The sequence below is a fragment of the Anolis carolinensis genome, chromosome 3, assembly GCF_035594765.1.
Source record: "Anolis carolinensis isolate JA03-04 chromosome 3, rAnoCar3.1.pri, whole genome shotgun sequence".
Taxonomy (NCBI): Eukaryota; Metazoa; Chordata; class Lepidosauria; order Squamata; family Dactyloidae; genus Anolis; species Anolis carolinensis.
In genome coordinates, this window is record NC_085843.1 from 65,053,122 (window position 1) to 65,175,017 (window position 121,896).

Consider the following 121,896-nt stretch of genomic DNA (forward strand, 5'->3'; position numbering starts at 1 on the left):
GAGTTAAGAGTATTATAGGAATATAAGAATAGCACTTTCAGATCAGAGCAAAGGCCCAATTTATCCAGCATTATGTTTCCACAGTGGCCAATTACTTGCCTACATGCATCCTAGAAATGAGATAACAACATTGAACCCACATTACTTAAAACGTGGTAGACTGAGTAGTTGCTACCTTTGATACTTGATGTAGTAGACATCCATAGTGACTGGCAGCTATTGGTAGCCTTTTATCTGATTATTCTTAAAATGGATTTAAAGCTGTTGTTGTTTCAGATATTTAAAATTTACCTATCAAAACACTAAGCAATGTCTTTCACAGAAAGAATTTGGATTCACACATTAGCACCTCCATTTTTTAAAAAAGGTCTACAAAGAATTAAGAGCATTATGCATATGTAGTTCAAATAGGCATACGTGGACACAGCAAAATCTGTTATAGAACTCCAATATGCTGATGATAATGTAATCTGTGCTCATTCAGAAGAAGACCTACAAGCGACTCTAAACACCTTTGCAGAAGCATACAAAAAGCTTGGCCTCTCACTGAACATAGAGAAAACCAAAGTGCTCTTTCAGGAGGCCCTAGCCAATCCCTCTGCAATGCCGGAAATACAACTTAATGGTATAACATTAGAAAATGTTGATCATTTCCTCTACCTTGGCAACCACCTCTCTACAAAAGTCAACATTAAGGCTGAAATACAAAACCGCCTGAGCTCTGCAAGCACAGCATTTTTCCAAATGAGGCAGAGGGTGTTTGAGGACTGGGACATTTGTATGGAGACCAAGAAGTTTATTTATAAAGCTATTGTCCTCCCAACCCTGTTATACGCCTGTGAAACATGGACCATCTACAGACATAACACTCAACTCCTGGAACGATTCCATCAGTGTTGCCTTAAAAAAATCCTGCAAATCTCTTGGGAAGACAGGCGGAAAAATGTCAGCATGCTCGAAGAAGCAAAGACCACTAGCATTGAAGCAATGATCCTTCGCTGTCAACTTCGCTGGCTATATTGTCTGAATATCTGATCACAGTCTTCCATGTGTTACTATATGCTAAACTCAAGAATGGAAAACCAAATGTTGGTGAACATAGAATCATAGAATCATAGAATCATAGAATCATAGAATCATAGAATAGTAGAGTTGGAAGAGACCTCATGGGCCATCCAGTCCAACCCCCTGCCAAGAAGCAGGAAATAGCATTCAAAACACCCCCGACAGATGGCCATCCAGACTCTGCTTAAAAGCCTCCAAAGAAGGAGCCTCCACCACAGTCCGGGGGAGAGAGTTCCACTGCTGAACAGTTCTCACAGTGAGGAAGTTCTTCAGGAAAAGAGTTTTAAAGATGGGCTCAAAGCCAACCTTAAAAACTATGACATAGACACCGAGAACTGGAAGCTCTGGTCCTTGAGCATTCTAACTGTGACCAACAGTGCTGTGGAATTCAAAGAGGCATGAATGGAGAGCAAAAGGGAGAAATATCCATTAGTCCATAAACCATAGCAATCTAGGAATCCATAAGGCAAGGTAATAAACAGTAGATCCCAAAAACAAGGCCCATAGGTACAAAGATCCAAGAAAACTTCTCTTGAGCATGAAACAAGAACATCCACACAGATGAAGCGAGGATTTGCTTTGACAACGAGCTATCTGCAAACACACACTTTTAAAAGCACCCGAGAAAGGCATTTCTTTTCCCATAAGTGGCCTCTTTCTTTCCTGCTAGCCTCTCACTCCTACGGACCTGAAAACCTCTCCATAACAAACGGTCAACCCTAGATAATTCAAGGTCTTCATTATCATTATCTTGCACCTGAACCGGGACTTGAGAGCTCTCTTACTCATTAATTCCCATGGAAATGTCATCCTGGCTGTTATCTATGGCTTCTGGGGTCAACAGTTCATTCTGCTCAAACTGCAATTCTCGAGCCTCTGAATCACCCTGTATTTCCTGCAGCCCATCTTCTGGTTCAACTGACTCTTGTATCTGAAACCCAGAATCCCCTTCTTCATCCTCACTCTGGCTAACCAGTGGCTGCGTCACAACACTACCGACCCTACCTTTTGAAGGCAATCATACTCAGACATGAGTGATCGTCAATGAAGTAGACAACTTTACCAATAGTTTTACTGGGCATAACATGAGATGGGGGATATTTAGCCTACCAAATGTATTGAGCTACAACTTCTAGTTTATCATTGGTCATGCTGGTGGGGGAAGTAGAACTCTAAACAGTATACAAAGGGTCACAGATATTCTGGCATGACTTAATTAGCATCACCCTGCTTCCAGATGCCATTGTTTCCTCCAAATTTAATTACAATCTCCACAACAGCTGGATAGGAAATTGATTTTTCCAGCTATAATATAGTACTAGAAATATCATGTTTGTAATTTGGAGTATTTTGGGGCTGGGCTTATTTCTGATAAAGATGAGAACTGCTAGATATTGTTTTGGACCAATGGTTCTCAACATTTGGTCTTCCTGATGTTTTGAACTTCAGCTCCCAGAATTCCTGACAGTTGATCAAGCTGGCTGGGACTTCTGGGAACTGAAATTGCAAACAGCTGGATAGCCAAACATTAGGAATTACTGTTTTAGACTAAAACAGCCACCTGCACATTTGACTCTCCATGGGAGTGGTGCTTTTATTTATTGTGTCAGAAGTGAACTGAGAATATAGTTATAGTGCATAAAAAACAACAAAGTTAAAAACTTCGCATTGTACTAAATTTCCATTAACCAGCACTGGCCACTTCAAGTGCTTCTGGTGTCACTATAAGAAGGTCCTCCATTGTGCATGTTGCAGGGCACAGACTGCATTGTAGTAGTCTGTGGTTTGTTCTTCTCCACACTCGCATGTCATGGACTCCACTTTGAAACCCCATTTCTTAATATTGGTTTTGCATCTTGTGGTGGTGTGAGGCTAAAGTGGTGCTAAATGGTCTGCACTGGTTGGGGCCTGTACTTGGCCATTACACCACTTTTTTCCAACAGAACATTTTCAACAGGACATGTAAAGAACATTTTGAAAAAGTGCACAAAGACCAAAACAAATTGATGAGTCCAGTGACCATTTGTTACTCCTAATCCAGGAATTGAGCAGGGCAGACTACTAATGCAAACAAAAATAAGTGTATGAAACTCCCCAACCAAGTGTACAAAAATGCTGCTGTGGGATATCTTAATATGTTAGTAATTATAATTTCTGCAGTGTCTGCACAGTTATATTTTAAATTATGATTTGGTGAGGATTGATAGAGATATTTTTGGATGCTGAGCTAAATAGAAAAACTAGTGGTCTACATACAATCTATCTACAGACCCACAAAGAAAATGCAACAAATGCTACGGTCAGCGAAGGACAAGAGGGATCCTCTCTCCTCTGCAGGAGTCTACCGGATACCATGCAGCTGTGGACAAGTATAGGGACCACCAAACGCAGCGCCCAAACAAGAGTCAAAGAACATGAAAGGCACTGCAGACTAATTCAGCCAGAGAAATCAGCCATAGCAGAGCACTTGATGAACCAGCCTGGACACAGTATATTATTTGAGAACACAGAAATGCTGGACCACTCCAACAACTATCATGTCAGACTACACAGAGAAGCCATTGAAATCCACAAGTATGTGGACAACTTCAACAGAAAGGAAGAAACCATGAAAATGAACAAAATCTGCCTACCAGTATTAAAAAAACTCTAAAATCAAAACAGTAGACGGGATCCAACACTCTGAGGGCAGAGGACAGCTAATGACTGAACAAAGGATGCCCCCAGGCAAGAGACAAAACCTAATGCTAATTAGGGTGATTAACTGAAACATTAATGCTGGCTTCCCAGTGACAAAGGACTCTTGCCACACCCTGGACTCTCCACAGATATATATTCTTTCATTTCCTTACCTAGTTTATCCATACCTCACAACCTCTGAGGATGCCTGCCATAGATGTGGGCGAAACGTCAGGAGAGAATACTTCTGGAACATGGCCACACAGCCCGAAAGACATACAACAACCTAGTGGTCTGTTTTCTCTACATTCCTTTTAACCTAAATTTGTATGAGGTGTGATACAACTAGTAAATATTTTGGGAGAGCCATGTATGGGTAAAGTAAACCATATTCATTTCTGACGACAGCTTCTTCCTAAATTTAGCAAAGTATACCTCAACTGATAAATCCTCTTGGAAATATTGGTAAATGCACAATAATTTATATTTTTCTTATCCTTTCCAAATGAAGTGCTCCAGGTATGACTATTAAATGCAAAAACAAAATGAATAGCACTGACATCCATAAAAATAATAAACACAAAGCAATCCAAAAATAAGTGAAATACTTCAAAAAGCCCTCAGATTGCTGAGGTTAATAGTTAAGAAAATTGAATGGTGAAAGAATCAAGAAGTGTGTGTATGTGTGTGTGTTTGTAAAAAGCCATCAAAAGAATGTGCTTAGAGAGGTCAAAATGGAACAGAGATGCCCACTTATGTGGCCCTCAAGGGTAATCTTTGTGGTCACAGGGAAATCAAAGGGCTACAAAATGCTCTAGATACCCCCAAATTACCTTTAGGGTGTGTTTAGGGAACTTCTACCATTTTTGGAGCTCCCTGTACTCTCCAGCAGTCAAAACAATTTGAAAAATCTTTCCAATTTTATTGGTTGGTTTGTTGGTTGCCTCAAAATTAACCAAACTGTCCTTAGTAGCCTAGGAACAGTTTGAGTAGTCTCATAAAGGGTGTTTGAGGACATCTGGAGGCCAAAATATAGGGTTTTTTTAGACTTAAAAAGTGAGATGAATAGGCCTAGGGGAGTAATACAGCCCTCTAGCTTTCTACTTATAGATTGCTGCTACAGGGAAAACATGTTTTCACATATTGTGATCAGATGCAATTCATTTTACAGTGAAATGTGCATTATCCCTACCACCACCTAGAATTTGAGATGCAAAACTCTATTTAGCTGTACTCCTGGATTGCAAACTTGTTTGTACAAGGGAGTATTAAGCTTTATGCTATAGACTGAATCTGTAAATCTATTTATTTCTGAGCAGGAACACCTCTGGGTTCTCTAAATAATACTTCAGTGTATTAGTTCACTCAGTTCATCATGCAATCTGTGCCTGTCAAGGCTTCACCCACAATTATTGATGTGCAGGAAATTACCACAAATTTAGTACAAGAATGTAATATTTTGTGGATGGTCAATGAATAGTCTTGGTCTGAAATTGTGAAATCTGCAGTCAAATTCCAAGTCAGCCACTAAGTTCTCTTAGTGATTTTGGCCCTCTTTCTATGTCTCAAGTGCATCTCCTTCATACATTTGTTGTGAGTGTAAAATGGGAGAATGGAAGCATGTAAGCCAATGTTAATTTTGATTCAGAATTCACAAAGCTTTGAGAACATACAGATAGTCTCAGAAACTTGCATCAGCTTCATTATTTGAAAACTAGCAACATTATGGCTGGAAAGTGTTCTGAATTTTGCATGTGGAGCTTCTGGTAGTCACTGGATGACCTACTCTAAAATTATCCTTTCAAACAAAATACAGTAGAGTTCCGGGCGGGCCAAATGTCGGATAACCGGAACTGATGGATAATAGGGAGGCCCTATTATCCTTCCTGGCAAGCCTATTTAGGGAAGCTCTGTGCGTGCTGCTGCCTAGCAACATGCAGGGGGCTCCTCCAAAGGGCCAAGTGCTCGCCCGAGGGATGTCACTCGTCCCTACGGCGAGCAATCGGTTTAGGGAAGTGCCTCGTGTGCATTGCTACCTAGCAATGCGCAGGGGGCGTCTCCAAAGGGCTGAGTGCTCGCTGGAGGGGGAGGCTCATCCCTACGGTGAGCACTCGGTTTAGGGAAGCACCCTGTGCGTGTTGCTGCCTAGCAATGTGCAGGGGGCGCCTCCAAAGGGCTGAGTGTTCACCGGAGGGATGAGGCTCATCCCTACAGCGAGCACTCAGTTTAGGGAAGCGCCCCATGCAGACGTTGCTGCCTAGCAACTCACACGGGGCACCTACAAAGGGCCGGCCTGGCACGTCAGATAATACGGTAGGTCGGATAACCGGAAGTCGGTTAACTGGAACTCTAATGTACAGATAGTAGCTTAATCAAGCTTAGCAATAAACAAATCCATGGAACTGAAGTCATGATTAAATCTGTTTCCATTGATTTCAGTGAATCTACTTACTCATCCTGTATCCAACCCATCATGGACAAAGCATAATGTGCAAAAGACACTAGTGTTCAAACTTTAAGGTCAATGAGAAACTTTCATCAGGTGAAATCATATGAGTATGACTAGTATTCTTCAGACTCTTTATAAATATGTTGGGTTAAGAGAGTGATAGCAGTGACTATCTGTAATTCATTTGACATAGAATCACCTCCTTATTCTACATTGTGTGCTCTACTTAACACGTAAGGGATGAGCAACTTCAGGATGCTTCCCCAAGCAATTACTGGATGCACTCGCAGGATCCACTACAGGCTACCTCAGCCCCAGAAGTTCTTTAAAAAGTTAATTAGAAATGTGAAATGTCCACTTTTGGTTTTGTCTGGGCTGCAAACAAGGGGTCCTGAAGAGGACAACTGTGTTTTGAGTTAGTGAAAATCACTACTATTCTGGTTAAGGGAAGGGGATGTTGAGATTTTTCCCCAAAAATGTTTTATGGGAGAGGATGGAATAACCAGGGATCTACTAGAGCATCACATGTAGCACATAGACAACACTTTCAACCACCCGTGTTGTATTGCTGTGTTTTCTTACTTTTAGTAACCACTTCACTCACTTCTGCGCATTGCTAAGTGACATAATGAGAGCTAAAGCAACTAAGCTGGTGCAGCTGTGAAGTCTGTTTCATTTCAGACCCTTAATGGGGAATGAGCACCAACATGGCTACCAACTACATTCTTTTATGGTTTTTTAATGCATTTGGGGGGAGAAGATTTACATTTCCCATTCTCCACCAATATGTACTGGATGTATGTATATATAATTCTAGATAACTTTTCAGCATCTGATGAAATGAACTTCAGTCCACAGAAATTCATCCCGTTATAAAGATGTTAATATTTATGGTCTCACAGAAGTCATAACTTTTTTCAATCACTCCCCAATCTTGACTTAGGCATTGGCTTTTTTGAAATCGTGATAATAAAAAATAAGACCACTTTAAAAAAAGACTGCCTTTCACACAACCTGCACACAACTCTCTCGAATGCAGAAATAGATACAATCTTGCTGATATATTCTACATTATACTCAATTTCTTTTCAAAGCTCAGCAGCAGCAAGAGTAGATTTCTTCTCATCCTTCCCACAATATTCCTTATGTTGCTCTTATAAGTATATCGAAACATGGTTTGTTTGATATTTGTTTGGATCAGAAGTGGGAATACTGACATCATAAAATTAGTTGCAATAGCATGGTCAAATGTGTCCATTTTTATTTCTTGCAGTTTAATAAAAGCCAAAAATATACAGCGCTGAAACCTTTTCATGTTGCCTAGCATATGGATGAAGACACGGGTTTAAGTGATTGACTACAAATAAGTGCTAATAAGGTGTTTGTCATTGCTATTTATGAGTTAGTTCCCAATTCAACAACCCAGCTTTTGCTCCTAGGATGTATTTTCTTCAGATGAACAGACACTTTCCATTGCTGTTAAAACTGAATTCAACTTAAACAACAGCAAGAAAAAATAATTAAGAATTGGGGCATCTGCCAAGTTGTAGACAGAGTTAAGGTTCTGCTCTTCAGCTCTGCAAGACGAAATTTCAGTTTCTCATAACCTGTCACACTTCCATTTGGCTCTCTTCCTGGCCTGTGCATTGTAGGTTTTCTAATGTTCCTGCCTCAGAAGAGATAGGAAAGCCAACCCTTCACTCATTTAAAACCCATACCACAAGTCAGCAAAGGAAGAATATGTACAACATTGCCAAAGAGCGGGGTGGCATGTTGCCCACAGGAAGCCTGTTGCCACAGCAACACTCAAATATAGAAATAGGCTACCCGCATGATCCTTGCGTAGCTAGCACAGGATGCCATCAGAAGGAAAGGAGCATATGCACATCTTGTCAGAAAACCTCTAAAAGTTGTAAAGTCTAAATGCCAAACCTAGCCATCCTGCAAATTAGATCATCAATGTTCTCCTGGGCACATTTATCAACAAAGACAGTCCACCTCTTCAGCCTGTATCAGTACATAATTTCTCAAAATATTTTTTCCTCTGTTCTAATTTTCCTATCTATCCATATCACTCCATATTTTTCTGACACCCACCTGCCACCCCCAAGTTGTTGAGGTTTAACTGATGTTGCCAGAAAACATACTCTTACTTCAGCTGTTTTTCTCTTATTTCTAGTTTTTTTCCAGTTTAAAATTCCCCATCTATTAAATGCCTTACCTTTAATGAAGCAGAATATAATTTTTCTGTTTCTATAGCATCTGGATTAAGAGATTTGTGACCTAAGGACTGTAGAGGTGCCATCATTTCCCCAAATATATTTGAGTCAAAGGTATATTTGGGAACAACTTGATGGGAAAAGAAACAATGTAGTGACGGGTACTGTGCATCACCCACATGTTTTTGGAAAGCAGCTCTTAGCATTCATATGTTAAGCCGACTGTGGCTTCTGGGAGTTTCAGTTGAATAACATCCAGAAAGCTGGTTGATTATAACCCTGAAACAAAATATTCCATGCCAACAAAATGATCTGAATATTTTGCTATGAAGACTTTTACTGAATTTGCAACAAGAAATGCCAGATATTCAAAATGAAGAGGCACTAGAGATCATATTAAAAACATGTGTTAGATAATTGAGACCTCCAGAGTACTTCAAAAGAAAATCAGCAGCAAAAACTTTGCCTGTATAAATTGTGAAAAACTATGGAATGTTCTTTAAGAAACTGGAGTATTGCAACATTTGATTGCTTGGTACTCTGGACAATGTGTACAAAAGCAAATCAAGGCTGAACTCTTCCTAGAAGGCAGATTGAATAAACTGAGGGTATTGCATTGGACACAACAATGGTTCTATCATGAGACCACAGCTTTAATAGGGCTCGTTCATAGGGTTGCCATGAGCTGAAGCTAACTTGAGAGTACATAACAATAAACAGTAAAGGGGCAGGGAACAACTCCCATATTTTACCCCCTCTGCTCACTGTTTTAATCACTTTTCTCTTTCCCTGATTTTGACTCAGAGAAGCATGGAGAAAACAGAAGCAACAACCTGAGGAGGCTAGCGACTTCATCTCAGCCACACACGAGTTGTATTGTTAAAACTTAGGGGCAAACCACAATTCGCTTATACATGAACAGAGCAGACACATACAAAAATATATCCATGTTATTGCTTCTTGTTTCCAAGAGCTATGCCTTTGTAATGAATGACATGACCAAGGCTTTCAATAAACAAATATTTATTAAATGTATATAAAAATAATAATATTCACAGGACAAAATTATAATAAAGGCAGACAAGGACATGCTGGTAAACATACTGTACCTGTAAAGAAATAGGTCCCATTGAATTTAATAGACATTCTTGAATAAACATGATGGGGAAAGAAATGCCACAACATAAGAAAAGCCATATGGCAAATTAAATCAGAGGCCAATCTACTACAGCTTTTTCATGCAGTGCTAACCAGATGTTCACAGGAGGATGTTAAGTGCAACTATACCCACTGACCGATATTCATTTATAAGTGATATACAGAAACAATCTTAACAGATACAGGAAATAATATGTATCCATCATGATGCCTGGTCTTATCAACTAAATATTCATCCAATGCCTTTTTGACAAGTTCTTTAACAATGTGTTTATTTTTATGTATCTTGAGTCTCTCCCCATTGAATTTCAATTACTATTGGTATAGGATTCCAAGAAAAGGTGGAAACCATCTTTCTCCACAAACATAATTTTATACACTTGTTCTATCTCCTCTTACCGTATTCATTTCCTAAGCAAACTGCATGAACTTTGTTCGGCATCGGCGAGTATCAAATGCACAATGTGGCTATCCAGAACATATGAGCAAGTCCTGTTGTATTAGCATTGATGTGCATGACTGTCAAGTTCAACTGATACGTGGTTGGGAAGGGGACATAACTTTCAGATGTCTTAAACTTTAGGGAGTGAGAATAGTCTGTAAGTTCTAGATAACCAAATGTCTGAACAGAGTAATAGATTTCACTTCCTTATCCAGTTGAAGCAACATTAGGCTCAAACAACACAGACAACCAACTTCATTCAATAGCGTTCAATCTGCACCAAGACTTTTTCAAAATCTCCAATTCTGTTCTACACTCTTCCAAAGAATGATTCGAACAAGCTTAGTTCTGTTCAGATGCTCACTCAAACATACACAGGGTTAAAACTGGGAACAGAGATAAGATGGCATTTAAACCGATCCCCACACATCCTGAGCAACCAGGAGTTAGTTCCTAGTGTGCTGAGTATAACAGATAGAAGACGGCTCTGTAACGACATTTGCCCATGTGCATCTCAGGCAAATATCTGAAAAGGTAATTGGTATCCTATGTTACTGACCATTCAAATCTACATTAAATGGATATAAATCTTTCCAAAGTTAATGAGAAAAGGTATGTTTTTATGAGTTCTGACCCTACATACAGAGATCAAACTGTAATTACTGTTAAAATCAATTGAATGTAATATCATTGCTTGGAAGACTACAAAGTAAACAAAAAGATGATTCATCACATTGACTCTCTTCTTCGTTACAGTAGAGTCTCACTTATCCAACGTTCTGGATTATCCAACGCATTTTTGTAGTCAATGTTTTCAGTATATCGTGATATTTTGGTGCTAAATTCGTAAATACAGTAATTACTACATAGAATTACTGCGTATTGAAATACTTCTGTCAAATTTGTTGTATAACATGATGTTTTGGTGCTTAATTTGTAAAATCATAACCTAATTTGATGTTTAATAGGCTTTTCCTTAATCCCTCCTAATTATCCAACATATTCACTCATCCAACATTCTACCGGCCCGTTTATGTTGGATAAGTGAGACTCTACTGTAATTAGAAATGGATTAGAGATACATGCTTCTAACACACTGGGAACAGCAGAAATACTTGCAGAATTTCATTCTGTGGTTCTCAAAGTTAGCGTTATTTTTTGAAATTTTAGCATTCTTAAAGGGAGCCAAGTTAACTTTATGTTCCAACTTTAACTTGATGTATACAATGTCCCTGAGAAAGTAATGTTTAAAATAAATTATTGTTTCAGTCAGTGATGTCAAAGCATGGAATGGGTCTGAAGCTTGTTTCAATATTTTCCAGCAGTGTGAAATCATATCTACATAGCTGAATCCTGTATAAAGAAAAGGGAGATAACATTAAAAGAAATGTAACATCTTGTGTACAGACACTCATACATAAATTATATGTATCCAGCCATGTTCTATCATGATCCTTTATGAGCACTTGAGTTTTCTCTTGCATCAGGCATGGCATGTGTATGTACAGTATGTGTATACATATGGGCAACCCCTCACCCACTGGGAGCCATAACCCCACTGCCATTTGCAGGGCAAGGAAATGTCTCCCCCCCCCCCCCCACACACACACACACCTCATTCCTGAATACTTTGATCTAAATGTGAAAAAATATAACTCCCAGTCATTGTAGAAAATCCAGTTCCACTCGGCACTTGAAGTTAAGATGTTGGGTCACAAAAATGGCTCCAAGTGAACATGTGACACATAGGCTATGGGCAGTCCACCTATGTCTTAAAAACACCATCAGGTATCCACAAAAGATGTTTCTAGCAACTATCCCTCACCACTGAAACTCTTTATTCCATTTACTCTCTTGCCATATCCTTGGTCAGGAAAAGCCAATTAAAATCATGTCATACTACTTCCAGGAATTTCATATACCCACTCAAGTGCATATTCATGTTTTACAGAACTGATATAAGACACTAAAAGAACAAATTGATAGTCAAGAAAACAGTACATTCATATTATGTAGCACAGTTTGGCAATTTCGGTAAGGTTAATCAGACAAATAGACACAAATGAAGATTCCATTGAGGAATGTAAGTGTGTTTTGTTAATGTCTAATTTTAGTATGTATCATTAAGAATGGTTTAATTGGTAATTTTGAATTTAATATTATTGTTTTTGTTATTGTAGTTTTTGTCATTTAAAGTATTATTTGGTAGGATAGCAATTCCTCAAAAGTGTTTTTAAATCATTTAAATAAAATACAACATTTTTTTTAGAATGAAGCCCTATCAAAACAAAAAAATATACAGGTTGGCATTTATTTCTCAGCAAAACATCTCAAAAGGCACAGTAAGTATATACCCTTTAGTTTCCTGTATAGGCATCCTGATCAAAAAATAAAGCCATTGGTGAATTCTCTGACAAATAAGCAGAAGTCATTTCCCTTGGATTTTGAAAATCTTATTTACCTGTTCTTATCAAACTCTTTTATTATAATTCCTGACCTTTACCTCTATTAGCAAAAAAATATCTTCTATCATTTCTCATTGGATAAAAACAGACAGATTTTTTTTTTTGTTCCACACAGGGAAAAAAGAGACATCTGAACACCTGAAGTCCTTTTTTCAAGACCATCTGCCATATAATGATGGTGGAGGTCTTACTGTGTTGTGATTTCCTTCTCAGTATTCTTACTGTGCTCTGTGTGTGTGTGTGTGTGAAGCATAATTTTCTTATGCCTATGCATTTCTTTTCTATTTTTCTTCTAATTGAATTAACATTTAGAACTTGGCTAAATACTGTCGCTTTTAATGTATCTCTCCGTGTTTGTGTAATTACAGTAATTATAAATAACTACAGAATCCAATGTGTGTTCAACATCAATTCTACATATTTTACCAACAGTAAGATGCAATTATATCATTATAGGCTATGATACTGTACTAAGGAATTCTAGGAAATCCAGTAATTCAATTATGAACTTTCAGAATTGTAAAAAGGACATACATAAACATTTGAACAAAATAAACAGTATTGGTTTTGACCTTCAAAGCCCTGGTTTGGGTCCAGGTTACCTACAGGATTGCTTTCTCCCATATAATTCACCCTGCACACTTGGGTCCTCTGGGGGCAGCTACTCCAGCCAGCCAGAACCTGAGTGGCGAGTGTCACCCGGATGACCGTTTCACTGGCCGCCCCAAGACTTTGGAACAACCTGCTGGAAGACCTCTGACAGCAAGATCAGCTGTCAGAATTTAAAAACCATCTAAAAACCTCTCTCTTCTAGCGGACCTACCCAGCTAGTTTTAAGCATGAATTTCAAACTTGTGTCCTATGTTTTAATCTCTTATCCTGTGTATTTATTATGTATTTTATAGAAATACGTTTTAATATGTATCTTGTATAGAACAACATTTTACTATGTTTGTTTATAGAATTTTTGCAACGTTTGTGTGTTCTGACAGTGCTGTGACCTGCCTCGAGGCATGAGGACAGGCAGGTAAGAAACACTATTATTATTATTATTATTATCAAGACAACGACGTTGTATGGCACAGCAAACAAGATAGATATGCTGGATTTCGTTTCGCAAAACCCCAAGTCGAACACTTCCCAAGTGTCTAGGACTGTGTGATGTATTTTCTGATGATGTGTGCAGATCCCAGTAGGGTGGCCTTTTGCAGTTGGCAGATGGTGATTTTGTCAATGTCTATTGTTTCCAAATGCCGGCTGAGATCTTTTGGCACAGCACCCAGTGTGCCCATCACCACCGGGACCACCTGTACTGGTTTCTGCCAGAGTCTTTGAAGTTCAATCTTGAGGTCCTGATAGCGGCTGAGTTTTTCCTGTTGTTTTTCATCTATGCGACTGTCACCTGGGATGGCGACATCAATGATCCAAACCTTGTTCTTTTCCACAACTGTGATGTCTGGTGTGTTGTGTTCCAGAACTTTGTCAGTCTGGATTCGGAAGTCCCACAGTATCTTTGCGTGCTCATTTTCCAATACTTTTGCAGGTTTGTGATCCCACCAGTTCTTTGCTGTTGGGAGGTGGTACTTGAGGCATAAGTTCCAATGAATCATTTGGGCCACATAGTTGTGCCTCTGTTTATAGTCTGTCTGTGCTGAGGATATGATCAATGGTTTCGTCGGTTTCCTTGCACAGTCTGCATTTTGGGTCATCAGCTGATTTTTCAATCTTGGCCTTAATTGCATTTGTTCTGATGGCTTGCTCCTGGGCTGCAAGGATCAGGCCTTCTGTCTCCTTCTTCAGGGTCCCATTCGTGAGCCAGAGCCAGGTCTTCTCCTTATCAGCTTTTCCTTCAATTTTGTCAAGGAACTTTCCATGCAGTGTTTTGTTGTGCCAGCTGTCAGCTCTAGTTTGTAGTGCGGTTTTCTTGTACTGGTTTTTTGTCTGCTGTGTTTTGAGGAGTTTCTGATTTTTGACTTCAATCAAAGCAGGTTCTTCACTTTGCTTGACATATTCTGCCAGGGCATGTTCTTCTTCTTTGACTGCTTGCTTTACTTGTAAGAGTCCTCTGCCCCCTGATCTTCTAGGCAGATATAGCCGGTCAACATCACTGCGAGGGTGCAGTGAATGATGAATGGTCATGAGTTTTCTTGTTTTTCTGTCCAAATTGTCCAGTTCCACCTGTGTCCAATTTATAATGCCAGCAGTATATCTTATGACAGGTATGGCCCAGGTGTTTATGGCCTTGATGGTGTTGCCTCCATTGAGCTTGCTTTTGAGAATTTTTCTGACCCTTTGTGTGTATTCTTTGCTGACCACAGTTTTCACATGTTCATGCTTGATGTTGTCCAGCTGTAGTACGCCCAGATATTTATAGGCCTCTGGCTGGTGACACTTTATTGTTTGGCCATTGGGCATATTTATGCCCTCACTTTCAATGATTTTTCCCTTCTTCAATGCCACTGTCGAACATTTGTCCAAACCAAACTCCATGTTGATATCAGTGCTAAAAATTCGGACAGTGTTGGTCAGAGACTGGATTTCAGTTTCCGTTTTCCCATATAGCTTCAGGTCATCCATGTACATCAAATGTGAAATTTTGTGAGAATTCTTAGATATTTGATAGCCGAAATTTGTTTTTTGTAAGATTGTTGACAGAGGGATCATGGCAATAATGAAAAGCAGAGGGGACAATGAATCTCCCTGGAAAATTCCTCTCCTGATGTTGACAAGTCCATAGCTTTCATTTCCAACAAACAGTTCAGTTTTCCAGTGCTCCATCATGTTTTCAATGAAGGTGCCAACGGTTTTACAAATCCCAATGGCGTCCAGGCACTTGATGATCCAGCTGTGTGGGAGTGAGTCAAAGGCCTTTTTGTAGTCAATCCACGTCATGTGAAGATTAGCTTTTCGGCTCTTACAGTTCTCCAGAATCATTTTGTCAATCAATAACTGGTCTTTTGTGCCCCTGCTTTTCCGTTTGTTGCCTTTCTGTTCATCTGGCAAGATGTTTTTTTCTTCAAGATAGTCTTGAATTCTGTCAGCTATGATGCCAGTCAGTAGTTTAAACATAGTGGGCAGACATGTTATTGGCCTGTAGTTTCCTGGTGCTGCTCCTTTTGCTGGATCCTTTTGTATCAGGTATGTTCTTCCAGTTGTTAGCCATTCACTGATACTTCGTTTCTGCAGCATCTCATTGAATTGTTGGGCCATTTTTCCATGTAAACTAATCAGATGTTTGAGCCAAAATCCATGAAGTTGATCACTACCAGGCGATGTCCAGTTCTTGACTTTTTGCACTTGTTTGCTGATCATTTCAGTTGTTATTTCCATCAGTTCCATTTTGTTCTGTGAGAATTTTCCTTCAAACTCCTTTATCCACCCAGCGTTTTTGTTGTAGTTTTTATTATTTTCCCAAAGTTCTTTCCAGAACTTTGTTGTTGCAGTTTTCTCTGGCTTTATGGTTACTGTGTCTGTTGTTTGGTTCAGACTCTGGTAGAACCGTCTTTGGTCTGATTGAAACAGTTGATTTTGTCTGTACTGGATGATTCTGGCTTCATACCTTTCAATTTTTCTGGCTGTTGCTGTAATTTGTTCTTTCACGATTTCCAAAGCTTCTTCAATTTTTCTGGTGTTCAGCCAGTACTTTCGGATCAGGTATTGCTTGATTTTGTCATTCTTCAGTTTCCTCTCTTTCATATTTTTCAGGTTACTTGCATCTGATCTAAGTTTCTTGATTTTCAACTCTAGCCTGACCTTCCACTTTGGTTTTCCAGTCGATTTTCTTTGGGGCTGCCTTGGTTGTAGGAGCCCAAGTTCTTCTGTTACTATCACTGTTGCACTGTAGGCAAACTGGTTTGTTTGTTCAATTGATGTTATTTGGACAGTGGAGAGTGCTGCATTCACATCTTTCATGAGAGGCGCCAGGTGTCTCTTGGGCACTGTTTTTAGAGTTGGGAGCCGCTGTCTTATTGCATTTGCTGCAGCATGAGCTATGATCTTATCCTTGAGCTCTTGTTGTCTTGCTGTCAAGGTTCCTGGTGGTTCAACAGATGTTTCAAGTGCTGGTTCCTCAAATTCTTGCAAAAGCACCACACTTTCTTCTGGTTCAATCTGTTCCACCATTCCAAGTGTTGCTGGAGTCTCTGCTGCTGTCTGTGCTGTGGTCTGATGGTAATTTACTTTGCAAATTTTCTGGATTTCTTCGAGTTCAACTTCACTGAACACTTTGTTTCTGATTATGAATCTTCGTTGGTCAGCCAGTCGGGGTTCTGTTATCTGTGAGTCAGGGTACTCTTGTTTCCATAGCTGATGCATCCTTTTTTGGTAGCCACGCCTTTGAGGTTCAGATTTGTAGTAGCATTTCATAATTGTGCGGTTTTCTGGCATTGTATATTTTTGCCGCTTCTGTGACTGTTCATTTGGGTTTTGATGATTCCGTAGCCCACTTGTCGATGGATGTCCAGAATCAGCAGCATCCACTGCGGTCCTTTTTATCCTGGGCGACGACCGAGCCAGTATAGACTTCGTTTGGGTTTGATTCTCCATAATGCTAATGGGTTAGGTGCTCTTGGTTGTGCTCCTCAGCTGAGGCCTCTCTGGCTTGGTTGGACCTGCCGGTAGTTACACTACCGCCAGCACAGCCCTCAGTCATCATTGGAGCAGCTAAGCCCCCCCCCCCCACGTTAAGGTGGCACCTACGGGGGGGATTATTATTATTATTATTATTATTATAGAATCATAGAATAATAGTGTTGGAAGAGACCACATGGGCCAATTCCCTGACATGCAGGAAAAGCACAAAGTATCCCTGACAGATGGATGAAACACATATCTGTGGATATGTGATGATTGTATACTAAGACACAAGACCACTACAAACAATAGTATATCAATAAATAAATATTTAATTTTGGAGAACTTGATGTCCATTGAATTCTGTGAATTTCATATTTTACCACTTGAGGAAGACTTTTGATAGTCGAAACCAGTCTGGAAATTGGAAATCCTCTACGTGGAAATCCTCCTCCAGGAAGTGGAAGCTCCACATATCAGTCCCAGCAGAGAATTATCTGCTTATAGATTTTGGGATTTACTAACTTCCAAACTTCTTCTCACAAGAGAGTAAGGATTCTGCACCCTCAAAGAGAAGCCTCTAGCAAATCATATAGGGTTGCTTCTTTGGGACTCTTATTGAATGATCATACATTTCGCTTGCCAGAAGGCTATAACTGTTATAAGACAATTAAATTGTCACTATACATGTCCATTAATATTGGATTAAATAACAATTGTAATTGATATACTACTGTTTGTAGTGGTCTTGTGTCTTGGTATGTCAGGGAATCCATTTTCTATTTAGTTTCTTGCAACTTTTGTTTGTTGCTATGATTGTGTACTAGCCATACAATGTATATATAAGAACTTCACACTTTTGCCACAATATTCTACTTACCTTTTAGAAACTGAAAGTGATTTTAATCTCATTTCTAGGACTCTAAGCTTGTACTTTGGACCCACTACATTCTTGGTTGAGAATGTCAAGGCAATTTTTGATATGTTGTCAAAATCTGGGGAGAATCCAGCAAGTATCTTGGCTTGCTTGTACTGGTGAAATGAAGCTGCATCACTAAAAGGAAATCAAGACAGTGTTGTATTGGTACCAACATCCCCTGGTATACTCAGAATGTTCACAACAATAACCTTGTTGATTCATTTGTTTGTGACAATAGTTGGCCCAAACCATTTTGCTGTGTGTCCTCTTGTCATCCAAAATGAACCACATTCTTTTGGGACATAACAGAAAATCCTTTAAGCTCATCTCACCTACCATATATCTCTAATACACACTATGAGGGACATTTAAGAGTACTGGGTTAGTTTAGCCTGAGGAATATTGAGAGGTCAGACAATTAGCTATCTTTAAATACCTGAAGGGATGTTATAGGCAAGATGCCATGTGCTTGTTTTCTGCTGCTCAAGATAGGGCTCATACCTATGAATTCAAATCACATGAAATGAAATTCTAAATAGGAAGAACTTTCTGACAGCAGCATAGTGGTTTGAATGTTCTACTATGACTCTGTAGCCCAGATCTCACAGGATTTTCCAGAACTGCCCATAAGTCAGAAACTACTTGAAGGCAAACAACAATAACACCAACAAAACATCATCCAACAGTGAAATAAACTACCTGAGAAGGTAGTGTACTTTCCTTCACTGGAGCTTTTTAAACAGAAGTTGGTGACCATATTATTATGGGCACTTCAACAATAAATCCATGAACTGGCAGGGATGCGACTAGAGGACCTCTGGCTTTCCCTCAAGCACTATAATGCTATAATTCAATGTGCATGTTTTTGTATTTTGCAGCATTTCTGTTTTAACATGCCATTCCAAATTTATATTCAACATGTGACTACAAACCACTCCACTTAACACCAATACTTTGCTTTTAATGGACCTTGAATTCATTCTTGTATGACTTCAATATAAAATCAACTAATAAAACTTACCTATTAATTTTTGATTCTGTGGTGTTCCCTGCATTATCTGTTATTTTGATCTTTATGAAACCACTCCTACCGTTTTTGTTCCAAGTAATAATATCCACAAAGTAATGGTATACTGGTGGGAGCAGGAAACAAAAAGAAACAAAACTAATGCATTTTTATAACAAAGTCTTGCTCATATGATAATCATTACAACACAAAAGCCTGAATTGTATTGGTAATCCTAACTAGAGTAGACCCATTGAATCTCTTAAGTGTTGATGCATTGTGTTGTCGAAGGCTTTCACGGTCAGGATTATTACTATATATGCATTAGGCTTGATCGATCCATGAAAAATTTGATTCTAAACTCGTTTCAAAACTAGAGGGGGCAGTTTTTCGTTTTTGTCGCTAATAACGAATTTGGCCCCCAAAATTTTTCGAAATTAACGAAAATTCGTTATTTTCTAAATTAATTCGTTAATGGCGGACGCGCATGCGCGGTGGCCCAAAAACAGCCCGAAGGGGGGGGGACTTAGGGGGCTCTCCCGCCCTCATTTTTTGAGTGATCTTCTTCAAACTTGGTACAGTGGTAGAACACATTTAACACTGATAGCTCACCAAAATGTGGAACGTTTCCCTTATCCTCTGATTTTTGGCAAATTTTCATAGCTTTTATAATAAACCATTTTTTAATAATTGCAGAAATCTGTTCCTGGTTTGAAAGTCTTATTTCCTGTTAAATTGGGTTGTCTTTACTGTGAAAGTCATTGTTCTACTTCAGAAACTTTGTTTTTGTGGCTGAAACTTTGTTAAATTGGTGTGTGTGTGATATATATTGTGTATATATATATATATATATATATAGTCCCTGCTTGTGTGTGTGTGTGTGTGTGTAGGTAAAGGTAAAGGTATCCTTTGACGTTAAGTTCAGTCATGTCTGACTCTGGGGGTTGGTGCTCATCTCCATTTCTAAGCCCAAGAGCCAGTGTTGTCCATAGACACCTCCAAGGTCATGTGGCCGGCATGACTACATGGAGTGCCATTACCTTCCCAGAAACACCCAGAAAATGGGAATTCCAGACAGGAAACAATCAGGGCCAGCTAATACCTCCCAACAAAGGATTCCCCCAGGTAGGAAGCAGCCAGGCTTTGAAGCTGCAAGGCTATTCAATGCTAATCAAGGTGACCAATTGCAACATTCACACTTGCCTCCCACAGACAAGAGTTCTTTCTCCCACCCTGGACCTTCCACAGATATATAAACCCCACTTGCCTAGCTTCGCACAGACGTCAAAACCTCTATGTCTGCCACAGATGTGGGTGAAACGTCAGGAGATAATGCTTCTGGCACATGGCCATAGAGCCCGGAATACATACCACAACAGTGTGATCCCGGCCATGAAAGCTTTCGACAACACAACCACAGTATCCATTCAAGTTCATGTAGCGTGGTATGGACTGGAGACCTGTATTGGGGGGAGGGAGGGTGCGAATCTGGGCCCCTGGGAGCAGCCGAGGACGGGCCTGGCCCACACCCCCTCGCATCCCGGGCCTCTTCCTCCTCACCGCCGGGCCCCTCTCGGTCTCTCCAGGCCTGAGCTGAGGCGAGGCGGCGGCGGCGGCCATTTCCCCCCTCCGTCTTCCTCCTCCTCCTCGGCCTCCTTCCCCCTCGCCCCCTCCCATTGGCTGAGCCTCCCATTGGCTGAGGGGCAAAAGGAAAGGAGTTTGGGTGATTTGCAAAAGCTTTTTTTTCTTAACGAAAAAAACGAAGAAATAAGAAAAAACGGCCTCTCGCGATTCGAAACCGCGATATCCAGACGTGTGGACAACCAAGGTTCTATATTGCTTCAAAACAAACGAAAATAACGAATTAATAACGGGTAACGGGAAAATCGAATTATTTGAGCAAGCCTAATATGCATGTATGTGACTAAGTTTCTGTGGGATCACTACTTGTGTAAGTGTGTGTTAAGAGAAAAACACCTGGTTAATTACAACTCATGATTGAGTAATTGGAACAATCAGGGCTAACAGGCTTGAGCCACTCCCTGAATGGGGTATATCTGGGAATGTTTGTAATGTCTTTTGGGGACTTACTGGGGGACTTACTGAATGCTTGCTGAGAGCCTACTATGAAGATGCATGAATTTAATGCAAGAGACTATGTGAGTTTTTGTTGCTGGAAGTTTTATTATGATTTTTGACTCTGCTATTTAAGAGTAAATTTTGATTTTCTCTTCCATTTTCGTGGCTTGTTTTCTTTTGCTCATTGTGGATACAACAAAGGACTGGATAAGTCTGGACAGGACTGCACGCAGTTTGTTTTTCTACAAACCCGTAACAAGGATCACAGGGTTGTTGTATGTTTTCCGTGATGTATGGCCATGTTCCAGAAGTATTCTCTCCTGACGTTTCGCCCACATCTATGGCAGGCATCCTCAGAGGTTGTGAGATATGGAGAACCTAAGCAAGGAAGGTTTATATATATCTGTGGAAAGTCCAGGGTGAGAGAAGAACTCTTGTCAGCTGGAGGCCAGTGTGAATGTTGTAGTTGATCACCTAAATTAGCATTGAATAGCTTCATCTTCTGGCTTCTTCCTGCCTGGGGGCATTCTTTGTTAAGAGTCATTAGCTGCCCCTGGTTGATTCATGTCTGGAACTCCTCCGTTTTCAGAGTGTTGCTTCTTATTTACTGTTCTGATTTTTGAGTTTTTTAATACTGGTAGCCAGTTTTTGTTCATTTTCATTGTTTCCTCCTTTCTGTTGAAGTCGTCCACATGCTTGTGGATTTCAATGGCTTCTCTGTGTAGTCTGACATGATAGTTGTTGGAGTGGTCAAGCATTTCTGTGTTCTCAAATAGTATCCTGTGTCCAGGCTGGTTCATCAAATGCTCTGTTATGGCTGATTTCTCTGGTTGAGTTGACATCCACAAGCCCGGAAAACATACAACAACTTTGTTGATGCATTGTTCAACAATTAATTCAGTGGTTTACTTTAGCTGGGACTATAAGCATGATTCAGGTTCACATAACAGTTCTTAGCCGAATACAAAAAAGGGCCAAGGGTTCAGTTTGAGAGTACAAGGTAAACATAACAAGTACATGGAGTAGATGCAAATGATGTCCTACAACAGATCATCCCTCTAGTTAGGAACACAAGCTCTCAAAAACACTAAGGAATGGACACTTAGACCCCATCTATTATGAACTGCGTAATATGGTCAGTGCAGACATATAATGCAGATTGAACTGCATTGAACTGGATTATATGAGTCTACAATGCCATATAGCCCAGTTCAATCTGCATTATAATGGCTGTGTAGGTAGGGCTCTAGATCTATATCAGTGGGACAATGAATCTGCTCTGAATTTTAGTTTGAACTGTAAGGGAACTATCTCATGTGTTGAACCCTATCCTCCAAATACATTTAGCTTTTTGGATAGCATCTTTAAAGTTGAGACTAACACCTGGATTCATACATAACTTCAACTGCCATCACTACTTCAGGTTCACCCCAACCTAGGAGGAGTTCTTCACTGTCTAAGATTCCACATCTCTAAATCTGGTAAGTCAACTGTCTCTAGATGTTGTTCTGTCCCTTTCAGCAATTTCTAGTTAATGTCAAAGTGTCTTAACCTAAGAGGATGTCCAAGCTAGAAAGAATTCTGGACTCAAACACTCATTCTGGACTCAAACACGCATTCTGGACTTTAAGAGAACTGACTTCCAAAAAATGAAGGAAATACTGAGCGGCATTCCATGGACGTCAATATTAAAAGACAAGGGAGTTAAGAACGGATGGGAGTTTTTAAAAAGTGAAATACTCAAGGCGCAAATGCAAACAGTGCCAAAAAAGAAAAAAAATAAGACAAGTGCGAAGAAGCCAGAATGGATGTCCAAAGAACTTCTAACCGGGCTAAGACTCAAAAGAGACATGCACAAGAAGAGGAAAAGGGGAGAAATCACCAAAGAAGAATTCAAATATATAGCCAACTCCTGTAGGGAAAAGGTTTGCAAGGCTAAAGCGCAAAATGAACTCAGGCTTGTCAGGGGCATTAAAAACAACAAAAAGGGGGGGGGGGTTGCTTACCTTGGTAGAAAAAGGAAGAACAAGGAGGCGATAGGGCTTCTGCGAGGAGAAGATGGGGTGATGGTGACAGAGGACAGAGAAAAGGCAGAACTATTGAATGCCTTCTTTGCCTCGGTCTTCTCACAAAAAGAAAGCCGTTTTCAACTTCAGCAACATGGAATGGACGAAGGATTAGGGGAAATCCAACCCCAAATAGGGAAACAAGTTGTCCAGGAACACCTGGCCTTTCTAAATGAATTCAAGTCCCCAGGGCCAGATCAGTTACATCCAAGAGTATTGAAGGAACTAGCTGAGGTTATTTCAGAACCACTGGCAATTATCTTCGAGATTTCTTGGATAACGGGAGAAGTCCCAGAAGATTGGAGGAGGGCGAATGTGGTCCCTATCTTCAAGAAGGGAAAAAAGAATGACTCAAACAATTACCGTCCGGTCACCCTCACGTCGATACCAGGCAAGATTCTGGGAAAGATCATTAAGGAAGTGGTCTGCGAACATTTAGAAACAAATGCGGTCATTGCTAATAGTCAACACGGATTTACCAAAAACAAGTCATGCCAGACTAATCTGATCTCTTTTTTCGACAGAGTTATGAGTTGGGTTGATACAGGGAACACCGTAGATGTAGCGTACCTGGATTTCAGTAAGGCCTTCGACAAAGTCCCTCACGACCTTCTGGCAAACAAACTAGTAAAATGTGGGCTAGACAAAACTACGGTTAGGTGGATCTCTAATTGGCTAAGCGAACAAACCCAAAGGGTGCTCACCAATGCGTCGTCTTCATCTTGAAAAGAAGTCACGAGTGGAGTGCCGCAGGGTTCCATTCTGGGCCCAGTTCTGTTCAACATCTTTATTAACGACTTAGACGAAGGGTTAGAAGGCACGATCATCAAGTTTGCAGATGACACCAAACTGGGAGGGATAGCTAACACTCCAGAAGACCGGAGCAGAATTCAAAATGATCTTAATAGACTAGAGAGATGGGCCGAAACTAACAAAATGAAGTTCAACAGGGACAAATGCAAGATACTTCACTTCGGCAGAAAAAAATGGAATGCAAAGATACAGAATGGGGGACACCTGGCTCGACAGCAGTATGTGTGAAAAAGATCTTGGTGTCATCGTGGACAACAAGTCAAACATGAGCCAAAAATGTGATGCGGTTGCTAAAAAAACCAGCGGGATTCTGGCCTGCATAAATAGGGGTATAGCATCTAGATCCAGGGAAGTTATGCTATCCCTCTATTTTGCCTTGGTCAGACCACACCTGGAATACTGTGTCCAATTCTGGGCACCGTTCTTGAAGGGAGACATTGACAGCGTCCAGAGGAAGGAAACTAAAATGATCAAGGGTCTGGAGAACAAGCCCTATGAGGAGCGGCTTAAAGAACTAGGCATGTTTAGCCTGCAGAAGAGAAGGCTGAGGGGAGACATGATATCCATGTATAAATACAGGGAAGTCATAGGGAGGAGGCAGCAAGCTTGTTTTCTGCTGCCCTGCAGACTAGGACGCGGAACAACGGCTTCAAACTACAGGAAAGGAGATTCCACCTGAACATCAGGAATAACTTCCTCACTGTGAGAGCTGTTCGGCAGTGGAACTCTCTCCCCCGGGCTGTGGTGGAGGCTCCTTCTTTAGAGGCTTTTAAGCAGAGGCTGGATGGCCATCTGTTGGGAGTGCTTTGAATGCAATTTCCTGCTTCTTGGCAGGGGGTTGGACTGGATGGCCCATGAGGTCTCTTCCAACTCTACTATTTTGTGATTCTATAAATCAGATTGTACGTTTCTTTGCTGTATTCCTGACTGCCTTTCACATTACCAGAGAGGAAAATGAACATAGTGATAGGCCTTTTTTTAAAAAACAAAAACCTTGATAAAGCTGATTTTATTATAAGGTAAGGTAAAGGTTTTCCCCTGACATTATATCTAGTCATGTCCGACTCGGGGTTGGTGCTCATCTCCATTTCTAAGCCGAAGAGCCGGCGGTGTCCATAGACACCTCCAGGGTCATGTGGCCAGCATGACTGCATGGAGCACCGTTACCTTCCCCCTGGAGCGATACCTACTGATCTGTTCACATTTGCATATTTTCAAACTCCTAGGTTGGCAGAAACTGGGGCTAACAGCGGGAGCTCACCTCGCGCCCCAGATTCAAACCACCAACCTTTCGGTCAGCAAGTTCAGCAGCTCAGCAGTTTAACCTGTTGCTTCACCAGGGGCTCTATTTTATTATAGCTTGATTTTATTAGGTGACTGTTTATTTGATAAAAAGAGAACATAATAGAAAGGCAGTAGTAATACAAAAAAGCAATATTTTGTGATATATTTTAAAACTAGAACTACTTTCTATCTGCTACAACTAGCTACAAACCTACGCCAAAGAACAAACGCAAAGCGCACACATGCACAAGCTAAACTAACAAACAAGAAAACCATTATACTAACTCACACTCACTATTCCTTATTATTCTACTCAATTTAAATGATATAATATATAACATTTGGTAACACTATTTCAAATCATAAATTCTACAACTGACAATTGCTCCCATCACTGTTGGGAAAGGTGATAAATCCCAATTTTCCTTGTGTTGAAAGTTGATGTGTTGAAAGTGGCATATATGGCTCTCCTCCTTCCAATTTTATCTTCACAATGACTCTGAAATAAGCCTCCTAGGGTCATCCATAAACTTTGTGGCTACATGAAATTCTACATTTCCTACGTCCAAATATAGATTTCTCACCACTACGCCACACTAGCTTCAGTATTCTGCTAGCTTTGTTGTGATGTTTTATGTTTACTGTAAAAAGCTATATGAGCTAGCAGTTGTCTTGAACAGTTTTTAAGTAAAATTTTAAGTAAATTCACCTTTGCTTAGATGGGCAGACAGAACCAGAAGCTCTGCCTTCATCTTCTCAACTCCTACTTCAGATTCCATGCAGTTTGCAGAAATAGAGGACTAAATGTATACATTATATTCTCAAATATAAAAACTCTCCAAAAATATGACTATTTCAAAGTGACACTGAAATACATTTCAAGGTAACAGACTTGTAATGCATAGTTATAAAGCTTCAGCTAAATTGTTCGTCCGTCATTCCTTCCCTTCTTAGCATTAATCTTCTTTCAGTGCAAATCCAGCTCTTCTTGTCATAATGGCTAGTTGCTCATATTTTACCATGTTGTAGTGATAATTTTTGTTGTTAGCAGTTTTTCCCCCTCCAGGGTTTTTCCAGCACAATAGTTTTTCATAAATGGCACAGAAGCAAAGAATTGTGTCTAATCAAGAATGTGCCAGAGGTTATCTAGAAAGTATAAAGGATTTTGTTTTGTTTTCATTATGCCACTAGATAATGTAAGTTGGGGCAAGTGTAAGGAGAATGGTTAATCACTTACAACAGAATGGGTCTTTGTCTGAAGTGTCAAAGTATGCTGTTGTCACAGGAGGGCTCTTTTCAATTAAGTGGTTCTTCCATTTATCAGCATAATAACCTGGAATGTAAATTAGAATGCGTTCAACAAAAATTTGACAAAGGAAAGATTAAAAAGCTGAAAGATAGGTTTTTATTTTAGACTGTTCTGGGAAATCAAAACTGGCATCAAGTTACAAGACCAGAGAGTCAACTTATGCATGCCAAGTTCCACTACAAGCAAAGCAGGTTTGTATGCAGAATAAATTGGACAAATCTACAGTCTCCACTGCTTCAGATTTCTCCCTTTCTGTTTTGTATCATTATTAATCATCTCACCATTCCTGATTAAGTAGCAACATAAAATATTAGTGCAAGTTAGTCAAAAGTTCATGAAGAGAGATGGGAGTGATGAAGCTGTAGCAGTCAGTTCAGCATTATCTTACATGACTGGCTTAGTGCTTCTGCTTTGGCTTAAAACTTATATGAACTAAGCAACTGTGTTCACATTAAGTTTAAGAAATTGGCTTAATAAACCATGGTGTGGACAAACCTGGTTCGAGTTCAAACAGCCCTTTGATTCCTTCCTTGCCCCTTTGGGAAGAAATGCATGCATGGCATAGATCCATATTATGTCCAAATCCATAACTATGGTTAATTACATCTAAACAAGCCAGGGTCATGTCCACTTTAAATAATAGGTAATTGTTTTAGAAATATTGGTAATTGACTTTGAGTGCATTTAATATGGGTTCAGATTTAATGCAAGAACTAATAATAATAATAATAATAATAATAATAATTCTTTATTTATATGCTGTTTTTCTCCCACAAAGGGTCCCAAAGCAGCTTCCAACATGTTAAAATACAATACAAAATCAACAGAAATTGAACACGCAAATATAAGACATTATAAGCAATCAAAGTAAAACATAAATAAGTATTTAAAACCATTACTTACTTTACTTAGGCGATCCCTCGTAGCTCGAGGGCGATTGTCTTCCATCCTTGGTGTCTTGGGGGTGGGTTCTTAGGTGGCTGAAGAGACTTATTCTTGACCTGCATATTCTCCCGCAGTGAGGACATCGGTTTCCAGGTGGAAGGCGGTCCTGGTCGGGGTTAGCTTGACGCTCCTTCCTCTTGGCACGTTTCTCCCTTAAGCCCTCCGTTTGTGCCTCTTCGAATTCCGCAGCAGTGCTGGTCACAGCTGACCTCCAATTACAGCGCTCAAGGGCCAGGGCTTCCCAGTTCTCAGTGTCTATGCCACAGTTTTTAAGGTTGGCTTTGAACCCATATTTAAATCTCTTTTCCTGCCCACCAACATTCCATTTCCCATTCTTGAGTTCGGAGTAGAGTAACTGCTTTGGGAGACGGTGATCGGGCATTCGGACAACGTGGCCAGTCCAGCGGAGTTGATGGCGTAGGAGCATCACTTCAATGCTGGTGATCTTTGCTTCTTCCAGCACGCTGACATTTTTCCGCCTGTCTTACCAAGAGATTTGCAGGATTTTCCTGAGGCAACGCTGATGGAAACACTCCAGGAGTTTGGTGTGATGTCTGTAGACAGTCCACGTTTCGCAGGCGTAGAGCAGGGTTGGGAGGACAATGGCTTTGTAAACAAGCACCTTGGTATCTCTATGGATGTCCCGGTCATCAAACACTCTCTGTTTCATATGGAAAAATGCTGCACTCGCAGAGCTCAGGAGGTGTTGTATTTCAGTGTCGATGTTGACTTTTGTGGAGAGGTGGCTGCCAAGGTAGCGGAAGTGGTCAACATTTTCTAATGTTACACCGTTAAGCTGTATTCCATGATGTTTTTTACTGGGATAATTGTTTTATTGCTTTGTTACTGTTATTTGTTTGTTTTATCGGGCCAGGCCCCATGTAAGCCGCCCAGAGTCCCTTCGGGGAGATGGGGCGGGGTATAAAAATAAAGTTGTTGTTATTATTATTATTATTATTATTATTATTATTATTATTATTATTATTCCTGGCTTTGCAGAGGGATTAGCTGGTGCCTGTTGGAAGAGCATTTTGGTTTTCTCGATGTTCAGTGAGAGGCCGAGCTTCTCATATGCTTCTGCGAAGGTGTTTAGTGTGGCTTGTAGGTCTTCTTCTGAATGCGCACAGACTACGTTGTCATCAGCATATTGGAGTTCTATAACAGATGTTGTGGTGACCTTGGTTTTGGCTTTCAGTCTGCTGAGGTTGCCATCTGTCCGATAGATGATTTCCACTCCGGTGGGAAGCTTCCCATCAACAAGTTGAACTATCATAGCGATGAAGATGGAAAATAAGGTGGGGGCAGTAACACATCCCTGCTTGACACCTGATTCCACCTTAAATGGGTCACTTTGGGAGCTGTTGCTGTCCAAGACTGTTGCCATCATGTCATCATGGAGGAGCCACAGGATGTTCACAAATTTGTCAGGGCACCCGATTTTTTGGAGGATGGTTCAGAGAGCGCTGCGATTCACTGTGTGGAATGCCTTTGCAAGGTCAATGAATGTCATGTACAGAGGTTGGTTTTGTTCCCTGCATTTTTCTTGGAGCCGTCGTGCAGTGAAGATCATGTCCACTGTTCCTCTGGAGGGGTGGAAGCCATTCTGGGATTCTGGGAGGGTGTCTTCTGAGACAGGGAGAAGGTGGTTTGCAAGGATTCTTGCGAGGATTTTCCCAGCAGAGGTTAGAAGGGAGATACCACGATAGTTCCCTTTCTTGAAAAGGGTGATGATGGTGGCATCTTTGAAGTCTGCTGGGATTTTCTTGATGGACCCCCTCGATGGATTGTCACCTTGCCGTGGTGAGGGGGCTTGCGTGTTCCGATGAACCTGTGGGCACAACCACTGGAGTGATGCACTCCCAGGAGTGGCCACAGGGGAGGTTCCAGACCAAGCACAATCCAAAGACCCAAAGACCTCAATGGCGGAGCAGGCGGAGGATAACATGGTACATGTTACAACGGCTGTGAAGGCGGAAGAAGGCTGCAACAGACTGAGAAGCCACTCTCGTTATGTTAACCACACCACTGCTGGAACCTCACTCTGTGAAGACTGTGTGTTGACCGGCCATGCACCGATCTCCACACATTAAAAAAAATCACGCACAGGCGTCTTACAACAAAATAAATAAATAAATGAAAATTAAAACCATACTCAGTATTGAGTTGCCTTAACACATCTTATTGTACCTTGCACCACCCAGTAAGGATTAAATCTTCTCATATCTTTTTTCATATCTTCTCAATCTATGCCTTACTATTTTATATATCCACATGTCTGAAAGAGAAGCAGACAAGCTGCAAGCACTAAGAGGCTGCGCATTAACATCATGGTTTACTATCTTCCACCTCCGTCATGTGCTAGTTTGGTGAAGGCAAGGGAGAGGGCCTTCTCAGTTATTGCTCTCAATTCTGCAACTCCCTCCCCAGGAAAACTAGAATGACTCCCTGTGATGTCATGGGGTTGTATTAGAAAGTGTGGGTTGATTTATTGATCATATGTCAGAGGATAAGGTAAATGATTGATAGGAATGTTGATGAGAATGCTGATGGGTTAAATGTTTGAGATTTGCATGAAGCAGTTGGTGAATGGTAAGAAATTTTATTTGAGTGGGAGAGTAGTTGTAGCCTGGGGTTTAAGAAGAGAGCAGCAAGGAAAAGAGGTTTCAGTTTGGCTAGGGCTGGAGTGAGAAGAATGAGTTTGAGTTGAAAAGGGTTTAATCCAGATCCATCATCGGTTGGATCCAGTGCTCTCTGGGTAAGGGTGAACTACAACTCCCAGATTCCCAGGGCATTCACCCAAACCCCGTCTGTATGCACAGTTGGCCATGTTGGGTCTGTGTACCAAGTTTGGTCCACATATATTGTAGACTGGGTTCAGTGCTCTCTGGGTAAGAGTGAACTATAACTTCCATATGCCAAGGACAATCACTACCTGTATGCACAGTTGGCCATATTGGATCTGTGTGCCAAGTTTGGTTCACATATATTGTAGACTGGGTTCAGTGCTCTCTGGGTAAGAGTGAACTATAACTTCCATATGCCAAGGACAATCACTACCTGTATGTTGGATCTGTGTGCCAAGTTTGATCCAGATACGTTATCAGCTAGGCTCAAAGTTCTTTGGATAAGGGTGAACTGCAACTCCCAGATTCAAGGGCAATCACCCCCAAACGCTGCCAGTATTCACAGTTGGCCATGTTGGGTCTGTATGCCAAGTGTGGTCTAGATTCGACGTCAGCTGAGTTCAGTGCTCTATGGATATGGATGAACTATAACCCCCAGATTTCAATGTCAATCATCCCAAAGTCCACCAGTATGGCAGCATTGGGTCTGTGTGCCAAGTTTGGTCCTTATCCATCATTAGTGGGGTTCAGAGGGCTCAAGGAATACAGGTGAACTATAACTCCCAGAGGTAAAGGTCAATCACCTCCAAAGTCCACCAGTATTCCCAGTTGGCCATGTTGAATTTGTGTGCCAAGTTTGGTCCAGATCCACCATCAGATGGATTCAGAGTTCTCTGAATACGAGTGAACTATGAACTCCTAGATGTCAAGGTCAATCACCCCCGAATCCCTGCCAGTATCCAAAGCTGACTGTGTTGGGTCTGTGTGCCAAGTTAGTTCCAGGTCCATCATTGGTGGGATTCAGACTGTTCTTAGATTGCAGGTAGGGATCCCAGTCCCTACAACTCCTATAAATCATGGTAAATTTGTCAGAGTAATTTATGCAGTGCAGCAGTAGTTGGAGTCAGTGGAACACAGAACAAAGAGACATCAGAGACGATGGTAAAACTATATACAAAGTTTTACTATAAGACAAACAGATTTGCAGACGAACACAGGACTTAACATCTCAGCAGACAGCAGAACAGAACAGAACTGAACTGATGCAATCAGTAATGCATACACACACTTGTGTCTGGACACTCCCCAGCTCCAGCCACACATCAAGGTCAACACAGCTTCTCAGCAATTAACTCTTTTCAGACTATAGTACACTCTGGATGATGCAATCAGTATGCAATACAAACCAAGACACAAATCGCATTTAAACACTATCTATACACAAATCCCACATTAACAAAATTCTCTCCAAACCTCTTTAGTATGTTCAGTTTTCGTGTGCCATAGAAAAGAATAGGAAAGGGTTTAGAGAGAAGCAGTGAATGGGGTTGTGATGACTCATGGGCCTTGTAGTCCTGTTCCTAGTACTATTGTGGCAGACGAAGAGGAAAACATGGGATTTCCGCCGTTTCAGCCAGAATCGGAGCCTCTCCACCTGGAGGATGTTTGTCCTCAAGAATGTAGCCAAACAGGCCTTGGGCAGAATTCCCCCCCCCCCCCCGTTTTCCCGGAGGGACAATTATAATAGAGATAGAGGAGCCAGAGAGGCTAATCGCCGGAGCCTGAGAATCGCTGCCAAACAACTAGCTGATTAGGTCTGCTTCCCTTAGGAAATTCTAAGGAGTCATGCATCTGGACAGAGTTGGGTTTCGCTTCTCGTTCTCTAGGGAAAGTGTTCTGTTGGCGGGAAAACGAGACCCAATATAGGTGCTGGTCGCAAGGGGAACTTTGCGGAGTCAATTGTTCAGCTTGAGGAGAGAGATCGTGTGTGGACTTCGTAACCCCAGTTCCTTGTTTCCCGGATCAAGTTTCCAGCCTTGCCTTGTTTCACGGACTTCCTTGAACTCTGTTCATGTTTCATGTTTGCCTCGTTTCAAGTCTTTGATCTAGCCAAGAATCAAGTTTATTTTCCAGCCTTGTTGTCAAGCTACATTGGACCTTAAAGACTCTGTCATTCCCCACACTATTGCTTGGCAAAGTGTGTGTTTCGGTCAAGTGGATTATAACTTTGGACTCTAATATCTTATATTGGACAATACATTTCTGGACTATATTTGACCTCATCTGAAAGGTCTGCTTCTGAACTTTATTCTTCACTTGTTTTTATTGACTTTATATATTTCTATAATAAAGATATTAGATAGATTCTGGCCTCTGTGTAAGGTTATTGGTGCTCTGCAGCCTGGGTCCTGACAGGGGTCATGCAAATTCCACACCAATGGAGAGAGAAAGGAACACTGGGATGTAGCTTGCTGTAACCTGCAATGTCCTTGGAGGGAGGGCTTTGGTGGCCCCTCAGCACTGTGGGTTAAAGCAGTTTGTGGAGGTGGGAGGCTATCTGTGTGAATGGACACCTCCGCCACATATACACATACACATTTTCACTTTTATTATGTGTGTAGATTTGTAAGTTAAGTAGTTTTAAAGCCCTTGCATTTGAAATAACTATCATTCTGAGAATTTGATTTTAGATAAGGTCTCTTTGGTAGCAGCACTGAAGAAGAATCTTTATATGCTCCGGGCTGTGGCGCAGGCTGGAGAGCAAGCCAGCTGCAACCAGCTGCAATGAATCACTCTGACCAGGAGGTCATGAGTCCGAGGCCCGCTCGGAGCCTATGTTTGTCTCTGTCTTTGTTCGATGTTAAAAAGCATTGAATGTTTGCCTATATGTGTAATGTGATCCGCCCTGAGTCCCCTTCATGGTGAGAAGGGCGGAATATAAATGCTGTAAATAAATAAATAAATAAATATGAATCTTGAGAGTATTTAGACCAGTTGTTCCCAACCTTTTTTTGACCAGGGACCACTCTCCAACATTAGGACCAAAAGGGTTACAAATCAGTTTTTGGTCAACTTTAGATTTGGTTTGGTTATTTGGGGTACTGATTTAGAAAACTGCATTGGATAGACCACATCAGCTCCAGTTTCTGATACAGAACATATGCCATCCAGTAGTCGCCATCTGCTCACGCACAGAAAACCATATTTAATAATCTAGAGCTGATGTGGTCTATCCAATGCAATTTTCTGAATCAGCACCCCAAGTAACGATGAGGCCGTGTACCATATTTTAGTTCTTCGGGACCACTAGTAATCCACGGATCACAGGTTGGGAATCACTGATTTAGACTGACCCCACAGATGGTGTCACACAAGGAAGAAGCTCTAAGAGAAGATAAAGGAATGTCTCTATACTGAAAGATCAGCAAGGCCAACTTTTTGTTACTTTTTGAACGTAACATACTTCATCTGTAACATTTGATGTTTTCTGTGTGTGACCTTATCTTAATTTTTACCAATTAGCATTTCATTTTCACCTGAAAAGTTTATTATATAGACTAGTTCATCTTCCATCCTGTGTTAAAAAAACCCAATACAGTGTTCCCTCACTGATCACGGTGGTTTATGTTCCAGGACCACCCGCAATAAGTGAATATTTGTAAAGTAGGGAAGCTATATTTATTTTAATATTTATACATTATTTTAGTAGTTAAACACTATTTTAAGTCTTTATCAATCAATCGTGTGTTGATAAATCGCCTCCTTCTCATCCCGTTTCCGCTTGGGCTTTTTCTATCCCTTAGGCTTCTCCTTCCTCCCTTAGGCTGTAAATTGTAATTTTTATGATTTATAATATTCTTTTAGAGTTTATTGTAAAACGCAAAAACAGCGAATCTGCAAAAAGTGAACTGCGAAGTAGTGAAGGAACACTGTATTACAATGTTCCACAATGAGCAGATATGTTCCTCCAGGGAAGTGAAAAGCATGTACCAGTGGATAGAATAAAACAGTATCTGAGTAGAAGTCAGTTCACATAACAGACATCCACCCTATTTCTCCTTTGCCTGTAGCTCCCTGATAATAATTTCCCAGGTTCTCTGAAAATCCATAGCAAATTTCCAGGATGTATGAAGGCCAAAGTGAGGAGAGAGATTAACTTCTCACTATCCTGCTGACATAGGCAGTTCTGTCAGTGGAAGAACATTACTAGATTCAAGCTATGGGACTATCTATAACATTCTGTCCATAATACTTGAAAAGTAATTAATCATTCTTACCAGGTATTGGGCATGGAAGTGGATGAAAAACTTCACAGCTCACACATTTTCCATTTCTATAATCCTCATATGAATCACAAGGATATGCAGTTACATTACAGTTCTCTTCCAATGATGACATGTATAAATAAACAGATCTTTGATGATCACACTTGAAATATTGAGATAATCCTTAAAGTAGAGAAATAATAATAAAACAAATAAATTACTCTAAAAGTAATAATAGTTAAAAAGCAATTACTTTAATAAAAGGAATAATAATACAGCAATACCTTGACATATGAGTTTAATTCATTCTGTGACCAAGTTCTTAACTCAAAAAGTTCTTATGTCAAAGCAAATTTCCCCACTGAAATGCACTGAAATGCTATTAATCTGTTCCAGAGCTCAGTCACAGAACCAATTAAATTCATTTGCCAAAGCCTTGCAAAGTTCAGGGGCTTCAACCAGCCCTTCCTTCCTTCCTCCCTCCCCACCGCCATCTGTGCCAAGGCCCTTCCTTCCTACCTACCTACCTACCTGAGCTGCTCCCTTTCAGCCTCCCCACCACCATCCACCCTTCAGAGTCTCCTTCTTGGCCTCCCTGCCGCCATCTGTGCCAAGACCCCTCCTTCCTCCCTCCCTGCAAACTTGGCCTGCCTCAATCTCCTGGCATGGCCACCATTTTGGAAGGTGGAAGGCTTGTAACTCAGATCTGGCTTGCATGTTGAATTGAAAAATCGCACAAGTGACTGCTCATAACTCGAAAAGTTCGCAACTTGGCACGCTCATAAGTTAAGGTTACATTGTATTAATAGAACAAGTCAACTGTGCTTCAACTTGCTTACATACTTTCACATTTTATGGTGGAAAGGTATGAAATGTTTTCAATTTCAGAACAGCTTTTTGTGAACACAAGAAGTTTACAAACTAATGAGGAAATAGTTTTAGGAAAATTGTTGCTTTGCAAACACAGTGGCACCTATAATGCAACAGACAACTCTCGCTTCGCTGCCAATGACACTGGGAAATTAGTAGAAGAGTAAAAAATGTTCACACTTTCTCTCAACTTTGTTGCAAAAGGTTGTCATAACATGTCACTAAAATTTATTCAAAAAGGAGTCAATGCTGTGAGCCCTTTTCTCTGCTGTGTGAGAATGAAACTAATAGAAAGTAGGAAAGTTTTTGTGACAAACATTTTTTGAGGGGGGAGGTGATGCTTTGCACACACACACAAATTAAAAAAAGAAATTGATAATTTTTCCCAAGTTGTCCCATCATTCTTTGGCAGAAAATGAAATTTTCCATTTTCTCAAGTGAGAAATAAATTGTGAAGGTTAATATCCCTAGTGGAAATAGGGATTCGGTGTCAGGGAATGAAGGTAATTCGGGCAGTATGCAGCCCTTATGCCAGGTTAAGTACCGCATAGCTGACTTAAGGTTATATAACAAAAATACACACTTGTAAAACAATAGAACATGGACCAGTTGAACATGGAACAGTGTTAGAAGTGTAACAATATTTAGCAGTGGAGAGTAAAGAGCAAAGAATCACTTAGAGAATGAAGTAGGAATAGTCTGAGATAGTCTGGGTCATTCAGACTATCTTGTCTGATATTCCTAAGGATTTTTCTATCTCTTCCTATTTCTCTCTCCAATTGCTTTGCTAGAATGAAGCTAGATTAGATTAGCCCCCTAAATGACTTTCCTATCTTGGAAAAGATTTCCTATAAAAAAGCCTCTATAGCCAATCTGTGTCTTTGCTCCTTAATCAGGATCTCTGGCTACTGAAACACACTATTGGTTAAACAAGACATTTCATCTATCATGCTGACACTACAGCAGTTTCCTTGCACTTCAGAAGTGAGAATGACAATGCCATGAAGAAAACATTATCCAGGATTACTCCCATTTTCCTACCAGAAAATCTGAATTAAGCAGATTAAGCTCTCGTCACTACTAGCATAATGGTTAAGTAACTTTATCTGCATCGGTGAAACTGTAAAGGAGTCTAGTTCTAGTCTTCATTTCTTATGGTTGGCTTACCACCAAGGAATGATGTTGGGCATCCAGGCTGATCTGTTCCTCCATTTGGATAAAAATCAATGTTTCCCAAAGGTTTCCTGTAGCCCAAAGCTAAGAGAAGCACCATATACAGTGAATGAAAATAGAGAAGGAATGTCAGAATCAATGGTAACAAGTGCACAATTACATTACAGGCAATTTAAGAACTTAATATATTTTTGCCTCGTTATTAACTAAATGAGCAACTTCAATGGGTCGGGGAGCCAGTATTGTATCTCTGAGTTTTCTTAGGACTAGATGGAGAGAAGGGTAACTGTGCATGTATGGGATGGAGGAGGCACATTTGTACCACTCAAAAGTTCTACAAGCTGCACCCAGCTCAAGTGCACTAACATACTGTGTTTTGCTTTCATTTCTCCTTTAAAATGACAACTGAAAAGAGCCAAATATGAAAGGGCAATCTTTCATCTTTTTGAAAGGGTTTTAACTTGCTTGAGGGGGTTGGGGAATTCTGAAGAGTTTTTGGGAGGTTGGGGATAGTGTTTGTTTGTACCTTTACAACAACTGGCCATTAAAGGTGTTTTATCACCTTGCGGAACATACAACTCCCCCCCCCCCCCCGCCCCAGACGCACGCACACACACACACACACACTTTGATAGGATGTGGAACTGTCACAAGCATCAACTAGAATTTTTTTAAAAAAAAATGAAACTAACACCATCCACCAAGCTTCACAAAGTACAGTCCTCCTATAAAGGAAGTCATGTACATACCATATAATTTGTTTTTGCAATGAAGCCATACAAATGGGGAGCAAGTAGAATACAATCTGAAGTGACTTCTGGTCCTGCCTGCATGTGAAGTATTGCTCCTTTCAGTGTCAATGTGAAAGCAATCTATTTACTGTAAGTTTGATTTTAAAGTAGGCTGAAAAGGTTTTTGTTGTTTGTTTGTTTGTTTGTTTGTTTGTTTTTAAAAAAACAAGATCTATGGGAATAAATGAAATAAATCTGCAAAATAAATATTTATGTAGTATTTTGTCACATTAAAGATAATGGGGCAATCAGGTTCCCTCCAGATGATGTTGGCATGTATTTCCTAGCATTCCTTGCCACAGACTATTCTGGACGGGGCGTTGGGACCTGCAGTCCAGCCAAAACCTATCTGTCTAAATTACTCTCACCCCCAATTTAAGAAGAGGCTTTAAGTGGAAAAGACCTATTTTTTCACCTAAAGTAAAATCCATTAAAATGGATTTTTATAGAGAGGGATTAGGCCTCTCTTTATTTTGATACAAGGAGTTTGATCTGTAAAGAGAGATCACTAAATCCAAACTTGTGCCTGAAAAAACTCTAAACTAGTAGTAATCCAAGCTGGACCTCACATTTGTTTTTCAGTGTGGCTCAAAGATAAAAATCCCACAGCCATGTTTATTCACATTATTATTTTTGGCATATTTTAAATAACTGTCAGTTTATGAGTTATTGAGGTTACGATATCAGCAAATTCAGCTTCCCATGTCTTCAATATCAACAAAAATAGTTTCAAAAAATAATTTACAAAGTTCAGCAATATTAATATAAAATTACCATCAATATCAGTATGAATGACATCAACAAACTGGGCATCAGTGTAATCCAACCTCTCATGGGACGACTTTCCAGTAAATGAAGGCCCTGCGGGATCAAGACCTGGCCCAAGAAAGAACAATGTACAGCACCACATGACTTAAAAATACTAAATGGAAGCAAACACTCCAGGATAAAGAACACAGATGTACAATAGAACTTCCTTAAGAAACAAAAAAGCTTAATTACCACAAATAATATAAAAGCTAGTCATATAAAACACATTCAATATTAAAATGAATTTCAACTCCATTTTAGTTTCTCCACCACCTTAACCACAGTGTTCACTATCTGTCACATCTTCTTACCTGTAATTCTTCCAATTTTGCCACCACCATATGCTTTTCCAATAAGTCCTGCTACATGAGCACCAAGGCTTACTCCAATCATATAAAAAGACTCAAGAGTTGCTCCATTATTCTGTCAATAAATATGAATGGGTAGAATTATGACTGAGAATAATATGTATTGTATGTAACACTATGTGAATGATGGGGTAGGGGTGGAGTAGGGAGTACAGATCTGGGAATAGATGATGTAACAAGATAATTGTATTGTGTGAAATGTTTGAAAAAAGTAAATAAACCTTTAAAAATAAAAAGCCCTTATATGGTCTGTGTAGATGGGCCCTATGACAGATGTACAGAGTTAGTTATCTTATACCTGTTAATAAGATCGGGTTAGACATAAATTAGGAAAGGGTGGCACCCTCCAAAATTTTGGAAATGGGCGGTGAGACATGGGAAGATAACTAGCACAAGGGGAAAGAGTCTGAGGTTTCTTTTTTTTAGAAAATGCAAGACAACATGCTTAAATAAGCCTGTGAAAATACCCTTTTAAAAGAAAGATGAACTGATCATTTATTGTGCACTACCTGCTTCTTCAGAGAATCTAACAGAAATCTTTCCCAGCGAAAGTTGGAGATACCAGAGATTGCATCTAGAATTTGTGTGTATGCAAAGCATCCACTCTGCCAATGAACTACAACACTTCTAGATTAAGCCCCTTTTTTTAGCACTGGTGGAAATCTACCCAAATGGGGATTTACGGTAGAGTACAAGAGAGAGCACATATGGATTTTGAAGTTTTGTTTGTTAATGGCTTCACTCTATATGCAAGGAATGTCATGTACTGTAAGACATTTTTTTGAAGCTATGAGTTATATTGTGTGAGAATCTGGCCATAAAAGGTCTGACATTATATTGTACACGTGAGAATCGCACATATCCATCCTTTACTATGTGTATATGATTAAGTTATGTTTGGTCATAGCTTCTCTGGTTATTACACTACAAGTGTTCAAGTATTGTAGCTATGTATTTGGGCATATCTCATTTTCATATGTAATCCGGAAGCATAATACGTAAACAATGACAGATCATGAACTGCTTTATCCCTCAGACTGTATAAATTTTGCAAGAACTAACAAATGTTATTTTGTCACTAGAAGACTATACACTGAGCTACATGGTACAATGATTATGTATATTACGTATATTATGTATATTACGTATATTATGTATATTACGTATATTATGTATATTACGGTTCTTACCAACATTTGGTCAATCGGGATCTTCAGAATATCTACCAATTTCCTGGCATTAGAAACAGCACTGGGATAATTTAATGTTGTGGCACCCCGATTCCAATCCACTATTAGGATGTTGGCATCTTCTATTTCAAGCAGAAGATCTTTAATTTTATCAATCCACACTGGTGGAGATCCTGTGGGTCTGTAGCCATGGATAATAATTATCGTTTTCTTGGTCACATTTAGATATGTAGATACTGTTAGATTGTAGTTATTGTGGTCACTGAAGCTCTCAGCACAGTTTTGATTTCTTTTTGTATACAGAAGTAGTTGCACTTTCAGATTTGTACCGAGGAAGGCATCGGAAAAACCTAAAGAAGTAAATTTAGGGCATTCTTGACCTATGTCTGAAATATGAGAAAAGAAGGATGTTTGTCAATTAGACAATATTTATTTCTTAAAGGTAATTAGAAAATTTCATGAGAATGAGCTCACTTCCCTACCAGAGCTGGCTGGGCCCTTGCTCTGGGCCCATCATGTTGCTCTGGCTGCTTCTCTGCAGCCAGGGAAGAAGGAACACTGTTCCAGCCGGATGAATGAGCGAGGAAGGGTGGGTAAGAGAGTGAAGGCCAGTGGCAGCAGCAAAAGCCTGGAAGAGGCAGCCAGGTCCAGCTTCTGCCCCCGCTCCAACCGGGCCACGCCGGAAAACGTGGAGGACTCGGAAGAGGGGATGGGGCGGGGCAGAGGCAGAAGCTGGACCTGGCTGCCTCTTCCAGGCTTTTGCTGCCTCCAGTGGCCTTCACTCTCTCACCAACCTCCCTCCCTCCCACATCCGGCTGGAGCAGCGTTTTTTCTTCCCTGGCTGCAGGGAAGCAGCCAGAGCAACATGATGGGTCCGGAGCAAGGGCCCAACCGGCGCTGGTAGGGAAGGGTTGCAAGGGGGAGAAAGGCCACATAACAATTAAAATAATGTTTAAATATACCCCCGTTTCCCCGCGAAACAGCGAGTCCGCGAAAAGTGAACCACGAAGTAGCGGGGGAACACTGTATTGCAATACTTGATTTCACTGGGCTCACTATATTTTCCAAAATAATCCTTACAAACCTTATAAAATATTACTTCCATTTCTTCAGTAGTCAAAATGATTTTTTAAAATAATGTCCAGTCAATAAAAATTAATGGCTTTTACAAATAAAAAATAGGAATCGTTATTTCAAAATATTTTTAAATGTAAAGTACAGTAGATATAAAAATTTTCCTTCAGAGATAAAGTCTAAGATTTTGCCAAGAATGTTAACTAACTTCTAATTATGTTCTATGATTATGTTAGCAGCAATTTATGGAAATGGGACAATGTATGGAGATGGAAACTTGCTTGGCTCTATTCTGTACATAGCGTACATAAAGCTCATCCTCTCAGTCTTGCCTCTCTATAAATGCATAAATGGATATGGTCAATGAACAGAGAATTTGGTGAGGCTGACGAGAACTAAACAAGGAGCAGATCTGGATATAAATACGAAGGAACCTATTTTTATGAACTGAAATTAATTCGAAAGCAATTCACAGTAATTACTTTGTATGCACATTACTGTATAATAAATCTTCACCTTTGAATATCCATTCAGAGTACATTAAACAACCCTGTACTTCTTCTATAAATGATGGCTAAGTAGAATCTTCCTCACTAGTAATTTAAATTGTGATTGAAGTAACTGAAATAAGAGGACTTCAGATAACTGATTTAAATTATGATTTAACTCAATCTGATTTATATCAAATCAACTCTGATACAGTCCATCAGACAAATGAACTCTGTCACACTGAACTTTTGAAGATAACCAACATTCCTACCCCCTCATGTGGTATTCCTTTTGCCAACAAGACTATTTTTCCAAACTAGAACAATTATTTTCACCATTAAGACTTTAAATCTTTCCTCCTCCCTTTCTGTGTACAGTCAATCAAAAATACTGGCCAGTTGTTTAAAAACACATACTGTACAATTTGCTAGATAAAGGCAGCAAAGTACATTTTGAATACATAATCCTGAAACATAATCCTGTATTTTATTTCTGAATAAATATGCTTTAAATTAGTCTATTAGATCAGATGAATATACAAAGTTTCTCTATACCCCAAAGGGGGCCCGGTAGCCCAAAGCTGGGGTCATACAAAAATTAGCCAACAGTAAAAGCTTTCTGATAGCCTTTAATTACATAAACCCGTTAGCAACAATATGCAGAATTTACAGAGGATTCTGCAAAACATGCTTCAGCAATGCTCCAAAAAAAAAAAATCAGCATGTTTAGGAACCTTACAAACACAGCTTTATTATCAGCACCTGGGTGATGTTTATGTTTTATTCCCATATACTTAAAAAAAATTATCAAGCAGAAATGGATAACAAGTGAAAAAAGTGTAAGATATCCTGTTGTAAGTGTAAGTTGTAAGTGTAAGTTGATCCCTGTAATGCCTTTCCAGATTGTCAAGCCTCAAAGAGTGGAAGCCAGGAACTGAGCTTGTGAGAACTACACCACTCACCTAGTTTTCTACAGCTACTCTTTTCTCTACATAAAAATAATCTTACCTACATAGTTTCATGCAGGCTAACAAAGATAAAAATGTCACTAGTTTTGTTATGAAGACTATTCCACTGATTTGAAAAGATGACATTCACTGGACTGACACTTAGAATCACAATTCACAGAGAGTGTGCTGCCTTTGGAAGTTCAAAACTTAATGCTACCTTTTCTTACAAGAAATTTTAAAACTGTTACCTTACCTGCTCTCACTGCCAGGAAATAGGTAAAAATACACAGTCTTAACATTGGCGAGCTTTGAAGGGCAGCATGTACCATCCACATTTGAGGGGACTCTGTTGTTTCCTGGTAACATGCTGGCTTTCACTTCAGGATTTCATTGAGCGTCTGTGATAAAACAGGTGTGGCGTACAGCAGGAAGTACCTGGCACAATGAAACCCAGCACTTTTGCAATCTGTGGCCCCTCCCTTCCAGCTTGAATAGGCGAGGCAGTTTATTTTCCACGTAACCGTATCTTTTAAATCATAAAGGCTCCTTCCTGTTGACTATTTATGATCTAATGCCACTGGGTTCTATGTCTTGACAGTACTTGATATGGTAGTATGCAATAGGCAGTCCTGCCAATTCTGAGGAAAATCAAAAGGATAATATATTATAGGTTTTGCTTTCCTTACTCAGGAAAATCTTTGAAAGTTTATTGTCTAAAGAACAAGATCTTTTAATTATTTCTTTTTCATAAAAAAAGCGTTTCTACAGTCCTTGAATAAGATTATGGTTCCACCAAAGTTTGATGACGGGTCATTCTCTACTACATTCCCTTCATGTCATTCCCTACTTATGATGCCCCTGAGGCAAATCAGATAGGGTTTGCCTTTACCTTCCTCTGAGGCTGGGAGAATGCGACTTGCCCTAGGTAACCCAGTGGGTTTTCATGGCTGAAGGGGGGTGGGATTTGAACTCTAGTTTCAAGAGTCATAGTCAACAGTCAAACCACTGCATCACACTGGATTAAATTCTACCAAGGTTTTCCTATGTAATCTAAGTACAGCCTCCCCAACCATATTCTCTCTCATTATCTCTAGATTTCTGTATATCTCCAGGTGACAATTAACCTCTTTGCCCTGTACATTCATATAAAGTTTTGCTTCTCTCCTCTAGATAAATTGATTTTTCTTTTTGAAAAATCTAGTTTTCTAGAAGAGAGAAATTGATAGAATGAATGTTTTGGGATGAACAAGGAAGTTTATTCAGGGGGTGAGGAATGTATCTGATGGAATACTCTCACTATTTCTATTCATTCACAATTGAAATGTTTGCTTTCATCTCCTTACATTCCATTCAGTTACTAAAAGGTATATGAGAGATTAGATGTGTCTTGGAAACTCAAGGAGTCAAACAGTCCATTTACACACTTCCCACAATAGCCCCACAGTCGCTTAAAGCAACTAAGAATCTAAAAGACAAACAAACAAACCAGGTAACACTTGCTACCATGAGGTGTGTTCAAGATATCCCACCTTCTACTGTAATCAATCTGGCCACCCAGATCTCATTATCAATTGTGTAGAGCTATGCCACTCTATGGATGGAAAAGGTTATAATAATAATAATAATAATAATAATAATAATAATAATAATAATAATAATAATAATTTTATTTATATCCCGCCTCATCTCCCCCGAAGGGGACTCGGGGCGGCTTACAGCAAAATCAGATACAAAACAATGATAAAATATGAAACATCAAAGAACAATAACAAAACCAATAATAATATATACACAATAACCGAAAAAACACAACACAGTATTAAAACATCGAATTAAAAACAATGAGGTTGCAATAGTGGATAAGCAAAGTGCTTATCAGTAATTACTTCTCATTATGATTGTACAGTAGTCAGTGTCCTGTATTCATAGATTCCGTATACACAGACTGAATCATCCACAGCTAGATTTTTTAAATTCCAAAAACAAAACCCTGATTTTGCCATTTTATACAAGGGTCTATTTTATTTTGCTGTTGTACATAATTGGATTTGAGCATCCATGGATTTTGATATCCTAGAACTAAACCTCAGCAGATACAAAGGACCTACTGTACATCCTGTATTAGATGCAGCATGCCTGTCAATATGAGTTACTTAGAAACATGAATTGGACAGTGCTGCTGCACTTGCACCTCACTTTAAGACTCCCATTTGAACCTTGTTTAACACTTCAGAAAAAAATGGTGGACAACATAACTCTTTTGCTAAATCCATAGCAATTTTTATGTCACATACAAAGGAATAGTAACATTCCAGACTAATATGGCGCCCTTGGTGGCGCAGTGGATTAAACTGCTCAGCAGCTGAACTTGCTGACCAAAAGGTCAGCAGTTCAAATCGGGTGAGCGGGGTGAGCTCCTGCTGTTAGCTCCAGCTTCTGCCAACCTAGCAGTTCGAAAACATGCAAATGTGAGTAGCTCAATAGGTTCCGCTCAGGCAGGAAGGTAACGGCACTCCAAGCAGTCATGCTGGCCACATGACCGTGGAGGTGTCTACAGACAACGCCGGCTCTTCAGTTTAGAAATGGTGAAGAGCACCAAGCCCCAGAGTTGTGCACAACTAGACTTAATGTTAAGGGAAAACTTTTACGTTTACCTATGGCTATGTCTCTGAATTCTACTCTTACACCATACTGTTTACCTATTCACATATTCTACTAATGATTAAGAAGATATCTACTTCTTCTAATCTGGGGAGTTATATGAACCCTTTGCAAAACAAATTATTTGCATCAATATCATCTCAGCATATGCATTATGACAATGTCTTAACCTCTGAACACAGACCTGGGATATACTTGTCTGAAACCAATTATACTGGTATCCAGAGAAATTCTAATATTCAATGAAACTGATGGAATAAATGAAAATATTTTATTGTATAAAACAAACTGAAAAGAGCTTTGATGATACAGAAGTATTCCAAAAAATTGATTCTAGGCAAACCCCAGGACTGAACAATTTTCTTTATAAACAGTGCACTATCAGGATGTGCCACATGATGGCAGCCAAAATTTAGAAATCACCCAATTCTATTAGAAATAGCAGGCCATCAATAAGATTAGTTCAACGCAGAATAGCTAGCTACAAACCCAAAATGTACCAGGAAGTACTACTGCTTTTGATGTGTTTCTAAAATGAAACTTGTACATCAAAGGTAAGTGTCCATCTTACCTGAATAAAAAAGCAACAGATGAAATGTGAAAGCTACTATAAACATTTCAGCTATGACCATGGCTTAGTTTTAACAGATGGACCATTTTTGTCAGCAACAAAAATAAGGAAGGAAAGCACATTGAAGAAGGAAACAGAAGTGTGACTGCAGACATAGAAAAAAGGGGAGAATTTTAAAGCGTGGAGCATTTAATAAGGCATGTGGGATTGTGCTTAATAAAGAGCACATCTACACTGAGTATTTAATGCAGTTATAATTTAGTAATGAAGAAAGTGGTTTCACTGTGCAGATGAAGGCATAAGAAATCCTGGAAACCCAGTTTGAGGTCCCGGTGTTGATTACACAAACTAGAGCACTGATGCATATTAAGGGCTTTCTTTTGTGATGTCTGTGGGCATCCTTTGTCAAGCTGCCACAGTTTGAAGGCAGCTTCAAAGTGCATTAAACGGTCAGTATAGCTGGGACCAAAGAGGTCTTTTGAAAACACAGAATAGCTTCATAGGAGTGAAGGAAGGGAAGGAATTTACATTCTTAATGTGCCTCTATAGTTCTACACCAAAGATATTTATGCTGAATATGTATAAAGGCAGTCCTCACGTTATGAACAAGATAGGTTATGTAGATTTGTTCCTAAATTGAATTTGTAAATCAAAAACAGGTACTTTTAAAAATGTGACTCCAGTCATATATGTGTGTGTGTGTGTGTGTGTGCGCGCGCGCAAACACACACATGCTTTGGATAGCAGAAAGAAGGGTGAACACCTCTGTGGTGTTTGTTTTGCTGTCTGTGCCCCTATTCAGAATATTTTGCTTCATGTTCCGTCGCTGTGATAATTGGATACAAGATATTTAGTCCTCTTTTCCACATTCTCATGTTACTAGCAACAAAAGTTGTGAATGCTAAAAGGCCCTATACCCAAGAAGGATTGCAGTCTTATCCATCACTTTCTCTCACAACTACTGTTTCACTTGGGCCCCTTTCACACAGCTCAATACAATCCCACATTTTCTGCTTTGAATTCAAATACAGTAGAGTCTCACTTATCCAACACTCGCTTATCCAACATTCTGGATTATCCAACACTTTTTTGTAGTCAATGTTTTCAATACATCGTGATATTTTGGTGCAAAGTTCGTAAATACAGTAATTTCTACATAGCATTACTGTGTATTGAACTACCTTTTCTGTCAAATTTGTGGTCTAACATGATGTTTTGGTGCCTAATTAGTAAAAGCATAACTTAATTTGATGTTTAATAGGCTTTTCCTTAATCCCTCCTTATTATCCAACATATTCGCTTATCCAACGTTCTGCCAGCCCGTTTATGTTGGATAAGTGAGACTCTACTGTATATAGCAATGTGAATTCAGGGCCCTTCCACACAGCCATATAACCCAGAATATCAAGGTAGAATAGCCCACAATATCTGTTTTGAACTGGGTTATCTGAGGCCCCTTCCACACAGTTGAATATAATCTCATATTCTCTGCTTTGAACTGGAATATATGGCAGTGTGGACTCACTTCAAAGCAGATATTGTGGGATTTTCTGCCTTGATATTCTGGGTTATATGACTATGTGGAAGAGCCCTGAGTCCACACTCAGATAATGTGGGATTTTCTGCCTTGATATTGTGTGGAAGGGCCCTTAGGCAAGTCACTCTCTCTCAGACTCTTGAGGAAAGTAATGGCAAAACACTTTTGATTAAATTTGCCAAGAAAATCCTTAAGGTGGCTATAAGACGGAAACAACGTGAAGGCATACAACAACAAACTTGCACTTTCTCCATTCCACATGCCTCTCGCTTCACGGTTTATTCTTTCTTCTTTCCTCAAGATGCACCTGCCAATTTATGGTTACAATTAATGGATGACATCCTGCTGGTTAAACCCAATTAAAATAGATTTTTCCACCAGCTGCTAAATAAGAGTCGCCACACAACAACTGAAGGGATCTACTCTAGGCAGGCCTGGGAACAGGATTTAGGCCAGTGGTTCTCAATTTGTGGGTCCCCAGGTGTTTTTGCCGAAATTCCCAGAAATCCCAGCCAGTTTACCAGCCATATAACCCAGAATATCAAGGCAGAAAATCCCACAATATCCGCTTTGAACTGGGATATCTGAATCTACACTGCCATATATTCCAGTTCAAAGCAGATAATCTGGGATTTTATTTAGCTGTGTGAAAGGGGCCTAGGAGTTGAAGGCCAAAACATCTGGGGACCCACAGGTTGAGATCCACTGATTTAGGCCTATGCTTTAATAAAATGGACTTTTGCTCATGCCATATGAAAATGGGGTTCCTTCTCTTTCATGGCCTCCAAGGCTTTTGCTAACGATTCCTTTGTGGACCACAACTGACCAGCAGCGCCAATTCCTTTCGAGGACTACATGTCCCAATGTCCCCCGACAAAAGCCTTCTCCTCCTCTCTCAAAAGGAACTCAGGTTCTGCTGTCGCTGCAGCACAACCAACATGCCCCTCGGAAGCTGTCGGAGACTGGTATTTGCCGCAAAGCGCGCCTCCAGGAGTCGCACTTTCCTTTCCCGTCGCGCTGAGGGTGCTTTACGGCCTCCCCTCGCGACTCTCGACTACCCAGCGGCCCCTCCTTTTGCGCCCCCCCCCCCCCATAGTCTGATTCCCATGGAACTCCCGTGTTGATTGACGGGCTGCACGTCACGGCCATGGCTGCCGCCGCCCCAGAGAGAGCGGAGGAGCCCGACCGCACCCTTTTCGTAGGGAACCTGGAGAGCCGCGTCCAGGAGGAAATCCTTTACGAGCTCTTCCTGCAGGTGCAAGGGACGGAGGGGCGGGGCTAGAATAGTGTGTGGGCGGGGCTTGCAGCAGGGGCGGGGCCAAGGGGAATAGGGAGAACCCTGAGAATGAGCGTGTGACGTCAGGAGCCTCCAAGTCACCGTTCCAACCTTTGGTTCTTTGGGGTTTTTTGGACTTCAGTTCCCACAATTCCTGGCTGTTCGCCAAGCTGGCTGAGACTTCTGGGAGTTGAAGTCCAAAACACTTAAAGTACCAAAAAAGTTGGGAATCACTGTGCAGGCATTTTACATCCACACTGTAGGATAAATACAGCTTGACACCAGATCAACTGCCATAGCTCAGTGCTATGGATTCCTGGGAGTTGTAGTTTGGTGAAGCACCAGTGCAGAGAAGGCTAACAACCACCATGTCAGACTACATAGAGGAACCACTGAAATGCACAAGCACGTGGACAGTTTTAACAGAAAGGAGGAAACAGTGAAAATGAACAAAATCTGGCTACCAGTATTAAAAATTTCTAAAACCAGTACAGTAGATAAAGAACAATACTTAGAAAACAGAGGAATCCCAGACATGAAATAATCAGGGCCAGCTAACCTCACAACAAAGGATTCCCCCAGGCAAGAAGCAGCCAGGCTTTGAAGCTGCAAGACTCTTCAATGCTAATCAATAATAATAATAAAAAAAAAACTTTATTTATACCCCGCCACGATCTCCCCACGGGGACTCAGGGCGGCTCACATGCGGCAAGGCCCAACTAGCACAATTTACAAAAACAGCATAAATACATTGAACAATATACAAAAAAATAAAACACAGTAAGACAATAAAACAAGTGTTAATCAAGCTGGCCAATTGCAACATTCACACTTGCCTCCAACAGAAAAGAGTTCTTTTTCTCACCTTGGACCTTCCACAGATATATAAACCCCAATTGCCTAGTTTCCAACCAACCTCATTACCTCTGAGGATGCCTGCCATAGATATGGGTGAAATGTCAGGAGAGAATGCTTCTGGAACACGGCCAAAAGACCTTGTAAAACTACAACTCCTATGATTTCCATAGCATTCAGCCATTACAGTTAAAGGGATAGCAAACTGCATTAATTCTACAATGTAAATGCACTCACAGAGATGAAGTCCAAAACACTTGGCGGGCCAAAGTTTGCCCATGCCTACTTTATGCCATAAACTCATAGCATCAAGAAAACAAGATACCATCTCATAGGTGTCATTTTATAGTATAAGTTGTAGTATTGCTGTACTTCGGAAACTTTCAGTACAAGTTATTCATCTGTAAATATATGCATAGTCTCTAAGGTGCTGCAAGACTCTTGTTTATTTTGGTGCAATAAATTAATATGCCTACCTCCTATTGCTGCCACAGTGAAAACCAGTTGTGACTCCTGTACTTTTAATCGTGAGATCCAGACCTTGTGTGATCACAGAAGCTAAGCAGGGTTGGCTCTAGTTAGCACAGGCTGAGTGTCTCGTATGAGAAATGTTTGGGACCACAAGTATTTTGCATCTTGTATTTTTAAATACCTGTATTTCCAAATAAGTACAGAATCTTGGAGATGGAACCCATCTCTAAACACCCCCAAAATCATTTATGTTTCATATAAACCTTATACAAATATCCTGATATTTATACAATATTTTTTAAAATTATTTTTGCATGAAACAACGTTTGTACAGTGTTCCCTCACTTATCGCGGGGGTTACATTCCAGGACCACCCGCAATAAGTGAAAATCTGCATCGTATGGATGCTTAATTTATTTTAATATTTATACATTATTTTAGTAGTTATACACTATTTCAAGTCTTTATCAACCAATCGTGTGTTGATAAATCACCACCTTTTCCTCCCATTGCCAGTTGGGCTCCTTTTCTCTCCCTTCAGCTTCTCCTTCCTCCCTTCCTTAGGCTGCAAATTGAAAATTTTTACTATTTATAATATTCTTTTAGAGTTTATTGAAAAACTGCGAAACCAAATCCGCGAAAAGTGAACTGCGAAGTAGTGAGGGAACACTGTATACACTGAATGATCAGAAAGCAAATGTGTCGCTATCTCAGTCGTCCATGTGGACAATTTTGGATTTTGGAGTATTTTGGATGTTGGAATTCTAAATAAGGGATGTTCAGCCTGTACTTGGATGAAAACTAATAATGAATACCAGGTCCTGCAATCTATATTTCAGAAGAAAGAACTAGCAAAACTACCTTTGTGCATTCCTTGTCTAACAAAACCATATGAAATTAATGAAGTTGCTATAATTCAGTAGATGACATCCACACACAGAAGGTGGTATTTCAACTGGTTGTGCTATAAGAGACATCAGTTGAAGTTACCTTCTACACTGCCATATAATCCAGATTATCAAAGCAGATAATCCACATGATCTGTTTTGAACTGGATGATATGAGTCTACACTTCCTAATATGAGTCTAATCTGGATTTTATATGGCAGTGTAGAAGGGGCCTGATATAATTCCAAGGAGGTTTGACTATGATGGACAGTGGTCAGCAATCGTACAGTTGACTGTACAGCTAAGAATATCTGATAGACCATAGTTGTTCCTCTCTGAAACAGTCCATGTGACTCACTGTTATTAACATTTGGTGCTTTAAATTGTAATGCTCTTTTCCGAAGAAATCTTGCTGAGAAAATGCTGTGATAAGCCTTAGGGATTCCACTAGACAGAAACGACTTGGCAGCACACAAATCCACCCCACAAATTTTCATTCTAAATGCAGCATTGAGGCCTAGATTTTGCTGCATTTTCTGTCTGTGAGTTTGCAAAGGGAAATTTCCAAAACACCTTCCAAATATTGCTTTGCCACCTTTAGGTAAAGGTAAAGATTTTCCCCTGACATTTAATCTAGTTGTGTCTGAATCTGGGGGTTGGTGCTCATCTCCATTTCTAAGCTGAAAAGCTGGCGTTGTCTGTAGACACCTCCAAGGTCATGTGGCTGGCATGATTGCATGGAGCGCCATTACCTTCTCACTGGAGCAGTACCTATTGATCTACTCACATTTACATGTTTTCGAACTGCTAGGTTGGCAGAAGCTGGGGCTAACAGTGGGAGTTCGCCCCGCTCCCTGGATTTGAACCGACGACTCTTCAGTCAGCAAGTTCAGCAGTTTAATCTGCTGCGCCATTGGGGGCACCTTTAAAAATAAACAAAATAAGTGCAGGGTACTTTAGGGAAAGTTCAGAGCTGCTTCTTTAGGCCATTGTTACAATGTGCTGTCGAAGGCTTTCATGGCCAAAATCACAGGGTTATTCTGCATTTTCTGAGCTGTATGGCTATGTTGCAGAAGTATTCTCTCCTGAGGTTTCACCCACATCTATGGCAGACATCTCCGAGGTTGCGGTATAGATGTGGGCGAAACGTCAGGAGAGAATACTTCTGGAACATAGCCATATAGCCCGGAAAACACACAACAACCCCATTGTTACAATCTTTGGGCTGGGCTGTGGCGCAGGCTGTTGAGTAACCAGCTGCAACAAATCACTCTGGCCAAGAGGCCATGAGTTCGAGGCCAGCTCGGAGCCCCGTGTTTGTCTTATCTTCGTTCTATGTTAAGGCATTGAATGTTTGCCTTATATGTGTAATGTGATCCGCCCTGAGTCTCCTTCGGGGTGAGAAGGGCGGAATATAAATACTGTAAATAAATAAATAAATCTTCACCTCCTTGCTTCACATTTACCAATTTATGGTGGATTAGGTGATGTTAAATATTTTCTCAGGTATCTCAGGTGGTGTGCCTCTGAAAATCAGGTGCATATTCAGGGATATCCTACAGTAGACATTTGTTTGGGTTTTGGAAACATAATACCAGAGCGGGCTTTTGTCAGATCCAATGTAGCTCTTCTTCTGTTAAAACGATATTGTTGGGATATTTCTTACTTGAAACATGTGCTTCATATCCTTTTTGTCTTTGTGATTCTGTAGGACTATTAGTTTGTAAAAGTAAAACTGTATGGACCTACAACAGTACAGTAAAGAGAAAGAGATCAGTAAAGAGAAAAATCTTGCTTCTATTGTACTTGCATGTTCCTCAAACATATGTTGAAATGGGATGCTTTAGAATATCTGTAAAGCATATGTTCAACTTACTGTCTCCTTTAAATGTTCAGTCACTTAGATTTTTTTAAAATTGTATATTCTGTCATTTAATAGCCCTTCTGACATGTATTGCATTTACACTTATTGCCCATCAAGTACTATTTCATTTGGCCCATACTTCATAAAGGAAGATTATTGTAAATGTGAGAAAAACGCACCTTGTTTCAGCAGATTATATTATTTACTTATTTATAAACAAACAAACAAACAAACAAAAGAACAAACACCAGAATCCATGATTTGATACTTCCTGCCCTTGAAGATCTTCCTGAACAGAAGATGGGCATCAGATTTTCACCTATGAAAGAGGGGAAAGATAATGCAGACATGGCGGATTTGCTTGGGAATGCACCCAAATTATGATTGTATTAGAAATGTCATTTCTTTTTAGTGCCTCTGAGAAACGTATAAAAGTTTTTTGTCAGTATATTGATTCTATCTTGTTTTTCCTCTGTAGTTGCGCTGGTCATTTTGGAGAATCAGATTTTGCAGATTTATTTAGTAACTTGTGCACTTTATTGTATCTTTGGGTCGTCCCCCCTCAATTAACAATTCATATGTAACTTCACGTCCTCATAGTTTTTAATCAAAATTAGGTACTGAATACCTGTCCTGCCACGATCTTTCATCTAGATAGAAGATACTAAAGAAGGAACTGTGGTTGCTGACATTACCATAGACCTTCTCATAATTTGTCAATTGGCTCCTGTCCATGTTTCTTTGTGCTCTAAGTGTTGTAATCTCCGCCCCACACATGATGTGTAGGATTCAGCAGACAATTGATAATAGAGATCATTATTGACATGTGTGGACATATCAGTGAATGGAGGCTAATTAGGTCTTTAGACATGTAGCCGTCCCATTTCATTATCTCATTGCTGACTTACATTCTGAATAATACAGGATAGCACCCAAATCTTCATGCCTTATACAAATATACCAGCACTACTGTTAGACAAAGAATTCCTGTTTAGTGTTGTAAAGCTTCTGACCACAATTTTTCATTCTATTGGATTGAATATACGTAATACACAAATACATTCTGTGTAGCTGAGGAACCAATATGGATTCCTCCTATTAATTAATCTGCTTTTCTGACTCATCTGTTTTGCAGGGATTCCCTTTACATGAAGACCCTCACAACTTTTGAACGACCATCTCCTCATTGCTAATGCAGCCTGGAAAAAGTCTTAAATAGCAGAGAACAGGGCCGGCCCCACTATAGAGGCACCTGACGCCGCCGCCTCGGGCGCAGGCCCGGGGGGGCGCCGTCAGGCTGGGCGGGAGGCGGGGCACCGCCCTGACGGTGCCCCGCCTCCCGCCCAGTGCGCCCTGGCCCGTCTGGCCTTTTCTAGCTGGCCAGACTGCAGCGGAGGTCCCTCCAGGCCGCAATCGCGGCCTGGAGGGACCTTCGCTGCAGTCTGGCCTGCTAGAAAAGGCCAGACGGGCGAGCGGGAGTAGCGTGGGAGGCGGAGCCAGCTCTGGCCCTCCTGCCCAGTGTGCCCTGGCCCCGCCTCCCACGCTGCGTGGGAGGCAGGGCCAAGGCACGCTGGGTGGGGGGGGGCGGCGCCAGAGCTGGCTCCGCCTCCCACGCTACTCCCGCTCGCCCGTCTGGCCTTTTCTAGCAGGCCAGACTGCAGCGAAGGTCCCTCCAGGCCGCGATTGCGGCCTGGAGGGACCTCCGCTGCAGTCTGGCCTGCTAGAAAAGGCCAGACGGGCGAGCGGGAGTAGCGTGGGAGGCGGGGCCAGCTCTGGCCCCGCCCCCCGCCCAGCGTGCCCTGGCCCCGCCTCCCACGTTGCGTGGGAGGCGGGGCCAGGGCACGCTGGGCGGGGGGCCAGAGTTGGCCCCGCCTCCCACGCTACTCCCGCTCGCCCGTCTGGCCTTTTCTAGCTGGCCAGACTGCAGCGGAGGTCCCTTCAGGCCGCAATCGCGGCCTGGAGGGACCTCCGCTGCAGTCTGGCCTGCTAGAAAAGGCCAGACGGGCGAGCGGGAGTAGCGTGGGAGGCGGGGCCAACTCTGGCGCCGCCCCCCCCGCCCAGCGTGCCCTGGCCCCGCCTCCCATGCTGCGTGGGAGGCAGGGCCAGGGCACGCTGGGTGGGGGGCGGGGCCAACTCTGGCCCCGCCCCCCTCACTATTCGCCCTGGCCCCGCCTCCCACGCAGCGTGGGAGGTGGGGCCAGGGCACGCTGGGCGGGGCCAGGGCGCGGGAGGCGGGGCCGGTGGCGGGGGCGCTTTTCAGCACCCCCGCTTCACATTAAAAAATATCTCCGACCGGCCCTGGCAGAGAATGATACATATATTCTATAATCACCGAGTGTTATGGCTATCTGACTTTCGTTCTTAACCTTTATACAGTAGAGTCTCACTTATCCAACATTCGCTTATCCAACGTTCTGGATTATCCAACACATTTTTGTAGTCAATGTTTTCAATATATCGTGATATTTTGGTGCTAAACTCATAAATACAGTAATTACTACATAGCATTACTGCATATTGAACTACTTTTTCTGCCAAATTTGTTGTCTAACATGATGTTTTGGTGCTTCATTTGTAAAATCATAACCTAATTTGATGTTTAATAGGCTTTTCCTTAATGCCTCCCTATTATCCAACATATTCGCTTATCCAACATTCTGCCAGCTTGTTTATGTTGGATAAGTGAGACTCTACTGTATTTGTTTGTAACCACTGCCATTTTACACTTGATCATTGTTTATACAGTGCACATATAACAATTAAATTGCCTTTTAATCAAGTGTTCGATTTCCTAAATATTTTTTTAATTCTTTAAATTAAATTAAAATCTGGGCTTTCCTTATTGCCTAGAATTATGTAAATTAGGATCAGAATTTTAAAAATAAAAATAAAAGAACAGAGCATGAAAGATAATTATGCAGGCTATGACCATAACATGGAAACAACAAACATATTGAAGCCAAATTGTTGTATAAGCAGCATAATGTCTAATATTTGATGCTGGGTATGTTTTAATGGCGCATACCTAAATCTATATATTTTTTGATATGGTGGTCCAGAAAATTTTGGTATGAGCAGGTAAAGTAATAAGTAAAGTTATAAGAAAGTAATGTTTAAGTTTCTTGCAGGCTGGACCAATAACCAAAGTGACTGTATGCAAGGACAAAGATGGAAAACCCAAGGCCTTTGGATTTGTCTGCTTTAAACACACAGAATCAGTGCCTTATGCCATAGCTTTGCTGAATGGGATTCGTTTATATGGAAGACCAATAAAACTGCAATACCGGTTTGGTAGGTTTAGCCACCTACCAATAATTTTTTATTTTAAAACTTTGAAAGACCACAACATGTAGAAGCCATACATTGCAGTTTGGATGGTAGCATCATTCAGGAATCATTCCATCAAATTATGGGTGTTCTTTTTTCCGTTCTATTTTCCTGCTACTGACAATATCTATAGTTATTATTGATAGTTCTTTCTGCTTTCCATAAAATCTAGCAGAAGTCATTGTTAGTATTTCCTCAAACAGTTTTCATTCAGTTACACAACAAACTATAAATCTTAGTTTTTAATTTTCCTTGAATCTGCATAATTACTGACACTCATGAACTGGAGTATATCAATCCGTAATCATTCAAGGAATGATTTTGGCTAGGATCTTATGTTTTAAAATGTAATACAATCATTTTTGTTTGTATATTTAGCCACCACATTAAACATGTAATGTCTCTGAAAATTGTCTCAATTTAAAACCATCTTACTATTTTCTTTGAGGTTTAACAGAAGCTTCTTTGGTTCTTATAAATAATTTCAAAAGCATCCTGCCTACTCCCTCCATTTTTAAATGTTTACATGTGGAATTCTGTATATTTTTAACGCTGTTTCTCGATAAAAAATTGTCCTCAGCTATAGTGAGAAACCATATTATTATAGCTGCTGTAGTTGTATATGCACATCTTAACATGACATATTTTAATCTTAATGTTGCCTTTATTTGTGTCATCTACAGGAAATTCTCATTCTCTAGATTTAAATAGTTCCTGCGAGAATATGGAAAACAATGTACAGTCAGCCATATACAGGTATTTTCCCCATAGTTATTATATATATAGATATAGATATAGTTATTGTTATATATTGGAGCCCCTGGTGGCGCAATGGGTTAAAGCCTGTGATTTGGTTGGGTTGCTGACCTGAAGGATGCCAGGCTTGAATCCAACCCAGGGAGAGTGCGGATGAGCTCCCTCTGTCAGTTCCAGCTCCATGCGGGGACATGAGAGCAGCCTCCCAGAAGGATGGGAAAAACATAAAAAAAAACCTCCAGGTGTCTCCTGGGCAACGTCCTTGCAGACGGCCAATTCTCTCACACCAGAAGTGACTTGCATTTTTTCAAGTCGCTCCTGACACACAAAACGTTATATATTACATATATACATATATACATACATACATATATATATAGAGAGAGAGAGAGAGATTACACACACACACACATATATGTATAATTATATACACAGTAGAGTCTCACTTATCCAACATAAACGGGCCGGCAGAATGTTGGATAAGCGAATATGTTGGATAATAAGGAGAGATTAAGGAGAAGCCTATTAAGCATCAAATTAAGTTATGATTTTACAAATTAAGCACCAAAACATCATGTTATACAACAAATCTGGCAGAAAACGTAGTTCAATACGCAGTAATGCTATGTAGTAATTACTGTATTTACTAATTTCGCACCAAAATATCATGATATATTGAAAACATTGACTACGAAAATGCGTTGGATAATCCAGAATGTTGGATAAGCGAGTGTTGGAAGTGAGACTCTACTGTATACACATACATGCATGACTTCGATTTTTTTACCATTCATTCTTCTTGGTAATAAAAGACTGGACTGTAAACAACCCAATCCACATATATAATTATTTTCTGCTAGGTGTTTTATCCATGAGATTTTAGCCATGACATGTCCATTTTGGTGTTGTTGTTGTTTATTACAGGACCGAAGAGCCTTATGGTGGTAGTCCTGTTAGTCCTTTTCATATGAATAATGGTCCATATCAAGGTTATTCTCCCTATCAAAACATGGTAAGTTTGGAATAATAACAAACCAGACATAGTAGTAGATACTATAGAGCAGGGTAGATTACAGCAGCATTTCTATTTTGAAATGACAAACTACAACTGTAACCAACTTTTTTTTTTGTTATAATGCAGAGCTAAAACTGTTTTTAAAAAGAATTTAGTATAATCCAAGGCTTGTAAGATTAATAAATGTAGATCCAGTGTATTTTGTTCTCTGTGAATTAATGTATCAGTAATCATCTATCTAGTAAGGCTTGAATGTATCATTTCTTTTCCCTTTTCTAGATGACATACTTCTTAGCACAGCAATATGCTCCTTTCAGTCCAATTGGACAGCAGTTCCCTTACTACCAGATGGCAACACCGCCACCACCTCCGGGTTTTCCTCTACCACCTTACCTGAATCCAGGACAAAACTCATTTATATCTGTCTACTCACAGCCAAAGAACTACACACAGTATCTAGCGAAGGCAGACACATATAAAAGGAAAAGAATTCAGGAATCTAGTGACAGTGACAGTAGTATAGAAAATGAAAGGAAAAAAACAAGGAGAAAATGAATGAAACTAAAATGGCACATACTTTATTGGCTTAATGACATAGTTTAAAGAGGGAACGGCCTCTTTACTGTTCACTATATGGAAGATATGAGTTATAATAATTTCAGTCTGAGGAAGATTTACTGAGGTTTGAGGTTATATATTACGGAAGCTGAGTTCAGGTGAAAGAAGTACCTTAATGGAGGTCTGTTTCATCATTACCATATACTTCATCAGTATATAGTAGTATACGTGCTGCTTAAAAGATTACATGAAGTGCCATAGTCTCATCAAATGCCTTTATTCTTAGTAAAAATGGGATGCCTTTAGTATGCTTTGTAATTACTCAACATTGTTCTTGCGTAGTTACAATTTTTGTTTTGAGTTTGGCTATTTAGATATATAGAGCTGTATGCAGAACAGCCCCTCTTGGGCTCTTCCTCTTCAGGTTATTAGAGGAAACCTTTGTTTGGAGAAATATGGTGGGGGTTTTTTTTTAAAGAACTTGCCTATACAAATTTATTATGTCACACTTGAATTTACCTTCCTTAGTTTTCTATTTTGCCTTGTGGAAGAGCTCTCTTGCTCTCTTCCTGAAATATGTAATGCTTCTGAATTGAAAAAGGCTATATTTCCTATATTTGCATGCTTGAATTGGCTTTAAGCATGATAAGAGCATATTTTGTGTGGAAAGTTCCACTAAATTTATGGATGCACTTGCAGTTTCACTTGGAAACATTTTATTGCTATCTGTGTGATTGCATTCTGAGTAAATGTTTACAAAAAGGACACTGTAATCACAGAAAAACAAAAGTACAATATTGCTGGCTTAACCACATTTATTAAAAGACACAAGAGAATGAAATATCATTTCTCCAAGAATATTTGGTCACACATGGAAAAAACCATGTCTGATTCATAAAAATATTTATGAACCTACAAGGATAAACAGGAATATGTAAATGATTTCTTGTTTGCAGAGTATATTTATTAAAGGTAAATAAAGACAAATTTTGAGTTTTCATATAGTGCCACAATGGGATGCAAATACAATAATAAAATTTGTGGTTAAAATATCCATTTGTTGCTTTTTTAATACCCTATGAATTATTTTATAGCTCCTCATATACTTTATTAGTTTGTTCTTTTCAATGCCAAAAGTAATGTCAATTAAAGGAAAGGTGACTTAAATGCAAATTGATAAATTATACTTGAAGAACAGCTTTTCTAGTAGTAGACTTCTGCTAGTGGGATGTATCAGTTGTGTTGAAGGCTTTTATGACCGGAATTACTGAGAAGCCATTAAAATCCACAAGCATGTGCACAATTTCAACAGAAAGGAGGAAACCATGAAAATGAACAAAATCTGGCTACTAGTATTTAAAAAAACTCTAAAATCAGGACAGTAAATAAAGAACAACACTCAAAAACGGGATTTACAGACAAGAAACCATCAGGGCCAGCTAATCACCTCCCAACAAAGGATTCCTCCAGACAAGAAGCAGACAAGCTTTGAAGCTCCAAAGCTATTCTATGCTAATCAAGGTGATCAATTGCAACATTCACACTTGCCTCAAACAGACAAGAGTTCTTTCTGAATTCCACAGATATATAAACCCCGCTTGCCTAGTTTCCCACAAACCTCACAACTTCTGAGGATGCCTGCCATAGATGTGGGTGAAATGTCAGGAAAGAATGCTTCTGGAACATGGCCATACAGCCCAGAAAACTCACAGCAACCCACTGTATCAGTTGTGCTTTCCAAAAGGTCTCATGGGAGGACTGGGAAATCCCATTGAGTGTGGAGGCAGAAAGAGAGAGAAAACTTTGTTGCAGTGTCACTCAACCAATGTTCAATTTTGTCCCTAAGTCTGCACATGTTATCATTGAAGAAATAGTCAAAGAGAAAGCTGTGTTCAGCAGAAAACAACAGAAAGGAAATCAGTAGCATATTTGACTAGCTGGGAAGAAGATTTTTTTGGCATAGACTTTTGTGGACACAGTCCATTAGATACAAGATCCAGTTAATTTTTTTTTACTTACGAAGAATTAAAGAAACATTGCATAGTGAATATATTTATTTGTAGAGCTGAATCAAGCCTTCTAGCCTATGCTGCTCTCTTATTTTCTTGCTGCATTAGGGCTTACTTTCTTCTGCTGTCTTGCCATATTATAAACCCCAGAGATCTTTCTTACTAATTAATCACATTACACTTGGGAATTACCTCTCATATGTTTCACAGTAGTGGTTGACATGTATTAAGGCATTGTGAAATGTATTAAGGCACTGTGAAATTCCACAGGAAGATGTATACATAGTGTACACTATAAATTTGAATGATAGTGCAATTTTGATTTCTAGCTGTATGCAGTTTTGCTCTCTTCCTATCTTTACAAGACAGTTCTGCCCTTTGATATTGATGGGAGAGAAAAACATTTTAATTGTTGTTGTTCACAATTTTTCCTGAGTGGTATAGTGGTTTGAACACTGGTTCATTCTAGGGATGCCATAAATTGGAAATGAGATGAAGGCATACAATAAATGATGATGATGATGATGGTGATTGATGATGATGATGATGATGATAACAAAACCACCGGAAAGGCATCACAGGCACAGCTTCTATTTTATTTTGCTTCAAAACAAACAAACAAAACAACAAGAAAACTTTTTTGCACAGGGCCAGGCTGTGGCGCAGCTGGTTAGTAGCCAGTTGTAATAGATTGCTACTGACCGAGAGGTCACAAGTTCAAAACCCAGGTCGGGTTAAGCCCCCAACCATTAATAGCCTAGCTCTCTGTTAACCTAAGCAGCCTGAAAGACAGTTGCATCTGTCAAGTAGGAAATGTAGGTACCGCTTTATGCGGGGAGGCTAATTTAACTAATTTACAACACCATAAAATTGCCAGCACTCCTCATGAAGCCAGAAGCTGGAAAATGTAAATTGCCTCTGTGTGTATCTGTCTATCTGTCGTATGTCTAATGGCATTGACACTTTGCCATGTATATGTGCATTGTAATCCGCCCTGAGTCCCCTTCGGGGTGAGAAGGGCGGAATATACAGTAGAGTCTCATATATCCAACACTCGCTTATCCAACGTTCTGGATTATCCAACGCATTTTTGTAGTCAATGTTTTCAATACATGGTAATATTTTGGTGCTAAATTCTTAAATACAGTAATTACTACATAGCTTTACTGCGTATTGAACTACTTTTTCTGTCAAATTTGTTGTATAACATGATGCTTTGGTGCTTAATTTGTAAAATCATAACCTAATTTAATGTTTAATAGGCTTTTCCTTAATCTCTACTTATTATCCAACATATTTGCTTATCCAACGTTCTGCCGGCCCGTTTACGTTGGATAAGTGAGATTCTACTGTAAATACTGTAAATAAATAAATACATAAATTTTCCTCATATAACAGGGCCAATTCATATCCATTAGTGTACAGAAATCAAGTAATTATCTGAATGTGAGACCCAGTTTGCAGCCTCTACTCAGCTTCACTGCAAGAAAATCCTGATTTGTGAAACTAAACTGGAACATTTTTTCCATGCTTCCATTGAGAAAAGGTAGAGGGAATGGACCATGTACCATTGCCCAATGTTCAGTAGGAACTCGCTGAGAAGTCTGGGGTATCCACCTCAAAAGGGCCTAATGTGCATCAGAATGTGAGCCTTCAACAACTGCCCAGATGCAGGTAGGTAAAGGGAAAGGTTTTCCCCTGACATTAAGCCTAGTTGTGTCTGGCTCTGGGGGTTTGTCAGAAGCTGGGGCTAACAGCAGAAGCTCACCCCACTCCCTGGATTCAAACCACCGACTTTTTGGTCAGCAAGTTCAGCAGCTCAGTGTTTTAATCTGCTGCATTGCGGGCTCAGATCTTCTCAATTTACTACCTTCCTTATTGCATCTTTGTGGCCTATCTTTGGATTTGTAAAGCTGCAATTTTGGTATGGCTTTTTCTGGATTGTGTAATATTTGGAGATGGGACCTTGGTCAAAACACAGAATTCATTGATATTTTACGGGCACCTTAGATGCATGAATAAATGTGAGTGTACATGAATCCCTCAGGAAACCAAGGTGTCTCTATTTTCAGACATCCAGATGGATGCGTTTGAGATTTTGCAGCATTTCAAAGTTCCCAAAAAATACTTGAAAGTAGAAGAGAGACCAACAGCATTTGGGATTCATTATATATGGCCCCATTTGGGGAGGTTGGGTAGAATTGGGGGAGGGATGAGTTTTAAAGGTCATTTTAGAGTATTTAGGTAAAGGTAAAGGTTTTCCCCTGACATTAAGTCTAGTTGTGTCCGACTCTGGGGATTGGTGCTCATCTCAATTTCTAAGCCGAAGAGCCGGCATCCGTAGACACTTCCAAGGTCATGTGGCTGACGTGACTGCATGGAGCGCCGTTACCTTCCCGCCGGAACGGTACCCATTAATCTAACATTTGCATGTTTTTGAACTGCTAGGTTGGCAGAAGTTAGAGCTAACAGCAGGAGATCACCCCACTCCCCGGATTCAAACTGCTGACCTTTCGATCAGCAAGTTCAGTAGCTCAGCAGTTTAACCCGATGCACTACTGGGGGCTCCTTAGAGTATTTACTTTTTTTAATTCTGTTTTTACCACGTTTACTATTTAATTGTTTTTTTAACAATTAACAATTGGTAGCTAGGCTCCTAACTGGAGATAACTACAGGGAGCATACAACACCTCTACTAAAGCAGCTCAAATGGCTGCTGATAAGCTGCTGGTCCCAATTCAAGGTGCAGGTGATGACCTATAAAGCCCTATATGGCTCCACCCCTGCCTCTCTCCATGATCGCATCTCCCCCTATGAATGCGTGGGCTCTAAGATCTGCCAGGGAGGTTCTCCTCTCGCTCCCGCCATTGTCACAAGTGCGGTTGGTGTGGACAAGGGAGAAGGCCTTCTCTGGACTGTCCTTCACGAGAGATTAGGCAAGCCCCTTCTCTATCTTCTTTCCGCAGGTACAGTATCTGAAAACCTGGTAGTTCCTGAGCAGGGCTAGTCCTTGGTCCTCCCGGTTATGACCCCACTCAGCACTTTGTCCACTTCCTAGCTCCATGCCTTACTGTTGCACTTGACCTGCTTACCACCTTATAGTTGGCCACTCCAAAGCTGAACCCCATGGTCACTGTATCTTGGCCTGTTGATGGAGTATTTTGTTACTAGTTCTTAATTCTGTGGTTGATTTGATTTGTATGTTTTGTGTACTTATGTTCATTATTGAATAGTTTAGTTGTTGCATGGTTTTAAGTTGTTGTATGGTTTCCTTTGCTATGTTGGAAACCACCCTGAGTTCCTTGAGGAGATAGGGCTGTATATAAAAAAAGATTATTATTATTATTATTATTATTATTATTATTATTGACACAATGACGTTGTATGACACAGCAAACAAGATAGATATGCTGGATTTCGTATCACAAAATCACAAGTCGAACACTTCCCAAGTGTTTAGGACTGTGTGATGTATTTTCAGATGATGCGCACAGATGCCAGTAGGGTGGCCTTTTGCAGTTGGCAGATCGTAATTTTGTCAATGTCTATTGTTTCCAAATGTTGGCTGAGATCTTTTGGGACGGTACCCAGTGTGCCGATCACCACCGGGACCACCTGTACTGGTTTCTGCCAGGGTCTTTGAAGTTCAGTCTTGAGGTCCTGATAGCGGCTGAGTTTTTCCTGTTGTTTTTCGTCAATGCGACTGTCCCCTGGTATGGCAACATCAATGATCTAAACTTTTTTCTTTTCCACTACTGTGATGTCTGGTGTGTTGTGTTCCAAAACTTTGTCAGTCTGGATTCGGAAGTCCCACAGTATCTTTGCATGTTCATTTTCCATTACCTTTGCATTGTTATTATTATTATTACTTTTGCACTGCACTTTTAAAAAGTTGGCTAGTGTGGATTGTTAGCCGCCTTGAGTCTCCACAGAGAGAAAGACAGGGTATAAATAAAGATGATGATAATAAAACAGCAAGGGCAACAATTTGAACTGGCAAAGCCTCGCTTGTAGAAGTGCCACTCTCCTGATTCCATAGCACTGAGCCATGGAAGTCCAAGTGGGGCTAGGCTGCATTTATTCGACATTATAGTGTCACCCTTAGAATCCGAAGAGCCTGCTGCTGCCTTTCGAAGTCTTTCCCAGTGGAAAGCGAAGGGGAGCGGCGCTTGGTTGCAATCGTCCTTCTTGACTTCCCACCCAAGACGACCAACCCCTGGGCTTGGCCGCCTGAAGCCCTTCCCCGTTGGCTTCCGGGAGCAGGATTCGGAGGAGCGTTGCTGGGAGAAGCGGGCTCCGAAAGGAGACGAAGCGGCGGCGAGGCTCTCTTCTTCCTCTTGGGCGCAATGCCGGGCGAAAGGCGAGGAGTCTCCTACCTTGGGCGCCAACCCTTCGGCAAAAAGGTACATTGCAGAGAAGGAGAGGCGTCGCCGCCCGGGGTTTGCCCGCAGGAGGCCTGGGAGACACCGGGTGCAGCTACAACAGGAACGGGATTGAGCAAACTTCAGCCCTCCAGGTGTTTGGGACTTCAACTCCCACAATTCCTAACAGCCAGTAGGCTGTTAGGAATTGTGAGAGTTGAAGTCCCAAACACCTGGAGGGCCGAAGTTTACTCATGCCTGCTCTAAGGGCACCAGAACCCTCAGTCAAGCTAAGCAGGGTCAAGACTGGTTCGTGTTCAGATGGTAGTCCCCCAAGGAATCCCAAGTGCTGCAGTCTATTTTTCAGAGGAAGAAACTGGCCCAACCACCTCTAAGTACTGTTTGCCTAAGAAAACCCAATGAAATTCACGGGATCACCAGAAGTCTACATTGTGCAGTGCCTTCAAAGTTCTTCCCAACTTTTATCACACACATACACACACATTGATACTGTATCTATTTATTTATTTACAACATTTATATCCCGCCCTTCTCACCCCAGAGGGGACACAGGGTGGCTTACATGGGTGGCATTATTCCATGCCCAAACAACTGCAAATTAAAATCAATTAAACAATTTAAAACAACCTATGTAGACGACTATTGTGCATAGAGCAGTGGTTCCCAACCTGTGGGCCACAACCAATTAACGGGCCACGAGAATGAAAATCCAGTCTGCAAACCTTGTTCCTCTTTGCTTATTTATTTTATTTCTGCTCCTTTCCTCAGAGCTGACCAGCCCTGCCCCTTTTGGTCCTAATGTTGGAGAGTGGGCCCTGGTAAAAAAAAAAAAAGGTTGGGAACTACTGGCATAGATCCAAACCAGATAATCAGATAATCATATTCATCAATCCAAAGCCAATTCCATATTACACAGATAATTATGCTGGGCCAAATGCTTGCTCCCAAAGTCAAGTTTTCACTTGTTTGCGAAATGACAGGAGGGAAGGGGCCAATCTAATCTCACTAGGGAGGGAGTTCCCCAGCTGAGGGGCCACCACTGAGAAGGGCCTGTCTAGTGCCCACCAGGCACCCCCGCAAAGCTCGTGGGACCAAGAGCAGGGCTTCCCCAGAAGATCTTAACCTCCATCATGGTTCATAGAGGGAGATACGTTCACACAGGTAAGTTGGGCTGGGGCCGCTCAGGGCTTGATAGGCCAAAGCCAGCACTTGGAATTGTGCTTGGTAGCAGACTGGCAGCCAGTGGAGCTGGCACAACAGGGGGGTTGTGTGCTCCGTGTACGCCGCTCCCATTAGCAATCTGGCTGCATCACGTTGGACTAGTTGAAGCTTCCGAACAGTCCTCAAAAGCAACCAATGTAGAGCACATTGCAGTAGTCTATACTTCTCATCCACAAGGTACTCCAAAGCCCATGTCCCAGAATTTCAATGGCAGTTAGAGGAATTGTAGTGGTATAACTGACAGAGGAACAAGGAGGTCTTTCTTCATGCAGCATTATAAATCTGGTATGGTTGGGTGAGGGCAGAGTAATCTACTAGATTAATGGGTTTTACTTAAGCAATGACTCACCATTCAGTAACTGGATTTAAGATCCTCCCTTCTCCCTCAGTTATAGAAAGATGGAGGTAAATTGTGATTATTTTAAACTCTATAGATCTGAGATAGAAATCAATTTGTCACCAACATAGAATCATAGCATGGAAGAGACCACAAGGGCCATCATGTTGCTGTATAACAGCTCCCATCAGCCACAGACAGCATAACAGAGATAAAGGAAATTGTAGTTCAACAACATCTGGAAGGCTTTATAATTTGTATCCATACTATATATTTGGAAATACTCAGCCCTTATTCCAGGAGCTTAGATGTGAAACATTTTCCTGATGCCAAGGGAAAGAAAAAAATGTTGAATACCATGTTTCCCCGAAAATAAGACAGTGTCTTATATTAATTTTTGCTCCCAAAGATGCTCTAGGTCTTACTTTCAGGGGCTGTCTTATTTTTCCATGAAGAAGAATTCACATTTATTGTTGAACAAAAAAACCCGAACATTTATTATATACTGTACAGTAGTTGTCATCATAAACCAGCATAACCAGACAAGCTGTGAATCCTATCAAGAATTTCTTGTTACTACCAATACTTCCATGTACAACACTTTATGGTATGTACATTTACCGATCCTGCATGCTCTGGTGTTCTGTTCAGCAGGCATGCTTCCAAACAAAAACTTTGCTAGGTCTTACTTTCAGGAGGAAGCCTTGTATTTAGCAATTCAGCAAAACCTCTAATAGGTCTTATTTTCTGGGGATGTCTGATTTTAGGGGAAACAGGGTAGATACTCAGCAGAACTTCTTAAGTGCAGGAAGCGAATGTCTGCCTCTCCTTAAAGTGTACTGAAAACCAAAGGTATGGCAAAAAATTACAAATATACCCTGTAATTGAATGCTTTGCTGAACAAGTTGAGACATGTATGAACCAACATCTCAAGGTTTGCACTTAACCCAGTAAATATCCTGCCTTCAAAAAATTATTTTCTACCATGGAGAGCTCACAAGCATAAAGATGCAGGAAATACATCAGTTGCTATTTTCTTCTGATGTATACATCTAAGTTCACATATAACCACTTAGTAATTGTACCCTCAGACTTAGAAGGACTTCTTTCCCTGGTGCTTTCTTATAATCTGGGTGATAAGATTTCTGTGCAAACAGGATAATGCATTCTCAGTGTCCTTAAATGCACTTTCACCTTTGGAACAGAGGCCCAAAGCATGTGCAAGAGCAAATAAATTTTGTATTCAGGAAAACTGGTGAAGGGTGCAAATTAGATGGAGCAAATAAATTTTGTATTCAGGAAAACTGGTGAAGGGTGCAAATTAGATGGAGCAATACTAAAGCTTCAGGGTATTTAACTCTTTTGCTCCTTGGCATTTTTCTTGATATGATAGGGTGTGTTCATGTGTGCCTAAAAAGAAAGGCTCAGGCAGTCCCCGTGTTATAAACATCCAACTTCTACATGACTCATGCTTAAGAATGGGCTGAGATAACAGAAGGTGAGATGAATCTACTCTTAAGAAGGGAAATTCACTCCTGAAAGAGTTATCAGAGGGGGGAAAAGGTGTCTCCACTGAGGCTTTATCTCCAGTCCTTGTTTCCACACCTAGTCATTTTTTTCAAAATTCAATTATCACAGGGACAGGTAGTGAGGTGAAATCTTCTGAACAGGGGCACAGACAGAAAAACAAACACCACAAAGGTGTTCACCCTTCCCTAAGCTATCCAAAGCTATATCTAAGTATATATATCTTTGGCTGGAGTCACACTTTAAAAATGTACTTGTTCTGACTTACAAACAAATGCAACTTAAGAACAGAGCTACAGAACGTTGATTGTTCGTAACCTGGGGAATGCCTGTATTGGGATTGCTCTTCAGGAACAAGCAATCTCTTTCTCCACTGCCAGAATCAAAAAAGGTGGCAATATCTGTGGTGTCAAAAGACTTTGCTGTTTATAATCAGAATCATATCATAAATAACAGTGCATCCACACTGTAGATATGATGCAGTTCGATACTACTTTGACTGCCATGACTCAATATTATGAAATCATGAGAGCTTTAATTTCGTGAGGCACCATGACTCTTTGGCAGAAAAGGCTAAAAACCTTGCAAAACTAGTTTCCCTGATGTTAAGTCCAGTCATGTCTGACTCTGGGGGTTGGTGCTCATCTCCATTTCTAAGCCGAAGAGCCGGCGTTGTCCGTAGACACCTCCAAGGTCATGTGGCCGGCATGACTGCATAGAGCGCCGTTACCTTCCCGCCGGAGCGGTACCTATTGATCTACTCACATTGGCATGTTTTCGAACTGCTAGGTTGGCAGGAGCTGGAGCTAACAGCGGCTGCTCACGCCGCTCCCAGGGTTTGAACCTGGGACCTTTCGGTCTCCAGCTCAGTGCTTTAACGCACTTCGCCACTGGGGCTCCTGCTGTAAAACAAGACCTCCCACAATTTCATAGCATTGAACATGACAGTTAAAGTAGAATTGAACTGCATTATATTGGCTGTGTAGATGCAGCCTAAGACTTTGGAAGCAATTCTTGTCACAAAATTTGAAACCGCTTTTTAGCTTCCTTTTCTCAATATAATGTTTAAAAGTTTGCCTGACCAAATCCTATACCTAGATTATCTGCTTTGTAATTTAAATTTGTGTGAAGGCATAGCTGACCTTGGCGGGGATTGCTACATTCAATTATGACAAAATTTCTGCATTCTTTATATTGCAAATATTTATATATCAAATATTATAGATACATGAGAGATTTAGACTCTAGAAATCTTTACTTTCTAAATTAGCATACATATTGTCAAATAAAATATGCACATTGTAAGCATATTGTATTACATAGTACTTGTTACCTTTTTGCTAGCAAAGTTTTAGACGCCTGGTAAATTCTATTTTATTTTATTTTTATTTATTTGCAGTATTTATATAATGTTGTATATACTGGGACTAAGGTTGGTTCATAGTGTTGGCAACAATTCAATGCTGATAAAAAACCCTTTAATCTAGAAGTAATTAATTTATTCTTTGTTTCTACAGAAATGCAGTCCTGAAGAAAGCATTTCCCTTTACAGCAAGCTAACATATTCCTGGTTCAGCAGGTACACATTGTTTACATTTTTTTACAATATACTTGAAGGTAAATTGAACAAGCTTCTTGACTTAACTTGAATCTGAAAAAATGGCAAAGATTTAAAGCATTAATTAACATTTACAAATAGTACTTGTTACTTTTGTTGACTGCCAATTATTTCCCTGTCTACCAGGTCTCCTAAAGTAACAATAGTTTGTAGAAGTATATATACAAACACACACTCTTTTTCTTTTCCACATACTGTTGTGTTACAATCTGGAATCAAAGAGGATCTAATTGACATTGTTGCCACTTGATAAGATATTAAACACCGTGGAGTTGCAAAATATTTTTTTTGTGTGTGCAATAAAAGGTAAATAAAAAGTAGCTGGCACTCTTTGCTTGCATATGTGTTCACCCCCTTTGCTTTGCCATTTCTCAATAAGCTCTAGTACATCTGTTCCTGGTAGACCCCAGAGTTGGTCAGAGACATTGTGCAGAAGCTGGGTTATCACTACGGGCCCTTCCACATAGCCCTATATGTCAGAATATCAAGGCAGAAAATCCCACATTATCTGCTTTGACTCAGATAAAACCCAGTTCAAAGCAGATATTGTGGTATTTTCTGCCTTGATATTCTGGGATATAGAGCTGTGTGGAAGGACCCTTAAAAGAATGCTAAATCATGAATGCTCCTGAGCACTGTTAAATTCTTTTTTTTTTCTTCAAATGAAGAGTAAGTAAATTGTAACTGCCTAGAGAAGGCCATCCACTTCAACTAGTAGGCATGCGCAATCAGTGAAACAATGATTCAGTACTCACTATGAAATTAGGGAGTGTGTGAATTGTTTCTAAAGTGTTTCCAAAATTGGACAGGGCCTGTATTGTAACTATAACAATTTAACTACTTTTTTGTTGTAGTAATTGAGCAAATAGGACCAACTGGTGGCTAAATCCATAGAAACTCTTATGTCACACACAAAAGGATAGTGACATTCCAGATTAATATGGCACCCCCAGTGGCGCAGTGGGTAAAACCGCTGAGCTGCTGAACTTGCTGACCAAAAGGTCACTGGTTCGAATCCGGGGAGCGAGGTGGGCTCCTGCTGTTAGCCCCAGCTTCTGCCAACCTAGCAGTTCGAAAACATGCAAATGAGAGTAAATCAATAGGTACCACTCTGGTGGGAAGATAAGGGTGCTCCAAGCAGTCATGCTGGCCACATGACCTTGGAGGCATCTACGGACAACGCCGGCTCTTCTGCTTAGAAATGGACATGAGCACCAACTCCCAGAGTAGGACACAACTAGACTTGATGTCAGGGGAAAACCTTTACCTTTACCTTTTAATTGTAGAGCTGCTGGTACATCCCGCCTGGTAATACATCACTTTGGTGCAAATGGAAGATGGCATCATGTAGCTTATGTTGAAGTAACACGTAGCTCTCATTCTGATTAGCTTTTGTTCATCAGACAGGAAGGGATGCGCTCTTTGTGCCTTAGGCAACATGTCTTGGGTCAACCATGGGTTCACAGGGGAGTGGAAATAAAGACAATATGTGACTATACACCCTTCTCATAAAATGAACTCTCTGTGAGTATGTTATGGAGTGTGCCTTGTTTTTGTGGGTTCTGCAAGTGTTCCTCTGAGCTAACCGTATGTAGTTGCTTAGGCTGGATGCAGGAGGAAGAACAGCCACTGTAAGCATAACTTACAATACCAAGCTTCTTTTCTTCATCCCCAAGTGTTGGGTGTTTTCATTCTTCATTGGTTATCTGTGGTAAATATCCATTAGACTAAGTCAATATTAACTGTAGAGAACTGACCAGTGTTTAAACAAGTGAATCATGCTGGCCTCATGTTTCTCCTACTCTGACTCAATCATGCATTTTAAGATAAACATCTTTAAAATTGTTCTTGTAAAAATCATTTGTAAAAGTTTAAAAGCCAATCTTATTAGGTAAGTTAGTTATGATGCAGTATTATGTTAAATGCCAGTGTTCATTGCATATGCTTTGAGTCAAAAGCTTATTGCAAAATGGTCTAGATTTGGTCAGTGGTTCTCAACCTGGGGTCCCCAGATGTTTTTTGTCTATGACTCCCAGAAATCCCAGCCAGTTTACCAGTTGTTAGGATTTCTGGGAGTTGAAGGCCAAAACATCTGGAAACACAGAAGTTGAGAATCATTAGTCTAGATTAAAAAAGAGGACTGAGTATGTAAATTGTATAGTGCGGGGAGTGAATGAAATGTTAAAATACACAAATAATCCATAGGGTCCTTTCAGTTGTATGCTCCTGTCCCATTGGATATACAAGGGGTATATACAGGTTATTTTAAAAGGTCTGAAACATATAATTCTGGGCTGGTCACCGATTATCACTTTTTGATCAGCTGTTCAATATGTCATATATCAATCTTTTTCCAGATCTTTCTCTCCCACATCACCATCATCCCACCAAAGTATCCCACTCTGCTTCTTTTGAATATTGTCTTAAACTTTTGCTTACAGGAAGAACTGGTGCTTTTGTCTAGTTTGAGAGGGGCAAATGGTAATATTTACTACTGTACTGTTATATGAAGATGGTGATGATGATGTTTCCCATCATCACTTTTAGGTTTTTCCCTCTCATTATATTTTTGTTGAGCGCAATCATGTCCTCTGAAAATTGTAGACTAGAATCTATGACCTTTTCCTGAAATAAGGGACTGACTTCTTATTTTCATGCCTGTTTACTTGGTGATGTTATTTCAATGCATATTTACTGTGGTTGTGCTAATGGTAGAGATTATAGAAGTTATAATCAAAAGCCACCTTTTCTAAACTTTCCTGTAGGCACATAAACCTTCTCTGATATCTCGATTCTCCACATATTAGACCTGACTGGAAGAAGAGCAGGAAGAAATATTCTATCTCTTTCCTTTCAATTCAATTCTCTATGGATCAGATTGAAAATAACTTGTAGCAGGTCGGGAATCATGCCAGCAGGTCCCATTTATAAAGGCATGGGATCTTTGCTTTAGGGATGACTCCTTAAAATAGTTCCCTGCAAAGGATCATTACCTTGACGTGGTGCTGGGGCTTGATCATCTTGATGATGCCATGAGCTAAACCGTGAAGGAGCACCCAAGATGGGAAGGTCATGGCAGAGAGGTCAGACTAAATACAATCCCTGGGGAAGATAATGGCAACTCACCCCAGTATTCTTGCCATGAAAACTAAATGGATCAGTACAACCAGAGATATGTTGGTATACCATCAGAAGATGGTCAAAATGCTACTGGGGAGGAACAGACGATAAGCTCAACTAGCCCCAGATGTGATGATGCAGTTAGCTCAAAGCTGAAAGTAAGGCTGATGGCCGACGGTGCTGGAGGTGAATGACGAATCCGATGTTCTAAAGATCAACACACTATAGGAACCTGGAATGTAAGATCTATGAGCCAGGGCAAACTAGACATGGTTATTGGTGAGATGTCAAGATTAAAAATAGACACTCTAGGAGTCAGTGAACAGAAATGGACGGGAATGGGCACTTCACAACAGATGACCACCAGATCTACTACTGTGGACAAGAAGAACACTGAAGAAATGGAGTAGCCTTCATAATTAATAATAAACTTGCTAAAGCAGTGCTTGGATACAACTCAAAAAATGACAGAATGATCTCAATTCGAGTTCAAGGTAAGCTGTTTAACAAAGCAGTGATCCACATATACGCCACAACTACAGCTGCTGAAGAAGCAGAATTAGATCAGTTCTATGAGGATCTGCAGCATCTTCTGGATAATACACCAAAAGAGACATTATTTTCATCACAGAAGATTGGAATGCTAAGGTGGGCAGTCAAATGATAACGGGGATCACAGGCAAGCATGGTTTGGGACAACAAAATGAAGCAGAACGTAGGCTGATAGAATTTTGCCAGGAAAACTCACTGTGCATAACAAACACTCTCTTCCAACAACCTAAAAGACGGCTTTATACATGGACTTCACCAGATGGTCAACACAGAAATCAGATTGACTACATCCCCTGCAGCCAAAGGTGGTGGACATCCATCCAGTCAGTGAAATCAAGACCTGGAGCTGACTGTAGTTCAGATCACGAACTTCTTATTGCACAATTTAGAATTGGACTAAAGAGAATGTGGAAAATACACAGACCAATTAGATATAATCTCACAAATATTCCTAGTGAATATGCAGTGGAGGTGAAGAATAGATTCCAGGGACTAGATTTAATAAATAGAGTCCCAGAAGAACTATGGACAGAAGTTCACAACATTGTTCAGGAGGCGGCAACCAAGTACGTCCCAAAGAAAAGGAAAACCAAGAAGGCAAGATGGTTGTCTGCTGAGACACTGGAAGAAGCCCAAGAAAGAAGGAAGGTGAAAGGAAACAGTGATAGGGGGAGATATGGCCAATTAAATGCACAATTCCAGAGGTTAGCCAGGAGAGACAAGGAACTATTTTTAAACAAAAAATGCACGGAAGTGGAAGAAGACAATAGAATAGGAAGGACAAGTGATGTCTTCCAGAAAATCAGAAACATTGGAGGTAAATTTCAGGCAAAATAGGGTATGATCAAAAACAAAGATGGCAAGGACCTAACAGAATCTGAAGAGATCAAGAACAGGTGGCGAGAATATACAGAAGATCTTATAGGAAGGATAATAATAGAGGATAGCATTGATGGTGTGGTGAGTGAATTAGAACCAGACATCCTGAGTAGGGAGGTTGAATGGGCCTTAGGAAACATTGCTAATAACAAGGCAGCAGGAGACGACAGGATCCCAGCTGAGTTGTTTAAAATCTTTAAAGGTGATGCTGTCAAGGTGATGCATGCCATATGCCAGCAAATATGGAAAACACAAGAATGGCCATCAGATTGGAAAAAATCAATTTATATCCCCATACTAAGAAAGGGAAACGCTAAAGAATGCACAAACTTTTGTACAGTAGCACTCATTTCACATGCCAGTAAGGTAATGCTCAAGATCCTGCAAGGCAGACTCCAGTAATACATAGAATGAGAGTTGCCAGATGTACAAGCTGGGTTCAGAAAAGGCAGAGGAACGAGAGACCAAATTGCCAATATCCGTTGGATAATGGAGGAAGCCAGGGAGTTTCAGAAAAACAACTATTTCTGCTTTATTGACTATTCTAAAGCCTTCAACTGTGTGGATCATAATAAATTGTGGCAAGTTCTTGGTTGTATGGAGATATCAAGTCACCTTGTCTGTCTCCTGAGAAATCTGTATAAAGATTGTATAAAGCAGCCACAGTAAGAACAGACCACGGAACAACAGACTGGTTCAAGATTGGGAAAGGAGTACGGCAGGGCTGCATACTTTCACCCTACCTATTCAACTTGTATGCAGACAGGGCTGGCCGGAGATAATTTAAAATATTAAGCGGGGGTGGGGAAAAGCGCCCCCCCCCCCGCCGGCACCGCGCAGGGGGTGGGGAAAAGCGCCCCCCCAGCAGGGGCGGGGGAAGCCTGACGGTGCCCCCCGGGGACCTGCACCCGAGACGGCCGCCTCACGTGGCCTCTATGGTGGGGCCGGCCCTGTATGCAGAACACATCATGCGACGTGCGGGGCTTGATGAATCCAAGGCTGGAGTTTTGCTGGAAGAAACATTAAAAACCTTAGATATGCAGATGATACCAATCTGATGGCTGAAAGTGAGGAGGAGCTGAGGAGCCTTGTCACCAAAGTCAAAGAAGAAAATGCAAAAGCCAGGCTGTAGTTAAACATCAAGAAAACCAAGATTATGGCAACCAGACTTATTGATAACTGGCAAATAGAGGGAGAAAATGTGGAGGCAGTGACAAACTTTATATTTCTAGGTGTGAAGATGCAAACTGCAGCCAGGAAATCAGAAGACGCTTACTTCTTAGGAGGAGAGCAATGGTCAACCTCGATAAAATAGTGAAGAGCAGAGACATCACACTGGCAACGAAGGTCCGCATAGTTAAAGCAATGGTATTCCCCATAGTAACCTATGGATGAGAGAGCTGGACCATAAGGAAGGCTGAGCGAAGGAAGACAGATGCTTTTGAACTGTGGTGTTGGAGGAAATCCTGAGAGTGCCTTGGACTGCAAGAAGATCCAACCAGTCCATACTCCAGGAAATAATGCCTGGCTGCTCACTGGAGGGAAGGATATTAGAGGCAAAGATGAAGTACTTTAGCCACATAATGAGAAGACAGGAAAGCTTGGAAAAGATCATGATACTGGGGAAAATGGAAGGAAAAAGGAAGAGAGGCTGACCAAGGGCAAGATGGATGGATGGTATCCATGAAGTGACTGGCTTGACCTTGAGGGAACTGGGGGCGACGACGGCCGACAGGAAGCTCTGACGTGGGCTGGTCCATGAGGTCACGAAGAGTCAGAAGTGACTGAACGAATAAACAACAACAACCTTAAAATAGTTAGGGATGATGACAGAGACAGAGTAGAACTTGTTCCAACTTCCTCTAATATATGTCAAATCAGTGATCACTTAGGGAAGACAAATGTCTAAGAAATCTAGAGCCAGGTGGCTAAATGATGATACAGTCTGGAAAATGTATCATCATTTAGCCTTAATATCTAAGGCCTGCTTCTGACATTAAAAATTGGTACTGTACTTTTGAACATTATGCTTCCATTTCACCACATTTTTCAGGTAAGGCGATGTTTTACTCAATATAAGGAAAGGAAGAAAGAGTTCTTGTTTCCATTTCTTTTTCTCCTTATTTTGAGATTTCAGCACCTGTTCACAGAACAAATGTGTTTGCGTATGCGTGTGTGTGCGTGTGTCTGTCGGGGGTGGGGGGGAGGTGAGTTCCCCAGCTCTGCATGCTTTTGTAATTTGGAAGCATGATACATGAAGCGTCTTCTTCTTTTGGACACTTTATTTTTTGGTCCTGTCATCTTATTTTCATAAGCGATTTAGTGTGAGTTGAAGAAAAACCCTCATTTCCCATGTTCAACATTTGGAAACAAGCCCAGTTTCTCCAAGCAGCCCAGCCCCGACATCTTTGTTTTGCCTAGAATATTTTTTCTACTTTGTGTGTCATTGCTGCGTTAGCTTCATATTAATTAATAATTAACTTGTCTGGTTTTCTTTTAAATCAGTATTATAACTTTAGGCTTCAAAAAACCACTGGAAAGGCAGGACCTGTTTGAGCTCAATGAAAGTGATTCAGCCTATCTTGTGTGTCCAGTTTTTGAAAAGCAATGGAGAAAGCAACATTTTAAGTCAGCTAAGGAGACAAAGGTACTTGTGATGAAAATGTATACAAATCTTTCTTCCTTGTTTTCATAGATTTTTAATCATAGCCTTTGGAAACTTCACTCATTTTTCATCCATCAGCAAATTCCTCTGCGACTGCAGATAAGTTGGCTCCTGCACTTGAGATTATGCTCACACAAAGTTGTCGTGAGTTTTCTAGCTGTATGGCCATGTTCCATAAGCATTTTCTCCTGACATTTCGCCCACATCTATGACAGGCATCCTCAGAGGTGGTGAGGTCTGTTGAAAACTAGTCAAATGGGGTTTATTTATCTGTGGAAGGTCCAGGGTGGGAGAAAGAACTCTTGTCTGTTGGAGGCCAGTGTGAATGTTGCAATTAATCACCTTGGTTAGCATTTATTAGCCTTTCAGTTTTCAAGGTCTGATTGTTTACTACCTGGGGGAATCCTTTGTTGGGAGGTGTTAGCTGGACCTGATTGATTCATGTCTGGAATTCCTGAATGTTGTTCTTTATTCACTGTCCTGTTTTTAGGGTTTTTTAAAATACTGGTAGCCAGATTTTGTTCATTTTCATGGTTTCCTCCTTTCTGTTGAAATTGTCCACATGCTTGTGGATTTCTATGGCTTCTCTGTGTAGTCTAACATGGTAGTTGTAGAGTGGTCCAGCATTTCTGTCTTCTCAAATAATATGCTACCGTATGTCCAGGTTGGTTCATCAAGTGCTCTGCTATGGTTGACTTCTTTGGTTGGATTAGTCTGCAGTGCCTTTCATGTTCCTTGATTTGTGTTTGGGCAATGCTGCATTTGGTGGTCCCTATGCAGACTTGTCCACAGCTGTATGGTATATGGTAGACTTCTGCAGAGGTGAGAGGATCTCTTTTGTTCTTTGCTGAATGTAGCATTTGATGGATTTTCTTGGTGGGTCTGTAGATAATTTGTAGGTTGTGTTTCTTCATTAGCTTCCCTATTTGGTCAGTACAGCTGTATACCAAGCAGAGAACACAGAAATGCTGGACCACTCTAACAACTACCATGTCAGACTACACAGAGAAGCCATTGAAATCCACAAGCATGTGGAAATTTCAACAGAAATGAGAAAACCATGAAAATGAACAAAATCTGGTTACCAGTATTTAAAAAAACCCTACTCTGAAAACAGAGGAATTCCAGACATGAATCAATCAGGGCCAGCTAACATCTCCCAGCAAAGGATTCCCCCAGGCAGTAAATAGCCAGACCTTGAAAACTGAAAGGCTAATCAATGCTAACCAAGGTGATTAATTGCAACATTCACACTTGCCTCCAACAGACAAGAGTTATTTCTCCCACCCTGGACCTTCCACAGATATATGAACCTCTCTTGCCTAGTTTCCAATATACCTCACAATCTTTGAGGATGCTTGTGGGCGAAACTTCAGGAGAAAATGCTTATGGAAAGCCCAGAAAACTCACATCAGCTCATTGATTATGGCCATGAAAGCCTTCGACAACACATATTCTCACACAATTTGTCTCCTTTCAGATCCCCTTTCTATTCCTGTCTTGTGACAGTGTTTCAAAAACTACCCTCATGATGCTTCTATTGGTCAGCTTGTTCAATCACATGTAGATAATTTAAGAGGAAATCCTTTAAATTTAGAATGAAGCAACATGAAGCAAACTAAAATTCTCATAGGGAAGTGTCCTATGGAAAACCAAACAGTTGTTTTTTAAAATGTAGCCAGAGTTACATGGAGCCTGTAAGCATCAGAATTAATGAATTTTGACATATACCATTGAGCCATGGCATGGTGGCAGTTAAAATTGCATCAAATGGCTTCCATGTATCAAATTTTACAAATTACAAATTTCTATAATTCAGGATTCAGATGCAAGCTCAAGCATGTGGAATGTCTTTATGGGAAAAAGTGTATAAGTGCATGTGTAATAAGTGTTTCTTTATTAAATATATAAAATATATTTATTTGTTTATTAAATATATTGCTCACCTTTTGTTAGAAAAGGCTATCAGTGGAAAGTTTAAATTGGAAAAGCAACTGAAACATCAAAACAAATCCATGCAGTAAAAGTATACAGTTTAAAAGAAAGATCAGCACATAGACTGATTAGAGTGAAATGTTCTTCAGTAGCAACCAAATTTAAATGTAAAAACTGCTCTAAACAGAAAGTGTATATTTGTTATGTATGGGAGACAGGATTAGAATTGAAATTGTATGTGGCTTTCTGTGGACACAAGGTTTAGATCAGTGGTTCTCAACCTATAGGTGTTTTGTCCGACAACTCCCAGAAATCCCAGACAGTTTACCAGCTGTTAGAATTTCTGGGAGCTGAAGGCCAAAACATATGGGGACTCACAGGATGAGAGCCTCTGGTTTAGATGATTTTGTCAACAACCAGTCATTGGGGTTTTTCCCCATACATTTTTATAACTAAGCACATTGCTTCGAAAAAATGTGTGTGTGTGTGTGTTTCTTTTTAAAAAAAAAAAAACCCTGGTACTTGGTTCCTAAAGGCCAAACCATCTTGAAATACAATACATTTTTATATGTAGGATGAATATTTCTTTCTCTTAAATCAAGGCTTGGAAAAGGTACATTTAAGGACCATGGCCAAAATGTAGTTCTTAGTCCCATCAAGAATCAGGCCATTGAAACACATGTTGTCTTATTAGCTAGGTTTGTGATTTTACTCTGAAAATCATGTGGCCAATATATCCAGTTCCCATTGTGCTGTAGGAATTCTGGCATTGTAGCCCGCAAAGCTAGCTTTTTCAAGGTCCTCAAAACTCACTTTCTTTTATTACACATTCTGTAATACGTTGTGTCCTTCTAATCCACAGGTTCCTATATATAATGATGTCACTAAGAAGCCAGTTGCCCAAAAAACATCTCTTCTTTTGCCACTGTGGCAGACGTTTAAATTCTTATTGATCAAGGTTGCTGCTCTGAAAGTTGTGACTGACATTTTGGCTTTTACAAGCCCACAGATTATGAAGTAAGTTTACAGATAGGGTTTATGAATATACCAAGATAGAGTGGTCCAGTACAGTCTGGCAATACATCTTGCTCTTGCCTGATTTAAGTTTACTGCAAAATTGTCATATAATATATCTGTATTGTGAAGGATATATAGGTTCTCTGGGCCTGGTTCTGTTCAACATCTTTATTAACGACTTAGATGAAGGGTTAAAAGGCAGGATCGTCAAGTTTACAGACGACACCAAACTGGGAGGGATAGCTAATACTCCAGAAGACAGGAGCAGAATTCAAAATGATCTTAACAGACTAGAGAGATGGGCCGAAACTAACAAAATGAAGTTCAACTGGGACAAATGCAAGATACTCCACCTAGGCAGAAAAAATGGAATGCAAAGATACAGAATGGGAGATGGCTGGCTCGACAGCAGTACGTGTGAAAAAGACCTTGGAGTCCTTGTGGACAACAAGTTAAATATGAGCCAAAAATGTGATCAGCAGCTAAAAAAGCCAATGGGATTCTGGCCTCTATAGCGTCTAGATCCAGGGAAGTCATGCTGCCCCTCTATTCTTCCTTAGTCAGACCACACCTGGAAAACTGTGTCCAATTCTGGGCACTGCAATTGAAGGGAAATGTTGACAAGCTGGAAAGCGTCCAGAGGAGGGCGACTAAAATGATCAAGGGTCTGGTGAACAAGTCCTATGAGGAGCAGCTTAAAGAGCTGGGCATGTTTAGCCTGCCGAAGAGAAGGCTGAGAGGAGACATGATAGCCATGTATAAAGAGGGGAAGTCATAGGGAGGAGGGAGGAAGCTTGTTTTCTGCTGCCCTGGAGACTAGAACATGGAACAATGGCTTCAAACTTCAGGAAAGGTGATTCCACGTGAACATCAGGAAGAATTTCCTCACTGTGAGAGCTGTTCGGCAGTGGAAATTTCTGCCCCGCAGTGTGGTGAAGGCTCCTTCTTTGGAGGCTTTTAAGCAGAGGTTGGATAGCCATCTGTCAGGGGTTCTTTGAATGTGATTTCCTGCTTCTTGGCAGGGGGTTGGACTGGATGGCCCAGGAGGTCTCTTCCAACTCTATGATTCTATGATTCTATGTATCTGTTTCTCAGTTGTAGTAATCTTGTAACCAACTAGTGGCTTGTAGAAAAACGAATTGCTCTAAAGCTTTATAGTAGAGTGCCTGGAAAAGCTGAAGATGAATTATTTCAAAACTTCCTTAACTTTCCAGCTGTGATGCTTGAGTCAATGACTCTTTAAATTATCCTGCATTGGCTGTGGAGTCTGACTTGTATTGACTATTTGCTTGCATGCTCTAAACTGAGCTGTATGCATTTTAAATGACACAGCTATTTAAATGCTAGCTGTTTGAATTACACCAAGGTCACATTGTTTGTGGAATCTGGATCCAGCATGCAGGTTTCTCTGGCAATACACTTAATATTTCAGGAATATTTCTGCACAGTGAAAAGGGACTTGTGATAGAAATCTGTTGCGGCATCTCATATGCTACATTCATATCCAACTGTTGAATCTTAATATCATAGATAGAATTGTGAATTATGTGGACTACATCCACAAATGTATGAAAGACACCAAGTTGCTTGCTCGTGATGTAAACAATTTAAAATTTAATGGGAAAAATATTCTAGATTAGAGAGAATTAACATACCAGCCTTTTCTGTGCAGTTAAATAGAACAGTGAGGGTTTGATGAAGCTGATATATAAAAATGTTTTTAATGGGTACATATGTGCATTGAAATTGTTTTTCTTTACAGAGAAATGATTCTTCAGTACGAACATCATTCGGATTCATATTCAAATTGTTATCGGTATGCACTGGCTCTGCTCCTTGTGGTGGTTCTTCAGACACTTATACATCAGGTTTACCAGCGTCTTAACTTTCTCACTGGTGTAAAAATTAAGACTGCAGTTGTTGGACTTGTGTACAGAAAGGTATATGGTTGTGCTTCATAACACCAAAACTAATTTTAGAACTTGTTTCAAAAATGTTCATTGATTATCTATGTCTGTTTTGGGTGTAGGCCTTAACTTTATCCAGCTCTTCCCGACAAAAATATACAACTGGTGAAATAGTTAACCTGATGTCTTCAGATATCCAGCAACTCATGGACTTGAGTGTCAACCTCAATCTTTTGTGGTCAGCTCCTTTTCAGATCCTGTTGACCATTGTATTCCTTTGGCAAGAACTGGGACCTTCAGTCTTGACTGGTGTTGGTGTGCTACTTTTAGTCTTACCTATAAATGCGTTTTTTGCTGCCAAAGTACAGCAACTCAAGGTAGGAAATTCCAACTGAGATATCACTCCAGTTTACTGTAGTAGAATATAGATGGCTATTGAGTTATCAGAGCAACAGTCCCTATTGGGTAATGGATCTTTACCAGCCATTACTTCCCACTATAGCTCCCTAATATGCCCACCAAAAAGTCTCTTCTGAAGTCTGGAGGACTTTGAAGAAAAACCTGGAAAATTGCCATGGAGAATTGCAGTGAAAGGCAGGAATCAGAAAAAAACTGGATATAGGTTGATAACAACCTTGTGTTCTGAATTAAGAGAATATTGCTAATTGATATATACTTAAATATTTATTTTTGTAATGGGCAAGGAACACCATTTTTAAACAGTTGGTTAACAATCAATAGAGTAACATGTTTCACTTATGTGTTATATGTGTTCATTTTTTACCAGTTGTATAATATATATTTTAATTAAGCTGCTTTCAAAATGCAACCTTTATTCTTTTAATCAGAAAAGCCAAATGAAGAATAGTGATCAACAAATTAAACTTCTAAATGAAATCTTACATGGAATAAAGGTAAGACAAATAGACAATCAATTTGTTTGGTGCTTTAAGGAGTAGCCTGGAAACAAAAATCTGAAGGCAGGATGATTCTGGTGCTTGACCACTAGAACAATGGAAGCTTATTTCCCTTCAGTTTTCTAAATAATCTTGCGACTGGTTTTAGAGGGTCTCCCATCAGTAGAGGGGGCTGCAGCAGGAAAGGATTTCACCTCTTTCCTAATTCTACAGCTGAACCATCCCTAATTTAAATGATTTATAAAATGAACAACTGTAAAAGAAAATCGGCATTTGCAACACATTTTCATACCCTGGTTTTAAATAACTGAATCAAACTATTACTCAATGAAACTGAACATTTTCCCTCTGGTGAACAGAAAACCATAATGATTTGTTCCGTTTTTTCACCACTTAGGGTGCTTCCAGGCAAGGATAAAACTCATACTGAAGCAGGTTTAAAAAAACCTGCTTTGGCATGGATTTATGTCCCGACAAGTTACCCAAAATCTGGGGTTTTCAAGACAGGGTGGCTACATTCCATCCCGGTAACTACTGAGACAGCATACAGCCCCCCAGAAGCCCCTCAAAACAACCCTTCACATTTTTTAAAAACTTACCAGGCCACCTCCTGCTGCACAGAAATTACATGCCAGGAAATGGGGGTGGGGGTGGGAGGGTAGGGAGCAATTTTCCTCCTTATCTCCCCATCTCCTGGAGCATCATTTCTACATGCCAGGAGGACTTAAGGAGTACCTTAATGGAGGCAGGGTATTTTTTTTATCTTAACGGTTGTTTGGGGGGGGGGGGTTGAAGGGAGGTGGTGGGTGCCATCCCACACCTTTGGGCTCTAGGAGCCCAAAAGGTGTGAAACGGCTGTGGAGGCTTAGCCCTGAGTATTTCCAGGACTGCCAGAGGGTGAGTCCCCACAGGCCCAGTACCCCATTGGACCCGGCTTTTCAGGAAGACCCAGATATAATGGGGTATTTAATTAATTCGGAATAACCAAGGTTATTCTGAATTAATTCATTTTTACCGGGGGGGCATTGTTTGAACGCTGGTAAAAATCCAGACAGGATATGGGCCTGTCTAGATGGGATTTTAGATTGATTAGAGTTCTAAGCAAAGTACAAACAGGGTTGTTGTATGTCTTTCGGGCTGTGTGGCCATGTTCCAGAAGTATTCTCTCCTGACGTACAGACATCCAACTTACAAATGACTCATAGTTAAGAACGGGGTTGAAGCAATAGGAAGTGTGAGAAATCTATCCCTTGGAAGGGAAATTCACTCCTGAAAGAGTTATCATGGGGAAAAGGTGTATCCACTGAAGCCTTATCACCAATGCTTGTTTCTACAACAAACCAAATGATGAATCTGCTGTGAGTTTTAGTCTGCATTTTAAAGGAGCTATTGAAGATCGAACATCTTATTCCCTAAATCAGCATGGTCCAACCTCCAGCCTTTGGGCCGCATGCAGCCCACCAATTCATTTTTGTTGCCCCTCGCCCTTCTTACTGGAAAAATATTTAATTTAACATTTGGATAAAATTGTTTACCTTTCTTACTGCTTTTAGTGTTTAAGAAAATGCCATATAACGGCCATATTAAAGCTTCACTCTGGCCCTCACAATCCTATACTAAAGTTTGATTGGCCCTTGGGTAACTAAAGGTTGGACCACGCTGCCCTAAATAAATTGAACACCTTAGACTACAAATTGGTGTTCAATGTATTAAACCTGGAGTGCAGTCACCATCCCAATGACATGGGAAATAGGAAGCACCATGAGTGTTATGCATGGAGATGGTGCTGTATACATATATAAATCATACATTTAAGTGAAAGTCTTTGTACATCTCAAATAGAATAACTACATCGAATGGTGGGCTAGATAATACTACTGTTAGGTAGATTTGTAATTGGTTAAGCAACAGAACCCAAAGGGTGCTTACCAATGGTTCCCCTTCATCCTGGAAAGATGTGACTAGTGCAGCACCACGGGATTCTGCTTTGAACCTGGTGCTGTTCAACAGCTTTATTAATGACTTAGATGAAGGTTTAAAGGGAGTGCTTATCAAGTTTGCAGGTGACACCAAATTGGGAGGAATAGCCAATACTCCAGAAGCCAGGATAAGAACTCAAAATGACCTGAACAGATTAGAGAGCTGGACCAAAACTAACAAAATGAATTTCAACAAGGAGAAATGTAGGATACTTCACTTAAGCAGAAAAAATAATTATACAAGCTGTTCAGCAGTGGAACTCTCTGCCTAAGAGTGTAATGTAAGCAGAGGCTTTTAAACAGATCTGTCAGGAGTACTTTGATTGTGCTTTTCCTACATGGCAGGGGGTTGACCCATGTAGTCTCTTCCAACTCTATAATTCTATGGTTCAGGTCTCCAGTGAATAGCCAGCTCCTATTTCTGTGGGACACTGTATTCTAGGAGCTTAGGGAAGAGTATTGTGGAAGGAACTTGAGTTAAAAATTATGCATGATGGAGTATGAGATGATAAGTTCTGTTTAATTCTTCTGGTACACAACCCGCTTTATGATGCTGATGTCAGAGCCAACCCTATCAATAGACAAAGTGAAATGGATGCCAGAGTCAAAAGGTAATAGCAATCTGGGAATGGGGTTGGAATGATGCAGACCAAATACATTTGTGTCATCATTATCACAATTGCCAGTGTGGCTGGTTTCTCAGCATGAAATGAACATAAGCTAAAGCTATATGTCAGAATACTGCGTATTTATCAAAATATAATTCTCATTTTAGATTCTCAAGTTATATGCATGGGAGCCATCATACCAGAGAAAGATTCTGGAAATTCGGGAATGTGAAATAGATGTTCTGAAATCCAATGGATACCTGACAACAGTTTCCATGCTGACATTGACCTGCATTCCTTTCTTGGTGTGTTTTAGTAGAATAGAATACAGTTGTGTAACTGTGTATCCTATATTCCATTAAATATAAGGTAACTTAATTGATTAAAAAATACAACTTTGCCACAATATAATATGCAGTGCACACATCTAGACTTTTATCCCATTACTGATGCTAAAACTTCCAGTGTGTAAAATGATGTTTCTAGTAAAGTACGGGTAATAAATAGACAAATTTACTTCATATTTTTAAAATTTTCTTTAGCATGCTCCTCTTATGAATTGATGCAAGACAGTAATCATACATTTTAATAAAGAGATATTGAAGAAGACATGGATAAGTAAAGGGATTGTAGTAAGGTTTTAGAGAAATTTTGGAAGATGATACAGAATTCTAGCTGTTATTGTTTATGTTCTTGAATTTTGAGATGGACCATTCTGTTTCTCTTAAAGGTTTCTTTGGCTACATTTGGAGTCTATTTTGTGTTAGATGAAGAAAATATTTTAACAGCTGCTAAAGTGTTTACTTCTATCTCCCTGTTTAATATTTTGCGTCTGCCTTTGTTCGATTTGCCTATGGTAATATCTTCAATAGCTCAGGTAAATATACAGGCCATAGATGAGTTATGGTGTTTGATCTTTTAATAATATTCTGCATATTTTCATATTTCATATATTGCTTAAAATAGATCTAGCTTTAGTACTAGATGAAATTAGGGCAGAACCTTATTTTGAGTGATTACAAAAATCAATTAGATGTACATTCTTTCAAATTTATCTTTCCATATTTTTAAAATTTAAAAACATAAGCTCATAAAAATGTTAACTTTTCAGTAGTACAGTAGAGTCTCACTTATCCAAGCTAAACGGGCCGGCAGAAGCTTGGATAAGCGAATAACTTGGATGATAAGGAGGGATTAAGGAAAAGCCTATTAAACATCAAATTAGGTTATGATTTTACGAATTAAGCACCAAAACTTCACGTTATACAACAAATTTGACAGAAAAAGTAGTTCAATACGCAGTAATGTTATGTTGTAATTACTGTATTTACGAATTTAGCACCAAAATATCACGATATATTGAAAACATTGACTACAAAAATGGCTTGGATTATCCAGAGGCTTGGATAAGCGAGGCTTGGATTAGTGAGACTCTACTGTATTTGTTAATATAATATATGTACATCATAAACTGTTCTGAAAACAAGAGCCAACCAGATATAATGGCAAAATGTTTTCATACTCCGTCCTAAAGGAAAATGGCTTTCTAGGTGGTAAAAATGAGTTTAGTAGATATTTTTGAGAGGTAGCAACAATGTTTTTCTGTAGAGACATGCTTTTACTTGTTCTGTAAAATTACAAATAGTAGGGGAAGATCCTAAAAAGACTGTTTAAAATTTGAATTGGCTAAATATGTGTTGTTTGCTTTTCAGACAAAGGTTTCCCTGAGTCGTCTGGAAGATTTTCTGTCTTCTGAAGACCTTTACCCGCAGAACATTAACTCAAATTGTACTGGAGGTAAGCCAGGTCAAAACATTCTTGACTTCATATGTGATTTCAAATTTGGGCTGAACAACCTTCTGTTAACTTCAATTGTTTTGTTTCTGGATCTCAAGATCATGCAGTTAAATTTGTTAATGCCTCTTTCTGCTGGGAGAAGATTGGCACCTCAACTTTAAATAAGTAAGGAACCTATTATATTTATGAGTTAATGTTCACGTTTTCTTTTTCCCCCCAGGAAGGGCAATGTCACAAATGCCGTGGTTGAATAGTAAACAATAAAACACTGGTTTATCAGAAACTTGGCCCAGGAATTTAAATATTAAGACCCTCAGATTAATGTTAGCCTGCAGCTCTCATAAACCTTGATCAGCACATCCAGTAGGAGCAATGATGGAAATTGAAGTCCAAAGATATTTGTAGTGCCTAGTTGTTAAAGGTGCCAAAAATAAGGCTTTGGGTAGGTGGGAAATTTTGCTCCATAGACCAGGAAAGCTTCCGTGATAGATGGTTCACACAAAAGCTATCCACAGCCCTTGATTCACTCAAGTGAATGAAGTAAATCTAGGAGGAAGAAGGACACATAAGTGATAAAATAGCTGATAATATTAGTTTGAAAAATGAAGAGGTTTTTGGGCATGATATATAAAAAAAGTTCATGGACGAGGGATAGCCTTTAGAGGAGGGATGGGAATTGTGTAGCTCTTTTGGGGGAAATCCAGTGTATCCGTTGGCACTCTTTCAACGTGTCCCTAAATTTGGTTTTCAGCTAAATCAAAGTACTTAAATGCTTAGCAATGCCTAGAAATACTGTTTGGGTGGATGAAGGAACCTCCTCAAATGAGGACTGGGAATAACACAAGGTGTCCAATAATGATAGTTTCAGCTGCTCCAAATGGCAACTATAGCAGTAATAGTTGGAGACCAAAATGTCTACATGTGGCACACAGAAGTTTGGAATACCCCACCCCTGTTTGAAACAACAATTTAAGGTGATAGATGAAGCACCTTTACCAAAAATAAGCCATTTTTTGCATTCTTTTGATGATCAGTATATGCAAGAAACAGCTATCTTACTATTGTGTGAGGAGGGTACTCTTTGAATCAACCACTACAGGGATCTCATTTTGCATTTTTAATCAAAGCAATACATTTGATACTGATTTTCTTACATATTTCTAGATTGAACCTTGAGATTCCAGAAGGTTCTTTGGTTGCTGTTGTGGGCCAAGTGGGAGCAGGGAAATCATCTCTCCTTTCTGCCATTCTTGGAGAAATGGAAAGAACAGAAGGAACTGCCGAGAGAAAAGTAAACAGGATTTTCTTTATTCTCATTTCCAGATATATTTAATGAAGTTGAAAGTTTTCTGTTGAAAAGTATTTTCAAACTTTTCTGCATGTTTGTGTTATTGTAACTGTATACATTGTTTTCTTTCTATAGATTACATTCAGTCTCACAACACTTGTTAATGTGAATTAATCTTGGGTTTGATCAAGTCATACTGTCCTTGACACCTGCACCTAGAGGGCAGGAAAGAACCCTGTTCTCCAGTCCCACACTAAATTCAACTGCAAGGCTCTTAGCCCCATATCATGCAGCTCATCTGGTGCCTGTTTTCTCAAGAACATTTGCCATCCAACTCCTTCTACTCTGTTTTCATTCCATCCTCTCTCCTATTTATTCTCAAATACTGAATTTTCCCATGTGTGAACCTGGAATAATTCCTTCAAATTCTGGAATAAAACCCAGAAGGGAATCCCTACAGCCCTGGCACGAAAGCTACTAACTACTCCTTGCTCTTAGCTCACACCAGCTTGCCCATGACTCTGGCAAGTTTTCATTAGAAGAAATTACATGCCTGTGCATGTTTATAATATAGAGCAAATCCAACTTGAAATGTGGATTGCACTATAGGCCAGCAAAACTTGTGTAGCCATGGCGGGAGTACCCAGTTTAGTATGTTGCATCAAACAACAAAAAACTTTGGATACCTTAAAATGAATATGTTTTATTTAAGTTTTTATGGACTGCAACCTACTTCATCACTATGGACTCCCAAGGCAGGAAATGAAAGTCTGCCCTTGCACATATGTGTGTGGATGCTAACCCTGCATCCATACTAACCTGAGTTCCAGATCTATTTCACTGTTTAGAATTATTATCCTCACTGAAATGCTTTGGACAAGAAGTCTTTTGGATTTTGGATTTTTTTCCACATTTCAGAATACTTATGTTTGCATGTATGAATATAATGAGATATCTTGGGAATAAGACTCAAGCCTGAACATGAAACTGATTTATGTTTCATGTTAATCTTTTACATGCAACATGAAGGTAATTATATACAATATTTTAAAATAGTTTTGTCCATGAAACAAAGCTTATGTAGATTGAACCAGCAGAAAGCAAAGGTGTTACTATCTCAATAACCTATACAGATAATTTCATATTTTGGAATGTTTCAGATTTTGGAATATTGGGTGAGGGATTCTCAGCCAGTACTTAAAATTATTCCCTTTGAAATCTCATCATATCCATGACTTTGTGTTAATTAATGGGTTTACCCTTTTCATCCAGGGCTCAGTGGCTTATGTCTCTCAGCAAGCTTGGATACAGAATGCCACTTTGCAAGAAAATATTCTCTTTGGCTCAGAATTGAGCCAGCTCTTTTATGAAAGGGTTTTGGAGGCCTGTGTTTTGTTGCCAGACTTGGACCAGTTACCAATTGGAGACCAAACAGAAATTGGAGAAAGGGTGAGTGAAATTTCCACAGAGTGAGTATTAAACTTCTGAATATTCAGTTCTGGAAGGACAAGTAAGTTTGTCTAGGGATCTTTCCAAGGGGTTTTCACATTATCTTCTCCAGAATCTTGGAAGAATGTTTGTTTCTGCCAGGCTGAAACTATGCCCATTAAGGGTTTATTGCAATAAGACCATTCTTGCATGAATTGCTGTCAATCAATAGTGGGTTAGATATTTGCTTGCATAGGCTTCTCCAGTAAAGGCTGCACAGCTAGAAATATCTTGTAGTGCTTTTTTCTGTCAGAGGTGATAATAGTTTTAATGATCTGACTTAATAAACATCAGTTTCCTATATTTACATAATGAAGGGGATGAATCTTTATTTCCAGTCATGGAAATGAAAAAGTCAAGGCTATGTATGTCACAGGGCCGATGGTGGCACAGTGTGTTAAAGAGCTGAGCTGCTGAACTTGTGGACCAAAAGGTCCCAGGTTCAAATCCTGGAAGCGGAATGAGCGCCCGCTGTTAGCCCCAGCTCCTGCCAACCTAGCAGTTCGAAAACATGCAAATGTGAGTAGATCAATAGGTACCGCTTCAGCGGGAAGGTAACGGCGTTCCATGCAGTCATGCCAGCCACATGACCTTGGAGGTATCTATGGACAACGCCGGCTCTTTGGCTTAGAAATGGAGATGAGCACTAACTCCCAGAGTCAGTCACGACTGGACTTAACATCAGGGGAAACCTTTACCTTTACCTTTATGTGTGCCACAGCATTCTCTATATCAAATTCAAAAGCAAGCTAGAAATCTTTTGGCATTATGTTCCATATTTAGCATAACACACAAAATGGACTCTGTGGTAATTTTCATGATTGCTCATTGTGGGGTGACTAGCCTATACCTATCTGTAGTATTCACTGGCATACACCTGTCCTCAACTACAGATCCAGTTTCATGGACTTCCTCCTGGATTGGACTCAAAAATACTGAGACAGATCCCACAAAAGTGCTTATAAAAGTGGTGGCCATTTTTGGTAGGTTCAGGAAGTTTTTTTGACTTCCAACACCCACTCAGTGAGGTCTAGTTGTTTGACTGTTGGACTATGAGTCTGCAGATCATGGTTTGAATCCTCGCTCAGCCGTGGGAACCCCCTGGGTGACCTGGCAAGCCATACTCTCTCAGGCTTACAGGGAGGCAAACCCAATCCCTTTGAACAAATCTTGGCAAGATAGCCTTGTGATAGGATTGCCCTACTGTCACAATAAATTGGAAATTACTTGAAAGCACATAACAACACCCACAGTCAAAGACTAAATTATGCTGTCTTATTTCCTCCAAAACTGGAAATGATCAAAAGACCACTCATTTGTTGAGCTGAAGTAGGAAGATGTAAGTTGAGAATGTGACTGGGAATTTGCCCTATATGTTGCCGTCCATGTGGATTATCTCTCAGCTGGTTATATTAAAGGCATTTTGAAATATGAAATATTATGAAGCATTTTAATTTCACCCCAAATAACTCTTTGATATACCTTTGGCCTTTTTCTGCCTTTAGGGTGTGAATATAAGTGGTGGCCAGAAGCAGAGAGTCAGCCTAGCTAGAGCTGTGTACAGCAATGCTGAACTGTACTTACTGGATGACCCTCTGTCTGCTGTAGATGTCCATGTTGGTAAACACCTTTTTGAAAAGGTGATTGGGTCCACAGGCTTATTGAAACACAAGGTAGGCAAGAAAATCTTTTTTCTTAGATTTTTGAATATTGTTCAGATGGCATTTCTATTTTCTCATGCAAAAAAGGATCATCGTTGCTTTTTTCTGTCCCTAGACCCGTGTTTTAGTGACTCACAACCTGACTCTGCTACCTCAGATGGACATAATAGTTGTGATGGAAGATGGGAGAATCACTGAAATTGGAAGTTATAAAGAGCTGCTCTCTAAAGGAGCAGATTTTGCTGAACTTCTTTTGACTTTCGGTGGAGGAAAGGAAGATGAAGAGATATCCTCAGTGTTAAGTAAGCAAATAAAGTTTCCTTTCATAAAATAACTTGTATGGTTCAATTCAATGCGAACTGAAATCTATGATCAAATGGGATAAATCTGAAACAGATAGTGCCCCTCTGTCCTTCCCAACAGATCTGTTGTACACAATGGATTATTCAGATTTCCTACATACATACGGTGTATTGTATGTCATCCATATATCTTGTAGAGTAATGTGGTTGCTGTAGGCATGTCTTCCTGTCCTATCCGATTTGTTGTCAATTCACTCCTTTGAGCTTCACACAAATCTATCATTTGCCAAAATATATGATCATGTGCTTTTCTTTAATATTTCTGGCCAAATAGCTTAACCATTGGTTCGTCCCATTGAGTACGAGGCCTGCCCAAGGGTCTCTTGTGGTCTCTTGGTATGTAGGGATTGTAATTTTGCTATTCCTAGGAAGCACATACTGGCCTGAATCCTACTGGTAAAATAAAAGACTTACTTAATCAATTTGATGAATAGCAAATCAACAATTACACATGTCCCATTGACTTAATAGGTCTAGAACCGTGGTCTTGTCCCTTGGATGGGACTAGTAATAGAATTTAGACAGTTGTATTTTAATCCCTTTTTATTTTGCAAAAGTCTGTAAAGTGGGTTAGATTTAATGTGTGAATAGACTACTTTTGACTTTTGATGGGAGAAAAGGAAAATGAAAAGACTTCATTTTGCTTCATGGAGGAGCAAAGATCTCAACTCAGGTTTTCTTGTTTTAGGTCCAGCACTTTAGTCTACATCACATTACTTTGGCTGTCATAAAACTCACAATTTAAATCAGGAAAATGATTATTTGAATAATATTGGAGTGTCATGCTCAATATTCCTATTTGTGACTTTTCTGGCTAGAACTGAGTAGAAGTCCAACAAAAGTGTTGAAAGTCATACTTTGTACACTTCTGCTCTAGATGGTATAGCAAATAAAATAAAAAATGTTTTGTGTGGGTAGTCTGCGACACTTATTGAGTGAAATATGTCCCTGCTATTCTACCAAGCACTCGTCATGTCCTGCTTACTGTGTTAAATTATTTTCTTTTCTGCCATGAGGTTCAGTCATACAAAGACTTTTGACTTCTTGCCCCATTAAGATTCAGGCCTGGTATGTGTAGATCAGAAATTCCAAGTATTTTTTTTTTATAAAATAATCTTTATTTTGCATTTTGTAAAAACATATAAAAATAAAACAGGGTGTTGGGGGAGGGTAGTAAGGATAAGGGAAGGATAAGGTTGTCAGAGGAATTCCAAGTATTGAGCTACATCTTCTTTCTGGCTAGTTTAGATCATTTGTAGCTATGTCTGTGTGCGGTGGGGTGGGCAATCCCTCACTGTCCAGATTCTCATCAATTTCAGTTAATCGGAAATCATGGAGTTGTACTAAAAGCAAAGTCTAGAATGCTGCAGATTCCCCATCCTGGTATTTGGCATTGGATTCTCTGGAATGTTGCTCTGTAGAAATGTTCCAGTCATTCATATTAATTAGTTATCATAATGTTCCAGCCATTCATATTAATTAGTTCTCATACAGTATAAGAGAGGTAAAACTCAGTTGACATAAGCTTGGAATGCAGTAGTTCATTTTTTTTTTGAACCTGACTGCATTCTTACTTGTCTGTGCATTGGATTCAGAGGTTTTCTTCCCTCCTGCAGCAGTAAATTGTCCTTCTGCAGCAAGGCCTTTTTTCTGACTAGCACATAATTGATACAGGTTAAAAGGGAACCCAATGTCAGGGTGGCCTCTAAGCCTTGCAGATAAGCAGTTTCCTAATAGTTTGTGAAACAATGTCACTGCCAGAATTTCTTTCACAAGCACAGTTTTGTATCTAACACAATGTATCATAATTTTAAAAGTGGATAGTTGACATTATAATCATTTTAAATATATATTTTCTGTAGAATCTTGTCCAAAAGATAATATTAAAATGAAAGATTACATTCTACCAAAGAAAGTGGAACAGTTGGAGAATAAAAATAAGTGAGTACACAAGCAAACTCCTTGAGTTATTTCATGTATCAGACAAATGTTGGGGTGGGGGGAGGAGGAGAACTAAAATGCATCATATGTCTGATGTTGCACTCAGAAACGAAACATCATATCTCACCTGTACAGAGAGCCACATGCTGCAGCTTACTCTTGTGGGTCCAGTAGTACCCGCACTCATCTGCAGAACCATTTCCAGTACATTTACCATGTAGCTCTCTTCAGTGTGGATATATTATAAAAGGACAAGGCATAATGCTTATTAAAAAATAAATCACGGACTGGGGCTTTGTTCTGACTCAGTTCCCTGGTTGCCTTGAGTGGGTCAAAACTTCCAGAATGAGATGGTATATTGTTATGAGTAAATGTATTGAAGCAGAAAAAGGAGGTTGAAAAATGAGCCCCACTATCAGTGAAGAGCCAGTTTTGCATCTTCTAAAATAGGAACCCACTCTGCCTGCACTTTGTAGCTATTGAAATATTAAAAAAGACATAGCTAGTGTAGATGAATTCTGGGTTTCTTTTTCCACAGTGTAAAATAACATTTTTGCAATTTTTGTTGAAAGGAGCTTGTTCTCAATGAAAAAGGAAAAAGTTGCTATTGGGACTGTAAGTATTTGTTTTAAATTGCTATTTGCATCTTTCTAGAATGAGGATGGGAAACATGTGGGTCATTTGCAGTCTCCCTGAAGCCTGGTTTGCTGGATATTGGGAGTTAGAATCTAAAGTTGTATTTCCAGATCGTGATCTGGGTGAATGAAGTAGTGAAATGACGGATGATCTGCCTTTCCAAATCCTTGCTGACTTGTAATAGTCATGTTGTTTGTGGAGGGGAGGAGACATCAGGTCTTTATATTCCTGCTTTCCCAGCCCGTTTGAAACTAATTTCCACCCTATTCAAACTTCCTGCAACCAGCCGTTTAGGATTGCACAGTAACAATTAGCATTCCAAGATTGGCTTGTTTCTCTGTATTATAGTAACTCTAATGTGTATCCCTTACATTCAGGTGAAAATGTCAGTGATTTCAAAATACCTACAAGCTTTTGGCTGGTCATGGATGTGGCTAACCATAGTAGCTTACTTAGGTCAAAATGCTGTAGCCATAGGACAAAACATGTGGCTCAGCACGTGGACAACAGAAGCAAAACATATTAAAGATGTTGTGGAATGGAAACATTTAAGAAACCACAAGCTCAGGATCTATGGGCTACTGGGATTCATACAGGGTATGAGTAATCAGACCATTTTATTTTTTATTCAAATTTAGCTGTCTTAACATTAATTTAATAATGCCAGCCTTTTTTGTAATCAGATAGCCTTTACTAATCAGACATGTAGTGACTTGATTTATGCTTTGTGACAAGCGTTCATGCAACCTATTTCTCATATGGATGGTCAATTGCAGGTTAACTGGGTAGGGTCTAGAGTCAGTATGGCAATGATGAGAAATTCTAGGAATAGAGATCCAGCAATCCCTAGAACTTTCCCAATGGAGAACCACTGATGATTCTAGATAGGCAGAAGAATGAATTTTACCATAATATTTCATGTTGTGATGCTGAAGACTTACACAAATGATGAACAGTTGTTTGGGTCTCATGCATATCTGAAGTAGAAGCAAAATCTGAATGTGTCCTGCTGAACCACACTTTTAATGTCTATTATCTCTTCTTTTTTCTCAGGAGACCCAGAGTGGGTAGAGTAAAGATCACTGAAGATACACAATTAGTGTAGTCAATAAGAGAAGAACGATATTAGCAGTTCTTTAGATGATATACCTCAATGTGGAACGTACATGTCCTGTAAATAGCTGGCATCCCCTTTCCATTGCTAATGCACAGAAATCTGCAGTTTACTATTTTACTTTTGCATTTTTTATATTATTTAAACATGGATTTTATGACACTGAAGATGAAGTAAAATACATTTGGGCCTAATTTTAGCAATTGAATACAGCTGAATTGTAGCAATCCCCAGATGCAAGGCTGGTGAATAGATAGATTTGATGGATGGGGAGACAGCTATTGTGAAGCAGCCTTGAAAAGTGCTAACACTTACTTTTATATCATTTATTACTCAAGGTCTTTTGGTTTGCTGTGGTGCTTATGTCCTTACTAGAGGATCTATTTGTGCCTCTCGGGCACTGCATCGCCAGATGCTACATAATGTGCTGCGTCTTCCACTTCAGTACTTTGAAACAAATCCTGTAGGTCAAATCATCAACAGGTTTACCAAGGTAAAGAACAAATAAGCACCCCACTTTCAAGTTTGGGAGAATGGGTAGGAGATGACACCTCTCATCCTTTGGTCTTTAAAAAAATCTTTGTGTTTTACTTTGTTTCCTCTCAGGTCTTGGTCTATTTTACTGCCTGGTAGGAAAAGATATAGAAGCAGAAGTACAAAACCTGTATAGTATTCATTCTCAATATTTCGGTCCTTGTTCTGTCTGGAAGCAGAAAAAGTAAAAGGCATTCTAGAACGTTGCTGGCCAAACACACTTCCATATGTTGACAGTGACCTTCCACTTACTTTTTATTTCCTTTATGGAAACTTTTTTCTAGTCTTTAAATGTTTCTGATCTAGGAGACCTTTAAGGATAGGCACTCTAGAAGAATATGGTAGAGAAGGTATCCTCAGCGTAGTACTTATTCTAGGTGTTTTGGACTTCAACTCCTTTCAGCCAATATGGCCAGTGGTCAGGAATGCTGAGTGTCAGATGCTAAAATATTTACAGGATACTAAGTTGAGGAAGACTGTGGGAAATTAGAATTTTCTTCTCCAAGTATGGATGACAAGGACATTTTCATAATGACTTTGATTTTTCTTGTGCACGATCATAGGACATGTTTATAGTTGATATACGTTTCCATTATTATCTGCGGACCTGGCTGAACTGTACCCTGGATGTTGTTGGAACAATTCTTGTGATTGTATTTGCATCACCTCTTTTCATACTAGTAGTGGCTCCACTGGGATACATGTATTTCACTATCCAAGTAAGCTAAATATATCATTCTTGCTTTTTCACAATTTCTTATTGTAAATGGTGTTATTTTGACAGAAAAGAGAGCAATTAGATTATCGTATCTTGGGCAATTGGTTTGCATATCACAATGCCTGCACACCTACTTGCTCCCCCGCACAAACCCCCAGTTTGGGCACTTGGTCTCTAAAAGTTTTGCCATCATTGAGCTAGATTGTTGGATTGGGTTCAGGCATACAATGAAAGAACCAAGGATAGATGTTGCTGCTGAAGCCATTGGTACAGTGAAATAACATGCCACCTAATACCCTTATTACTGTATTTCAGATACATTTAGTATCCCAACATAGAAAGTTTGCCCTAATCTTTTCAGCTCTATATGGCAACCTCTCACTTGTTCTTCACTTTGTATGGTTTTTATTAGAGATACTATATTGCTAGCTCCCGACAAATCCGACGTCTGACCGGAGCTTCACAGACACCTATATTTTCGCACTTCAGTGAAACACTTCTAGGTGTGTCAACCATTAGAGCATATGGATGCCAGGAAAGATTTATTGACCAAAATAAAGATGTGGTCAATGAAAACTTGGTCTGTTTCTACAACAATGTGATTTCAAACAGGTAATACATTAACCATATAGGATAGCTGTCCCTTAATCTGTGCACCTCCTGTTGTTTTGAATTACAGCTCCCAACAGTTCTTCATGGTTAGGATAAGGGGAGCTGTAGTCCTCTAACATCTGGAGAATGCCACATTGCAGAAAGCTGATCTTAGATATCACACAAAGGGATTTATATATGTCAGGCTAAATTCCTGTTTTAATAAACAGAAGATAAAAAGATTGATTTTTTATAATGTATTTTTTCTTTGTACTGCATTTACAATTCCACAAATGCTGGAAATAAATATTTTACTTGATTTGATCTGTTATTTAGTAAAGTGTCCCCCTAACGAATCTAGCTTTATCAAGAGATCTAATTGACAAATATATTGTTGATGTTTGCGTCCGTTTTTATTTCTATAAAGGGATACATCTTTACTCAAATCGGTTTGGAAGTGATTATCAGGAAGTATGGAAAAATTACAGCTACTCAATAGATTTTGTACCTGATCAAAGTTAGTTTAATCTCCAAGCCCAAAGAGAAGTTGTTTTGGGAACTGAATATGTTTAGCTTGGAGACAAGAAGGTTTAGAAGGGACATGACAACCATGTTAAAATATTTGAAAGGATGTCACATTAGAAAGGGAGGCAAGCTTGTTTTCTGCCGCTCTAGAGACTAGGGTACAAGCAATGCATTCAAACTGCAGGAAAAGAGATTCCACTTAAACATTAGGAAAAAATTCCTGATAATATGCTGCTTTGGAGTGTGGTGGAGTCTTCTTCTCTAGAGGTTTTTTTTTAAACAAAAGCTGGATACAGTAGTTATCTGTCAGGGAGCTTTGATTGTGTGTTCCTGCATGGCAGAGTTTTGAACTGAATGACTCTTGTGGTTTCTTCCAACTCCGTGATTCTATGAATCTGTGATTTTACTCTAGCATTTTAAAACATGCTGGGGTTCAGTATCTCTTCTCAGTGCAGTTACAGTATGTGCTGTTTACTCAGAACTAAGTACAAGTGCTGTTAATAGGAATTACATTCTAGAGATTATCCATACTGCAGAGTTACAGCAATTTGGCATCACTTTAACTACTGTAACTCTATCCGATGGGATAGGATAGAGGGGATGGACTGGATGGCCCATGAGGTCTCTTCCAACTCTACTATTCTATGATTCTGTGATCCTGAGATGTAGTTGGTAGTGGTACCAGAGCTCTCTGACAGGGAAGGGTAAATATCTCACAAACTGTAAATTGCAGAATTCTATAGCATTCAGTTGTGGCAGTTAATGGGGTGTCTAACCATTGTAAACTATTACAGTTCTGTCATGTATACAGCCCTGGTAGACTGTAGTCCTGTGGAGTCTTACCTGGAAGTTTTGTCCACTAAACACCAAGAAAGTAATGCCTCAGGAAACATACATAGGTTCAAGTTGCATCAATGTGATCCAATAAATGTTATGCATTCTTGGCATTCTCAGTTTCAATAGGAGACATGATTCTCGTAAAAGATCTTAGCATTGACTATAATATCATTTTTAAATGAGTAATGTGTACTACTACATAGTAATGTGTTCTATGTACTCCTTTTAAAAAGGAGTGACAATTCAGAGAATTGTTTGTTTCTACGGAATGGTTAAGTACTCTTCAGAATAAAATGCACCATAAGTACTGCATAATTATAAATGGAAGACATCGACTGCAGAGATGTGTAATATAGTTATGATCAAATCCATGTGAAATAGTTATCTGGATGCATTTATTACAGATGGTTGGCTATCAGACTTGAATTTCTGGGTAACTTGATGGTATTTTTTGCTGCACTGTTTACAATGTTTGCTGGCAGCAAGATGGATTCTGCTACAATGGGACTAGCAATCTCCTATGCACTGAATGTAAGTAATTTGTTTTAAGTAAGCATTTTTAAAAGTACAATTACAGTATTTGTAAATGGGATTGAAAACTGCATTTCCTATCATTTATGTTCTTTGCCATTTATATGTGCAGGATCAACTATAATCCAACCAGTGAAGTTGTCCCAATGTTTTGAAAGTACAGTAGAGTCTCACTTATCCAACGTTCTGGATTATCCAACACATTTTTGTAGTCAATGTTTTCAATACATCGTGATATTTTGGTGCTAAATTCATAAATACAGTAATTATTACGTAGCATTACTGTGTATTGAACTACTTTTTCTGTCAAATTTGTTGTGTAACATGATGTTTTGGTGCTTAATTTGTAAAATCATAACCTAATTTGATGTTTAATAGGCTTTTCCTTAATCCCTCCTTATTATCCAACATATTTGCTTATCCAACCTTCTGCCGGCCCGTTTAGCTTGGATAAGTGAGACTCTACTGTATTACCTGCTGAATATCTTTGCCATTCAGCTGTGGCACAAAAGACTTACCAGAAAAACTAGAGAATTATTACCAACGTCCAACTATGTATTTGTGTTGTATTTCACGGCTTCTACCAGTAAAACTGAGAGGAGGGATAACTTTCCATTCTTCCGGCCTCCCACTGGGTGACCTCAAAACATACTCTGGAGAGCTAGAAAACTCTTTGGAGTAATTTTGGGTCCTCTGCAGGGGGAGGAGAACAACAATCCTGATTCTGGTTGTACAAGCAGTGGATCCTGGTTATTTGCTATGACTTTTCTTGGTTGTCTATCATGCAGCAAAATGCAATGATAACACAAGCCATGACATTTCGCATTCTGGCATGTCTAATCAGTGTTACTAAAAGCTTAGAATAGATACAGTGTTTTGGGTAATCAAAAAGCATCTTGTTCTTTTTCAATTTACATGGTGGATTTCTGTAATTACATATATGTCACAAAGCAAAATGTTGGAAACTTATTCAAGAAAGAAGTAATCGTTTATTCCAGATAACTCAAAGTTTGAATTTCTGGGTTCGAAAAGCATGTGAAATTGAAACCAATGGAGTTTCTATTGAGAGGGTTTGTGAATATGCTACAATAGACAAAGAGGTAAGCATTTTTTAAGAAATGAAAACACTATGTGGGGAAAAAGATTAAACTGGGTCTGAAACATACTTACAATAACAACATAAATGTAGTGAATGTGTTGAACAATGGTTAGTGAAAGCTTGTATAAATCTCATTCATTTAATGGGCATGCTCTAGCAATGCAATTCTTACTGTTCTATATTCAGTGAACAATGTGTATGCTTTTCCCTGCATGCATCTTTTTTAATTGCATGGGTTCACATTGCAGTCCTATGTCCACTTACCTAGGCGAACATTCAATTTAGGTTGGATCTACACAACCATATAATCCAGTTTATCAAATCAGATAATCCAGATAATTTTATTTGAACTGGATTATATGAGTCTACACTGCCATATAATCCAGTTCAAAGCAGATAATCTGGCAGTGTAGATGGAGCCTTAGTTTAATAGGTTTTATTTCTGAGCATTGAGTTTTAGTATCTATGTTTGCTCTGCTATTAGGTTTAATTTTCTTTGTAAGACAGTTTGCAGGAAAGCTAAAATGAAGATGAATCTCACAGCTGTATGCATTGCCACTTTCCCACTTTTTTAAAAAAAGCGGGTACTTTTTGTTTGCTTGTCAATAAAATTGCAATGCCAGGCAATTTTCATGATACTCTATTCCCAGCTACTTCCCTTAAGTTACTTCCACACTTTCCTTGACTTTCATCCCAGGATTTGTGGACTGCTGCACAGTTAAGCACATCTGTGTTAGCTAAGGAAGCACAGAGATCTGGGTTCAAATCACCATTCAGTCCTGAAGGCCTTTGGATACTTTCTAATATTTGTGTCTCCTCCTTATCCATTGAATAGATCAAGTACTATTACTCAGGTATAAACTTCTAAATAAGCTAGAGAAGGTAATGTTTGTCCATCTTTTCCATTTTAGGCCTCCTGGATACTCTCTAAGAGACCACCTGAAGGATGGCCCAATGAAGGAGTGATACAGTTTGTCAGTTACCAAGCTCGGTACAGATCAGATCTAGACTTAGCTCTGCGAGACATATCTTTTCAAAGCCAAAGAGAAGAGAAGGTAACATACACTAGATAAAAACCTGTTTCTCTTCTTTCCTTTAAAAATGTAATAATTAAATACTTTTCCAAGTAATTTGGTATAATCTCATTGTTTATTTTTGATATGAGGAGTGCATGTATGTGGCTTTTACCTACAGAACTACAAGATGAAACTATGCCCTTCTCCCCCAACATTTGGGCCACAGCCCACTAGTAAGTAATGTATGGTTGCTGATCCCAACTCAGTGTTCCCAATTTAAGTGATTGCCTGGACCATAAGAGAAGGTTGGATGACTCCGACTTTGTTTGACCTTTACAAGGGTGCCCTACTGATTTTAACCGAGGGCTGTAGCATGGTTATATTCAGTGTTACTACTGGAAAGTCTCCTTATCTATTGCTGTGTGAAGAAAAGTGCATCCACTGTGGCTAATTTTTAGACTATAATATAAATATAGCATTGTGAAAAAAAGATAGCGTTCAGCTGGATTGGCAGCCAGTATTCTTTCCCCGTTCAGGCATGGAAAGTTAGTGACCTTGGGGAAATTGCTCTTATCCTCACAGGAAGGCAAAGGTTAACCCTCTCTGAATGGATGTTGCCAAGAAAACCCTATGATAAGTACACCTTAGGGTCTCTATAAATCAGAAATTACTTGAAGGTACACAGCAGCAATCCTTACCAGTAATAAATTTGGCCTATTCTTTGTAAGAAGCATGGGGCACCTTCTCTACTCACATAGATAGGCTCAGTTTCCATGCATGAGTACAGAGATGGATGGAATATTAATTAGAAAGTATTAGATACCCTCTGCTAGTGTTGATGACTAATGTATACATGGACTGGTAGAAATCTCTTGATTTGAAGGCTTCCAGTTTCAAATAATCAGTTCTGCTTCCTTGGAATGTATAATTTGGGCCGGGCTGTGGCGCAGGCTGGTGAGCAGCCTGCTACAATAAATCACTCTGACCATGAGATCATGACTTCGAGGCCAGCCCATGGCGAGGTGAGCACCTGTCAATTAAAAAAAAAATAGCCCCTGCTCGTTGCTGGCCTAGCAACCCAAAAGATAGTTGCATCTATCAAGTAGGAAATAAGGTACCACTTATAAAGTGGAGAGGCAAATTTAACTAATTTACGACATTGGAATGAGGAAGTGCCATCACAGTGGATGATGAAGCAGCTGCTCCTCCCTATGGCCAGAATCGAACATCCCCTCAGGAGAAGGTTAAATTGCGTCTGCGTCTGTCTCTGTCTCGGTTCTATGTGTATATGGGCATTGAATGTTTATATGTATATAATGTGATCTGCCCTGAGTCTCCTTCGGGGTGAGAAGGGTGGAATATAAATACTGTAAATAAATAAATATCTACACACATCATACAATATCATAAGACCGAATACGCATGCTTTATGACAAGGAATCTCATTGCAGATTGGAATCATTGGAAGAACAGGAGCTGGAAAATCAACACTCACGAATTGTTTGTTTAGAATACTGGAAAAAGCTGGAGGCAAAATAATTATAGATGGCATTGACATAGCAACCATAGGTTTGCACGACCTGCGGGGCAATCTCAACATTATTCCACAGGTAACATCTTTTGTGCATATGTATGAATTATATGTGGATTGAAAACAATTGTGTTTTAAGTCTCAATTGAAAGGCTTTTGAGTTCCATAGGTAAAGGTAAAGGTTTTTCGCTGACATCAAGTCTAGTTGTGCCCGACTCCAGTGGTTGGTGCTTATCTCCATTTCTAGGCCGAAGAGCTGGCATTCTCCATAGACACCTCCAAGGTCATGTGATCTACTCACATTTGTTTTGAAACTGCTAGGTTGGCAGAAGCTGGGGCTAACAGCAGGAGTTCACCTTGCTCCCTGGATTCGAACTGCCGACCTTTCAAGATCCACAGCTCAGCGGTTTAACCCTCTGCACCTCCGGGGGCTCCATAATTTATTTTAAAACCATTTAACTGTAATAAATATATGTCCATGGTATTCATTTTAATGGGCTGATGGTAGAAGTTAGAGCTGTGGAAATAAGCAATCAAACAAATAACATCTAAAATTTCTAGAGGTTTGTAGGCAGGCATTCTGGAAATATTCCTGGTCATAGCTACACTGTGAAGCCATGAAAGAGCGCCAATGTTTGCCTAATATTAGTTATCTTAAAATTTGAATCCAAATGAGTCACGGGCTTTTTCTCAGGTTTTGTTTAGAATCCAAGTCAGAGAAGAATCCCTGCCTCTGCCATTATCCACACCACCAGTCTCCCACCCATCCTGAAAAAAGAAACACTAACAGATCTTAAGGCAAGAGCACATTTGGGTTTTCCACCTGCTGCTCTAATGTGGAGTTAGGAAAGGAAAAAAAAATCTTTCTCTCCAATCTTTGCATTCTGTGCAGCTGTGGTCTGATGACACATCTACACTGTAGAATTAATGCAGTTGGATACCACTTTAAATGCCATGGCCAAGTGCTATGGAATCCTGGCAGTTTTAATTTGGTGAGGCACTAGCACTCTTTCAGATAAGGCTAAAGACCTTGTAAAACTACAGCACCCATTTTTTCATAGCATTGAGTCATGGCTGTTAAAGTGGTGCCAAAGTGCATTAATTCTACAGTGTAGAGGCACTCTTAGCCACTTAAAAATGAAAGGGAGAAATGGTAAGGAGGAATTCTAAGATCTGTGAAGACTGGCAGAGGGATTCTCCCCATTCTCCTTCTGTCATGGTTGGATGATGTTTCCATCACACATCTCCATCTTTTCTTCCCCCGTATTTTAACTCTCAAACTTAGGTTTTCTGGGTGTTTTGGACTTCATCTCCCATAATTCTTTCCTGTGTTGGCCAAACTGGTTATGACTTCTCTGAGCTGAAGTCAAAACACCAAAATTTTGGACCAAAGTTTGGAAACTTCTGTCTTAACTTTTTGAAGTACATCTTCCATAAGTGTTTTATTTGGAGGTGACTGACCATAATATTAATTGTATGCAACAGCTATAATGAAAATAATTATTTGTACTTTGAAAAAAGGAATTTGCTGTGCATACTACGTAATGTTAAAGCACATGGAAATTATAGTGCTTTTACTGCCAGTCTGCTTCTCTCTTCCATCTGGTCCTTAGTGGTTACAGCTGACCCTATAAAGAAGTGTATTTTGCTAGCTCTTGCAACCACCTTAGCAGTGATTTTATCATTTAAACAGAAATGTAGAAATTTTCCAAACTAATAGACATATTATTAAAACTTATTTACCATTTCAAAAATTTGTTTCCAATATCACAATGAAACCCAAAATCCTTCATAAATGCTATGAAATTGTTTTTTTTAATTTAAAATGTTCTATTGACTCTTTTACTCTATTGAGTTATTGTCTCAACTTTATTCCATAGGACCCAGTCTTGTTCTCAGGGACACTTCAGTTCAACTTGGATCCTCTTGGAAAATATTCTGATCTTGAACTATGGGAAGCACTAGGATTGTGTGACTTGAAAAATTTTGTACAATCACTCCCAAGGAAACTTCTGCATGAAATATCTGAGGGTGGTGAAAACCTAAGGTGTGGCTTCAACCTTATTATGGGATAAGGCAAAGTAAACAGGAGAATAGTGACCTCGAGTTACTGCTCTGATCATATGTGTTATCCTAGTGCTTTTAAAACTGTATGCCCATTTCAGAAGCACTGTCAGAGAATTCACTTTGCGCTTCCTGGTAAAGATTTCCAGCTTATATACTTAACCCAGTTCTGAGTGTGTACGGCTTGGTTATAATTGGACTGTATAGTATACAGATATTAAAATGTAGACATAGTGAAAGAAGTATGAGGATCTTGACATCAGTTACCCCTGGGAAGGTCTTGAGCCTGCCTTTCAGACCAATGTTTCTCATGCTGCTCCACCAGGGTGTTTTGGACTTCAGCTGGAGAAGCACAGTTTGAGAAAGAGTGCTCAAGACTATTGCATATCTGTGTCTGGGAGAGATGGTCCCAAATGTAGACATGTATTCAGTCCGACATAACTGCCCCTGGAATGCCAGACAATATTATTCATATTACTTCTCCCAGCCTTAATAAAGGGGTGGAGAGCCAGACAAAATAGCTATCTTTCATCAGTCCTAGGAAAATTATTTACTTCTGGAGTTTTGCAATCTAACAACACAATGAAGGAGATAACAAGTCTATCTAAGATTGATATACAACTAGTAACACTTACACATCTTGTGAATATTAATTGCATTATGCCAGTACATGTGGAAAAAAATTAAGGATATATGAAGAGAACAGTTCTTATTCTATATTTAAAGCTTCACTTTTGACTATTACCAATCCAGAGATCTATGGGAGGATTAGTGCTTGAGCCTAGTAGTCCAGTGATGTAATTTTAGACTTAGGACTTAATGTTTTTCCCTATTTTTTAAGGTGGGATTTTGTATTCTCTCCCTTCAAAATGTGGAAAGTCAGACTTGCTGTATTTGGGAGTTCTGCCTGTTCATTGTACTGAGTGTGGCATGTTCTGCTGAATGTCTCCCCCAAAATGTTGTCCACATGGCACCACTGCTCACACACACACACACACACACACACACACATGAAGATGCCCTGGTTAGTTATCAGTCTATCTAGCCAAGGCCGGCAGTGAGTCTCCAAGGCAATGTAGGAGTAGAAAATTTGATCTTATAAGCCAGAGATGCCAGGGAATAGACATTCTGATGCATAAGATTATTTTTGACAAAGCCAGTTCTTCACATTTTCACCATTACAATATGTAATCAGCATATATGGAGATAGAGCGCTTTTAGGCACCATACCTAGATGAGAAAATAGTTCATCCAGATCACTCTGCTGGCTAAGTTGTTAGATAGAGTCCTGCTTCTAGCATCAGTTAGAACCCACTGAACCACCCTTCCATGCTCTGGCCATTTGTAAGAAGCTTAAGCAGTCTGCAGCTACATTTTACCCACTTGAAGGTTTTGGTTGTTTAAGAAAACACAATTAAAATGGTATTTCTGTTCTAACAGTGTGGGACAGAGACAGCTTGTTTGTCTTGCTCGTGCTTTATTGCGGAAGACCAAAGTATTAATATTGGATGAAGCAACAGCATCGCTTGATATCGAAACTGATAATGTAGTGCAAGCCACAATACGGAAAGAATTTCATAACTGTACAATAATAACCATTGCACATAGACTACAGTCAATAATGGATTCTGATCGGTATGTTGTTGTGACTGACTTTTTCTATGACTCTTAATGTTTTTGCCTGTGCCATAGTCAAACAAAACTCTTTTGCCACTTTGAGTTGTGCCTCTCTTTAAACATCACTTCCTCAAGAAAAGGGATTACCACCACATCCAAATTTGATTATTCTAATATACTGTTGATGTTTGATTTTGCTTGAAATTGTGTTCACGTACTACACTGGCATAACCATACCAAAATGCTCCCCCTCTATTCTGCCTTGGTCAGACCACACCTGGAATACTGTGTCCAATTTTGGGCACCACAATTGAAGGGAGATGTTGACAAGCTGGAAAGCGTCCAGAAGAGGGTGATTAAAATGATCAAGGGTCTGGAGAACAAGCCCTATGAGGAGCGGCTTAAAGAGCTGGGCATGTTTAGCCTGCAGAAGAGAAGGCTGAGAGGACACATGATAGCCATGTACAAATACGTGAAGGGAAGTCATAGGGAGGAGGGAGCAAGCTTGTTTTCTGCTGCCCTACAGACTAGGACACGGAACAATGGCTTCAAACTACAGGAAAGGAGATTCCACCTGAACATCAGGAAGAACTTCCTCACTGTGAGGGCTGTTCGACAGTGGAACTCTCTCCCCCGGACTGTGGTGAAGGCTCCTTCTTTGGAGGCTTTTAAGCAGAGGCTGGATGGCCATCTGTCGGGGGTGCTTTGAATGCCATTTCCTGCTTCTTAGCAGGGGGTTGGACTGGATGGCCCATGGGATCTCTTCCAACTCTACTATTCTATGATTCTATGAAAAATACCTTGTGGTAGGAGGCAGAGAGAGAATAGGCTCAGTGGGTGTGAAGAGAGTCAGAAATCTGAGAAACAGGCTACTTAGAGCGAAAACATTTTTAATCTGCCTTCCCTTGTCACTGCTGTGAATTTCTAGGAAAACATGCATCTACTAATGAAATGCACCACAGGATTGTGGTCTTGATAATAACAAACCAAATGTACCTGAAAAAGGGCTCATTATTCAAACATTTTAAAATAATTTCTTCTGACCCAAGAAATCTATCTTTTTACCAGGAAAGACTTTTTATCTATATAGACTCATATTGCTGACTGACCGGCAGAGTCTCTAGATTCTGCCTAGGTCATTTTTTTCACACAACCTCCTGCCTGCCTTTTAAACAGATGGTAAAGTTTGAATTGGGACTTGTTACATGCTTATAGTCCCTTCTCTTAAAAATGAAAATAGTCATCAGACATTAACCATTCACTGTAATAGATTTTATTGTGCAAGTTGACCAGCTCACACTGTTCTCTGTGCAACAAAAAACTAGAACAGATCCTTCTGTTCCAATCTCAAAATAAACCTGTTTTGTTGGTTTCTTTTGCAGGGTGCTTGTCCTTGAGTCTGGGAGGATTGCTGAATTTGATACTCCTGACAGATTGTTACAAAAGAAAGGCAAGTTTTATGAAATGGTGTCCAAAGCTGGGATGCTGCAAGAGACAGGCAGTTAATGTTTTGGAGAATACTATGTGTACATTTTTCCTCTAAATTCTACTACAAGAATGGTGTAACTATTTAATTGTATAATGACGACTATTTTAAGCAGGAGGTGGGAATAGGCGCAGATAATAAAAAATTGAACTGCGAACAATATTTTACTATAAAGTGTATGTGCCTTTATTTATTTTTAAATAATTGAAGTTATTTGTGAGAGAATGATTACATTTAATACCAGGATGTTCATAGTGTATTACTACCTTGGCTGGACTACAGTTCAGGACTGCCTGCCATAGTTCATTTAATGCCCTGTATATATTAAATACTGAAACCTGATAGGTGCCAATATAAGAAAGTAAAGGTAAAATATGAATTGGTAGAGTTCTGTTGGCATTCTCTAGGCCCAGCGTGGCCTGCCTTTTGTGAAGGCTTTATTTTCTTGGCAAATATTCATCAAACCGGATGATACCACTTCCCATTTGCACTATGCACAAATATTTGACCCCTCTTAAATGAGTGGATCAGGCAATGTCCCCTTTCTCTTTTTCACAGAGCTGTTTCCACATACTTAGGAAGACATAAGCTTGAAAGAATGGAGACAGAAGAAGCTGCACTACCAAAGGGTTCAGCTTACTCTGGCAAGGATGGAGCTGCATTTCATACTACATATCCACCCACAGTCAAGATAGGAAGATCAATTCATTTTGTGAAGACAAATCCTTTTTAAAATGTTCAGCACTGACAAGTGACATTTGTCAGGATATCTAGTAATATCCTTGCTATTAGTAAGTTCACAGCACCTTTACAGGAAGTTGCCTAAAATGTTAGAATGGAACATGAGGATATTTAAGAAACTTAAGTTTTCATTTACTAAGAGGATATGCTGAAACTGAGGTATTCTTAAGGTCAAATAAATTTACAATTTAAGGGGCCAGGCTGTGGTGCAGGCTGATGAGCAGCCTGCTGCAATAAATCACTTTGACCATGAGGTCATGAGTTCGAGGCCAGCCCGTGGCAAGGTGAGCACCCGCCAATTAAAAAAAATAAAAATAGCCCCTGCTCGTTGCTGACCTAGCAACCAGAAAGATAGTTCCATCTATCAAGTAGGAAATAAGGTACCACTTATAAAGTGGGGAGGCAAATTTAACTAATTTACGACGTTGGAATGAGGAAGTGCCATCACAGTGGATGATGAAGCAGCTGCTCCTCCCTGTGGCCAGAATCGAACTTCCCCTCAGGAGAAGGTTAAATTGCCTCTGTGTCTGTGTCTGTCTCGGTTCTATGTGTATATGGGCATTGAATGTTTGCCCTATATGTATATAATGTGATCCGCCCTGAGGCCCCTTTGGGGTGAGAAGAGCGGAATATAAATACTGTAAATAAATAAATAAATAAATAAATAAATACAATTCCTGGAAAAGTATAACTGATGTCACAATCTTGCCAGCAAACAAGACTATCTGAGTTGGTAGGTTTAGTGAATGGAAAGTACTTGCCTATGGATGCAACAAAAGCTAGAGCAATGACATTTTGGTTCTATAGGACGAGCAGAGTAAAGTGTAGCTTTTGGCCACCTATGGCAAATAGGTGCAATTTTGCTACATCACTTCTGGTTGTCACTTTAAGAGGGACAATAAATACCTAACATTTTGGTGCACTTGCAGCCTGTGGGCAAAAATACACCAATGTAAACATCCCTTATGTACAAGAGACTTTAAAGTTCATTATTACTCTATTTGGATATCACAGTGAACTTTGCAATATTGCCAGATGAGGATATACAATTTAAAATAAAATGTCAAACTCTAGAAAAAGGCCTTTTATTTTAATACAAAAAGTCAATTTTATGAATGCAATCTCCAGAAGAGGAAACTTTTTTTTTCATTCAAGAAAGGTTTTTCACAGTAGCCTTCATTTTCTGTGCAACAATCTAGTAGCAACTGTAGCAGCAGCAAAAAAGACTGACCACTGACTTAGCCAACTTGACATATTATAATTTGAAGAAAGTATAAATTTTGTTTTGTAAACAGTAATTTAACAGACACCCATGAAAGCAATTTGAGCATGTTATTTTTCTTTAGACAGCAGTGGCTTGAAAAAGAGAAATATTTTACTGTAATTATTTTTTATGTGGAAAAGATATGGTTCTATCATGGTTTAATAACCAGTGGGTCTAAATGATGTCCAAAATGTATTTGTCTCTTGGTAAAACAACTCTTCTAACCCTGCAATTAAATCTCAATCTCAGCATTGAGTCCAATTTTCAGAAGTCTAGCCAATGGCAAGGAATGATAAGAGTTGTAGTCCAAAAGTTCTCCAGCCCTGATGTAACATCAAAAAGCAAGCAAATTGATTCTGTTTCTTATACATTGATACCTGCTTTAACTACCTGTGCAAATCTGTATCTGTACCATAATAGATAGGTTCCTTGGATGTTGGTCCACCAGAGAGGGTTTTCCTTTTGTTCTTCCAAAATACTAAGTAAATGGATTTTTCTTCCTGCTAAATTTGAATGTAAGATACAAAAGTTTGTTCCCTTGATGTTAATTTGTTCCATTTTAACATAAAATAGGATTAACCTATTATTCATATATTTCTTTAATCTTGTTAGAAGCAAACATACTGCAAGTCGCTTCTGGTGTGAGAGAATCGGCTGTGTACAGAGATGTTGCCCAGGGGACGCCCGGATGTGTTACCATCCTGCTGGGAGGCTTTTCTCATGTCCCTGCATGGGAAGCTAGAACTGACAGACAGGAGCTCACTCCGTCTCCATAGATTCAAACCACCAACCTTTAGGTCAGAAGTTCAGCTGGCACAAGGGTTTAACTCACTGCGCCACATCAGATAGGAGATCCATATATCAAAGTTTATCTTTTAACATGTTTTGGGCTACATAAAATTATTACCTAATAACTTAAGGTTCCAACATATTTCTTTAAAAAACAGATCAACAGCATTTACAATACAGTGAGGTAAAGCTTTCTTTTTCTTCTTTAATCAAACAAAACATGAATATAAATGAGCACTGCTACCAACTTTCTAAGCAACTGGAGAGGGCTTTGTTCTTTGGCAAGAATATAAAAGGCTATTTCAATTCAACTGTTGACTTCCCTTTTCAGTATCTAGTGTAGATCTCTATTAATTAGTGCAGTTTAACAGATGGAGAGAGAGCCTGTGTGGTGTAGAAAACACCCAGACTGGCTTTGGGCAAGTCACATTCTTTCAGCAAGAGGAAGGCAAAGACAAACTTCCTCTGAAAAAAAAATTCCAAGAAAGCCTCACCTTAGAGTCACCATATGTCAGAAATGAGTAAGGCACACAACAGAGATGAAGACTGTGTAATCTTCCAGATATTGTTGGACAGCAATGCCCATCATCCCTCTTCTCAAGCAATGCCAGACAGGCCTAATGGGAGTTGAACATCTGGAGTGCCACACATCCCTCACACTCGAAATGCGTGAAGAGTTTCAGATTTATAAAAGGTACAGTCCAAATCCAAAGAACCATAAAGGCCAGTGGGATTTTTGGTACTTTTTTTAAAAAATGAAACAACTGACACCTAAAGACTCAGAACTGCTAAAAACTTGTCGCAAACTATAATTTAAAAACTGTTTGCTCTTCAGAATGTGAACTGAGATTTAAAGAAAAGGGAAGCCAAGTTTGACTACTGAGAATGAATTTCACAATTCCCTGAAAACTAGGCAAGTAGTTGATATCAATACAGTATAAGCTTTGTTCCATATACAAATGGTTTTAACAATCACTGACAAAAGGTTCACATAGAAAAGCATGTGTAAAACAGGCAGCCACCTGTAACTACTTCCCCAATTATGCTTAAATGTTTCCAACCAAAAGAAAAATTACTTTGCTGAGTTTCTATTTGTCCATATGAATGAATATCAAAAGCCAAAAAAGAAAAGAAACCCCAGTGTTGTTTTCAAGTACAGCATGAACCTTTTGATAATTTAGGATTTAAGAATAGTCCTTCTGGCCCTAACTCATTTGTTAATCCCAAACAGAGCAGGCCCAGTAAATCAACTGCTGAATTATAAATCAACAAGTATGTACATCTTGTTGATTTAATGGAATCACTTGTGATGGGATTTGCAAATGATTTAGACCATTTAAATAAAAACAAATAACAGTTTTGAAAACAAATCTAAACCTAGTATGAACAGTAAACAAATATACTTACTTCAATACAACAGACTAATGGCAGCCTCAAAATACCAATATTTCTATTATCACGCATGGAGTTTTCTCATTTCAATAATCATAGAATATTTCTATCCAATACAGTAACTTCGACCAAAACAGTAACTGAATGTACTATCTCAAATGAGTTTTTAAATGGAATGTTAGACTGTTTCAAGAAGTGCATAAACAGCAACAGCTAAAGTGCAGACAAAGGTGTGTCCTTATGAAATAACTTCTGTAATATTAGTCTATCAGAACTGCAAGAGAGCCATTAGACTGAGATTCATACAGTGGATTCATCTGAACATACTATAGTTTAGTACGAGCATCTTGCAGCTCTTCAGATGTCTCTGTAACACTCCCATCATCCCACAGTACTGAATGTATTAATCAACAGTGATAGGATTTTTTAAAGAAAAAACTGGATGGCTAGAAGGTGCCTAGCTATGATTTATTGAAAGCAAACCTCAGTCCTATATACTTTCCTTATTTCTGGTTTAGGTAAACCTGACACATTGTGGCTAGCAATTCCAATGGTTAATTGAAACAAGTCAAGTCCAACCAACAGCTTAAGATGTTGGCTCATATCAGTAAACTAGTTACAAGTTTACAGATTCAACATAATCTGAAAAACTGCGGATAACTGGAAAATGGAAAGCAAAGCCTTCCAATCATGATCATTCTAGAAGAGTGTATCACTCCAATTTATGTAACACTAAGCATTTGTTTAGCTTGACATTCGAACTATGTTGATACTCAGATGCTATTATCTCTCTTTTTCTCTCCCTCAACCTTTCATAACCATTATTTCTTACCACCTCAAAGTAGGAAATATTAAGAGAGCTCTTCAGCAGTAATGATTTCCCATGCCTGCTGCTGCTAAGGAACGCATCAGACAAGAAATGCTGATAACAATGTGTAAAATATTCAAGCTTGAATGCAATATTGAGAAAGTGCTTTTAAATGTCATTTAACATGAACTTCTGAATAAATACTGCAATGTGCCGAGTCAAGCAAGGCAATACAAATACCTGGGAAGAGCCAGGAGACAATGTCAACACTATTGCCATCATAATTCCAGAATTATTTAATTCTCTTTTCAAGTAATGACGTCTGGAGGCTTTGGTGATTACTCAACTGGGGGGAAAACAAGGTTATGTTCCAAGAACAGTGTTTTTGACCACTGGCTTTCACATCTGAGCACACTTTTCTGCAGTTCAAGTAGAAATTGACCTCTCAGTTTCAAATTACCAAACCTTTACAAAGGAAAATGAAGGAAAACGAATGGACTCTGCAAAGCCCAGTACCATGCAAATGAACCAAAGTTAGGAATAACACAAAAGGTATAAGAATACTGAAACTCAATTGAAATTTCTCTTTCGTAAATGCCTGTTTGGGATTTCCACAGCACTGACTTGAAGAGGCCATGATCCTCCAACAATTCCTGCTTGGATAGCCACCCCTATGACCACAGCTAAGTCTGGGTCAACAGAAGTGTTGGGTTTCTTCCCAAAGAATTGTGTAATAACTTTACGTATTCTTGGAATTCGAGTGGAGCCTCCAACTAACACAATCTCATCTACTTCAGTCTTGTGTAGATGCCCTTCCTCCAACACCTGCTCAATGGGCACAAGGATCTTCTCAAAAAGATCTTCATTTAATGTCTCAAAGAGTTTTTGGGAAATTTCTGTTTCAAAGAGAATGTTTTTCCAAGTATTATTGCTCTGTGTTTCTGAAAAGCTGTCCCTCATACTCTTCATCTGAGATTCTATTTCTGAAACGATATTTTCATGCTGCTTCTGCGAGTGTTGATGTTGATCCTTCTCTGGCATAGTTAGAGAAACCCTGATTGTGGAAGAGCGGTGAATTGTCAAGTTTAGTTTGACAGCTTCTATAGCTTGCCTGAGTCTATGTATCTCTTCCTTTCTTGAAGGCAGAGAGCCATGCATGAGATAGATCTCATTATACAGATATTGCATCAACCGTTGATTGAAGTCTTGCCCACCAAGTTTGTTGTTACCTAAAACACACAGTTCAGATACATTAGACAACTCACAATACTTGTTAGAAACACCAAAGATCCATAATTGATAGCACACAATGCTTAGAAACTCTCAATAAGTTACTCATTTTCAAAATCGAATACTTTATTGCCAGCCCTACCAAGCATTTGTTATGTCTGCCACATGCAAAAAGACACTATTCTTATAGAGAACAAACTGACAAAAGATAGCTTCAGTATACCACTGGATGGCACTCCTACACAGCTTGTAAAACTAACACATGGTTCAGGTCACAACTTTGTGCATCTTTTCCCAAGTACTCAAGTAGAAATCAATAAGGCAAGTTTTCAAAGAAATATATCGTATTTAGGAAAAATAACAGTCATATATACATGGCTGGTTAACTGCTATCTCTCTTTTACCTGGTTTTCCATAGGATTGACATGTGTGAAACTTCAGCACTTAGACTTTAAGATTCAGCTGACAAACCAGAATGGGTCATCAAAAATGCAGCTCTAATAGATCATATGTATCCTTCCTAAAATCTAAAGTGCAACATTTTCTATCACAATCAATCCATATATTCAACTGCCTGCATATGTGTAGGCAACATCCAGGTAAGGAAAATATAATGGATGAGCAATGTTCAAGGTACATCAGGACCAATAGGACTCCCATTGAGAACCAACCAGGGGCAGATCCTTGCACATTTTGCACCTCACCCATTTACATGTAAATGAAGACAGAGAGAGCGCATACCTTGTTTTCAAGATAAATTTGGAGTTTCTCCCCTAACATTCTACTAAATTTGAGCAGCAAAGATATCTACCTGGTTGAAGTTATATGACCCATGTGTTGCTTACCTTGATCTTCAACACACATGGGGTGAATAAGCCCACAAAGTATTTTTTAGAATTGATACTATACAGTACATTATTGCTATTGTTGTTTTTACCTGCCATGGCTCGTGTCAAAAACATTCCTCCTTGTTTGTTCAGCAGAGAAACATCCAGTGTTCCTCCACCCAAATCTACCACCAGAACATTGGACACATCAACCTTGTGGAGGCCATATGCCATTGCGGCAGCAGTAGGCTCATTAATTACTCGCAAGATTTCCAGCCCTTGAAAGAAAAAAAACAGTATAGTCATTATTCTGGGTTTTTTTAAAAACAAAACAAAAACAAACTTAACTGATTTGTTATGTTCAAAAGAAGTTACATTAAGATGATAAATGAATACTTTTACATTAAATATGAGAAATCAGAGTTGATGACCCTTTTAGGCACTGTATTTTTGTGAGAGAATATACTAGTTATGTGCAAGTATTCCTTTAATCTCCACTGTAATCTTACCCCATCTCTCACACTGTAATATCTGTTCTTATTCATGACTTCTAATGACATACAAACAGATGCTATTGTGTCAATATTGTTAGTCTATTATATGTCTTCTCAGTACAAGCAGCTATGAAAATACACTTGTCTGATAAGAGTACTGAAGAAAATGTGCACTACCTGCAAGGTTTGCTGCTTTAATTGTGTAGTTTCGCTGCTTTTCGTCAAACTCGGCTGGCACTGAAATCACTGCTTTGGAAACTGGCATTCCAAGATACTCCTCTGATATCCTCTTCAGTTTCAAGAGCAACTGAGAACCAATGTATTCTGGTGTTACACTGAACGTCTCATTCGTTGACAGAGAAAATTCAGCAGCTCCTTTGTTGTTAAGGATCTGAGGGGGAAAGACAGTAGGTGTGAAGCATTCCACTTATCGTAAGCTGTGATCATATACTTTTCAGACTGACCCCTTGTGCATCCAACACACAGCAAGACTTCATTCCAAGTAACACAGAGATGTAAAATTTCTAGAAATGTTAAAACTATAAAAATATACTACTTTTATTAAAAGTGAGAAAAATGTGAGAAGCTTTTGGAAACACTGAACAAATGTGATATTAGCACTCCTTACATATTTTAAAGTACTTTGTCATTTGGTTTGAAACAATAAAATTATAATTTAAGTTATCATTAATTCAAACAAGCATTAGTAGCAGGCAAAGAATAATGAAAAGGGAGAAACTATCAATAGTTTAAAAATGAAAACAATTATTTTATGTCCTTCTGTTCTCCATATTTTCTGCAGAGTCCACTGGAAACACTGCATGTTGTTGCCAACAGATTTGAGTAAGTGGATGATATTCAGAAACCTTTTATTGTTGCCAAAGTTTTCATGATCCCATTATAGAGCTAAAGGAACCCTATTTGGGGTTGGGACTGACACCTGAAGCAGTGCTCTACACTTATTTATTTATAGTTTCAGAAGCGAATTGAGGATACAGATATAATGTATTTAAAACACAAAGTTAAAAACTTGGCATTATACTAATTTCTTTTATTATTTATTTATTTCATTTATATACTGCATTTATATACTGCACACCAAATAAATGGAAAAAATTCAGTGCCTCACATATAATAAAACAGTACATCATACATCTAAAACAATAACATATAACTGTAACTTAAACCATTAAAACTATAAAAAACATCAAACATTTTGATATTGCACCAATCCTGAGGTTATCATCTATCTGCTACTACACTGTTGTTGTCACTCAGCGAATGCTTGTTTACATAACCAAGTTTTTAGTTGTTTTCTAAACACCAGGAGGGATGGGACCGATCTGATCTTTCTGGAGAAGGAGTTCCACAACCGAGTTTCATAGCCGAAACTGAGAGCAGGACCTCCCCAGCTGATCTTAATGCTCTAACTGGCTCATAAAGGGAAATGCATTCGGGTAGTTAAGCTGGACCAGAACCGTTTAAGGTAAACTTTGACTAGAAGCTGGCCACTTGGAGAGCCTCTTGTGTCACTGTGAGAGGTCCTCCATTATGCATGTGGCAGGGGTCTATACTACGACTCATTCAATTCATCATGGATCTCTGAACCTAATGTGGCATACTGAGCTATGTGTGCTGTGATAGGGAGGAGTATATGCAGCCACTTTCACAAGCTCAGCTACATCTACCTATGTCTTGATCCTAGATTTTGTGTAAAAACTACATAAACATGTCAACATTTAAAATCAAAATTTTGAATCATTATTAGAAATACTTGGCATGAATTCTGCTCCCACTTACTGCAATCATAGATTGACATGGCATATAAAATGTACATAGTTTAGATCAAACAACAGTGGAATAAAAATTAAGCAGTCCCAGCAGCATCTATACATTTCAGTGAAACAGAAATGAACACTCCAAACTAATTTTCAGTATTTCTCACTAAAAGACTTCAACTTCTCCTATTTCAAGAACAAAACAACAATTTTTAAAATTTGTTCTAAGATTGTGGTTATAGCATATGGTTTAGTAAGTAGCTGGCAAACAAAGCTGGTATCTCACCTTAAAGGGGTACCTATTACTTTCTCTTATCAGCTCCTCTGGTGTAAAGATCTTTCCTATAAAGCGTTTCGCATCATACACAGTGTTCTGTGGATTTGCATCTGCCAGCTCTAGTCCATCATATCCCACATATACATCTTTTTCAGTGAATGAGACAATGCTTGGGATGCTGTTGTGTCCATTTTCATCGGGAATCACTTTCACCTGCCCGGTGCCAGGAAGGAACACTCCAACTGAACAATACGTGGTGCCAAGGTCAATTCCTATTACTTTTGGTGTGGGCATAGGCAAATACTGTTGGGCCAAGTATCCAGCTAACAGGAGTGTCAAAATTGCAGAACCTTAAAAAAGAAGCAAAAGAAAAAAAAAACAAGTCAAACAAGCATCCAAGCAGAATCCATGTCAGCATCACAGAAGTTTATAAATGTTGATCACATTTTAGAGCACCCTTTCATTCCTTGCAGATGTTCTACCACACTAATCACACGTCCCTTGTCTCTTTTGTGCTCTATATTTTTAAATAGCACTCAAGACTGTATAGTGACTTTTATTATTTAAAGTAATTCGGATACTGCCAGGGTTATTTTCTGTCTGTTCTGATCATCTGTAGCATTGTTCATTCCCATCTTTCTCTTTTCACTAGTACATCTTCACATATAATCTCACCAAAATATTGGATACCCACCTCAGCTTGTTGGAAGTTGTAAATTACCTTATGCTTATGCTTTTAATGCCTCTTAGTTTACTTTGAAACTGTGGGATTTTATCATGATAAATGTGTGTGATTTGTTTATTTAAAGTTTATTTTTGGTTATTTTTGGTTTAATTTATAGGTTTATATTGAGATTGTTTGTTTATTGTTTTGATCTGATTCATTGCTCGTCTGTTTGGCATTGAATGTTTGCCATTTTGTTAATTGTTGGAAACCACCCTGAGTCTCCTCAGGGAGATAGGGTGGGTTATAAATAAAGTATATTATTATTATTATTATTATTATTATTATTATTATTATTAGAAGCTGTAGATATAGCATTGCTCAGAATCAAACTCTTGTTCATCTATAGTTGCCCTACAGATGTATGTTGTATCATCAAAGTATCCCTAAACCCTTGTTGTGGGTAATAAATGCCAGGGTCATTAATTTATTATTTCCCACATTTGTACCCCGCCCTTCTCACTCCGAAGAGGACTCAGGGCAGCTTTACAACAGGAAACAATTTGATGCCAACACATATAAAACCAAAAAGAAACAGATACAATTAAAATCCATATGATTAAAACATCAATTAAAATCATGCACATTCAAATCATAGTCCAAGGCCTATCCATTTGTCAATCACATTAATACATTATCATTATTGCACTGATACAAATTACTGGTTGAATGCTTGGTCCCACAGCCATGTCTTCAGTTTTTTCCTGAAGTTTAGGAGGGAGGGGGCTGACCTGATTTCATTCGGGAAGGAGTTCCACAGATGAGGGGCCATCACTGAGAAGGCCCTGTCTCTCGTCCCCACCAGTTGTGCTTGCGAAGGTGGTGGGACTGAGAGTAGGGCCTCCTCTGACAAACTTAACCTCTGAGGTGAGTCATAAAGGAAGATGGGTTCGGAAAGGTAAGCTGGGCTGGAACCATTTAGGGCTTTATAGGCTAAAGCCAGCACTTTGAATTGTGCTCAGTAGCAGACTGGCAGCCAGTGGAGCTGGCATAACAGGGGGTTTGTGTGCTCCCTGTATGCCGCTCCAGTGAGCAATCTGGCTGCTGCCTGTTGGACCATTTGAAGCTTCTGAACAGTCTTCAAAGGCAACCCTACATATACAGTGTGTGATGTTTGTGTGTGTATAAAAAAATAACCCTTTTTCATACACAGTCACTGTAGTGTTTGGGTCTGTCACACAACATGGGATAATATCCAACCTTCGCTCATCCACCATTCTGTATTATCCAGTGCAGTCTGCCTCCCGCCTGGATCCACAGCTGTTTCTCTAGGCAGCAACACGCAGCAGGCCAGCATGCCCAACAACAACACAAGTGCAGCCATGCTCCCAAACAAGTGGCAGACTTGTTGTAGAATATGATGTTTTGGTGCTTAATTTGTAAAATCATAATGTACTTTGACGTTTAATAGGCTTTTCCTTAATCCCTCCTTATTATCCAACATCTTTGCTTAACCAACGTTCTGCTTTCCCATTTATGTTGGATAAGCGAGACTCTACTGTATATCTTATCTGTAAAATGACAACATTGGAAAACAAATCATCCAGATAAAACAGCATGTCATGCATCTACCTCAGGCATGGGCAAGCCCTCCAGGTGCTTTGGACTACAACTCCCACAATACCGGCTGTTAGGAATTGTGACATTTGAAGTCCAAAACACCTGGAGGGCTAAAGTTTGCCCATACCTGATATACCATATACATATGTACCAAATAATTCCCATATGCACACTAGATTGTATGTGGTTGAATTCTGAGGCTCATTGTTATGAGATTCTGGGACGTGTAGTTTGCTGTGGCAACCAAGTTCTGTGACCGAGAAGGATAAAGGTCTCACAAAACCGACACACCTCCCAGAATTCTACAGCACTGGGCCATGCACGGCAGCTAGAGTGGGGTCACAATCCAGTGAATGTGGAGGCTCCATTGGGCCCTCTGTCCCTTTCACCTCCCTTCGCTGGTGCTGAGCCCTGAGGCATCGCCAGCACCATAAGGGAAGGAGAAGGAGGAAAAGCGGGGAACTGACGGGGCTTCCGAGGCAAGGCCGGCCCCCGCAAGCCCCGAAGGTCCCTCGGCCCAAGCTCGCCGCCCACCTACTCACCCAGCACTGTCATTTCCCCGGCCATCTTCAGCAGCCTGCTCGGGTCCCTTCAAAACACCGTAGTCAAGTGGCACTTGCCGGCTTCCTGAGTTCTTCTCCAGGCGTTTGCTGACTGTACTTTGCGTCTCCTTTCGAAAGCCCTCCCACCGCCCTCTTGCATGACGGGAAATGTAGTGCGGTGCTACATAGACCCTAACGCAGCCCTTCTAGGAAAGAAACTACGATACCCATGGTTCAACGGGAAGACGCTATTGTGCTTTAGGTAGACGTAAGACACGTCACCCAAGCCGCGCCAGGAAGCTGACGGGAGGGGGGAGTTGTTTGTTAGTGACGTAAGAATTGATCCTGACGCTCATTCTGCGCTCTGCCTCTTGGGAGGAGGAGCTAGTTTGATGGAGGGGAGCTGCTATCATCATCATCATCATCATCATCATCATCATCATCATCATCATCATCATCATCAAATTATGGAATCATAGAGTTGGAAGAGACCTCATGGGCCATCCAGTCCATCTTCCTGCCAAGAAGCAGGAAATCGCATTCAAAGCACCCCCGACAGATGGCTATCCAGCCTCTGCTGGGAACAGGGAACAATCACTCATCATCATCATCATCATCATCATCATCATCATCATCCTAACTTGGGTACCCGGCGTTGCCCGGATTATTTGAAAAAGTCAATTTTTTAATTGTACTTAATGCAGAAGATTGTGGGTGAACTACAACTCACATCAGGCCAGGTTAACCCCGAGAAATTCCCATCAGTACTTAAAATTTGTCATGTTGGGGAAGTTTGCTCTGGATGCTTCATCGGTGGGGTTCAGTGTGCTCTCAGACTGCAGGATAAACTACAACTCCCACCATGGTGGGTCAGCCCCCCTCAGTTGGTCATGGGGGTTCTGTGTGTCAAGTTTGATCCCAGTCAATTGTTGGTAGTGGTCATGGGGTCTCCGGATGTAGGTGAACTATAGCTCCCAGAAATGAAGGTCAGTTCCCCTCCAACACCTGAAGTAGGTTTGATTGGTCCAGAGGGTTCTGTGTGTCAAGTTTGGTCCTGGTCTGTTGTCGGTGGTAGTCACAGTGTCTCTGGATGTAGGTGAACTATAAATCCCAGAAATGAAGATCAGTTCCCCTCCAATGCCTGAAGTAGATTCAGTTGGTCAAGGGGGTTCTGTGTGTCAAGTTTGGTCCCAGTATATTGTCAGTGTTGGTCATGGTGTCTTCAGATATAGGTGAACTATAACTCCCAGAAATGAAGGTCAGTTCCCCTCCAACGCCTGAAGTAGGTTCAGTTAGTCAAGGGGGTTCTGTGTGCCAAGTTAGGTCTGGGTACATCGTTGATGAGGATCAGAGTCCTCTTTGATTGCAGGTGAACTATAAATCCCAGTACCTAGAACTCCCAAGTATGTTCTGTTAGCCATGGGGTTCTGTGTGCCAAATGTGGTCCAGGTTCATTGTCGGTGGGGGACACAGTGCTGTGTCATAATGCAGGGTGAACTACAACTTCCATCATGTTGAGTTAGTGCCCCAAACCCCAGCAGTCTGTTTAATTGTTCAGTTGCTAATCATTTCCACTCTGTTTGCTGTGTGCCATAGGGAAGGGTAGGAAAGGGTTAAGGGAGAAGCAGTGGGTGGAGTCATGTAAATTTCACACCAATAGAGAGAGAAAGGAACACTTTTTTTCGTGTCAGGAGCAACTTGAGTCGCTTCTGTAGTGAGAGAATTGGCCGTCTGCAAGGATATTGCCCAGGGGACGCCCGGATGTTTTTTGATGTTTTTACCATCCTTGTGGGAGGTTTCTCTCATGTCCCCGCATGGAGCTGGAGCTGATAGAGGGAGCTCATCCGTACTCTCCCCGGGTGGGATTCGAACTTGGCAGCCTTCAGGTCAGCAACCCAACCTTCAAGTCATGAGGCTTTAATCCACTACGCCACTGGAGGCTCCAAAGGAACACTGAGAAGTGTCTTTGGTGGAGGAAAAACAGAAAATCTAGGAGGAAATGATCCCTGTATGAAAGCCTTCACTTGCGTGGTGGGCAGAATGGTGTTTGAGGAGGACATTAGCAGGGCTCTTGGACATGTTTACTTCATAGCACCCACTATAAACTGC

At 39.8% G+C, this 121,896-nt stretch overlaps 4 protein-coding genes across 11 annotated transcripts; 2 read left to right on the plus strand and 2 right to left on the minus strand.

The window, feature by feature from the left end:
- Positions 1 to 9,418: 9,418 nt before the first annotated feature.
- Positions 9,419 to 48,101, minus strand: lipi (lipase I). 4 transcript variants are annotated; one of them, XM_062974990.1, is made up of 11 exons: positions 48,034 to 48,101; positions 42,327 to 42,711; positions 39,562 to 39,947; positions 38,315 to 38,426; positions 37,968 to 38,069; positions 36,397 to 36,486; positions 34,372 to 34,542; positions 26,454 to 26,549; positions 18,990 to 19,101; positions 17,930 to 18,103; positions 9,419 to 11,365 (listed from the first exon to the last, which is right to left on the minus strand). In XM_062974990.1, the coding sequence occupies exons 2-11, from the start codon at positions 42,406 to 42,408 to the stop codon at positions 11,278 to 11,280; spliced, it is 1,413 nt and encodes a 470-aa protein (XP_062831060.1). In that variant the 5' UTR covers positions 42,409 to 42,711; positions 48,034 to 48,101; the 3' UTR covers positions 9,419 to 11,277. The 4 variants fall into 4 exon arrangements, with proteins under 4 accessions (XP_062831060.1, XP_062831061.1, XP_062831059.1 ...); XM_062974991.1 differs by having other exon boundaries at positions 48,050 to 48,092; XM_062974989.1 differs by lacking the exon at positions 48,034 to 48,101 and adding an exon at positions 47,669 to 47,911.
- rbm11 (RNA binding motif protein 11) lies at positions 47,910 to 58,904 on the plus strand. Its single transcript, XM_008115684.3, has 5 exons — positions 47,910 to 48,097; positions 55,325 to 55,487; positions 56,207 to 56,279; positions 57,204 to 57,291; positions 57,574 to 58,904. The coding sequence occupies exons 1-5, from the start codon at positions 47,990 to 47,992 to the stop codon at positions 57,847 to 57,849; spliced, it is 708 nt and encodes a 235-aa protein (XP_008113891.2). The 5' UTR covers positions 47,910 to 47,989; the 3' UTR covers positions 57,850 to 58,904.
- Positions 58,905 to 63,937: 5,033 nt separating this feature from the next.
- LOC100567670 (ATP-binding cassette sub-family C member 2) lies at positions 63,938 to 108,773 on the plus strand. Of its 5 annotated transcripts, XM_008115685.3 has the most exons (29): positions 64,000 to 64,264; positions 68,846 to 68,907; positions 76,003 to 76,144; positions 78,960 to 79,114; positions 80,877 to 81,054; positions 81,144 to 81,398; positions 81,870 to 81,935; positions 84,693 to 84,830; positions 85,256 to 85,402; positions 86,238 to 86,322; positions 86,421 to 86,487; positions 87,487 to 87,613; positions 88,883 to 89,059; positions 90,604 to 90,771; positions 90,875 to 91,061; positions 92,984 to 93,062; positions 93,635 to 93,677; positions 94,076 to 94,295; positions 95,151 to 95,305; positions 95,910 to 96,065; positions 96,477 to 96,676; positions 98,422 to 98,548; positions 99,547 to 99,648; positions 100,559 to 100,702; positions 102,115 to 102,273; positions 104,075 to 104,241; positions 105,699 to 105,893; positions 107,258 to 107,325; positions 107,920 to 108,773. In XM_008115685.3, the coding sequence occupies exons 1-29, from the start codon at positions 64,208 to 64,210 to the stop codon at positions 107,937 to 107,939; spliced, it is 3,846 nt and encodes a 1,281-aa protein (XP_008113892.2). In that variant the 5' UTR covers positions 64,000 to 64,207; the 3' UTR covers positions 107,940 to 108,773. The 5 variants fall into 5 exon arrangements, 4 of the variants coding, with proteins under 4 accessions (XP_062833219.1, XP_008113892.2, XP_062833218.1 ...); XM_062977149.1 differs by lacking the exon at positions 107,920 to 108,773 and having other exon boundaries at positions 63,938 to 64,264; positions 107,258 to 107,523; XR_010004943.1 differs by lacking the exons at positions 104,075 to 104,241; positions 107,920 to 108,773 and having other exon boundaries at positions 63,992 to 64,264.
- Positions 108,774 to 109,171: 398 nt separating this feature from the next.
- On the minus strand, positions 109,172 to 120,041 carry hspa13 (heat shock protein family A (Hsp70) member 13). The gene is made up of 5 exons (XM_062977151.1): positions 119,788 to 120,041; positions 116,971 to 117,311; positions 115,084 to 115,297; positions 114,523 to 114,690; positions 109,172 to 113,584 (listed from the first exon to the last, which is right to left on the minus strand). Exons 1-5 carry the CDS (start codon positions 119,810 to 119,812, stop codon positions 112,926 to 112,928), a joined length of 1,407 nt encoding a protein of 468 aa, XP_062833221.1. The 5' UTR covers positions 119,813 to 120,041; the 3' UTR covers positions 109,172 to 112,925.
- Between the last annotated feature and the right edge of the window lie 1,855 nt (positions 120,042 to 121,896).

Excerpts from the sequence above, each read along its gene's own strand:
- lipi (XM_062974990.1), bottom strand. The coding sequence starts at position 42,408 with ATGTGGATGGTACATGCTGCCCTTCAAAGCTCGCCAATGTTAAGACTG. Across the intron at positions 19,102-26,453 it reads AGACAAAGACCCATTCTGTT|TATACCATTACTTTGTGGAT; the intron begins GTAAGTGATTAA and ends TGCTCCCACCAG. Across the intron at positions 18,104-18,989 it reads ACAGAATCAAAAATTAATAG|TGATGCAGCTTCATTTCACC; the intron begins GTAAGTTTTATT and ends ATTTCCTTTTAG.
- rbm11 (XM_008115684.3), top strand. The coding sequence starts at position 47,990 with ATGGCTGCCGCCGCCCCAGAGAGAGCGGAGGAGCCCGACCGCACCCTT. Across the intron at positions 55,488-56,206 it reads AAAACTGCAATACCGGTTTG|GAAATTCTCATTCTCTAGAT; the intron begins GTAGGTTTAGCC and ends TGTCATCTACAG. Across the intron at positions 56,280-57,203 it reads GTACAGTCAGCCATATACAG|GACCGAAGAGCCTTATGGTG; the intron begins GTATTTTCCCCA and ends TGTTTATTACAG.
- LOC100567670 (XM_062977149.1), top strand. The coding sequence starts at position 64,208 with ATGCCGGGCGAAAGGCGAGGAGTCTCCTACCTTGGGCGCCAACCCTTC. Across the intron at positions 81,399-81,869 it reads CCAAAGTACAGCAACTCAAG|AAAAGCCAAATGAAGAATAG; the intron begins GTAGGAAATTCC and ends TCTTTTAATCAG. Across the intron at positions 86,323-86,420 it reads TAACTCAAATTGTACTGGAG|ATCATGCAGTTAAATTTGTT; the intron begins GTAAGCCAGGTC and ends CTGGATCTCAAG.
- hspa13 (XM_062977151.1), bottom strand. The coding sequence starts at position 119,812 with ATGGCCGGGGAAATGACAGTGCTGG. Across the intron at positions 114,691-115,083 it reads TAAAGCAGCAAACCTTGCAG|GGCTGGAAATCTTGCGAGTA; the intron begins GTAGTGCACATT and ends TTTTCTTTCAAG. Across the intron at positions 113,585-114,522 it reads TTTGACACGAGCCATGGCAG|GTAACAACAAACTTGGTGGG; the intron begins GTAAAAACAACA and ends TGTGTGTTTTAG.